This window comes from Malania oleifera, chromosome 9, assembly GCF_029873635.1.
Source record: "Malania oleifera isolate guangnan ecotype guangnan chromosome 9, ASM2987363v1, whole genome shotgun sequence".
Lineage (NCBI taxonomy): Eukaryota > Viridiplantae > Streptophyta > Magnoliopsida > Santalales > Ximeniaceae > Malania > Malania oleifera.
Window position 1 is genome coordinate 76,297,150 of NC_080425.1, and position 144,179 is coordinate 76,441,328.

The 144,179-nt window shown below is 35.2% G+C and overlaps 4 protein-coding genes across 4 annotated transcripts; 3 read left to right on the top strand and 1 right to left on the bottom strand.

The window, feature by feature from the left end:
* The first annotated feature begins 17,467 nt into the window (after nt 1-17,467).
* Nucleotides 17,468-55,090, top strand: LOC131163511 (probable copper-transporting ATPase HMA5). The gene is made up of 8 exons (XM_058120105.1): nt 17,468-17,659; nt 17,752-17,822; nt 38,226-38,601; nt 51,222-52,613; nt 52,707-52,961; nt 53,410-53,532; nt 53,974-54,453; nt 54,527-55,090. The coding sequence occupies exons 1-8, from the start codon at nt 17,468-17,470 to the stop codon at nt 54,950-54,952; spliced, it is 3,315 nt and encodes a 1,104-aa protein (XP_057976088.1). The 3' UTR covers nt 54,953-55,090.
* Nucleotides 55,091-89,244: 34,154 nt separating this feature from the next.
* Nucleotides 89,245-103,125, bottom strand: LOC131164851 (glutathione S-transferase T1). The gene is made up of 7 exons (XM_058122362.1): nt 102,834-103,125; nt 102,648-102,721; nt 102,418-102,478; nt 91,434-91,487; nt 90,941-91,020; nt 89,883-90,088; nt 89,245-89,746 (listed from the first exon to the last, which is right to left on the bottom strand). The coding sequence occupies exons 1-7, from the start codon at nt 102,896-102,898 to the stop codon at nt 89,534-89,536; spliced, it is 753 nt and encodes a 250-aa protein (XP_057978345.1). The 5' UTR covers nt 102,899-103,125; the 3' UTR covers nt 89,245-89,533.
* A 13,807-nt stretch (nt 103,126-116,932) lies between these two features.
* LOC131164852 (multiple C2 domain and transmembrane region protein 7-like) lies at nt 116,933-124,778 on the top strand. The gene is made up of 4 exons (XM_058122363.1): nt 116,933-117,255; nt 117,419-117,477; nt 118,530-118,588; nt 121,501-124,778. Exon 4 carries the CDS (start codon nt 121,560-121,562, stop codon nt 124,572-124,574), a length of 3,015 nt encoding a protein of 1,004 aa, XP_057978346.1. The 5' UTR covers nt 116,933-117,255; nt 117,419-117,477; nt 118,530-118,588; nt 121,501-121,559; the 3' UTR covers nt 124,575-124,778.
* A 6,773-nt stretch (nt 124,779-131,551) lies between these two features.
* On the top strand, nt 131,552-133,528 carry LOC131164853 (xyloglucan-specific galacturonosyltransferase 1). The gene has a single exon (XM_058122364.1). The coding sequence runs from the start codon at nt 131,635-131,637 to the stop codon at nt 133,261-133,263; it is 1,629 nt and encodes a 542-aa protein (XP_057978347.1). The 5' UTR covers nt 131,552-131,634; the 3' UTR covers nt 133,264-133,528.
* Nucleotides 133,529-144,179: the final 10,651 nt, after the last annotated feature.

Genomic DNA, 144,179 nt, shown 5'->3' on the forward strand with positions numbered 1-144,179 from the left:
TCACTATCGCTTTGGAGTGGGGCCTAAGAAACCCAAATTGGAAATTTACTCTAACCAAAATGACGACGATCGTGACAAGGACCCCCTGGTGGTGCCCGATCATCGATTTAACGATAGATTTAAGGAGAAATTAAGAATATAGGGAAATGTTATCTTACCCCAAGAATAGTGCCTATGCCGCTCCCACGACAAATCTGCTCTAATAAAAATGTCGGTGGCAGAGTTAGGAACCCAACAGTACCTTCCGTTTCCCGATCGACCAAATATCCGTCAAGAAATGAACGGAGAGAGAGACGGAGACGAAGAGAGGTGACAAGGAGATGTGAGAGTGAGAGACGTTTCAGGAGGGCTTTTGTTCTGTCTGCAGGCCTGAGAGGTGATTTCAATTTGAAATCCCTCAGGAAGCTTCTAGCTTCCATTTTTTTTTAAAACTTTATTATATATTATAATAATATTATATTATATACTTATATTATACATTTAGGCATATATATATTTAACCTTCACATAACTTAATTTAATTAATTCAATTAATTAATTTTTTTTATCACTACATAAAGAGGTTGGGCTTTTGGTCTTGAATTTGGGCCTGGGTGTTTTACATGAGAAGTAGGTCGGGTGTTTTTGAAAGTGAGCTGGGCCAGTTGTTTAAAATGGGCTTTGGGGTTTGGACTTTAAAATGGGATTGGTTAGATTTCAAAAGGGCTATGGGCCGAGTTATTTTAGAAACTGGTTATTGGGCCTAGGTATTTTGAAATGAAGGTAAGGCCCGGTGTATTTAAAACATGAGCATGGGTCTTTTTAAGTTTAAAACAATGCTAGGCTGGGTATGTTAAAAAGCGTCAGGCTTGGGGTTAATTTTTAAAATGAGGTCTAGGTTAGTTTCAAAATGAGCCGACCCAGTTACGTTTTTAAAATAAGGCCTAGGTTACATTTTTAAAACGGGCCAGGGGTGACCTGAAAACAGGCTCTGGATTTGAATTGTGGGTTCGGGTCTTGAACAGAATTTGGATCTCGGGTGCAAGTTCAAGCTTAGGTTCAGGCTAGGACATAGGGGGCTAGCTTCGGGTCTTGGAGGTTGGGGGATGGTATAATTTAAAACTCATTTCGGGTTCAAGTATGAACCTGCAATCCTAGGAGATATCCCTGCTTTCAAATTCACACACCAGCATTGCATGAATAAATTGAAACGGGAATGAGGGTTTCATATTTTACCTTCCTTTCTCCTCTCCTTCGATCTTCTTCTCCCCTCTATATATGTGTCTGAGAGTGCACAAACCGAAGCGTCAAGCTCTGCTTCTGATTTCAGGGCGCTGCTTGTCTCTTGTTCTGACTGAGTATCGCCCTGAGCTCCGAATTCCACGGAATTCTCCATTACTGTTATGAAGCTTCTCTATACTCTAGACCTCTCCTCAATTCTGCACGATTTCCTCTTCTGTAATTCTCTCTTTTTTTTAATCTCTGCAGAGTATTCTTGCCCTCTCTTTCTAATTTTCTTTCTCTCTCAATTCTTGCTGGGTGTCACTATGCCTCTCTTCAGGGATTTTTTTTTTTTTTTTTTCTATAGTGCCAAGCTCTCTATTTATAGGGATTTAGGAGGTCCTTTGGCACCAAAAATTGTTACCAGAATTCCCTCTAACAACCCCTGATAGGGAATAATTCTCTTTTTGCTCTGCACGTGTGATTTTTTTTTTAATGAATTTTAAGCCAACTAGCTGATTCCCCTCACTCTTGTGCGTAGGTGATTTTGTGGAACACATGGTCTAGCCAGGTGGCGGCCCAGGAATGGTGGGCAAGGGAATTATTTTTATTATTATTATTTTATTTATTTTCCTTGTACGCTGATGTACCCTCGTGTTATGCTTGTACTGTAACTTTAATTTGTAACATGTAAAGTTCCCATTCTCCTGTATTTTGCTTTTTATTTCTTGTATTTTTGTCTATATTCTGAATTCCTGCACGGGCTCCCCCTGATGATGTACCCCCGTGTCCATTCTCCTGCAACCTCCTTTTGTACACTCTTTTTCTTTCCCTGTATCTTTTTTGTTATGACGTGTACCCTTGAGTGATTCTAATAAAAATGTGACCTTGATGTGTTTTTCAATTAATTTTTTCAAAGAATACCCAGTAATTAAAGTATGACTTTAAGACTTAAATAAACGCACAATTTTGAAATTGAAAGACTCGATTTTGAAAGACTTTTTCTGGACTTAAACTAAAAATTCAATTAAAATTCTAGGACTCAAATTAAAATCAAAAATGGAAGAAACTAAATCTAAATGTTTGAGGAACTTAATTATGACGACTCACTTTTGAAGAACCTAATAAAGTTACTGGAGTTTTAAAAAGACTCAATTTTTTTTTTTGAAATTAAAATTAAAAACTTAGAAAATGGGACTTATCCTTGGACTTATTATGAAGAAAAAACGATTCTGAAATTAAAGGACCATAATGCCTAGCCTAAGGAAAATGTGCTTGGAAATTTCGGGGACTCAACTAATAACAGAAATTAATTATGCAACTAAAAGAACCTAATCGTGGAGACTGGTTAAAATCAAAAGGACTCGATCTAACAACTTATTTTAAGCTTGAGAAACTCTATTTTCACAAGACTCAACTTCAAACCAAATTTTGACATTTTTAAGGGACTTGACTTCTTGGAATCAAAAGGACTTAATTGGGGACTTAGGGTCTTAATTTTGAAAAAAATGTCTTTATTCGACTCCTAAGGTCAATTTCCATTATACTAGGTCTTCTTAAGAGTTGCTTGGCTAAAATTGGGGTGTCTACAATTAGTTTGACACTTGCCCATTAGGAACAATCTAACGGCCCATTATTGCCAATCAATCAAAGGAACAAGCAGAATTATGGATTTTTGCCAATACTTTTCTCTGTGACCTCTCCATTAATCTAACCTCCATTTTTGCTTTAATTTTGATTTAGAAAAATGGTTTTTCCCCCTTCTTCTTTTTCTTCTTCTTCTTCTTCGTTTTATTTTTATTTTTATTTTTTATTATTTTAAATTTTGATTTGGTAGGAGGTGAGGGTGTCGGGATTTCAAGTATAAGGCACACATAGCCTCAAAACATAAAGTTAATTCACGACTCAATCCATGTCTTATTTATAAAATTGATTACTCTCATTGTTAATCCCTATTTTGTTTATCGAACTAGTTATCTAGTTGTGACTTGTTTTACAATAGTTTATAGAGTGTTTCTAATATTTGAAAGCATTAACTTTATGAAAATGATTTGAACTTTGAAAAGCATTCAACAAACCATTTTAGTTGTTCTTCTTTTATTTTCCTCTCTACAAATATTGTTAGACATGATGAAAGTGATTGGATTCTCAATTGCACTCCATTCTATCTTTTTTTTTTTTTATATATATTGTGGTAAAGTATGCGTGAAGGCCACCATCTCCTGTTCCCACTTTTCTTTCTCCATCCATCACGCCATGCCCTAATTGCTTCTCTTCAATTGTTGATTCATGGGAACCCTACATCCACCATTTGCTCACTTCCCAAGTTTTCAATCTTGTATTTTACATATAGACATAAAAATTTAATACTGTTTGTAAGTGCAAGCAAAACTGAGCTTACTTAGTAATCCTAAATATTGTGCACTTACTATTTTTCACCTAATTTTTTTTTCCTTCTATTACTTTTCCAATCGTCTCCTGCCAGTCCAACCATCATTCGATTTTAGTCCCGCAAACAATGTACAATTGTCTTCTACCGAGCTAGGCTTTTTTAGTAAATAATTCTAAATTTGGACTTTCTATTGACCCATTATTCCGTTGAATTAGTTAAATATTTAAGGACCTTGTATAACCACAAGTATACGTAAGAGTTGAGTAAAATCCATAGCCAAAATCTCTTTTTCAAATTCCCTTTCATTTTCCATATTATATCACTATCATGCATGGGCATGCATGCATCCAACGGATGGATAGTGACAAGATAATAAGACTTTTTTTTATTATTTTTTAAATGGATGATGCAATTGGCACTCCATTTATTCCCTAATTTTTACAATAAAATAATAATTTAATTTTTACTTTGAATAATATGATTATTTTCAAAGGGTATAGTCATCATTTAATACATTAAAAAAGAAAATGTGAAGTGTTACCGTATTTTTTGGAGTGCCAATATTCCCTTCTGTAATAGGTTTAAAATTTTACTTCTCATATTTTTTTTAAATAAATATTAAAAAATTAGAAAAACTATTTCTATTTTTTCTTTTACTAATTCTTGAATGATGTTAGGATTTTAATGTATTATTTTTATTTTATTCCTTCATTTTAATTTATATCGACAAAGGATACGTTTTAATTTGTAGTCAATCAGTAAAAGATGCTCGTTCTTAATGTCAAAGAAATAATAAATAACTAAGAGCTTATTTGGTATCGTTGCAGTTTTCTATTTTTTGTTTCTGTTTCTCCACAGTGAAGGAACATATTATAAAAATACGTTTGTTTATATTGTCAGTTTTCTATTTTTGTTACTCGTTTTCAACTATTTGTCAAAAAAATTGAACCAGAATTTATGGTTTTCAGTTATTTTGGCAACTTGTTGTCACAAATTTTAATATCTAGAAATATTTTTTATTATTAATTTTATAAATTTTAATTTAAAATCAAAATTAAATGATTATATGAATTTAAAAATAATTAAAAGAGAAATATACATAAATTTTTAAAAATAATAATAAAGTCAATTGCAAAATGATTTTACTATTTTTTAATCGTCATGCTCAATAAAATTTTCATTGAAAAGTAAAATTTAAAAGTAAAACAATTAAGTAAAGTAAGTATAATAAATTTTATTTTTATTATAGTAATCTTTTAAGTTATATTATTTCTAATTTTATTATTTTAATCTTATTGTTGTAATATTATTTGATTTAAAGATGAAAATGAGTATTTTTAATTAGGTTTTTAATCTGTATTAATTTTATAAATGTTAACTAAATAGGTTGTCGGTTTCTAGTTTTTAGTTTCTATTTCTAGTTTTTGGCTTTCGTTTCTGATTTTTATTTCTTTAATTTTTAAAAGTGATACCAAACAACCCTTAAGCATGTTAGGGTGCTATTTTTATAAATTAAAATGTGATAAATTAAAATGACAATAAATAATAGAAAACCTTCGAGTATTATATTATTATTTATTTATTAAATTTTTTTTCACTTTTATTGTGAAAGTAAAGAGTTTGTCACCTTGAAAAGATTATCCATATCATGTACTTTCTTTCAAGGTTTTTAAACCCTCTCTTTTATTTGAGTTTTTAAAGTAATTGGTTGTTTTACATGGTGTTAGAGTAGGGGACTTTACTCAAGGTCTATTTAATTGTAAAAAAAATAATTTTTATTTTTCTTTCTACTCTCCTTATAAAATTCAAAAATTCAAAATGATTTTTTAGTTTTGTGACATTCATACAAAAAATGAAAAACAATAAAATTTTTTGGCTCTATTCTCTTCACTTGCAGAAAATATTTTATTTTTCATTTCTAATTTTTGTAAAAAATTACAAAAATGAGACATTATATTCGAATTTTTAAATTTGTATAAGAAATTCGGAAAATTTATATTTTTTATTTTCTTGACTTTTTGTTTCTCATAGGATTTTTGTAAATTCAAAAAAAAAAAAAGTATTGTTTTGTAATATTTGGAAAAAAAAAACTAGACATAAAAAACTATTTTTTGAAACTAACAAAATTTAATTCTCTATTTTTAAATAAAAAAAATCTTAGAAAACTAATGAAATAAACTGATGCTTTATAATTTTTTAGAAAATTAAAAGTGAAAAGTGAAAACTATTTTTATAAGTATTTTTTTTTAAATTATAATTAAAATTAAAACAAATGTCCATATAATATAAGCAAACAAATAAAGAGAGGTATGAGTTGTGTAACTCAAATGACAAACTTAAGATTCTCCTTATTGATAGACAAATTTTTTGAAAAAAAAAAAAACAAAACAAAACAAAATTTCTTGGGCTATAAAAACAAGTTTAAAATGAATGTGGAGGGCTTGATGTGGATTCTACACTACGCTAGCTTAAATCCTTTTGACACCATAATAGCAAAAGCATGAAGGCAAGGCAAAGTGGGATCCGACGCTCCTCTCCACTATCATATTTTTATCATTGCCCTGAATCAATTAATTGCACGTATGGCTATGGTGCTGGCTGTCTTTATTGTTGACCTAAATACAGTTTATAATTGCTGCAGTGTAGGCTTTGAACACACCCAACCAATGGGAATAATCAAATATGGAACCTATCTTTTGGCCACATCCTCTCCAACATATACCCTTAATCCCTTTTCTTTCCAAGGCTACTTTAAAACTCAACTGGATATTAAAAAGTAGAAACACTTTGATGTTGCAATGTAGTTTTGTATGGATGGTGTTATGCTAGCTGATAATTATGCTTTCTTTAGTACCATGCTTACATATTGTGTTTTGTAGATTTTATTTTCGGTAAGAAAAAATGTATAAAATTCATTATGTAAGCTATTCAAAGTCACCAATTAATCAGGAAAGGCATTATTAATATTTGATCATTCATAATCACATTTATAATCTTGCCATCAAATGATAGTCATAATAATGGTCATTAGTGTTAGATCTATACTGATCACTCTGAGAACTCGACGTTCTTAAGGGATGCAATGATTTGATTAGGCATGGAATATTCATTTTATAAGTTCCAAATTATAATTTCATGAGGAATTGAAGGGGTACGAAATATACCTATCATATATAGGCTAGGCCTAATAAGCCTCTCAATGGATCCACAAAAGTGATGTTGATCAAGTTGAGATTCATAACTACAAATATCATTATAATGTTATATTAGTTTGGCATTTTTGGGTTTCTCAATTACATAGAATATGTGGGCATGTATACATGCATTTATGCATACATGTGCATATGTACGTAGACTGTGTTGAGACTACAATTATTGTTGCATGCATTGTGTATGTACATATGCATGCAGACTATGTCAATATCATGTCGCCCTTGTGTGGGAGGGAACAAATTTGGAGATTGTGTTGTGTCGCGCACCCTGCTGGTGCCAAACACTAATACTACAACTATTGTTGTTGAATATATAACCAAACTAAAACAATACATAAACTAATAATAAAAAACAATAATAAAGAACAACACAAGAATTTACGAGATTCGATAAAGAATTACCTACATCCTCAGGTACGGATGATCAATCCATTATTTCCATAAAATTACAACTTGAACAAATTTTAAATTACCAGTAGTAATTAGAAATACCCTAAAGTACAAATGCTATTTGTAACTCTATAAAGTGGGAGAGCAATTTACAAATGGTGAGGGAAGCTCCTTATATACCCTCAAGCTAAAGGTTTTAAAAAAACCTTCTGACTGATGTGGGACTAAACAACTAACCAATCTCCACGTTGACGATAAATTTAACAAATTTTTCAGTCACAAACATTCTCTGGACTTCCACATCATCGGTGCCTTCCAAAAGTATTCAGACTTGCACGATATTGATTATGTCCAAACAATGTTTGAACTTGATTGTTGTCACAACCTTGGTCAACATATCTGCGGAATTCTTAGTTGTACCAATCTTCTGAAGAAGTATTTTGTCTTTATCAATTATGTCCCGTATAAAGTGAAATCGAACATCGATGTGCTTCGTTCGTGCATTGTAGACTTGGTCCTTTGCCAAATGAATAGCATGCTAACTATCACAGAACATAGTAATGTGCTTTTAAACAATTCCCAAATTTTCAAGTAAACCCTACAACCAAATAGCTTCCTTAACAGCTTTTGAAGCTGTCATATACTATGCTTCTGTCATAGACAAAGTAATAGTTGACTGTAAGGTAGACCTCCAACTCACTAGACCATTAACAAATGTAAATACATATCCAGTAGTTGATCGACATTTATTCAAATCACCTGCAAAATAAGAATCAACATATCCAACAACATGTTGATCAATAGTATTATTTTTCTCAAATACTATACCAACATCAATAGTATTCATAATTTATTATAAAATCCATTTCACAGCTTGCCAATGTCCTTTACCTAGATCAACATATACCTGCTCACCATGCTAACAGCTTGTGAAATATCAGGTCTTGTACAAGCCATTGCATATATCAGACTACCAGATGCACTTGCATAAGGAACTTGCGACATATACTTACATTCCTCATCTAAATTAGGAGATAAAGATTCATTAAGTTTGAAGTGAGAAGCACGCAGAGTGCTAACTAATGACTGCTCAGACATGCCAAAACTTTGTACTACCTTACTCAAATATTGTTTCTAAGTTAAACTAACTATCCTTCTCACCCTGTCTCTGCATGTCTCTATACCAAGTATTTTCTTTGCTTCACCAAGATCTTTCATCTCGAACTTTTGATTTAACTGACCTTTCAATTTGTTGATTTCTTCCTATTCTTTGAAGCTATCAACACATCATCAACATACAAGAGTAAATATATAAAAGATCCATTTTGTAGTCTGCGAAAACAAACACAATAATCATATTTATTTCTAATGTACTCGTAACCAATCATTAACTGATGAAATATGATGAAATCATTAGTACCACTGTCTTAGAGACTATTTTAAACCATACAACCCTCAATTTGCATACCTAATTTCTTTTCTAGCAACCTTAAATCCATCTAACTGAATCATATAGATTTCTTCTTTCAAATCACCATGAAAAAATGCAGTTTTTACATCGAGTTGAACTAGTTCAAGATCAACTTGTGCTACCAAAGCCAACAAAATTTGAATGGAAGAACATTTAACAACTGGAGAAAATATCTTAATATAATCAATATCTTCCTTCTGTGTGTTGCTCTTAACTACAAATCTAGTTTTGAAGCGAACATTATTTACATATGAAAATCCTCCTTTCTTTGCATAAACTCATTTGCAACCAATTGCTTTCTTACCTTTGGGCGGCTGGGCTAGCTCCCAAGTCTGATTCTTATGAAGAAACTTCATTATTTCATTCATCGCTCTTTTCTATTTATCTACTTTAGATTTGCTCACTGCTTCCTTGAAATTGTAAGGAACATCATCATCTACAACTAGAAGTGCATAGGCCACCATGTTAGCATACCGAGCAGGTTTTCAAATTTCTCTTCTTGACCTCTAAGAAGCAATTGATTCTTGTTGCTATGGAGATTCTTGGATTGAAATATCCTCTTCTTGTACACCATTCTCCACTGTAACTAGAGAGTTACATTGTGTAGCCTCATTTCTCACTATCCCAAAATTGTCTCAACCTCTACCTATTGTTGAGTACCACTGGTCTTTTCTTCAAGTGGTGACTCCTTATGTCTTTAGAGCATGCACCACTGCAACTAACTCTAAATCATATACCAGGTAGTTCTTTTCATACTCCTTAAGCTGTCGAGAAGCATAAGGAATAACCCTCCCGTGCTGCATCAACATGCATCCAAGTCCCTTTGGAGACGCGTCACTGTATATAACAAATCCATCATCTCTTGATGGAACAGCTAATACCGGCGTAATGACCAACCACTGCTTCAATTTCTGGAAGCTCTACTCGTACTCGTCAGTCCATTCAGATCTCACATTTTTCCTTGTGAGTAGTGTTAGTGGACTCGATAATCTAGAAAAGTTATCCACAAAACGCCAATAGTACCCTGCCAGACCTAGGAAACTCCTAACCTCCTGAACGTTCCCCGGTCTCACCCAATTCATCACTACTTCTATCTTGCTCGGGTCTACTGATATGCCATCCCCAGAGATCACATGCCTGAGGAAAGTGGCTTGCCTCAGCCAGAATTCACATTTCTTGAATTTAGTGTATAGCTTCTTTTCCCTTAATACCTGCAATACCAACCTCAGATGATCCTCGTGCTCCTCATAACTCTTCGAGTAGACCAATATATCATCAATAAATACTACAACAAACTGGTCTAAGTACTGATGGAACACCCAATTCATTAGGTCTATAAACATTGTCGGTGCATTAGTCAATTCAAATGGCATTACCAAGAACTCGTAGTGATCATACCTGGTTCTTAAAGCTATCTTCAAAATGTCCTCTACTTTAACTTTTACCTAGTGATATCCTGATAGCAGGTTAATCTTGGAGTAGACCTAAGTCCCCTGAAACTGATCAAATAAATCATCAATTCTGGGAAGAGGATATTTATTCTTAACTGTCACTTTATTTATCTCTCTATAATCAATGCACATCCCCATAGTCCCGTCTTTCTTTTTTACGAACAAAACTGGTGCTCCCTAAGGCGACACGCTATGCCTAATAAATTATTTATCCAACAACTCCTACAATTGGTCTTTCAATTCTTTCAATTCAGTTAGAGTCATTTAGATATCAGTTCTTAGAAATACTTGGTTGATATTGGAAGCGAAACAATTTGTTTTTCAAATAGAGATGACTTTTTAGAATTTTGGTTATAAATGTACTTTCCAATGGCTTCTATAATTTCTTTACAGTTGTCTCCCTCATAGCACAATATTTCTAATTTTTAACGAGAAACAAACGAATTGTACCACATGCATGATGGTTGATCTTTTCCCAATATTTGTCACCTATGTCCTTTGGTTTATCACCAGGAGCAGCATCTAATTCCTGCTGGTATAGGATATCCATCACCTCGCAATGTCGCATACCAAATTTATTAGTACCATTAAATTTTTCCACCTCAAGCCGAACATTAACTATCGTCTTTGAAGATGACAACGGAACTGTTAGGGTTGGAGTTTGTGTGGACAAAGTTTCTTCTACTGATCCAAGCGTAATTTCTGCCATCTTCCAAAACCATATATCCAATAGCAAACCAATAGAATTGAAGGCCTAGAATGAATAGTACCGCACTTATCCCAACCGTGTCTACTCTGTATATCCTATGAAATTCTACTTTGATCAAGTCGACCTCCAGGAAGTGACTGAGCTACAACGGTCTTTGAGCACTCGCTTAAACTAGCTCTTTCTAGGCATCAAAAAATGGACTCTAGGATCCCAATAGAGAAACACCTTCGTATCAACACTATGCAACTTGGCTCTGATATTAATTGTTGTGTCGTGCATCCCACTTGTGGCAAACACCAATACTACAACTATTGCTATTAAATATATAACCAAACTAGAGCAATGTATAAATTAATAATCAATGACAACAATAAAGAACAACACAAGAATTTACAAGGTTCAGTAAAATATTACCTACGTCCTTGGGCGCCAACGATCAATCCACTATTTCAAGAATATTACAACTTTGGCAAATTTCAAATTATTAATAGTTATTAGAAATACCCAAGAGTACAAATACTATTTATAACTCTACAAAGTGGGAGAGCAATTTACAAATGATAAGGAAAGCTCCTTTTATACCCTTAAACTAAAGGTTTTAAAAAAAACCTTCCCACCGATGTGGGACTAAAAAACCAACAAACTATTAGAATACCACTTTACCTAATAGCTTAAACCTTTAGGTTTAGGTAAAGTGGTAATCTAACATGATATCAAAGCTGGTAACTAGGAGGTCCTGGGTTCTAGTATTGTTGCCCACATTTTCTGTGTGGTATTTAAAAATTTATCATGTATTTATCTCTCTATGTGATGTCGAGCTACACGTGCAGGGGAGTATTAAAACTTGATATATATACATTGTTGGTCAACAACCTAATAGCTTAAACTTTTAAGTAAAGTTGCATTCTAATGGAGACTTTTCATTTGTGAGGAATCAAACTATCATGCAACTTGCATGCCGATTCTACATGTTGAACTGTAGAGTTCCAGTTTTCTACATAAAATTAGTCGTGGTGTCTATATAAAATCACTGGCAATTTCATTCTTTTAGCAGCTGTTTTCTCAACCTCAATTGAAAAACCACAACTAAAGTTTTTTTTTTTTGTGCTCACCATCTCCATCTAGTCGAGAATAAACTTTATGCACACATTTAACTCATTTCCCCCTTTAATCTTATATATCATAAATTTGTCTACATTGTCTTTGGTTCTCAAAAGATAAACACTAACAATATTTGGAATAATCTTTGATAAAGTTGATGAAATTATTTTTCTATGTCACGATAATCCATTTTGTAAAATTGCATCATGAATCAACTAAAGTATTGTGCACATGCTTAATGTTTCTTTGTGATTTTGCATTTTTTGACAAGCAAGTTTTGATTCTTATGTCCATGAAAACATTCCTTAAATAGCCCTTGACTTATCGTGCAATTGATAAAAACTCATATAAACAAAATGATCATACCATAAATCAAGAGACTATACATCATAAGCGGAAATTATCATTACATTATCAAGATTGAGCTTAAACATGCTGTTTTTTTTATTTATTAAAAACCATCTTTTTCAACCACCATTACATTTTTTTTTTTTTTTGAATGATGTGCAATTACAAAAGTGGAATGCCATTCATTTCTTAGGCCATTGTCAATTCAATGATAACATGATATTAGTAGGTAATAAGACTTTTTAATTATTTTTTAAATGGATGATGCAATTGGCACTCCACTTATTCCTTAACTTTTATAATAAAATAACAATTTAATTTTTACTTTGAATAAAATGATTATTTTCAAAGGGTATAGTCATCATTTAATATATCAAAAAAATTGTGAAGTGTTACCCTACTTTTTGGAGTGCCAATAATTACTTCTTGCAAAAGGTTTAAAATTTTAACTTTAATTTTCTTAAGAACTTTTATTACATTTCAATATCTATAAATATTTTTTTATTATTCATTTTATAGATTTTAAATTGAAATTAAATAATTATATGAATTTAAATATAATTAAAAAAAGAAATATACATAAATTTTTAAAAAAATAATAAAGACAATTGTAAAATGCTTTTACTATTTTTCAATTGTCATGTTTAATAAAATTTTTATTGTAAAATAAATTTTGAAAGTAGAGCAATTAAGGTAAATAAGTATAATAAATTTTATTTTTATTATAGTAATTTTTAAATTTATATTATTTTTTAATTTTATTATTTTAATTATATTGTTGTAATATTATTTGATTTAAAGATGAAAATGAGTGTCTTAAATTAAGTTTTAAATTTATATTGTTGTAATAGATAAATATTAACTTAGAATGTACAAGCATTTTGGATGCAAAAACAAGAAATCTCGTGCGTTTGACAATAGAAGTAAATAATGATTTTTCTAGAAGTTTAAAATTTTACAATTTGTATCAAGAATTTTACTTTAGGAAAGGAAAAGAAAATAAGGAACAAATTTATTTTTTGTTATTTTTTTTTCTATATGTTATATAATATTAAAGATGACAGTTTATTTTTATATAATTAAAAATTGAAAAAAAATTATAAATACGTAAAATTAAACATGAAGAATGTTAGTATTTTTTTCCTTTCCTTTGCCTAATATTTTCCGAATTCCAATCAAGACCTAATGATTCTGCTGCATATCTCTCTCTCTCTCTCTCTCTCTCTCTCTCTCTCTCTCTCTCTCTGGGTTTCTCAAACTGAGCCGAGAAAGATCAGTTCTCCGGCAAGCCCTAGAAATCGCGCATCTCCTTCAGCCTTTCCCTTTCCCTTTCCCTTTCCCTTTCCCTTTCAAAAGCATTCCTTTTTCTTTTTCTTTTTCTTTTTCTTTTTTTCACACAAAGGGGCACTCTCACTTCCAGACGTCTCCCTTCAACAGCCCCCTCTACCACGTGTCAACATTTGAATGGGGAGGCGCAGCTCCACGTAAAGAAGCCGGCTCCCCGTATAATTTCCCTAAATCATATCCAACTTTTATTTAGTATTCAAGTAATTATATTCAGAAACTGAAATTGAACTTTAAAGATTACTTATATATATCTTTGTCTCCGCGCGCGCGCGCGTGTATTTAACACTTCAAGGAAGTTAAGCCTGCTGGGTTCCTATAAATAATTTAACAACAGAAGCAAGTATAACCTTAAATATATTTAATAAAAAATAGATATAATCAAATTTGTGTAGTTTAATTTAATTCAGGTATATATTTAAATAAAATATATGTAATTAAATTTATGTACTTAATTTAAATCAGTTATATTTTAAAATAAAATCTGACATAATGTAGTCCACTTACTTGGATCTACTCTTCTAACGCGGTTTAAAACGATTTCCTAAAGTGAGTTAGGAAAGAGTGGAAGAATGAATTTTAAGAATGTAAAAATTCTCCATCCCCAACTAGATCTTTTTCCTCACTTATTCTTCAATTCATTTTTTAAATTTTTTTTATGAAAAATGAATTAAAAACTTTCCTATTTATAGATAATTAGACGAAGGGTATTTTGGTAATTTCATAATTCTTTTAAGGATTAAGAAATAAAATAATTAATTAATTAATTAAAGGATAAAGGAGAGAGATGGACGGATGGGGGGGGGGGAGAGAGAAATGCGTTGAATTGGGGGGAGAGTAACAATTTGAGAGTTTTTTCCCGTTTTATTATTAAAATAAAATAAAATATTAAATAATACCCTATTTGGAAAAAAAATTTTCAAACTAATGCTCACTTAATTTCGCAGTTTGATGCTGCGAGATTTAAAGCTGATGGGCGAGTGGGAAGGTGATGCGTGGCACGGGGCTGAACAAATCTCACGGCACCAAGCTGCGTGATTTAAAGCGACCAACAAGCGGGAAGGTGACGTGTGGTACAGGGCTCTGCAAATCTCGCAGGACCAACCTACCAGATTTGCTGCGCGGAAGTTTACTGAGCTGACGTGAGGCAAATCTTGCAAGTTGGTCTTGCGAGATTTGCTTTTCCCATTCTTCTGCCCTTTCTGCTTCAATTTTCTTCACATTGTAGAGCAGAGAGCAGAGGCCGGACAATTTTCCTCGCGTTGCAGATTACCATTGGCGAACGAATGTTGTTGGGTTACCGTTGCTGCTCATGAACGTTGCTGGCAGGAGTTGCTTGAGGAGGAAGATTATAAAAGGAGAGATGGGGTAAGGCCTTTGAAACCCTAACCTCATTATTTTTTAAGAGGAAAATACATATTCTTTGATTGATTTGTTAATTTGTTAGTGTGCATTATTTAGTCCGAATTACCTTCAAATCTTTGATTGAAGGTTTTTATTTCAAACTCCCAAATTTGAGGTATGTATTTTAATTTTGTTCGATTTCCATTTAATTTTTCTATTGCAATTTTTATTATAAGTGTATTGGAAATTTATATATATATATATATATATATATATATATATATATATCATGAGATGATATATTGATAATTTTTTATCCAATGTATATAGTTCAACAAGATGATATATTGATAATTTTTTATCCAATAATTAATAGATGATTTTTTTCTTAATTTTAAAATCGAATCATATTGCATTACTAATTAATATGTTAAAATATATGGTTAGTTTCTAATATGTTTTACACTAAAATTAAAAATATTTTTAATTAAAATTTTAATTGATAATTATGTTCTTATTATTTTAACTAACATTAAAATGTTTTTATTAAATGATAATAATAAATATATTATTATGTAATAAAAAATAATCTTATTCTTGATGTATATATATAACATGTGATTGTCATATTTTATATGTATGAATTACATATTGTGATTGTCATATCTTGTGTATATGTATATACATACTGTACGAATTCCATTTCCAATGGATTTTTGTTTCTTGAATAGCTTGTTTGATCTTATGTTTCATATTTTTAGTGTCTCCTTTGATCACAACCAAATTCATCACTTTTCATATATTATAGACAATAGCTACTTGTATAACTTTTGCCTTGTGATCTTTTGTACTCTTCAAATTAGTCAACTTGTCTGAAATTTTATTCCACTTCAAGTTTTGAAACTGAAGATTTAGTTGTTTCATTGATCCCTTAAATATCATTTAAATTTTGTTATAATTTATTTCCTAACTTAACACTTGAAATCAAATGCTGGATATTTTCATAATATATGTTTTTTATTTTCTAAAAAAACTTATTTATTTTATTTATTCATAATTCTAGGTCATATTGTGCATAATGGTAGTAATAAATTATATAAAAATATGGTACCTGTGGGGGGATAGGACAAATTAAGAAGCATGCATTGAGATAATAATTTTTCATAATTCTAGGTCATATTGTGCATAAAGTGATAAAGTGCTAATTGAATTATATTTTTCGAAATGAGTTTATATAAATGACTTAAAACTTCTCAAATTGTAGTTAATAAGAATTTCTGAAGAATTTAAAAATAAGCTTTTTAAAAACTTACAAAACTATCCAAACTTTAATGAAGAATACATAGAAGTATGTGACAATGTAAGTTTATTTTTTTTTTAAAATTATATTGTATTTATATGTAATAAATATATAAACATGTAAAAATAAATAGCAAATTCAATCACATTCTTCTTAATTATATTCTATACATGTGTTTGAAAGAATAGCTAGTTTCATGACAAATTATAAGTAGAATACGAATTATGCCTGATTGAACTGGGTATCCTCACGTTAATATCATGATTTTATTAGAAGAAATTCCATAAATTTGTCAAGATTTCATTTCTCATCTATTTATGTTACGTATCAAGATTGTTAGTACTTAGGTGATAAAGTGAAGGGGTGAAAATTATTTATTTAGTTTAGAGCTTTCATTTAAAAATTAAAAATCAAGCAACTTATTTTTAATATAACTTAATTAATTCTTAATTGAACAAAAAATTAATAATAAATTTGAGTGACATATTGATCTGAATGCCTCCTCTATGGCTGATGCAGTGATGTGAATTGCATGTTGGTAGATATTATAGGTTTTCGCATGCTTAAACTATGTTATTACATTGCTTACAAACGTTTCAGTGTCATTGTAAAAATGCGTAAATGTTCAAATTACAGACGGCATGCTGCCAAAATTTCGGTAGGACTTTTCTCAGAAAAGTCATAAATGCATGCAAAAATATTTTTGAAGTGGCGAGTGAAACATTTAGGGAAGATTGCAAGCGCATGAACGTAGTGAAATTAATTCTTGATTACTATTGACTTAGCATATCACTTATACATACAATTGTTATTTTGCATAGGTCTTTTATCTTTCCCGGGCATCGATCTAAATGGCGGGAAGTTCAAACAGTAATCTGGTGATGGTATTGTTGTACATAAGGGGTGATATTATAACTGGACCAACCGGTGTTGGATATAGTATTCCGCCAGTTTGACCTATTCGAATTGGCCATAGGTGTAAATTAACAAAATTGTATACGAAGATATACAAGTATTTGCATATTGATCCAAATCAATATGCATTGCAGGTAACCGCAAGATTCCCGATGCAAGGGCATCATGATACAGTCCTCTATGAGGCTGTTCCTGTAATTGATGATTATGGTCTACGCATTGTGTTGGATGCACACTGTATAGGGACGACATATTCAACTGTGCAATTATATGTCGAAAATATTCCTTGAATGGGTGTCGCCGTGGATAGGCAAACGGGAACTTTTGTTGAGCATGTGGTTGAAGAAGAGGAAGAAGATGCAGATTCATACATGAGTACAGATGTTGGTGGGATGCCTATTTTGGATATGAACGAATGTCCAGGATCATTGTTCAAGCCGCACACGTACGAAATACCTATTCTTGGCACGGATGATCATAGTGTTTGCGAAAAAGTTTCAACAGAACGACCTATTCTCTTTCTTTCTTTCAGTTATTTATAGTTCGCTTAACTTTTGTTTATATCTAAGTGCAGTTCCTATGGAGGCCCTACACGGTTGAGATTCTAGCCGATTTGCCTCCTGACTATGCAGTCGGGAGTGACCTGTGGGTAGCTCAAGTGTCACTCATATGCTTTCATATTATCGAGTGGTATCCCCGACCGAGTCATGCGACAATTCGAGTATCGACATGGCATTCCCGACCGATTTTTGACATCAGGGGTAGATATAGTTGAGGATGACCTCCGCGGCATGGATGGTCGCGGTCGAGGGGTCGTAGACTGGTTGACTATGCATGCGATATTTGTCATTGTGTGGGAGCATCGACGAGACTACATCGTACCAGGAGTGGCAGAGGATAGTCCAATGCATCCAGATGACCCATACTTCACTTGGTATAGGTCCATCACACGCCGTTTCGTCGATAGGACCGCTGCTGTATATTTGAGCCTTGTAAGAAGACTTTAACCCACAATTCATTTGTTAAGTATACATTACAATTTGCATGTGTTAGCAAAATATTTTCAAATCCTACAGGCTGATATAGTCATTAAGGTAGACTAGATCTTGCTCGATCCTGCGATCCACCGATTGATGAGTGCTGCAGTGGACCTCGTCCACAAGGACAATCAACGGATCCTAACACGAGGAGGACCTAATGTACCAGCATGAGGAGGTCGACCAGCTCCAATACGAGGGGGACGACATGCCTCCTCTATTCGTCTAGTGAGTCCCATCTCCTCGCCACCGGTTGTACAGGCGAAGTACATGTTTGGTCCGTCAGCATTATATGTGCCTTCCACTACAGCTGATATTGCCGGACCTTCGAGTAGACCAGCTAACGCTCCATCCGACTCTACTACTACCCCATCGAAGTCATTTTTATTGGACGACCTTTTCGATGGGGAGGAGGTCGATGCACCCGCTATGCCGCCTCGTTCTCATCGCGAGACATCATTTCAGTTCTCACTGCATGCACTTTGCATGGATGATGATTATGCAGTACCTCTTGGCAGAGATAATCCATATCTAGGATGATGGGATAGGACACCTGATGCAGATGACCAACACAGAGAAGGCAGACGCAGATGGTAGCCACCACGACCCCGGAGACGACCTCGCTGTGGCATGGAATAGTTTAGCATTATTTTCATTGCATTTCATTTGTATGTATATCATTGATTATTTTTATTTCTTTTGTATATATCATTGATTATTTTCATATCACTTGTATAACATTTGATTATTTTCATTTCATTTGTATAGTCATGTGTCTTGTGCACACTTCATACTTTTGAAGTTTATTTGTATATATTTTCAAATTAAATTGAGATAAATAAAATAACTTTTATTTAACTAAACAGTGAAAGATTCGACCTTTACTCCAAAGAATTAAATATTGTCAAATGTAAAAAATGACACATAATAATTATATATATGTTGCAACATGCAAAGTGCGGAAATCCTCACCCAAAATGACAATGGATAGCAATTTTTTGTTATTTTAAGTTTGAATGGTATCGCAACATCTGCAAGTGTCTGAAATTGCCGGAGGTTATAATAATCACTTTAATTTCATAGAATCAGTACCAACCTATTATTTTGCTAAGTGTATTTAGATCACTTAATTACTACTTGTTGATTGGCTTGTAGACTAATTATAAATTCAGTTTTAATTTATCTTGACAATATAAAACAAATAATAATGTGATCTTTTTATGAGTTTATGACAAATAATAGATAAAAAATTATTTTAAAAATAATAGGAGTATGAGCTATATATATATATATTAGATCGAGTGAAGTATGATTTTTAAGGATTTTACTCCCTCAGATAAGTCGAAATAAATTTTTTTTCATTTTTATTTAACTAGGGCCAATTTAGTAAGTAAAATTAGATTCGTAGTTATCTATCAATATCTTCTAATTTCTTTTTTTTAAATGTTTTGTAAATATCACGTTCTTTTGATTAATACTTCAATTTTATGATAATAGTTTGTCATTATGAATAAATAATTCTAAAAATTTAAATTTTCTAAATTAAATAGGACTATTTTAAATTTTTAACTCCTTGAGATTTAAATAATATATGCTCCAATGAAAAGAATTTTTTACAAAAAATACTTATCTAGAAAAATATTTATCTAAAAATAATTTTATCTACTATAAGTATTTTTAGTATATTTATTTAAAAAAATACTTATTGTTTTTATTTTTTTAAAAAAATTATTAATTCAATTGTCGAAAAAATTGAGTACATTCAAAAGCCTTCCTTGGAAAAAATATTTTATAATTTTTTTACAATTAAAACACATTTTTCTTTATTAACTTCGAATTAAAATATTCTGTTTTTTTAATTGGTTATAAGCATTTTAAATTTTAATTTGTATATATGTAACACCCCGACCCAAGGGGTTTGGGATATTAACTTTTTACTACTAATTTACAGCGGAAGCAAAATAAACTCAATTTTTATTAAACCAGAGCGCTAATTATCCATATTACAATCACTTATTTTAAAAGAAGAAAATTACAAAAATATAAATATCTGAAATCATACTAATATTTCTAATCAATCTTTATTTTTCTAATTCCCACCCGCATGTTTGCTAAGCCTGATTTCCAACATGCTCTTCAGAGTTGTCTGAAATAAAAATATGATTGGAATGAGACGACGCTTAGTAAGTAAATAAGATTATTATTAGTGTGTGACCAAAATGAGCTTTTTAAAAATTTCGTAAAACAATATTTAATATTATAACTTCAAAACTATCTCTAGAATAAATATAAATTTAAAAATTTTTACATAAAACTTTTACCATCAACTATAACAGTAAAATTTTATAATCATATATTATAACTATTAAATTAAATTTTTAACTTTAAAACTGTATAAATATTTAATGATAAATATACATATACTTTTCCTTATACGTTTTCTTTAGATCGTCATTTAAGCACTAGAATGATCATTTTCATGTAAACTTACACTTTTGCTTCAAATCATCAGTAACTTTGTACACGTAATTAAATATGTATAAACATATATTATAAAAATCACCCTTAGGCCTGTTTGCCATAAGTCATGTTTACCCCCATGATTGGGTTGTGCGGTCCGAAAACTGGATTTAGCTGGTTGGCCGACCAAACTAAATCAACGTACGTAAACTTTAAGTGAGATTTTCTTTATTAAGTCCTGGTCCGGAACCAGGTGTGCACTCAGGAGAAATCCACTAACATAAATAAGCACTCTGTAAACAGTGTGGGTGCACTCTGATCCGTATAAACTTTAAGTTGCGGTATCGAGCATCTGTAACTTTGAACTTTCGTTGCCATAAGGGGTTTTAAAATCATCTTATTATAATTTATGCAATTTAAAATAATATCATGAAAATCTCATCTTTATTCATATTTTCATAAAAATGCAACGTAAAAATAAACTTATACCACACAATTTTCGTGTTAAAAATATATATAATTTTATTTTTGAATAGAAAGAAATGCTGAAAATTTACCCGAGGGGATTAGAACATTTCTTAACCCAAAAATAGATGCAAGGATATTAAAGATAGAACTAGTATAATTAAATATGCGTAAAAATAAACTCATGAAAATTTTGTGGAACTAATTAACATAATTGAAATTTACTTATAAAATAAACTCGGGTATAAATTTTAAATAAAAAAAAAAAAAACTAACATAATCAAAATTTACTTACCTTCTTCTTTTACCGTGTGCTACGAACACAAAAACTATCTTTAAGCAATGAGATCGGAAAGAGTAGGTGAGTGAGAACTTACTCAAAATTCTCTCTTCACCACAAATTCTTTCACTCACTAATCATTCTCTTCCTTAGAAAATTGTTGTGAAAAATGAAGGTTGAGAGCTCCCTATTTATAGGAAAATTTTGGGGAAGAAATGAAATTTGTAAAAGTGTGGGGAGATGAGTGAAATTATAATTTTTTTAAAATTAAAGAATGGATAAAGGATGGGCAAGGTATGGGTTGAGTATGGGATGGGGATGGAGGCCATGTGAGAGTGCTTGCCACCATTCCCATTAAATAAATTTTTAATTAATTACTTACCTAATTAATCAATTAGTTAATTAATTATTTTATTATTTCATTATTTTTCTTAATCATTATTATCATCATTCTTATCATTGTTATTACTTTTAAACTATTTTTAGTATTTATTTATTTTATTTTTTTTGAATAAGAATTAAATTTAAATTTTGAAAACTCATGTGGGCCCCACACAACTTCGAGATCCAAATGGATCCTACGTAACTCGAATAACTCTCATACAATTTTATGCATCCTACATATTGAGACTCGTGTAAACCTCCATACGGTTTCAGAACTCATGTGGGCCCCGCATATGATACTTATATTATTATTATTTTATCATATATTTCTACAAATTATGTCAGTCAAAACATTATTTTATGTACTTATTTACGTATATAAACAGTGTCTACCCTGTTTCATCCTATGAAATTCCATTTTGACCAGGCCGACCTCCAGGGAGCGACTAAGCCGCAATGGTCTCTGAACACTCGCTTAGACAAGGTCTTTCTTAGGCATCAAACATGAAATCAAGGATCCTAACAGAGAAACACTTTCTTTTTTAATACTAACTATTATTCATTTTTTTTTCTTGGGTTATTACAATATATGCATATATATAGCCTGTAAATCTCGCAGGTTAGTCCAGCGAATTTACTCAGTGCCACGTGACACCACCCTGTTGGGCTGAGCCTTTAAATCTCGCAGCTTCATGCTACGAGATTTTCTCTGCAACCGTACCACGCGTCAGCTTCTCACTTGCTGGGCCTTCTCGCAGCTTGAGGCCACAAGATTACGTGAGCATCAGTTTGAGAAATATTTTCCCAATAAGAGTATTATTTAATATTTTATTTCTTTTTAATAATAAAACAGGAAAAAACTCAACAATCTGATCTTCAGATTGATTCTTCCTTATCAATCTATATATATAATATATGGATGAGATTGAATGAATTCAATCTTATTTCAAATCATTCATATCCTATTATATTATTATATATATTATTATATTATATTATATTATATATATTTATTTAAATAATAATAATAATAATAACAACAAATTTTTTTATTTTTTTTTACACTAATCATTTATATATATATTTTGGAATCGTTACATTAAGTACAATTCATTAAAATTTTGTAAGCTTATATTATCATTTACCTTTATATATTTAGACCACCTTTTTTTTTTTATTACATAGGGACTCCAGCTACCAACAAGCCCTTCGGACCCCCTGATGCAGCACCAAACCTACGGATCAGCATCCTTCCCCTAGGTCTCGCTGATCAGGTAAAGTCCGAAATGCGGACACGGCTTCCGTGCATTAGTTGGACATTCGGCCAACTTGACCCTCGGGACACATCTCCATTACCATCCATGGTCCCCACTAGTTTACAGAGCGAACTCTCACCATCCATGGTTCCCGCTAGCTCATAGAGTAAATTCTCACCATCCACAAGTACCGCTGGCTCCGCGAGTGTATCTATCTAAAATTGAACCCCCGATACTCCTTCTTAGATGCTGATGCTTTTCCACCGCACCATGCCCATGGGGGCTAGACCTCTTCTTTTTAATTGCATTTATATTTGACGTCAATTAAGTTATATATGGTACAACCAACCTTCAAAAATTGAGATATTTTATTGTAGCTCTCTTTTTTGAAAAAATAATATTCAAACTATAATGTTTTTTACTAACGATGTGGGTGTGATTTTTTTTATATCAAAACATAAGAATCAAAAAAAATCAAGTGAAGAGTATGCGCATGAGTTTACAATCAATGAGTAACATTTTATATTCTCAAAAGTATGTACACTTTTCGACAATGAGATCAAAAAATTTGAAAAAAAAAAAAAAAACTTTTTTAGGAATTGGGGATGATCCATTTCTGTCCAAACACCATCTTCGATATTAGCTGGTTTGTTTTCGATTAGCGGTTTGATCAAGTCATGTTCAATCAAGTTATCCTTGATTGGGCTTTGCTATGAACTAAAATTGTTTTGGCTGTCAAATTTCTCCACGCCAAACATGAATAAATTATTATCTATTCAAAAACAGCAACTTTGGGACCTACTGTTGATGTCTTCTTCAACCTTGATAAACTGCATAACAAACTGCACAATGCACTTGCACAATGCACAGTGGGATATTGCGGTGGTGCGTGTGGCTTCATTCAGGGTTGATTTGTTGACTTTTTGAATCTGATCCTTGTTTTGATGCTAACAAATCACATGTATCTTATGTGTACAATTAGTGTGCGAACATGTTTACATATCAGCATAGACATAAGATACATGAGAAATGGAAGCCAAAACAAAACTTAAAGCCTACATACAGCTTGATGTATTCCATGAAAAGGAGCAAAAAGAAGAAGACATTTATTTCTTGTTATAATGCATTTAATTTTTTATATCTGGTCTGTAATAATGCATGCATTTTCTTGATATGGATGAATGCTCAGAACGACTGTAGATTGACCCTAGGAACCAAATGACCTTAGGGCACTTAACATTTCTAAGAAAAACTTTTTCCCAAAAGACCAAAATCATTCAAAAGGTTTAGAAATAATTCTGAGTCAAATTTGGGGCAAAAAGCCCCTTAAAATCATACGTTGGTTTTTTGGGTTTAATTTAAAAGCTCAGTCAACCGAATCCATCCTTGGTAGTACAAATGCCTCGGTCGACCAAACCGGTTGACTTCGCTCGATCGACCGTTCTGTTTTGAACGTATCTTCCTTAGTCGACCAAACCAACACGTGTTTGACCCCCAACTGTTTAGTCGACCGTTTGTGTAGTTCAAATTGGCCATGGTCGACCGAACCACATGAACGATCAACTGAACCTCAACCATGGTCAACCGAACCTACGAAAGGTTCGAAATCACTCTGAGACGGTCGATTAAGTCCGTAGTTCAAAATTGACACTATCGATCGAACCTAATAATATGATCGACCGAACCTCTCAAGTTTTAAATTTTTTAAGGGCTTAAATGTAATTAACTTTTAATTAAACAATTTGAAAAATACCCAGCGTGTCCCCAACGGTCATAATTTTCAAAAAGTCTATAAATACCCCCTCATAACTCCAGTTTAACAACTTTGATTAGCCCAAATTTTCTCTCTAATCCATTGTTTATCAAAGTTCCCCCAAAACATTTTTTATTATTAAAATCATTGTTTTGGGACAAAATCTTTTATACGAATCTCTCCAACTCTCTTTCATGTTTTTACTTCAAAATCATTTTTTAGGAGAGTATTTTATTTAGGACATTTTATTTGCATATACTCTCACTTAGCACTTAATCTTTGAAAAACATTTTTGAGAGTATTGCTTAGGTTTTCTCTCAATTATTTTTTTGATAAATATTTTTGGGAAAAAATTATTTATAACACAAATATTTTCTTGAGCTTAAATTCCTAGATTCTCCAAATATTCTTTATTTGCAAAAATATTTATAAGAGAACATAATACTCATTTTTCATATATATTTTATTTGTGCAAATTTATTTGATAGCACCTTTACTCTACTGAGCATAACTCATATCATAAAAGAGTGCATATATTTGAGCTTCAATGTGTACATCTCTGCTTGTATTTTAGAAGCATGTTTCACATACAAAAATTGTTTTTAATGTATCTGTTGGCTTCATTCTGGAATTGAACTGGGGAGTCTCAGTCTCGTAAGTGAGACAAGTTGGGTTCAATCTTGTAATTGAGTTAGGGTTTACTTTGCCCTGTAAGGAGATGTTGTAACGGCTTCTACTCCGCTCATTTAAGTAAATAAGGATAGTGGAATCCTTGGGGGAGTATACCCAAGGCAGGGACGTAAGCTAGTTTGACCAAACCTCGATAACAAATATCGTGTGTTTCTCTCTCCATCTCATTTACTTTCTGCACTTTAATTACATATGTGTATGCTTGTTTATTTACTGTTATAATTATTTACATGCACACATTTGAGTTTAAGGAGATATGCTACACGTGTATGTTTAAACTTGTAGCTTAATCATTTTTTATAGACATTATTATATTGAATATGATATGATATATGGTGAATCAGCGTAAATGTTTAATTTAGGCAAAATATTTTTAAAACTCAATTCCCCCATCTCTTGGGATTACACCAATTCCAACACGGTTTTTTACACCATTTTCGCCGCTGTGACCATCTCGGCATGATCTATGCGATGGTGTGATCGAATTAAAGTTTCAAACAACTTTGTCGAAAACCCCCAACAATGCTCTAATACCAGTTGTTAAGGATTGAGGTGGTGTAAGCAAGTGAGTTATGTATTGTAAATTGTGATTGAAAGGTCGAGAAGTTGAGCTGAGAGTTGAGTTTGAGTGTGTTACTCCTCCTCCACTGTATTTCCTATTAAGATAGTGAAATTCCCTCTCTCCCGTGGATGTAGACTGAGTTTGACTGAACCACATAACTCCAACTGCTTGCTTGTGTTTGTGTTCTGAACCATCCCCCAATCCTTAACAAACTTTTCATCATCTACAAAAACAAGTTTGAAATGAATGTGGAGGGCTTGATGTGGATTCTACACTACGCTAGCTTAAATCCTTTTGACACCATAATAGCAAAAGCATGAAGGCAAGGCAGTGGGATCCGACGCTCCTCTCCACTATCATATTTTTATCATTGCCCTGAATCAATTAATTGCACGTATGGCTATGGTGCTGGCTGTCTTTATTGTTGACCTAAATACAGTTTATAATTGCTGCAGTGTAGGCTTTGAACACACCCAACCAATGGGAATAATCAAATATGGAACCTATCTTTTGGCCACATCCTCTCCAACATATACCCTTAATCCCTTATCTTTTTAATACTCTATTGCCTTTTTATTTTTCTAAAGCTACTTTAAAACTCAATTGGATATTAAAAAGTAGAAACACTTTGATGTTGCAATGTATTTTATATGGATGGTGTTATACTAGCTAATAATTATGGTTCTTTAGTACCATGTTTGCATATTGTGTTTTGTTCTGTAAGGAAAAAAATATATAAAATTCATTACGTAAGCTATTCAAATTCATCAATTAATTAGGAAAGACATTATTAATATTTGATCATTCATTATCACATTTATAATCTTGTAATCAAATGATAGTCATAATCATAGTCATTAGTGTTAGATCTATACTGATCACTCTTAGAACTCGACGTTTTTAAGGGATGCAATGATTTATGCTTGGAATATTCATTTTACAAGTTCCAAATTATAATTTCATGAGGGATTGAAGGGGTACGAAATATAGCTATCATATATAGGCTAGGCCTAATAAGCCTCTCAATGGATCCACAAAAGTGACATTGATCGAGTTGAGATTCATAACTACAAACGCCATTATAATGTTATATTAGTTTGGCATTTTTGGGTTTCTCAATTATATTGGTTTTTAGTCCCACTTCGGTGGAAAAGTTTTTTTAAACCTTTTGTTTGAAGATATATAAGGAGCTTCCATCACCATTTGCAAACACACCTCCCATTTTGTAGAGTTACAAATAGTATTTGTATTCTAGGGTATTTCTAATCACTATTGGTAATTTGAAATTTGTCAAAGTTGTAATTTTTTAGAAATAGTGGATTGATCGTCGGCACCCGAGGATGTAGATAATTCTTTACCAAATCTCGTAAATTCTTGTGTTTTTCTTTATTACTATTTTTGATTATTAGCTTTTGCATTGCTTTAGTTTAGTTATATATTCAATAGCAATAGTTGTAGTATTGATGTTTGACACAACTGGGGTACCTGGTACAATAATTGGTATCAAAGTTAGGTTGAATAGAGTCGATATGAAGGTGGTTCTCTATTAGGATTCTTGATTCCATTTTTTAATGCCTAGAAAGACCTTGTCTAAGCGAGTGCTCAGAGACCATTGTTGTCACGCCCTGAACCCGCAGATGGGTCTCAGTTGTGAATATAGTAACCTAACCTATCTCTGTACCAAATAAAACATACAAGATACTACTCTAAATGAGGGTCCAACCCCGTGGGGTACTCGTAAACCCTATACACATTCACATACATATACTCATCAAATACGCAGCGGAAAATGTTCTTTCTATACATATATCGTACCATACCAGAGCCTATACAAAACCATAATATACGTTCCCAAATTACAGTACATACTCTGGGTGTCTACAAAACCCAACAATGACCACCCGGTCCCAAAACTCATACTTACACAGGTACTAAACGCAGCTAACCGACACCACCGCTTTCGGACGCTAGGATGCTAGTTTTGGCTACCCGAAGGACTTGAAAAATATTTGTATATTCAGGCTGAGATACCTCTCAGTAAGGAAGAAAGCAGGTCATATTAGTGTGTAACATACGAGTGTTATTTCAGCATAAAACATAATACAATACAATACATTACTATACAGTTCAATACAGTTACAGTATTTTTCACAAATTCGTTCCAGTACATATGATACCCAAACATATGGTCAGTGTCGGCACACTAAGCACCCAATTACCTTGCGATAACAGAAGCCTCACAGCGATACCGTTGCCACTACGGTGTAGCTCACACTCATTGGTGACCAGCCAAAAAGAACAAGCGATATTTCACACTCTCGGATATAGAGTCGAACACTCTCGCCCACAGTATTTAGCTGAGACATGGCGTCAACGTACGGTAATTAGCCGCCCCTATTTGATTTACAAAATCGGGAACAATTTTGGAACTCATGTCCCTATACTCATCAACGTATGGTAATTAGCCGCCCCTATCTATTTTTACAAAACTTGGAACATTTTACATAAAACAGTTCATTCCACACTTATTTGGCATACAACTAATCATATCATTTTCAGTTCAAGAATACAGTTTAATACAAATATGGGTACGGTCATCTCAATACTACAATTTTAATACAACATACAATTTCTCCAAAAAAATAGAGATGATATCCGAAACCCCCAAATTTTTCCAAAAACTGTAACCCAAAAATCCAGCATTTTCACACAATAGATTTTTTCAAATAAGTACCCAAAACATACATACGATCGTAAACTATAGGTTTATCGATCCCAATTTCAAAAATAAACTGATATAAACAGAATCCCTTACCTTTTCCTGAATACCAAACTACGAACTCTACGGCTCCAAAACTACGAACTGAGTTTCCAAAACCAAAAAATCCAAGAACTATAATTTACTACAATTCTTACTACTACACATATACAGAAATGAAACTGAAATCGGACCCTTACCTCGATTTTGGGTCAAAACCCGAAAATCCTTGAAATGACTTTCCGATCCACTATTCTCGAAAGAGATTTTTCACCTGATCCACGCAGTAATGTCGGATCGTCGAATCAATCGATGAACAGCGAAGAATCGAAGAGAGAGAGAGAGAGAGAGAGAGAGAGAGAGAGAGAGAGAGAGAGAGAGAGAGTTTGAGGTTTCTTAACAACTAAGCAAGAGAAATGGATATTTATAGACCCTTTAACCCTGCCAACCTCGCCGACGAGATGGCGCCTTCGTCGATGAATCATCCATAAATTTCGTCAAGAGATCTCGCTGGTTCTAGAGAGAGAGAGAGAGTTTGAGGTTTCTTAGCAACTAAGCAAGAGAAATGGATATTTATAGACCCTTTGACCCGGCCAACCTCGTCAACAAGATGGCGCCTTCATCGATGAATCATCCATACATTTCGTTAACGAACTGGCCCCTTCAACGATGAACCCTATTTCGATATTTTACAACACGTTCGGTATCTCTTCATCGACGAGACTTTGAATTTCGGCAACAAAGAGTATGAGGGCCTTCATTGACGAGAACAATGGCTTCATCGACAAAGTCTACAAAATTTTCCTTTTTACCTTTTTCCATTTATTCAATCTACATACCTTGGGTCGGGTTCTTACAATTGCGGCTCAGTCACTCCTTGGAGGTCGGCCTAGTCAAAGTGAAATTTCTTAAGATATACGGAGTAGACAAAGTTGGGATAAATGCGGTACTATTCATCCTAAGCCTTCTGTTCTGTTGGTTTGCTATTGGATATATAGTTTTGGAAGATGGCAGAAATCACGCCTCACCAGTCGAAGAAACTCTGTCCACATGACCTCCAACCCCAACAGCTTCGTCGTCATCTTCAAAGGCAACAGCCAATGCTTGGCTTGAGGTGGAGAAATATGATGATACCAATAATTTTGGTTGTGGCAATGTAAGATGATGGATATCCTATACCAGCAGGAAATAGAATGTTACTCTTGGTGATAAAGTAGAGGACATGGATGACAAAGATTGGGAAAATATCAACCGTCAGGCATGTGGTACAATTTGTTTGTATATCGCTAAAAATAAAAAAATATTGTGTTATGAGGGAGACATCTGCAAAGAAATTGTTGAAGATATTGGAAGGTACATTTATGACCAAGAGTCTAGAAAATTAGCTCTCTTCGAATTGGTGTGATCCCAAGAAGGGAGGGGTGAATTAGGTTTTAAATATATATATATATATATATATATATATATATATATATATATATATATATATGTTAAATGTGTTTCCCAAAAATATTTGGAGAAACTGGGATTTATGCTTAACAAAAATATTTGTGCAATAAATAATTTCTCCCAAAAAATGTTTATCATGAAAATAATCGAGAAAAACCCAAACTATATTCTCAAAAATGATTTTCAAAAATAAATAGTATGTGAGAGTATAGCATGTGAATACAAAAATAATTGCCCATAATAAATATATTCTCTTTCAAAATATTTTTGAAACAAATGGATGGAAAGAGAGTTGGAGAGTTTAGTTTGAAAATTTTATCCCAAAGAAGAGATTTTTGCAATTAAAATGATTTGGGGTGTAGTGATTCAAAAAATTAATTAATTATTAATTAAGAATATAATATAATATTAATATAATATTATATTATATTATAATATATATATATATATATAATTTAAACATTCTTGAAGCCAGAATTCTCGCCATCTCTCTCTCTCTCTCTCCCTCAATTTCTTCCTCGATTCTTGTCCGATTGAAAAATGGAAAAAAACCACTGGTTTCCATTCTTGGCCGCCAACATTTTAACCGGAGTGGATTCGTGATTTGGGCGTCGTAGGCACCACTCCTGTGAAAAGGTAAACTCTCTCTCTCTCTCTCTCTCTCTCCTTAATTTTTCCTTAAATTTTTAGCCAAATCGACGATCGGACACCACCGCGGGGTCCTAGTTTCAATTCTCATCATTTTAATCAGAGCAAATTTTTAATTTGAGTTTCCTAGGCACCACTCCAATGTTAGGGTAAAGATAATGAAATTATATCCGTTAATTATTTTAAAAGTTTAATTAGCTATTGGGAATATGTGGGCTTAGGAAATATTAAAATAATTGTAATTCTGGGGTTGAGTTGATTGAATTGGGAAAATGTGATTTCAGGGTTTTGGGCTCCAAAACGCCGCAGGCTTGGGTTTTAGGATCTTCACAGGAATTCTCTCAGTAAGTAGGTAAGGGAAATAAACTATAACAGATATTTTTGCAAAATTAATTGATTGATTAAAGTATGTGAAAATGAGAATATGGTATATAGTATTGGAAAATTATGATATGAATATTTTCCTTATCATTATTATATTGTGAATTACCATTTAAAATTGTGTGGAATGAGGAATATAAAATAACAACTTTATATTGGAAATGTGAATAATACTGAAATATATGATTTGTACTGTGAAATATTGATATACTGTTATATTTTATGCAGATATAAAAATACGAGAAACCCAAAAATATTTTTATATAGAAATGATGATATGAGAAACCCAGTTATATTTTATATAAAAATGATAAAATGCGATATATAAATATGTTTTTACTAAGAATTGATGATATATGAAATATACAGATATGTTTTACATAGAAATGATGAAATGAGATTAGAAATATACAGAAATAATGAGAATTACAAAAATAATGAAATGAGAAATACACATATGTGTTTTACACTGGATGATGGTATGTGAAATACTTAAAGATGTTTTGTACAAAAATGTTGAACAGACAATTATACAGAAATGATGATGATGATGATATATATATATATATATATATATATATATATATATATATATATATATATATATCTGTGTGTGTGTGTGTGTGTGTGTGATGAGAATTATACAAACATAATGGAATATGAATACTAAAATTTGGAAATGAGAACCCTGATGGATCAGTGTTATTCTGACAACACAGTACTGTTGCTAGCATTGTTTTAGTGCAACCACACGTCAGGTACAGAGTGTGGCGAGATAGTCGATTTAGCCTGTGAAGGGTTGTGTTACCCTCTGGGGTCCAGACCAGGATTGGGTAGGCCAGCCATACTACAGACGTGTTCCCTATTTTGATCTAACCGGGTAGGCCAACCGCGGTTAGGTCCAGCCTTCGGGGCACACAACCCAGTCACGTGGGGTGAATACATGACGAAGTGATTATCCTCAGGATGGTTTCTTGTAATAACCCCAAAAAGGGATATAGAAGATTAGTGGAGTGATTCCAAAATTTTTTTTTAATTAATTAATTAATCAAATTTTTAAAAAAAGAAAAGAAAAAAATTAATTAAAATTTATTTTTTTAATAAAATATATTATTAATATTAATTAAATATTATTATTATTATTTAATATTATTATATTAGTAAATGATTCCTTCAGGAAGTATCTTGAAGGAAATCAAAATTTCATCTCTTTCTTTAACCTGCAATCAGAGAGCATGCTCTCTAGCACTCTCTCTCTCTCTCTCCTCAATTTCTTAGTGAATTTTTGTCCGATCGAAAATTAAAAGATACCGCTAGACTCTATTTTCCGCTGTCGTCATTTCTACTGGAGTGGATCGGTGGTAGGAGCGACGTAGATGTATCTCCTTGGGTAAGCTAATTTACCCTTTTTCTTTAATTTTTTACAAATTATAAGCTTAATCGACGAACAGACACCACCACGAGAATTTAGGGATGATTCTCTATAAGTCTAGTAGGACAAAATTCTCGTGGGGTCGTCGTGGGCAAAACCCCAAATTTGGGGTATGAGGAGATATTAAATGACTTATTTTTAATTAATTAGTATTAATTTAGAAATGTTAAAATATTGAGCATTTGGGGTTGAAGTAGGAATTTTGAAATTTAGGACCGGATAAGCGTCGTGGGTGTAATTTTGGGACCCGTAGGCAAAATTTAGAAAATTAAGTGAGACTGTTAAATGTTAGTTTAAATATTAATTTGAAATATATGGAGCTTAGGGAAGGTTAGATGAGTATTATTTTGGAGAAATAGATTAATTAATTTGGAAAAAATGTAAATTTCAAGAGTTGAATTTTGGGCGCCAATGGCGTAAGATTTGGGGTTTTAGTGAGACTCTCAGTAAATCAAGTAAGGGGAATAAATTATAGTAGTGTTTTTAGAATTATTATTTGATTTAATATGTGAAAATGAGCATATGATATTTTTTCTAAAAATTATTATGATATAAATATCAAGTAAATTGTGTGGCATTTGAGTAATTTTAAATTGTGATATTTTGGAGTGTGAAATATAACGATGAGTAATTTTTGAGAAAATATTGAAATGAGAATTATTGATGTGATAGTGAAAAATAATGAAATATTGTATTTATATGTGAGTAGAAATGTTTTGCCCGAAAGATGAGATTTTGTGAATTTCTGATATTGGAAAATAATGAAATATGATATTTATTTGTTAGTGGAAATTATTTGCATGAGAAATGAGTTTGTACAAATTATTGATATGAGTATTTTGGAAAAAAGTGAAAAATACGTGAAATATGATACATGTTATTACGCGATGATGAAATGTGCACAGAAAACGATGAGAATATTTATATTGAACTGAATTGTGATATACTGGAATATGATTGATGGAATGCCAATACCGCATAATGATTGCGGGTATGTGATAGTAAACCCTGTTGGATAGTTATGATATTGAGTACGGTACCGTTACTAGTGGTATTAGTGCAGCCACACAAACTCTTGAAGCGTGTGGCGTGATAGTCGACTAAACTATTGTGTAGGGTTGTTGGGCCCCCTGAGTCCAGATTAAGGTTATAGGCTGGACAGTCGTTCTACAGACGCGATATGTGATATGATATTTGATTTAACCGAATCGGCCAACCACGGTTAGATCCAGCTTTCGGGCCGCACAATTTTGACCATGGGGGGAAGCATAGCGTGGATAGAAAGATCCTCAGGGTGGTCATGAGTTACAGAAGTGATGTTAGTATTTGATACCAAGGATACTTCTGAGCCGGAAAGTAAAATGAAAATGGAACGTGAAAGAATGATAAAATTGGCTAAAATAAGAAATGAAAGAAAGATTGGAAATTGAGAAATAAAGAATATTAAGTATGAGAAATGAACTGTGTGAGTTAATGACATAAATAATTGAGGCAAGTGAAACTCTCTGCTTGAGGGCTTACTGAGTAAGGTAAGTGCCCTAATAGGTATCAAATGTGGTCATACCCGGCTGCATACGTGTTAGGGCAGAGGGAAGCTACCTGTAAGGGCGGGTAATCTTCCCTATTCTCAGGAATTTTGCGGATAATTATGTGTTGGAAATTACTAAATTTGAGAAATGATTTTAAAGCTTATAAAAATTTGTGTTGTATATCTATATGATTATGAGAATGTGTATATCAGTGTGTTTTCTTAGATGAAATATTGATTTGAAAAGTAAGTGTATTATAATTGAACTCATATGGCCACACACTGTAAATAATTAATTCCTTCTTACTGAGATGTGTCTCACCGAAATTATCTAAATTTTTCAGGGAACAGGGATAGATCAGGCGATAGAGCTCCATGGCCATTGGGAGCTAAGACCCTGATACACAGGGTGAGTTTCTGGACTAGGAGAGGTGTAATTCCCCTAATGTTAAGTAGTTTTTAAGTTTGTGATAATGATGTATATGTGTGTATGTAGATACTCTGGGTATTGTATTCTGAATGATATAAATACAATGTCTTCTGCTGTTAGGTTTTATAAATAAAATGACTTTTTACCTGGTACCCAATGCGGGTTAGGTCGTACGAATGGTAGTAGGATTGTTGATGTGGCCGATTTGTGAATGTTATGAATGGCGAGTGAATATTTAATTAATTTATTTATTATTGAAAAAAAATTGGTACAAAAATCGGGGAGTCACATTTCTCATTACAGACGCGATAATGAGCAGCCATGAACTACAAACGAGTAGTGTATTTTATACTGGTGGATGCTCATGAGTTAGAAAATGTTTATGAAAAGTGAAAAGTGAATTGAACAGCTATGAGTTATAGATGCGTAGTGTATTTTATACTAGTGGATACTCATGAGCTAGACTATGAAAATGAAAAAAAAAAAACGATTTGAGAAATGAACAACCATTAGTTACAGACATGTTGTGCTATATGCTAATGGATACCCATGTGCTAGAGGATGATTATGAATATAAGAAATGACAGAGTACGTATATGATATAAGAAATGAATAAGTATGTATATGATTATGAAAATGATATGAAAATTTATGACACTATGTTTTATATATAATTATGAGTGCATATCGGTATATTTTCTCAGTTGTTATAGTTATTTAAATGGATGTGTTAATATATTTAAACTCATGTGCCACACACTGTCAATAATCTATTCCGTTTTACTGAAAGGTGTCTCACCCAGAATCTAAACATTTCAGGAAATAAGGATAGATGAGTAGAGAGAGCTCCGAGATAGAGGAGACCGTAGTACCTTATAGTCTACTATTGCTTTGTTTATGACGGAAGCGGAGTACATGGTAGCTTGAGAGGCTGTTAAGGAAGCTATTTGGTTGCAAGGTTCACTTGAAAATTTGGGAGTTGTTCAAAAACACATTACTATATTCTGTGATAGCCAAAGTGTTATTCATTTGACAAAGAATCAAGTCTACCATGCACGAACAAAACACATCAACGTTTGATTTCACTTTTTATGGGACATAATTGATGAAGGCAAAATACTTCTTCAGAAGATTGCTACAGCTGAGAATCCTGCAAATATGTTGACCAAAGTTGTTACAACAATCAAGTTCAAACATTGTTTGGACTTAATCAATATCCTACAAGTCTAAATACTTTTGGAAGACACTGATGATATGGAACTCCAGAAAATGTTTGTGACTTAAAAATTTGTTGAATTTATCGTCAAGGTGGAGATTTGTGGGTTTTTAGTCCCACATTGGTGGAATCGTTTTTTAAAGCCTTTTGTTTGAGAGTATATATGGAGCTTCACTCACCATTTGTAAACACACCTCCCATTTTGTAGAGTTACAAATAGTATTTGTACTCTAGGATATTTATAATTACTATTGGTAGTTTAAAATTTTCTCAAGTTGTAATTTTATGAAAATAATGGATTAATCGTCGGTACCCAAGGATGTAGGTAATTCTTTACCGGACCTCGTAAATTCTTGTGTTATTTTTTGTTGCTGTCTTTGAGTATTAGTTTCTGCATTGATTTAGTTTGGTTATATATTCAATAGCAATAGTTGTAAGTATTGGTATTTGGTACAAGTGGGGTGCTAGACATAACAAATTACATAGAATATGTGTGTATGTATGCATGCCTTTATGCACATATGTGCATATGTACTTAGGCTCTTTTGAGACTAAAATTATTATTGCATGCATATATATATATATATATATATATATATATATATGTGTGTGTGTGTGTGTGTGTGTGTGTGTGTATGTACGTGTGCGTGCAGACTATGTTGATACCATGTCGCCCTTGTGTGGGAGGGATCAAGCTTGGAGACTGTTAGAATACCACTTTACCAAATAGCTTAAGCTTTTAGGTAAAGTGATAATCTAACACGGTATCAGAGTTGGTTACAAGGAGTTCATGAGTTCTAATATTGTTGCCTGCATTTTCTGTGTAATATTTAAAAATTTATCGTGTGTTTATATTCCCATGTGCTGTTGGAATGCAAGTGTAGGGGAGTTAAAGCTTGATATATAGATTGTTGACTCAAAACCTAACAGTTTAAGCTTTTAGGTAAAGTTGTATTGTAACAGAGACTTTTCATTTGTGAGGAATCAAACTATCATGCAACTTGCATTCTGGTTCTGCATGTTGAATTGTGGAGTTCCAGTTTTCTATATAAAATTGGTCATAGTATTTATATAAAATCACTGACATTTTCATTCTTTTAGCAGTTATTTTCTCAACCTCAACGAAAACCACAACTATTTTATTCTTATTTTTGTTTTTTGTTTTTTTTGTTTTTTTTTTTTGTGCGCAGCATCTCCACCTAGTCGAAAATAAAATTTGTTGTCACATTCAACTTATTTCCTCTCATTAATCTTATGTGGCATAAATTTGTCTACATTGCCTTTGGTTCTTAAAAGATGAACACTAACAATATTTGAAATAATATTTGAAAAAGTTGATGAAATAGTGTTTTCTACGACACGATAAGTACTAATCCATTTTGTAAAATTGCAGCATGAATCAACTAAAGTATTGTGCACATTCTTAATGTTTTTTTTGTGATTTTACATTTTGTCACAAGCAAGTTTTGATTCTTATGTCCATGAAAACATTCCTTAAATAGCCCTTGGCTTATCAGGCAATTGAAAAACACTCATATAAGCAAAATGATCATACCATAAATCAAGAGACTATACATCATAAGCGGAAATTATCATTACATTATCAAGATCGAGTCTAAACATGCCATTAAAAGCATAACCTTCCCCGCAAACATAATGTTTTTTGAGAAAAAAAAAAACTAACTTATCATGTTCGAAGGATATCTAAAAGGCCATGCTTTAAGAGAAGAGCAACCAAGTTTATTTAAATTTTTGGAACATGCAATACTTCCTTTATGGTAACAATCTTTTTAGGATTAAACTTCAATTCGAACAATCTACCAAATGACCCATATACATTTGCTTTTCATCCTTTACTATTTTGTACCTCTTTAATGAATTATGATATCCAACAACATTGTGGGTTACACCAATATCAATCCACCGTTCCACCTTATTTCTAGCAATACATGACCCAATAATCATTGTAAGAGCTCATTAGAGATTTTTTTTTATTTTTTATTAGCCTTTTCACTGCCTATGATGTTTGGCACAACGCTAATTTTATGGTATTAGCAATACTTGCTTTAGATTTATATCTAAAAGAGCTTAAAATTAGTTGTTTGTTGAATGAACCTTTACTCAAACGCTGTTGATTGAATGAACATAAGAAGGGTATCTAACTTTAATAATAATAATTTTTTAAAAAACAGTTTAGAGCGCAAAATAATTTAAATGTTTGGCCTTTCCACGTGGCATGATCTCGGAGTAACGCGTGAATTCCCCATAAAGTCATAAACCCTTATATAATATCAACTTCACCGGAAAGAAAAAATACAGAGATCATACCACAGCGGAACAGAGCCTTCGTCTTAATATATTTTTTTGTTTTTCTTCAGTTTTTGGCGATGGCGAGTATGAACTGAGCATGCGGTTCATGGCAATAGCGTGTATTCGAAATGAGAGCCGAGGCGACCTTTCGCGGACACCTCACTATCCGTCCATGCCCAAGTACCCCAAAGGCGTCCCGGTGCCGGAGAAGAAGATACTGCAGCGGTCGGAGGCTAGGGCTCTGTTCTCCATCACTGGAATGACGTGCTCTGCCTGCGCCGGCTCCGTCGAGAAAGCCATCAAAAGGCTTCCCGGAATCCGAGAGGCCGTCGTCGACTTCTTCAACGGCCGAGCCCAGGTCATCTTTTATCCCGCCTTCGTTAAGGTAAGTTTTTTTCTGATCCTTCCTTCTAGCTAGGTTGCATGCGGCGATTAATTATTGTGTTGAATGTTCTGTTTGTTTGGATGGAAGGTGCTTCCTTGAAAATGTTTGTGAAGAGAAAATGATTCGGGTACGAAAGGTATCATCTTGATGGTTGTACCATCATTTTGAAGACATGATCAGATTTGCCAAGCTCTACTATATTACTTCCAGTCTTGAGTCTTGCAAATGGGTTCTGGAATATATATATATATATTTTTTTTGCCAGAAAACCTTCCTTTCTTGAAAGATTTCAGCCTTAATCTGTGATTCTAGATCGAATGTTCTCTGATTATTTTCCCATTTCATATTTTATACAAGTTACTCTCCGTTGGCAGGGGGTGATGAGTGTATTTTGGTTTGATGTTTTGTTCGGTTGAAGGGGAAGTAATTTTGAAGTTTTACTCACGGAAGCAAAATTAGTAACGTCGAGGTTCTGCCGTGAGCCATCTATATCATATGGAAAGTCCATGTTTTAATTCCGTAATTGAATTAAACAAGGTGTTGAATTCATGTGATTAGGTGCTCAAACTTTGTTTACAATATTTAATCTTTTTAAAAGTTCCATATTATTAGGTGGATATATTGCTGCAACCTGGCTATTGCTGTTTGGGATGATTATGTACATCAATTTCTAGTCAAAGGACAATCCATTATGAATTATGATAATGCATTATTGGTGGTGTTTGGAATGATTTGAAAAAAAAAATGCTGCATGCATGCATACATATATACATACATACATACATACATACATACATATATGAATTTTAAGTTAAACAAATAACTTTTTCTTATCTGAGTTATTGATGCTTGAGTAAAGAAAGAGTTAAGTATTTGTGAATAAAATTTTACAACATGCTTTTAACTTGACATTCGCTGTCAATCACTTGAGTGACTTTTGCATAACTAATTTGTATAAATCTTATTGAAGCAATTTATGAAAAAAATGACTTACATGAGTCATTAGCCACCTAAGTCATTCTTATTAGTTAATCCAAATGGCATCTAAGTAGGCAGCCATTAAATATGCGCTGTATATATTTTTTGAAATGAAATAATATGTGATGAATATTGATAACAAAAGCAATCCCAAAATGGGAAAAAGATAAAAATTGTGTTTGAAAGTATGAATTTTGAACTTTGAATTTGATTTTGAACAAATTTTAATAGAATTTTTATTACATCTTATATGAATTCAATACAAATCAAATCTAAAATCTCTCGGGAAAGAGGATTATTGACATATGAAGAAAATGGGTTATTGACATACGAACATAAATCTTGAAAAGGCAAATCGTATGTTTGGATGCTCGTCAGACTTATTTACCTTGGACATTGTTTTTTTTTTTTTTTCCTTCACAATGGTGTCCAATGGCATTGCTAGCTTTTTTTACTGCTGCTACAACTTGTGCATTGTCTGCCATACATGAGTCATGGCTGATGCTTGTTTTGTTTTTCATTTTCATTTTTTAGGAAGTGCATTCCAATGCTTAACCAATCTAATAGTTACAATTTCGTGGGCCGGTGGATTGCTGATAGTTAACTAACAGGATTGTTATTAATGAGTGGTATAGTATGTGTGATTTATTTTTTTCAGCCTTATAAGTGTTGTGTTAAAGCCGAGTGTTAGGACTTGACAGTGTGATCTCAGTTAAATGGGGAGGAGAGATGTTTTCACTTGTCCTCATTAGAAATTTTATACTGGATGTTGAATTATTCGGATGATAACTTTTGTGGTTGTCTTATTGATTGAATATAACAACTAGTTCCACATGTCATTGAGTATAAAGGTTGCTTGTCCTCATGAATTCATTATTGTTGGAGCTGATATTTTGTGACTATGAATGACTTTTGAAAACCTCTTGACTATTCATGATAGCCGGATTTAACATGTAGTTATTGGCTAACTTTGTCAAGGGAGAGCCTTGACGAGTACTGCGCGGCCTGTTAATTGAGTTTAAATTGGCGGTGGCAGTCCGTGACACTTGGCTTTTTTTTTTTTTCTTCTTTTTTAGCCAATTTATGTGTTCTTTCAAATATTATAGCGTACTTATTATACACTGTATAATGAACACTTAGGACAAATGTCTCTCCAATACTAGGAAAAAAAAAAAGGACAAAATATTGGGATTGACAAGTATTACGATTAAGAAAATAAGTGAATAATAAAATAGAAATGCAAGGAAATGGATGCAATATTTTGGTGGTTCGGGCTCACACTCTACATCCATTGGAGAAGATGAAAAGAGAATTTTACTATTGGGAAGAAATAAAAAATAAGAGTATCTACGATATTATTCTCTTTGACACACTCTCCAAAGACCCACAAATGCACCTACATATACACCACGTCAAAAAAAAAAAAAAGAAGAAAAACTTCCTCTTAAAATCAAATTAATTCTCCCTCAAATGAAGGATGCAAATTAATTTTCCTTGAGGCCAACTCTTTAATTTTCTTTCTTTTAATACTAAAAAAAAAAAAAAATCCTCTTTTTAATGAGAGAGTAAACTCTCAATTTATTACAAATAACTCTTGTTAGGACCGGATGAGCTCATGAGTGGGCTTGATACACATGAGTGAATATCAACTTGACCCAAAAGCTTAAGCCTATTGGGTCTTGAGCCCAATCATGTATATAAGCACCCATCATCCACTCTAATTTTTCAATGTGGGACAAACTCACAAGGGGAATTCTCAATAATCTCCCCCTCACTTGTGAGTTCCAACTGCTCCCCCTTGAACAGAAATCATCTCCCTTTTGGGAGTAAGCCCAATTCTCCAATAGTTGCTCAAGTGGGCCTTACCACTGGCGTCTTACGTGCGTCGGATTGCATTCCACGTGCCTACGAACCAATCCTACCTCTCACATCTTGACTCTATTCGGATCCATCTGCAGCTTAAATGATCCTTATTGGCCTTATCCACACACTTGGTCCTCCAAGTGTTAGCATGTCAGGAGAATTAGTTTTACGTATCGACCTTTTATGATGTTGCTCACCCGGAGTTATGAACCGTCGGCTCTGATACCATTTGTTAGGACCGGTTGAGCCCATGGATGGGTCTGATACACATGGGTGAACACCAACTTGAACCAAAAGCTTAAGCCTATTGGGTCTTGGGTCCAACCATGTATATAAGCACCCATCATCTACTCTAATTTTCCAATGCGGGACAAGCTCACAAGTGGAATTCTCAAAAACTCCTATCTTGAATGAGAGATTTATTATGAAGTATGAATGTACTGACCAAGACATGAGAAGACAAGTGACTCTTCTTTTGAATGAGAAATTTAATGAGAGATTTACTGTGAAGTAGTGATATGGGGCTGGTCCATCATTAATAAATCTCCCCCTCTAATCACAAATTGATAATAATTTTATTATTTCATATTTTCCATCTATGCACCCACAGACATATTTCACGAATTGAAGATTCCAATTAAGGTCCAAACAATACTTGAAACATAGCTAATGCTAGAGACTTTGTCAACATATTTATAGAATTATTAGTAGTACCAATTTTCTTTGCAATAATTTTCCCTTTTAAAATAACATCATGAACAAAATGATACTTGACATTAATTTGTTTTGTTCTTTCATGAAACATTTGATCCTTACTCAACTGAATAACACTTTGGTTGTCACAATGAACTATAATCTTGTCCCAACAAGATATAAGCTCACCATTCAAATCCCTCAACCAAATAGGTTTTTTGACTACCTTTGTTATGGCTATATATTCTGCCTCAATAGTGGATAGGCTTGCTTTTCAACTTAGTGCACATCCTCCGAGAGTGAACATACTTAGTAATGAATCTTCTCGTCAAGATCCCCAGCAACATCTGGATTGGCATGATCAATAGCATTGGACCTATGTCTTCCAAATTTTAAACAAACATTAGAAGAACCTTTTACATATCAAAGTATCCATTTTTCTGCTTGCCAAATATTTTTACTCAAATTAGCCATGTACCTGCTCACAACACTAACGACATGTGAAATGTCTGGGTGGGTACAAATCATAGCATATATTAGACTTTCAACTGCACTAGAATAAGGAACATGTGACATTTAATCACTTTTCTGATGTTTGATTGTGGAGACAAAACAACTGATAGTTGGAAAAAAGCAACAAGCGGAGTGCTAATTGGTTTGACATTTGTAATGCCAAAACATTTAGAACTTTTTCAACATATTCTTTTTTGTTGAATACAACAATCCTTTTTTTCGATTTTGGTGAATTTCCATGCCAAGGATTTTCTTTGCTCCTAAATTTTTTATTTCAAATTTCCTAGCAAGCTGGTCCTTTAACATGTTGATCTCGGATTTATCTTTGGAAGCAATAAGCATGTATAACAAAAAGTAAATAAAATAATCATTTTTATGTTTCTTGAAGTTCACACAATTATCATGCTTGCTCCTTGAATAACCATTGTTCAACATAAACAAGCCGAACCTTTTGTACCACTGACAAGGAGATTGTTTCAATCCATATAACTATCTTTTTAATAGACAAACATGATCTTCTTTTCATCAATAATAAAACCTTTAGGTTGATGCATGAAAATCTTTTCCTCAAGTCTACCATGCAGAATAACTATTTTAACATCTAGTTATTCCACTTTCAAATCATGCATAGCAATGAGATAATAATACACTAATAGAGGCATGATTAACAACATGATATGATAGAAAACATCATTAAAATCTAGTCCTACAATTTGACTATAACCTTCAACAACTAACCGTATCTTATACCTTGCATCCTTAACTCTTAGAATACCTTCATTTTTCTTGAAGATCCATTTGCAACCTACAATCTTCTTCTCTTTGGGAGACTTTACTAATTTCCAAGTGTGATTCTTGTGTAAAGACTCAATCTCCTTTTGCATAGCTACTAACCACTTAGCAAAATCAACACACAAAATTGCTTTTGAATATGCATGTTACAGGATCTCTAGTTTCATTTGTTGCTTGTGCAACTACCAAAGCATAGCCAAAAGGATTATAATAAAAAAATTGTACAACATTATCATACCTTGAAGGTAATTTGATCTCTTTTTTAGGCCTATGTTTGACAATGCTATAAGATTCTTCATATGACATTTCTTCTACTTTACTAGAGTTCTCAACTAAGTCAATCTAACTAGGAATATTCTCCTACAAAGAGGTTGTTCATATTCTATCTCCACTTTCTTGATGTTTTTCTTGACTTAGTTAACTTCTGCAATGGTTTCTTTCTTATTCTTTGGGTTAAACTTTCCAGTCTCACTAAAAATAACATCTCTACTAATAATAAACTTGGGTGACTTGGAATTGGGATATCAAAGTCTATAACCCTTCACCTAAGTTGCATAACCAAGAAAAATACATTCTTGGCTCTTGGCTCTAATTTCCCTTCACTAACATGCACATAGGCAGGAGACCCAAAAATTTTTAGATTAGAATAATCAACAGATCTACTAGACAATACCTCTTCTGGGGTCTTGAACTCTAAAGTTGAGGCTGGAAAGTGATTTATTAAATGGCAAGCAGTAGAAATAGCCCTTATAAAAAAATCCCTCAATAAATTAGCATTTGAGAGCATACAACAAGCTCTCTCCAAGAGGGTTCTATTCATGTGCTTAGCTACCCCATTCTGTTGTGATGTATGTTTGACCGTATTATGTCTGAAAACGCTTTCATTTTTGTGAAAGTCTTCAAATTCTTGTGAGCAAAGTCCCATTCCATTATCATTTATGAGTCACTTGCAAGGTCTTAAATTTTGATTTCGACTCAAATTTTGAAGCTCCAAAAATATCAAATTTCAATGGAAATTTCAATTTAAAAAAATCATGGAAATTAGTAGTAAAACATGAAATTCTTATGAAACTTTAGAAATGATTAATAGACGTAATGATATAAGTTTTAGGACTAATATATTACAAGTTAAATAAATCTATGTTGTGTATAAGGTCGAAAATTTGTAATATAATTTGGGTATCAAACATATTTGTAAGATAATGTACATTAAGCATATTTTGTTAATGCAAATGAAAATTTTAATCATTTAAATATTATTTATTATACAAATAATGATAATTTAGACATGAATGTTTGGATAAAAAAATGTGTTCTAAGTTTATTGTTTCACAGAAATTTCACTTCTCTCCTAATCTCTCATTTGAATTCTAAGAAAATTTTGTTGCATAGTTAATTTTCGATAAGTTTTGCTAAAATTTCAAGATCTCAGTAATTTTCAGATGATTCGTTGAAATTTTGATGGTGATTATGTAAAATGGAAATCAACTGCCTTTTCGATTTCGAGAGTAACAAAAATTAGAAATTTTGACAAAAATTTCTACAATTTCGTGAAAATTTAAGACCATGGTTGCTTGACCTTCTTTTCAATTTGTTTCTCAATCATTGCTTTCTATTGCTTGAAATATCTAAACACTTCATTCTTATGCTTCAAACTAAAAAAGAAAAACACTTACATGAACTCCACCTTTAGAAGGAACATGGGAAGGTCTCTAGAGGTCAAAATGTATATAGTCCAAAGTACCTTTCGTTCTATGAATGCTAGTGTTGAAAATGACTCTCTTCTGCTTTCCAAACACACATTGTTTGTAGAATTCCATCTTACTTGTACTTTGGCCGCAAAGAAGACCTATTTTGCTCAGTGACATTAGCCCATTCTTGCCCTTATGTCCCAACCTTATATGCCATACATTGGTAATATCATAATCTAGCATAAAGGATTGAGTAACAGCAACATCACCTAAAACTATAGCACCTTGCAATGCCATAAATGAGTATATAATTTCTTTGTTTTTAAAATAACAAGGGCACTTTTCCTGATCTTCATAACTCCATCATCAGCGGAGTACTTGTACACTTTGTAATCAAGGGATCCAAGAGAAACATGAGTCTTAAAATTCAGAATGTTTCGAATTTTGATGAGAGTTCTCACAAAACTATCAAACATTTTGTTTCGTACAGTTCCAGTCCCAGCAATTTTACTAGTTGCATTGTTGCCCATTAATACAATCCTACTAGAGATTGACTCATATGAGGAAAATCAATCTTTATTGGGACACATATGAAGCAAGGATGCTGAATCCATCACCTAATGATCTTTAAAGCATGCATCACAGGTGGTGGAAGAACAAATTTAGTACCTTTGGATTCATTATTGACAACATTTGTCTCTGCTTTTTTATCATTCTTTCTTTGATCTTGGCTTTGTTTGTTTGCTCTATTCTTGTTCTTCAACTTGTAGTAGTCTGCCTTAATGTGCCTTTTCTTCTCATTGTAATTGCAAATTTTATTTGCATGTCTTCATCTTGATCTGAATCTATTATTTGAATTTTTTTCCATGGTCTTCCCCCTGGCGACCAAAGCATCTCCTTATCTTTCACTATTATTTCATGTAATATGTTACTCAAGCAATTATCTAGAGAACAAAGAAGCTTTAACATCCTCTAAAGAAATGGTATATCTACCAAATAAGAAATAAAATGCTTGCAGGAGGGTTAAGGAACATCATAATAATAATAATAATAAAAATAAATAAATAAATAAAAAGGCTTGATCTTCTTCTTCAATTTTGACATGAATTGAATTCAAATATATAACAATTGAATTAAATTCATTTACATGGGTTTTCACGGACATACCTTTTTCCATCCGCAATGATACAAGCGGTGCTTGAAATATATCTTGTTAGTGAGGGATTTAGTCATGTATGACTCCAATTTAAGACATAAATTGGCAATGGTCTTTTCTAAGAGAAATTCCCTTAGGACAGTGTCTGAAAGACATAACTGTATTGCTATCATAGTTTTTTCATCCATCTCATCCTTTTGATCATTTATCAAAGTATTCAACATTTTATCTTTTCTCAGCATTGCTTTCACCAAATCCTTTTGGGTCAAGAATGCATGCATTTTAACTTGCCGAAGATTAAAAATGTTGGAACCATCAAATTTCTCAATGTCGTACGATGTCAAAGCCATTAGGAATGCAAAACAAAAGCAAGAGAATTGACACAAGATTTACTTGGTTTGGCTTACAGCCTATGTCCATGGGAGAAGATGACAAGAGAATCTCCCTATTGGGAAGAGATAAAATGTGAAAGCATTTAAGATGTTACGCTCTTTGACACATTCCCCAAAGACTCATAAAGGCACCTATATATATATATATATACACCTTGTCAAGAATAGCTCCTTTTTAAATTAAATTAATTCTCACCTCAAATTAGGGATGCAAATTAATTCTCCTGAGGTCAATTCCTTAGTTTTATTTCTTCCAGTACATGCAAAAAAAAAAAAAAAATCTCTCTTTAATGAGAGAATAAATTTTAATTTATTACAAATACCTCCTATCTTGAATGAGTTTATTGTGAAACATGAATGCGTTGACTGTCGAGAATTCCACTTGTGAGCTTGTCCCACATTAGAAAATTAAATTGAATAATGGGTGCTTATATACATGGATGGACCCAAGACCCAATTAGCTTGAGCTTTTGGGTCAAATTGATGTTCAACCATGTGTATCAAGCCCACCCATGGGCTCCTCCAGTCCTAACAAGTGGTATCAGAGCCCGGTTGGAGCAAAAAAGTTAGATTGGAAGTGATCCCGAAATTCAAAGCTCAGTTTAGTAGATCAAAACTGCGTCTTGAGGCCACCATCACATTTAGCTCGCCGAGACAAAGAGAAGGGTGCCAGCTGCAGCTCCAAAGGAGTTCAGAAGAATCTGCACGCGCCCCGTTGGTGCAGAACGCTTCGCCACACGCCAGACACGCGCCGGCGACCTATCCCTCACGCGCTGCACACATTGCACGCATCTTCCTCGCCCGATCCATCTCAACCCGACCCGGCAAGTCACTCAGACCCGGGGTAACCCGAGATCCAATTCTTGACCCGAGTCTGACCTCCACCTCAGTGCCACATCAGCGCGCCACGTCAGACACCACGCCAGCAGGTCCCTACCACATCATCAATGGGCCCACCCTTGCCACGTCATTAGTGGTCCCCACCCTGCCGCGTTAGCTGCCACATCATCAGTGGTCCCCACCCTGCCACATTAGCGCCACATCAACAGGTGCCACGTCAGCAAGTTTGACTAGATTTGACCAAATTTTAACTAAGCTTTTTGAAGTCGTTTTGGGTCTGTTTTTTGAGCGACTTGAACCATTTCTAGGGTTTTCGATCATTCTAGATCCAATCATGCTATCCATTTGAGCTAATTCCATCTCTAGATTAGTGAATCGAGATGTCGAATGAAAAGAGCTCAAAAATCAAAATGTTCAATGGAAACAATTTTGGTTTTTGGAAGATGCAGATAGAAGATTATTTGTTTGGGAAGGAATTGCACTTATCGTTGAAGGGTAAGCCAGCATCCATGAACGAGGATGAGTGGGTGTTACTTGATCGAAAAGCCCTCGGAGTCATCAGAATGACGTTGTCGAAATTTGTGGCGTTCAACAGCAAGCATATAACATCCACCAAGTCTTTGATGGATGTGCTCTCTAATATGTACGAGCAACCTTCAGCCGCAAATAAGGTACATCTCATGAAAAGACTATTTACGATGAACATGTCTACAGGTGAGAGTTTCAGCAGGCATTTGAATAATTTCAATAAGTTGTCTGATCAACTCACCTCAGTCGGAATAACGTTTGATAATGAGATTCGGGCCCTACTGATTCTCAGTCAGTTGCCTGAAAGTTGGAATGGTGTCGTTACTACCATCAGTAACTCCGCAGGAAAATCGAAACTTGTATACGATGAGATCCTCAACATGATTTTGACGGAGGAAATAAGAATGCAGTCAAACCATGGCTCCACTTTGAATTCAGCCTTGAACATAGAGAGTCGAGGCAGAGGAAACAGGCATAGACGATCAAACAACCGCGGCAGATCTAGGCCCAGGCGGTCTAAATCCAGAAATCCCAGAGGTACGTAGGACATAGGTTCCCAGAGCACAAAAATTATTGAGTACTGGAACTGTGGAAAGAATGGTCATTACAAGAACCAGTGTAGAAGTCAAAAGAAAGAGTACGAGACGAGGGCAAAGACAGAAGCAAATATTGCTTCCGAAAATGATGAGATGTTGATTTGCTCTTGGAGAGCAAGCATGAGTTTTGGGTCTTAGACTCTGGAGCCTCATTTCATGTCATATGTTGCAGAGATTGCCTAGAGGAGTACACACCAGGTAATTTTGGTAAGGTGTACCTTGGCAACGATCAATCTTGCGACGTAACCGGTAAGGGAGTTGTGAAGATCAATATAAACGGGTCAGTATGGAAGCTGAAGGATGTTAGGTATATTCCAAACCTGAGAAAGAATTTGATCTCAGTTGGTTAGCTGGAAGATGAGGGATACACGACGAAATTCATTTGCGATGAATGGAAAGTTTCAAAGGGTGTACTAACAATTGCGCGAGGTAAGAAAAGCGGAGCACTTTTTCTAACTTCCAATGCCTCCATGTCTATTTCAGTTGCTGCAAGAAATGACGATAGCAACATCTGACACCAACGACTTGGTCATATGAGCGAGAAAGGACTCAAGGTGATGCACTCAAAGCAAAAATTGAGTGGTCTATAGTCAGTGCAGGTTGACATGTGTGAGGATTGTATAGTCAGGAAACAAAAGAGGCTTAGTTTTCAGATAAACACCCATGCCCCAAAGAAGAAGGGACTAGAACTGGTCTACTCAGAATGTGTTGGGCAGAATACAGAGAATCCTCAGGTGGAAGAACCAATGGAATAGATCGTCGCACCACCATCTCTTACTCCAGCTCTGGAGCTTAGGAGATATACTCGGTCCCATATACCAGACGAAATGTATATTGATTACTTACTTCCTACAGATGGAGGAAAACCCGATGCTATAATGAAACATGTCAGGTGGCAGATACGAGCAAGTGGGAGCTTGCGATAAAGGATGAGATGAAGTCCCTCACCTCCAACAGAACGTGGAAGTTGTCCAAAGGCTTTCACAACAAGTAGGTGTACAGAATTGAAGAGGAGCATGACGGATCCAGAAGGTACAAGCCTCAGTTGGTAGTCAAAGGCTTTGAGCAGAAGGAAGGGATTGACTACACCGGCATTTTTATACCAATTGTGAAAATGACAATCATCAGATTAGTCCGCAGGAATTGAGCAGACAGGAAGATGGTGAATACTGAGAAACTGAAGTTGTGTTCAACTTCAGTTGGTCTTCATGCTTGAAGACACATATTATGAGTACATCATTTATTCATGATACTCTGGTTGAGGAGGTATCTCTATCTTCAAGTGGGAGATTGTTAGAGCTGGAGCCAGAAGACAGCCAAGAGATAGCTGGAGACGCGTTACAAGCTAGGAGCTGAGTTAGAAACGCAGTGTAATTTATCTTTCCATTAATCTCTCCATTATAACTTCCATGGATAATGGGTGCTTATATACATGGATGGACCCAAGACCCAATTAGCTTGAGCTTTTGGGTCAAATTGGTGTTCACCCATGTGTATCAAGCCTACCCATGGGCTCCTCTGGTCCTAACAAGTGGTATCAGAGCCGACGGTTCGTAACTCTAGGTGAGCGACATTGTAAAAGTCGAGACGGGAAACTAATTCTTCTGATGTGCTAACAGTTGGAGGACCAAGTGTGTGGCTGAGGCCAATAAGGATCATCTAGGCTGCGGATGGATCCGAATAGGGTCAAGACGTGGGAGGTATGATTGGTTTGGAGGCACATGAAATGCAATTTGAGGCACGTAAGACGCCAGTGGTAAGGCCCACTTAAGCAATTATTAGAGAATTGTCCCAGAAGAGAGACGGTTTCTATTCAAGGGGGAGCAGGAACTCACAAGTGAGGGAGAGATTGTTGAGAATTCCACTTGTGAGCTTGTACCACATTGGAAAATTAAAGTGGATAATGGGTGCTTATATACCTGGATGGACCCAAGACCCAATTAGCTTGAGCTTTTGGGTCAAATTGGTCTTCACCCATGTGTATCAAGCCCACCCATGGACTCCTCCGGTCCTAACATTGACCAGGTATGGGAAGATAAGTAACTCCTTTCTTGAGAGGTTTATTGCGAAGCATTCATATGGGCTGACCCAGGTATTCATATGGGGCTGGTCCATCATTAACACAAAAGATGTTGAATTTATTAGTATGAATCTTGAAATACATAGCAAATGCTTGGGTGGTAACCAGACTTTTAATATAGGCCATTCTAGGCTTTTTGCTGCGAGTAAAACATGTGTGTTGTCATTGACATGCATGTGGCAACTGATGATAGTTTTTTTTTTTTTCAAGGTGATGATATACATTGTCTCTCCTAGAACCATTGTCTATTAAATACTTAAGAGCATGCTAAATTGCTAATGCTTAGCCACCTGAATAGTTAGAAATTTTGCAGGGAAGTTGGACTGCTGATAGTTGGATGACATGGTTATTTCTAATATGAGATTCTTTTCAGCCTTATCAATGTTATGTTAAAGCTCTTCCTTTTTTTTTTTTTTTTCACTTTTTTTTCTTGAAACATTTTTAGCTCGGGTACTAAGAAGTTGTGATTTTTATTCCACATTCACATTCTTTATATAGGAGGAGACAATTCGTGAAACCATTGACGATGTTGGATTTCAGGCCACATTGGTTAGAGAGGAAACAAATGATGGATCCTCTCAAGTTTGTCGAATAAGCATAAAAGGAATGACATGCACTTCTTGCTCCACTACCATTGAATCTGCTTTGCAAGCAACTAATGGTGTACAAAAAGTTCAAGTTGCTTTAGCTACTGAAGAGGCAGAAATTCGTTATGATCCAAAGACTGTGAGCTACAATCAGCTGTTGGAAGCCATAGAATATACCGGATTTGAAGCCATGCTTATTAGTGCAGGGGAAAACAGGAGCAGGATACATCTCAAGATTGATGGGGTACGGACTGGTCATTCCAAGAGAATGATTGAAACCTCTCTTCAAGCACTCCCAGGAGTTCAAGAAGTAGACATCAATCATGCACTCAATAAATTTTCCCTTTCTTACAAACCAGATGTGACAGGACCTAGAATTTTTATCCAAGTGATTGAGTCAACTGGATCTGGGCGTTTCAAGGCTGGACTATTCGCTGAGGAAGGAGCAAGAGAAACTCATAGACAGGAGGAAATTAAGCAATACTATAGATCCTTCCTGTGGAGTTTGATTTTTACAATTCCAGTGTTCTTATCCTCCATGGTCTTCATGTATATTCCTGGTCTAAAACATGCATTGGATACTAAAGTAATCAATATGCTGAATGTTGGAGAGATTTTGAGATGGGTATTATCCACTCCAGTACAGTTCATTAGTGGACGACAATTCTACTCTGGGTCCTACAAAGCACTGTGCCATGGTTCTGCAAATATGGATGTCCTGATTGCCTTGGGAACAAATACAGCTTACTTTTATTCGGTGTACTCAGTGTTGAGAGCAGCTGCTTCTCAAAATTTTGAGTCCACTGATTTTTTTGAGACTAGCTCAATGCTCATCTCATTTATACTCCTTGGGAATTATTTGAAGGTTTTGGCAAAGGGGAAGACATCTGAGGCCATTGCAAAACTGATGGACTTGGCTCCTGAGACAGCAACACTTTTAACTCTTGACAAGGAAGGAAATGTGGTAAATGAAGAAGAAATAGATAGTCGGTTGATCCAAAAGAATGATGTGATTAAAATTATCCCTGGTGCTAAAGTAGCTTCAGATGGCTTAGTTATTTGGGGGCAGAGCCATGTAAATGAGAGCATGATAACAGGAGAGGCCCATCCAGTGGCAAAGAGGAAGGGGGATACGGTGATCGGAGGGACTGTGAATGAGAATGGGGTGTTATATATTAAGGCAACGAGGGTTGGCTCTGAAAGTGCTCTTTCACAGATTGTCCGACTTGTTGAATCAGCACAGATGGCTAAAGCTCCAGTGCAGAAATTTGCAGATTGCATATCAAAATATTTTGTGCCTCTAGTTTGTATACTCATGTTTTCTCCTCTATCTAATTGCCTTCCATGTATTTTTTGGGTGGAGTGATAAGTGTTAATTGATGGCAATTTGCTGCAGGTTATTGTTCTTTCCTTTTCCACGTGGCTTGCCTGGTTTTTGGCAGGAAAGTTCAATGGCTACCCAAAATCTTTGATACCATCTTCCATGGATAGCTTTGAGCTTGCATTACAGTTCGGCATTTCTGTTATGGTCATAGCCTGTCCTTGTGCTCTAGGCCTTGCAACTCCCACGGCTGTCATGGTTGGTACTGGAGTTGGTGCTTCTCAAGGTGTACTTATCAAGGGTGGCCAAGCTTTAGAGAGTGCACACATGGTAAGCATGCATTTTTTTCTTAATTATATATAATATAACATAATACTAGAAAAATTAGGAATAGGAGATAAAACTCAAATCCATTCCGTATCAACTAGGGAAAATAAATAACTAGGTTCAATTTATTTCCCGAGTGTAGGATGAATACTTCAAAATTTCTTAGTTCATGTCATGAAAGTGCTGCCGGTGGCACTATTTTAGAAAGAAAGTGGATTAACGAGGAAGATGTATAATTTGAACATGGACTGAGCATATTAAATGGGCTAGATTTCGTAATGTGGTAGCCAGATATGTTAACTTGTAAATTGTTAATCAGTTTCTTCTGGTAATTTTTCCATTGTCCCTTGACAGCGATGCCTGTTAGCATCTCAGTGTTTCTAGATTATAAATTACTATTTTAATTCAGATTTAATTCACAACAAAATCTTGATGCTTGTCCATATTGTAGGTGAATTGCATTGTGTTTGACAAAACAGGAACTCTCACAGTGGGGAAGCCAGTGGTTGTTAACACCAGGCTCTTGAAAAATATGGTGCTTCGAGAATTCTATGAACTGGTTGCAGCAGCAGAGGTAAGCTTTTTTATGTTGTGGACTTTATGCATTAGACAAACGATTGTATTTGGAGCAGCCATGTACGTTGATGGGTTTAGAAATCTTACGGCTGAGCTTGGGATTTGCCTGTTGGGCCTGTTTCAGAAACCAGAAGTTTGTTTCATCATATTCATACTGTGTACCAACGGGAACCATATTAGCAGTGATTCTGTGGAAACTAGTAACCTGACATTGAACCCCCACCCCCCCCCCCCCCCCCGGGGTCTCTCTCCCCCTCCCTTCCTGTCCCCTAGTCATACCAAGAACCAATTTTCACTGAACATTACACATATTATAGTCCAAACAAAGGTTATCCAGTGTGCCCAATTTTCCAGTATTCCTGACGACCTGTTAATTCATAACTAAAGTAGCTAGCCTAACAAAAGGGATTGAGGTGTGCGTATGATGTATCTGTACCAGGTGAACAGTGAGCATCCTTTAGCCAAAGCCATCATTGAGTACGGAAAGAAATTCAAGGACGGCGAAGAGAACCTTGCCTGGCCAGAAGTGCAAGATTTTGTTTCTGTTACGGGTCATGGTGTGAAAGCGACTGTCCGGAACAAGGAAATAATCGTGGGGAACAAGGGCATGATGTTGGACCACAGCATCCCAATTCCATCAGAAGCAGAAGATATCCTAGCTGAAACTGAAGACATGGCTCAGACTGGGATTCTAGTATCTATAGACAGGGAGATGACTGCCATTATAGCCATATCTGACCCATTGAAGCTTGGTGCTCAGGAGACCATTTCAATTCTGAAGTCCATGAATCTGAGGAGCATCATGGTGACTGGAGACAACTGGGGAACTGCAAATTCCATTGCCAAGGAGGTTGGCGTTGAAACTGTCGTTGCAGAAGCCAAGCCTGCTCAGAAAGCAGAAATGGTGAAGGATTTACAGGTATGCTGCTGAACAATGAGCATTGGCTCTGAACTGTTTCGTTTTCTGGTAAATTTGTGTCTTTAATCTGCAGGCTTCAGGCTACATTGTGGCAATGGTGGGAGATGGCATCAATGATTCACCAGCCCTTGTGGCTGCAGATGTTGGAATGGCAATTGGGGCTGGCACAGACATTGCCATTGAGGCAGCTGATATTGTCCTCATGAAGAGCCACTTGGAGGATGTGATAACTGCCATTGACCTTTCCAGGAAAACCTTTTTGCGGATTCGTTTGAACTACTTCTGGGCTTTAGGTTATAATGTCCTTGGGATTCCAATTGCGGCTGGAGTCTTTTTCCCATCCACCGGATTCCGTTTGCCGCCGTGGGTTGCTGGAGCTGCAATGGCGGCTTCCTCTGTCAGTGTTGTTTGTTGCTCTCTCTTGCTCAAAAATTACAGGAGACCAAAAATTTTAGACACCCTTGAGATACAAGGAATAATGGTGCAGTCAAATGATTGATAATACGGACCTTGATTGTGTTGCCACTACATACCTCTCCATGTGTTGGTAGATTCTTGTCCAAGATCAAGTTGGTGCAGTGCAGTTGACAAACCAATGAATATAATTTATAAATAGATTCCAGTGTTTGTGTTAGAATTTCTTGATCAAATTTTAAAAAGCTAAAGCTTCACCTTTTTTATACACCAAGGCAATATTTGATCGATAACGAAATCCAGCAGGGTAAACCCATCAGTAATTTTTTTGAAAAAAAAAATTAAATTAAACTTGTTAGGTTTGTGCATACAACACAATATTTTATTGTTATGTCTAGCAAGCCTCTCCCATCTTCAAGCGTTCTAAGGTTTGGTTCATGTGTCAACTTTTGGTTCAAAAAATATATTTTTAAAAAAGTTGGAAGATATTTGTAAAGATTTTATACATTCAATATTGTGAAATCATGCCTTGAGGTTGTGCGTAAATATGAAAAATAGAGAAAATAAAAAAAATAAAGAAGAATAATGAATCTACGTGGTTTAGTAATATGTTTATGTCCAGAGAAATCTTGTGCAATTTTCATTATATTATTAAACGAAAGATGTTTTAAGATTTCAACCTTGGCAAAAATATGTATAAATAACTCTATATAAAAAAATCCAAAGGTTCTCATATGATGGTATAATTACATTTCGCGCTAATTCAAATTTATTGCACCGTATCCACTTGTAATAGACTTCAAGTGGATACTCTAAATATGAGTCACAACTCAATAATTTGCTCCTTGGTGAATACTCACTACCTTGGAGTTTTTAGACTTACACTTCCGCTTGAAGTTACACATCACTAATTTAGTAATTAACAATATGGAGTAAGTTCAAGCAATGCGATAACTTCTCCTTAATAACAACTTTGTTAACATGTCAACTACATTTTCTTATGTGGCCACCTTAATCGACTAATTCCATTAGTACCAATTAACTCTTGATATAGTGATATTTGACTGCATTGTGCTTTGTTTTGACATGATACACTTGTTTCATTGCTAAGTAAATATCCTTACGATTGAAAATAAATGAATAGTCTACTCCTTTATGTCAAGTTCAGTTACCAATCTCTTCAATCACATCGCCTCCTTTGCAGCCTTTATCATTGCCATGCATTTTGTCTTAGTGATACAAATGCAACAATGGTCTGCAACATAGATTTCCAACAAATATGTCCATATGCTATAATAGTGTATACATAACTATGGTGGACCTCCTATCATCTAAATCTCTTGCATAATTTGCATCAACGAGTTCTTGTAATAAAGTTGAATCCTATTTTGTACCAACTCTATGCCAAAATCTGTAGCGCTTTTCATGTATCTAAAGACCCACCTCAAAGCACTCTAATGCTCGTTGCCTAGATTTATTATAAACTTATTCACCATACTAACTGTATGTTCAAGATTTGAATGAGTACAAACCATGACATACATCAAACAACCCCTTGCATTTGCATAATACCCTTGACATCTCTTCCATATCCTCCTTTGATATTGGACATTGTGTTGAAGATTGCTTAAAATGATTTGCCGTTGGGGTAGACACTAGCTTAGCATTGCTTATGCTAAATATTTCTAATACCTTCTCTATGCAAGCCTTTTGAAAGACCTAAAGCTTCCGATCTTTCTTGTCTCTTCATCTTTTTGTCCCAATGACCTTCTTTGTAGCACCAAGATCCTTTATCTCAAATTCCTTACTAAATAAGGATTTTAAACCATTGGATAACAAATATTCTTTACAACAATCAACATATAATAGTAAAAGGATAAAAAAACCATCAAATAGACTTCTAAAATAAGAACAACAATCTTACTCATAGGGGGTATATTCGATACTCATAATTTATGAATCAAAACGCTTGCACCATTGCCTTAGTGGTTGCTTCAGGCCATACAATGATTTTCACAATCAGCAAAGATAATTTTCCTTCCTAGGTGTTGGTCCAAGTGGCAACCCAATGGGGGGGTGAATTGGGTTTAAAAAATTAAAGTGCTTGATACTTAAATTTAAAGCAATTCAATCAAACCAAGAAAATACACAAATCTAAAAACAATTCAATCAAAGAGAGAGTGGAAGAGAAATACAAAAGATTTAATAGTGATTTGACTATTCTCGCTGTAGACACCCCATTTTGCCTGACCATTATATAGAAAAATTTAGATTTTTTTTAAGAAAAAAAAATATTTTTTTTGTTTTAAAATTGCTAAGCATAATTAGATTGATTTTCTTGTTCGACTGGGTGATTTAAGTTTTTTGGAAAAAAAAAATGTTATAAAAAACAAGGGAGGTGTCGTCTAAGATCTTGGCCTAGCAGTTGCTCTCTTGGTGGATATTCCAATTTACTCATTCTCATTGCCCTGAGGTAAGTATCCATTCACTAAGGGGTATTATAGAATCCTTTTTTTTTTTTTTTTATTTTTTAACTATCTTTCTTTTGCATTCATAAAATATTGCCAAAAAAATACAATAAAAAAAAAACAAAAAACAAAAAACAAAACAAAAACAAAAAAACAAAAAGAGCAGCCCTCAGTCGTCCTTGAAGCTCCAATCAAGCCCTCCTTTCATGAGATCTTGCATTTGCACACACAAAAGACCAAAGCTCAAGTTGGCTGCAGCCCAAGTTTCAAATTTGAGGCCCACGGTGGGCTTGTGTTCAATTTAAGGCCCAATTTGGGCTTACTTTACATTTTGTGGCCAATTGTGGGCCTATGCTGAACTTAAAGCCCAATTGGGGCTATTTTCTTTAAAATTTCAAAGCCCCCAAATTTGCCTAGCCTAACCTTTAGAGATCTCTTCCAGCAAGCAGCCCCTTTTCCTCTTTGTTCCACCAACTAGCCCCTAGCAAATCAAGAGCTAATGAGGGTCTAGCCCCCTCCTTTAGCCTATAAATAGGGAAATTGAAGAGAGAGCAAGGGAGGACACCATTGAGAGTGACTCGAGCAACAAAAAACAGAGTGAAGAAGAGTGTTCAGAGAAAGAGAACATCCTGGAGAGGGATAAAAGCCACTTGGGTAGCAAAGAGAAGAAACTAAGTAAGGAGGAAAGCAGGCAAAAGGGTATTCAAAGAGTGAAGGAAAAATAGAAAGGGCACTAGAGAAAGAAGCTAAAGAGAAGAATCTGAAGAGAGGAGAGATCTTTTTGATAGATAATAGAGGCCAGGTCTTTGAGGTAAATGCCCTAAATTTCTCTTGTAAAAATGATGTTCTAGCCCTTTTGAATCAATGTATGGGTGAATGACTGTATTGCAATAGAATGGATGGAAGCTTTGGTTCATTGTGCGATTGAAGAGGTTGTGTCTTTAAAAAAAAAAAAATCAGATTGCAAAGTTTAGAATAAACAAGTTTGCAAAAATTGGAATTGATCTATGAAGAAAAGTGAATTTACCAATAGCATGATTAGTTATTTTAGTACCCAAAGCACCCCAACCAAGCCCCTTAATTCCCTCAACCAAAATTCAAAACCTAAATAAAAATACCTCAACCAAGCCCCAAAACTTTACCAAAACCAAGTAGGCCCTATCAAATGTCTTGAAAATTTGGGTAAACTTGACTTGAATATCCCTAAAATACTTAATTACCCAAGTTAACCTAACTCAAGTACTCAGGTCAAACTACGCACGACTTGGGTTAGTAGACCCGAAACTGAGTTAGACCTAATGCAAATACTCGGGTCAACCGAACCCAAGTACCTAAGCCAACCCTACCTTGACCCAAGGACCTGGGTTAACCCTAACCCGAGGCAACCATACCTATGTAAACCAAAACCCAAACCTACCCTAACTCAAAACCCAGGCCCAAACTGAAACCTAAGTCCAATACCCTAAGTCAAACCTTGCCTTGCCAACCCAAACCCAAATTTAAATACTTCCAACATACTATAATTTAAAACCAACTCAACTTGAACTACCCAAACCCAATCTGAAATCCTTGCCCCACTAAATTAATTTGAAAGCTCTAAAAGGGTGAATATTTGTCAAGGTGGAGATCGTTGAGTTGTGGCTCATATTCAGAGAGTATAGTCTAAAAGCTCCAAAGTGATGAATATTCAACAAGGTAGAGATTGTTGAGTTGTGACTCATATTATAAGGTATACACTTGAAGGCTATTACAAACTAGAGTCATGCATGGTGCAATACAATTGTATATCATATGAGGGTAAGGTACATTATATTAAAGCCATAGTGCAATACAACTATCTATCGTATGAGGGGGTACAATATATTAGAATTATGGTGCAAATACAACTATATCATATCATAGGATACAGTATGTTAGAGTCATGGTACAATACAACTATATATCATATGAGGGGGTATAGAATGTTAGAGTCATGGTGCAATATAACTATATATCTTATTAGGATTTGTAACGCCCCGACCCTCTAGGTGGGCCTAGAGTGCTACTATACATACATAACATGCATATCTCTTATACCATACATATACTATCAGCCCAAATAAGGGAAATCGGGTGTCTCATATTGAACATCACATTCACATACAGCGGAAGACATAAACATACATCATCTAATAAATCTAACCAGAGTTTCTAACTTTTTTCTCATATACATCCATACATACTAAAAACACAACCTACTATTACAAACCCCAAAGGATATCCTTGCCAAAGCCCGGTACATATACAAAAACTTACATAAACTAATAAAAACACTATGCTCCAGAATACCTTAAGAAGTCTAGGACCAGTTTCCTGTAGGACCTGAAATAAGATTTGTGTATTAGGGTGAGACACTTCTCAGTAAGGTAGATCATATTACATCAATGTGTGACTACATGAGTTTATTCCAATAGAAATCAATTACACATTTAAATCAGTCACAACCCTGTGATATAGAAGATATATATATATATATATATATATATATATATATATATATATATATAAATCCTGCATAAGATAATTCGACTCATTACAAGCGAAAGACTCTGAGGTTGGGATAGGGTACAGGCCCATACACTGTACGATCCCTCGACTCGGTACTCAAAGCTGTAACTTTGCCCATTTTATTTTTAAATCATGTATATGCCTAATGAACTCATCTTAGCTTTGAAACATCATATCAACACTATTTACTTCCTCCATGGTACGAGTTGTGCGTTTATAATGCTCTAATCTAGACCTGGGGGCACCAAGCTAGTCACGCTACTCTCTCCAGTATGAATTGGCCTACACCACCCTAGTCCATGATCAACCAGTGGCCCTTCTTAAAAAGTTGACTAGTTCAATACCCACACTCAAGAATAGCGTGTGGTCACTGTATCTCTCATGCTAGCAACGGTACTGTGATTTCTTGGTAACAAGCTTTCTCAAGCGGTTCATATATCATATATATAATTTATATTAAAAGGACAGTAACCTATTTTCATTCATAAAGCATTTAAGCAGTTCCAGTATTTTTCACAATTCATTCTTTATTCTTTCATTCATTGGTATAAATCAGCACACACAACTCTCGATTTAACCTTGGTACGTTCATCTCTCGGTATTTAACCGACATCTCTTTTCTACATTTTTTTATAACAATTTGGAACTCCAGTTCCCATATCTCATAATCATATGTCTCAATTTAGTATATTTCCATTTAACATCTCATGTCACAACCATTTGGTTTAAAAAGCATTAGCATAGTGTATGGTTTGAAAAACACAATTTAAATAAAAAAACAAGGGTTTCAAGCACCTCCTACTTTAGGTTTAATACAAAGAAATGAGTTTTAGGAAAAATGGAGGCCATACCCTAAAACCCTAATTTTACCAAAACCGTAAAATCGAAAAACCGGCAATTCCATCCGGTGAAATTTTCCAATTAAGTAGTCATATAGTACATAGTATCATAACCTACAGTTCTACCGGTTTAGATTTCAAAAATAACTGATGTAAATAAATTCCCTTACCTATTTCCTGAAAAACACTCGAGACGCTCGAAAACTAAGATCAATAATCTACTCCGCTAAACTTGTAGATATTCGCTCCCTAATCGTCATAGTAACTTCCGATCATTGAAATGGGCAACGAACGACGAAATATCAAAGAGAAAGAGACGTTGGGCGTGGGTTCTAAAGAGAGAAAGAGAGGAATTAAGTTTCTTAATGAAGAAGCAAACAAAATATCTTATTTATAGACCCCTTGACCCGGTCAAATTCGTCGACGAGCCACATAAGGTCGTTCATTGACGAAGGAAGGACCTCGTCGATGAACCCTAAGCCTGATATTTTTCGGACGTTCTGGATCTCTTCATCGACGAAGCTTTGAATTTCGTTGACGAAATTAAGAAGGCCCTTCGTCGACAAGAACATGCAGTTCGTCGACAAAGTCTACTGAAATATCCCGTTTTCCTTTTCTTATTTATAATCCTTGTTTTATGGGTTCGGGTCTCTACAATCTCCCCTCCTTATAAAAATTTCGTGCTCGAAATTTGCTAACAATTTTCTATCACATCATCTGAACTACCACTGCTCTAACTCTAGAAAGAGTCGTCAGCCACCTATATAGCAGCCCCGCCCCAAATTTATTACCTGCCCTCTCTTATGATAGAGGAATACCGTGGTCACACATAATGTCTCGGGAGATTACAATATTCATAAAAAACTCTCCCGGAGACCATATATACATTAAACCTGAACAAACCTGCTCTTTTAAACATAAACACAAACTACTTACTTGCCATTTTGCTTACCTATCTAGCTCTGAACATCTCTGAATAACTGAGGATACTTTTGACGTATCTCTGACTCTAACTCCTATAAGGCCTCTTCTACTGTGTGGTTACGCCACAACACTTTCACTAATTGTATCTCCTTAGTACGCAACTTCTGTACCTTCTGATCCAGAATCTGAACTGGTACCTCCTCATATGCTAACGCATCACCGATCTCCAGAGGTTCATAACTTAGTACGTGCGAAGGGTCTGACACGTACTTCCTTAGCACTGATACGTGAAACATGTCATAAACTCTGGATAGTGTTGTGGGTAACATCACTCGATAAGCAACTGCACCTATCCTTTCTAGGATCTCAAATGGACCAATATACCGAGGGCTTAACTTCCCTTTATTCCCAAACCTCATCATCCCTTTCATCGGGGCGATCCTTAGGAATATCATATCCCCTACCTCAAACTCTAACTCCTGTTGGTGAGTATCAGCATAACCCTTTTGCCGACTCTGTGCTACTCAAATTCTTTCCCTAATTAGCTCGACATTTGCAAAGGTCTATTGAATCAGTTCCGATCCCAAAATCTGTCACTCGCCTACCTTATCCCAGTATAATAAAGATCGACACCGGTGACCATACAAAGCCTCATAGGGTGCCATCTCTATACTGGCTTGGTAACTGTTATTATATGCGAATTCCATGAGTGGTAGATACTGAATCCAACTATCCCCAAAATCCAATACACACGCCCGCAACATATCCTCTAAAGTCTGAATAGTTCTCTCGAATTGTCCATCCTTCTGCAGTTGAAATGATGTATTGAATGTGAGCTGCGATCCCAAGGCATCCTGTAAACTCTTCCAGAAATGAGAGGTAAATCTTGGGTCTCGATCTGAAACAATAGAAACAGAGATGTCGTGGAGTCGTACAATCTCTTGCACATATAGCTATGCTAGCCTATTTATGGAATAGCTGACTCTGATGGAAATGAAGTGCGCAGTCTTCATCAACCAATCCACTACAACCCATATGACATTCTATCCATGCACCGCTGCAGGTAACCCCGATACAAAATCCATCGAGATATGCTCCCACTTCCACTTGGGAATGTTAAGTGGTTAAAGTGTTCTTGTGGGCCTCTAGTGCTCTACTTTGACCTGCTGGCATGTCAGGCACTGCTCTACAAAATGGGCGATTTATCTTTTCATGTTAGACCACCAGAAAGATTCCCTCAGATCCCCATACATCTTTGTGCTCCCTGGATGTACTATGTAGAGCGAACGATGCGCCTCCTCTAGAATAACCTGCTTAATATCAGCATCATTCGGTACACAAATCCTGGTATGGAATCTTAATACCCCATCGCCTAAGATGTTGAAATCTGGCTTTAAACCATTCTGAACCCCTTCCATAACTTCTATCAACTATGTGTCTTACTTTTGAGCAGCTTTGATTCTCTCACGTAAAGCTAGCTGAATAATTAAACTAGTAATGAATGCCTGTGGATCCTCATCAACCAATTCCATTCCCAACCTCTCCATATCCATCATGATTTGAGGTTGCGTAACAACTACTGAGATCAACGCGTCCACTGACTTTCAACTTAATGCATCAGCTACCATATTAGTTTTTCCTAGGTGGTAACTAATGGTGCAGTCATAGTTTTTAATCAGCTCAAGCCATCTACGTTGCCTCATGTTCAGCTCCTTATGGGTGAAGAAGTATTTGAGGCTCTTATGATCTGTAAAGATCTCATACCTTTCACCATATAGGTAGTGTCGATAGATCTTTAATGCAAAAACAACAGTTGCAAGCTCCAAATCATTCGTAGGGTAGTTCTTCTCGTACTTCTTGAGTTGGCGAGAAGCATAAGCGATAACCTTACCCCGTTGCATCAAAACACACCCAAGTCCTTTCTAGGATGCATCATTGTATATCATATAACCATCATCCCCTGACGGAATGGTCAATACTGAAGCAGTAACTAAATGTTGCTTCAACTCCTGAAAACTCTGTTCACACTCCCCAGTCCACCCAAATATACTATTCTTCCTCGTAAGCTGTGTCAGAGGACCCGATAGTTTAGAAAAGCCCTTGATGAACCAACGATAATACCCGGCCAAACCAAAGAAACTCCGAACCTCATTGACATTCCTTGGTCTTGTCCATTCAACCACCGCCTCTACCTTGCTCAAATCCACTGATATTCCTTCCTTGGACACTACGTGCCCTAGAAATGCAACCTGTTCTAGCCAAAACTTGCATTTCTTCAATTTAGTGAAAAACTTCTTCTTCCTAAGTACCTGAAGAACCAATCTCATATGAGTCTCATGCTCTGTTGGGCTCTTAGAATAGACCAGAATATCATCGATGAACACCACCACGAACCTATTTAAGTACTCGTGGAACACCCTATTCATCAGGTCCATGAATACGGCAAGAGCATTTGTCAAGCTAAACGGCATAACCAAAAATTCGTAATGGCCATACCAGGTTCGAAAAGCTGTCTTCGGTATATCCTCCAATTTTACCTTCAGTTGATGATACCTGGATCGTAAATCGAACTTAGAGAAGATTTGTGTGCTTTGTAGCTAGTCAAACAGATCATCGATTCTGGGTAACGGATATTTATTCTTCATTGTTACCTTGTTAATCTCTCTGTAGTCGATGCACATCCTCATCAACCCATCCTTCTTCTTCACAAACAGTATCGGTGCTCCCCAGGGTAAAACACTTAGTCAGATGTAACTCTTATCTAGTAGCTCATGTAGCTGCTCCTTCAATTCCCTCAATTATGTAGTCATACGATATGAAGCCTTTGAAATCAGTGTCGTGCCTGGAGTCAACTTTATAGCAAAGTCCACCTCACGATCAAGAGGCAATCCCGACAAGTCCTCTGGAAACACATCTGGGAACTCACTTACTATGGGAATCTCCTCTAGCTTAAGTTCTTCTCTTGGCATCTCTTTTGAAAATGCCAGGTACCCCTGGCATCCTTTCAGAAGTAATTTCATAACCTGAATAGCTGAAAGGATCCGTGGTGCAAAATGCACACATGACCCTATGAACTTGAATTCCTGCTCCCTGGGAGGCTTGAATACTACCTCTCTCATGTGGCAATCGATGCTGGCATAACTGGCTGATAGTCAGTCCATGCCAAGAATGATATCGAAGTTGTGCATATCAAACATAATTAAACTGACTAGTAATACTCTCCCTGAATCTCTACTGGGAAATCCCGAATCACCTTACTACATACGACTACAGACCCTGACGGTGTAGTCACTACTAATTCACCATCTTACAGTTGTACCTCTAACCCACATAGTTTGACGAATCCCTGAGAAATAAAGGAATGTGTCGCTCCTGAATCAAATAATATTATAGCTTTATTCAAAAGCATATAAATATTACCTGTCACCACATCTCTGGCATTCTCCGCGTTGCTTGGAGTTAGGGAATACACCCTTTCCTGGGCTATACCCCTCTGAAATCCACCACATGGTGCTTGAGTACCTCCTTTATATAGCTATTGTGGGGGTGTGTTGCTCCTCGGCATGCCAAAATCACGCATCAGATGTCCTGGCTTACCACACCGATAGCAAACACCTGAACCCATCAGGCACTTCCCTGCATGCTGCTTGCCGCAAGTAGGACAAGCTGAGGAAGATATGGTACCCTGCGATGTACCACCGCCAGTCCCTCGCCGCTTGCCTTCATCACCACTATATTTCTTCCAAGTGCCCTGCCTCGCACCTGAATAAGAACTGGGAGGCGCTGGCCTCTTCTTCGAGATCTGAACCTCGGTATCGTCCTGTAGGCTCTCCTCTTCCACAGTGGCTTTATCCACTAGAGTAGCAAAGTCCTAAATCTGCAATATCGTCGTATGCTTCCGAATCTCATTCTTCACACCCCTCTCAAACTTCCAAGCTTTCCTCACCTCATTTGGTACCATAAACGGAGCAAAGCATGATAACTCCATGAATTGGGCAGCATATTGCTGAACTGACAATTGCCCCTGAGTTAGAATCATAAACTCCTCCATCTTTGCGTTCCTAATAGTGGTTGGAAATTACCGCTCAAAGAACACTTCTCTAAAATGACCCCATGTCATCACCACTAGTACCGGTTGATGCTCCTCCAGCATCCTTACCAATTCCCACCACCTCTCAGTTTCTCCAGTAAATTTGAACATCGCATAAGCCACCTTATGCTCTTCCGTACAACACTGAACAGCCAAGATCTTCTCGATCTCCCAAACCAATTCTTTGCTCGGATCGGGTTTGCACTCCCTACGAAGGTAGGAGGCTTCAGTCGAGTGAACTAGTCAATAGAACATCCCATCTCAACTGTGGGACGGTCCTACCCCCTAGAAGTTCGCACGACTTTAGCCATAATGTAACAACCTCCTTATAAAGATAAATTCTCTACTATTTTAAATTAACACAATTTCCTACATAGCGGAAAGCAAATAGCATGAAACACAACCTTATATATATATATATATATATATATATATATATATATATATATATATATATATATACACAATACCAAAGTGTCTAAATATTCCATAAATATTACATATTATACTGTACTCTCAAGAACTGCTCTTACTAATACTAGGGCTAACAAAATTGTACCCCAAAAACACTCACCCTAAAAAGGACAGACTAACAACTCCTCTATCTGCGAGCCTACTCCGCTTGCCCAACTGGCTCACCTAAAAAATAATTTAACACTGGAATGAGCCAAAGTTTAGTAAGACGAAACATGTTATCACTAGTGTGTGACTACTGAGATGTAGATCTGTAAAAATTAATCCAAGTTATGAGTAGTACAAAGAACTAAAACTGAAAATGCTGATACTACATAACATAATATAAAACCTTTAACTACATAATTTCACATGTCAAACTATATGAAATAACTTTTCATAATAATACTACTAATTCGAAAAATCTGATAATACCATAATATCTGAGAATATTTCCCTGGATGGCTGTATGTTATGATTTAACCCCTCATGACAGGGTTGTGCGGCCCAACGGCTGGATCTATCCTGGTTGGCCTACCAGGGTAAACCACTCTACTCCTCGGTCAAATCAGCCCTCTTCAACCCATATCTGATGGGGAGCTTGTCCATAACTAGGCACGATCGACCTCATACTACTTACTATCTGAGTTAAGTGGTTGCACTCTGAACTGAATATCTGTATATCTGTAGCTACGGTACCATGCTCTACTGTATGGTTCAACAGGGTCTGATACTATATAATATATTTCTGTATACAACTATCTGATTTACCATGATTCTGAAATAATTGTATTAACCATGACACTGAAATAAACTGTGACTGTGTCAACTATATTTCTAAATTGAACTGTAATCTGTAAGTCATGATACTGAAAATTTTATAATTATGGTACTGAAAACTGTATAATCATGGTATTCTATAATTACTATAAAACATATCCACTGGCTGTATATTTTGTAAAACATACCCTGAAAATACTATAAAACATGCTTCTGTACTATATTTACATTCTCAAGCCACACAGTAGTTTAATACATAATATTCATAATTAATAAACTATATAAAGTCCTGCTGTGAATAATAACTTGGTAAAAATATACATTTTATACTGGAAATCATTTTAGAGCTACCTAGCATAACATATTTCTCTTACCAAATTATCGAAATGCCCCCATTGTATACTGATCCTACACCCGCAGGGCTTCCTATTCCACACCTTGAAAACCACATTTTCCAGAAAAGAATATCAATGTTTCTTGGCCTACATCATTTCCTACAACTTCCAGAAGGTCAAAAACTAAATAAAAGACCCTACCTTGATTCTGGGGAGAAATTCGACTCAATCCCACCAATGATCCGCCCCAGAAAACTTGAAGAGAGCTCTGCTTGGAGCGTTGTGGTGGCCTTAGATCGTCGATCCGGTGACTGACGGAACCGAAATCGAAGAAAAAGGGAGGAAGAACCATCCAAGAGAGAGAGAGAGAGAGAGAGGAGAGATTTATGCCAAAAATTATGCGTATAAACCAAGTTTAGGCTATTTATACTGCAGGGCTTCGTCAACGAGCCACGTCACCTCGTCGACGAGGTCAAGAGACAATTCTTCGACGAACCCTACCCTTTGTCGATGAAATTTAGAGTCGCCCAAACATCCTCTCGGTATTTTCTTGTCGACAAAGCTCGCCCTTGTCGACGAGGTCCTGCTATACCCTCATCGACGAATCCCCTATATTCGTCGACGAGGACCATGGAAAAATTTTTGGTTATTACCCCCAAAGTGCAATGTCGTCGACGAACGAGAAGTTTGCCGCCTCCTTCTATTTCTTTTTCCATTTCCATCCTTCTTTATTATTTAAATACCATTATTCTTCGAGTCACTACACATAAGCTATTGAGCGAAGTCCCGCAACACTACTGTGGAGTCACTGCTTGCCTCATGACCAGCCGCTTCACTGCTACTGCCTTTGGCATTAGCAGTATTATCCTCGAACTCCATCCTAAGGAAACAATTGAGAAAATTGTTTAGAATCTCCATACCCTACATATCTGCTATAACTACAATACTATAAGACTCATTTCAATAAATTAACATTCCTAATAATGACATACTCTACTAACTTGATACTCTCATTCTAGCTCAAGTGCCGCCCCTCCACTTGGAAAAAAAACTGTCAATGGATTACCGTGATTTTCTGAACCCGTCGACTGATCCAGAAAAAACATAGAAGTCCGTCAATGGAAATTCTATCTCCAGGTCTATGAAGCAAAACTCGAAAGTCCTATCCCCATCCTATACTCTGGTAAAGTTATCCAACTTAGTCTGCAGAACCTAACAACCTAAGGTCTGAACATTTCCATAACCAGTCAATGTGAACTTCATCACACTTCTGGCTGGTAAATGCTCTGATACCAATGTAACGTCCCCCCCCCCTTTTTGGGCGTTGTCACTTTCCTTATGGGCCTTGCGCGCATGGCAACAACAAGTACCTATGAGAGCACTCACCAAGCACCCTACCTTGTACGATAGGCCTACTCAGCAAGCCCCTGGGCAGAGATTCCTACTTTGCCACAATCATTCATAAGCAAGAGTTCCTGGGAATCAGAGGTAACTACCCCTTTGCTCTGATACCAACTGTAACGCCCTGACCCTCTAGGTGGGCTCGGAGTGCTACTATACATACATAACATGCATATCTCTGATACCATACATATACTACCCACCCAAATAAGGGAAATCGGGTGTCTCATACTGAACTTCACATTCACATACAACGGAAGACATAAACGTACATCATCTAAAAAATCTTACTAAATTTTATAATTGTTTCCTCACATACATCCATACATACTAAAAACATAACCTGCTATTACAAACCCCAAAGGATATCCTGGACAAAGCCCATTACATATACAAAAACTTATATAAACTAACAAAAACACTACGCTCCAGAATCCCTCTAGAAGTCTAGGACCGGTTTCTTCTAGAACCTGAAATAAGATTTGTATATTGGGGTGAGACACTTCTCAATAAGGTAGATCATATTATATCAGTGTGTGACTACATGAGTTTATTCCAGTAAAAATCAATTACACATTTAAATCATTCACAAACCTATGATATAGAAGATATATATATATATATATCCTGCATAAGATAATTCAACTCAACCTCGGGTATATATATATATAATACATAAGATAATTCGACTCATTACAAGCGAAAGTTCCTGAGGTTGGGGTAGGGTACATGCCTATACATTGTACAATCCTCGGCTCGATACTCAAAGCTGTAACTTTGCCCATTTTATTTTTAAATCATGTATATGCCTAATGAACTCATCTCAACTTTGAAACATCATATCAACACCATTTACTTCCCCCATGGTATGGGTTGTGCATTTATAATGCTCTGATCTAGACTTGGGGGCACTAGACTAGTCACGCTACTCTCTCCAATCTGACTTGGCCTACACCACCCTGTTCCGTGATCAACCAGTGGCTCTTCTTACCAAGTCGACTAGTTTGATGCCCATACTCAAAATAACGTGTGGTTGCACTATATATCTCATGCTAGCAATGATACCATGCTTTCTTGGTAACAAGCTTTCTCAAGTGGCTCATATATCATATATACAATTTATATCGAAAGGACAGTAACCTGTTTTCATTCATAAAGCATTTAATCAGTTCCAGTATTTTTCACAATTCATTCATTCATTCATTCGTTTATTCTTTCATTCATTGGTATAAACCGGCACACACAGCTCTCGGTTTAACCTTGGTACATACATCTCTTGGTATTTAACCAGCATCTCTTTTCTACATTTTCTGATAACAATTTGGAACTCCAGTTCCCATATGTCATAATCACATTTCTCAATTCAGTATATTTCCATTTAACATCTCATGTCACAACCATTTGGTTTAAAAAGCATTAGCATAACGTATGGTTCGAAAAACACAATTTAAATAAAAAAACAAGGGTTTCAAGTTGTAGTAACTTGGAAAAAAATTAATATTAATTATTAATTAATTAAATATTATTTAATTGAATTAATTAAATTATGTTATATGAAGGTTATATATATATATATATATATAATATTATTATAATATATAATAAAGTAAAAAAAAAAAAGAATGAATAACATCAGGAAGCTTCTCAACTTCCTGATTTCAATTAAATGGAATTATAGAGGAAGAACGCCCCCCCTGAGAATATGATATCTCTCTCTCTCTGTCCTCTGTCACCTCCTTCTCTCTCCCCTCATTTTCTCGGCCAATATTTGGCCAATTAGAAAATCGAAGATATCATTGGATTCCTATCTCTACCACCGACATTTCTACTCAAACGGATTTGTCATAGGAGCGCCATAGGCACAACTCCTAGGGAAAGGTATACTCCCTCGCTTTCCTTAATTTCTTCTTAAATCTTCAGCTATATCGATGATTGGACACCACCACGGGGCCCTAATCTCAATCGTCCTCATTTTGGCTGAAGCAAATTTTCAATTTGGGGGTTCTAGGCACCACTCCAAAGTGAGAGTGAGATTTAGGGAATTAAGAAAATTGGTTATTTTCGGGAGTTTAATTGTTATTTGAAATTTATGGGTCTAGGAGATGTTAAAATAGTATTTTATTTAGGACTGATTTGATTGAACTAGGGTTTTTAAATCAGGGTTCAGGTGAGCGCCACAGGCATTATTTTGGGGTTCTTGTTGGCGTAAGTCAAGAAATCAGGTAAGGGGAATATATTAAATTAGGAATTTTGAGGAAATAACAAGTGAAAAATAGAATTATTATGTATATATATATATATATATGATTTTTATGTGGGTTCTAAAATGCCAACCGTTTGAATTATAAATTTTTGAGCTTAGGGCTGTGTTACTAGATATTATTTGCAAAAATAGAAAGTTAAAATGACAAATTTTTTGGATAAGTGTGTAAGAAAGTAAATGTATAATTTCAATATATTAATGATGATTATGGGTTTTCTTATTTTCAGTGAACATATGAAATATGTAGTTAAATTGTATGGCCTGAGTAAAATGAAGTTTCCGTGTTAAACTATGATATATGTTTGAGACACAGGAAATACTAGAACTGTATTGATAATTAAATGTAATATGATTTATTTTGCAAGTATTTGGTAAAGTTAAATTATAATGTATGGTTTGAGAACTCCAGTGGACCAAGAAAAAGGGCACAGTACTGTTACGAAAATGTATGGTAGCGCTAATGCACCCACACGTCTTAGATAGAGTGTGGAGACGGGATGGTCGATTGTGCTGGGGAAGGGTAGTGTCCCCCTGGAGTCTAGACCAGTGTGGGAGTAGCCAATCGTTCCTACAAACTGTAGAATATGGTTGATTTAAATCTGGAGGGCCAACGAGGGTTAAGTCCAACCTTTGGGTTGCACAACCCGTCATGAGGCTGAAGCATGATTAGGATTTATCACCGGTATAAAGGGTTCTAAACGCATAATTATAAGTTTAACTATGGATAATATGGAAACAATGGATATGTAAATGGCAGTTATGGAAGTAATGGATATAAGAACAGCAGAGAAATGACATGAAAACGGAATATGCGAAAACAGACATGAATATAGAAAGAAATGATGAATATGCGACACATGAATATATAATATGAACGTGAATGTAATGAATGGCACAATGATAACAGCATAAAGAGTAATGTAGTAAGGTATTATCAGTATTAAATATAGTAGTATTACTTATATTTGGGGCGGGGTATACTCTTCTCCCGAGGGCTTGCTGAGAAAGGCGAGTATCCTGATTGATATCAGTTGTAGCTGTAGGCTACATAACGTATCAGAGCAGAGGGAAACTACTTGTATAGGCGGGTGATCTTCCCTATTCTTGGAAACTTCTACTAGTAAACCTTTGTGTGAATGTGTGAGTATGAGATAAACTAACCACCTGAGGGCTTATTGAGTAAGGTAAGTGTCTTGATATGCTACGGTTGTGACCATAGGTTCTTAGGGTATCAGAGCAAAGGGGTGCTACTTGTATAGGCAAGTAATCGCCCCTATATTTGGGAACTCGTTGGTAAAATACCTTGCATGTGTATGAGTAGGAACAGAGAATGATTTCATAATTGTGGTTTATTTGAAAATAATGAATATATATGTTGTACTTAAATCTCATGATTGTCACACGCTGATTTAATGTATTCTATCCTTACTGAGATGTGTCTCACCCAATAGTTAAATTTCATCTTTTCAGGATCTTCGCGGGATCGAGCTTAGAGAGCTCAAGCTGTTGTTGTACTTTTGAGAGAGAGAGAGTGGGTATGGAATGATGGATATGTATATTTTTCTTTTGGGTTTGTTTATGTTTTCAGAGATGTTTATGGAAGTTTGTTAATATTGGAAGTTGGGTTATGTTTTTGAGATGTACATAGATATAGAAAATCTAGTATATTATGGAAGAATTGTTATTATTTTTGCTGCGTAATTGAATTAGAGTCAGGTTTAGGTAAATGGAACACATGGCACCCAGGCCCCACTAGGCAGGTTCGGGGCATCAAGAGAAGGTAGCAAAGATATATTTCAAATAACATTTGGGACCCTAGTTTCGGGTTCGGGACGTTACATTTTTGGTATCAGAGCAATAGGTTTTGGGATTCTGCAGACTTAAGGATGATTAATACCAGAGTATAGGAATAGGTGATAATGAGGATAGGAAATGTGATTACGCGCTTAAATTGCGTAATTAGATGTTTTAATTACGAATTATATTTGGAATTAAATTTCTAATTACTCTCAATATTTTAACATTGTGTCATATTTATAACATTTGGGTTTTATTGAGTAATTTATGAATTTTTTTATATTTTTTATTGTAGGACAACTATTAGAAGCTAAAAAACCAATGGTACTTTGTAATCTGTGCGCAACTCTCTCATCCGACCTCTGATTCTGATGATTCAAGATACTATAAAAAGACAAGAAAATGCTCTACAATTTTCATGTTTTTAATTTTAAGAAATACTAGCTGGATCAAGGTCGAAATTTGACGTGAAATTACCATATGCTGTTTTTATGGACTACTTCGGCATTACTTTGTAATCTGGGCGTAACTTTCTCGTCCGAACTTCAATCGAGACGATTAAAAAATTTTGGGAAAGCTGAGAAAGAGTTTTACAACTTTTGTATTTCAAGCTTTGAGAGATACGGAAGTTTACTAGGTCAAAATCGGCCTTAAAAGTGCAAAATTGATTATGTGTTAACAAAAGGAAGAAAAAACAAAAAAAACAAAAAAGTGGTGTCTACGACCCCCAAATCAAAAATCTATTCTGGCTAACATGATGAGAATCGAACCTAGGACCCTGTGGTGGTGTCCGATTGTCAATTTGGCTAGAGATTTAATGAAAAATTAAGGAGAGAGTGAGAGTTTACCTTATCCCATGAGTGGTGCCTACAACGCCCTAATCACGAATCCGCTCTGGTTAAAATGTTGGTGGCCGAGATAGAAACCTAGTGTTATTTTTTATTTTCCAATCGGTGCTCGTTGGATCAAGGAAATCGAGAAGAGAGAGGAGGGACGAAGGAGAGAGACTTGGGGAGAGAGAGAGCTATGAAACTCTCTAGAATTGCCTGAAGGAATTTTTTATTCCTTCAGGTTACCTTTTCACATATATAAGTATATAATATTATAATATTGTAATAATATAATATAATATATTAATATATTATATTATTTTAATTAATTAATTTTTTAATTTAATTTTTTTGTTTTTTGTTTTTTTTTTTACATTCTCAAGCATATCATTTTTTGGGGCGTTACACCTTGGGTCCTCCAAGCCTTACTTCTTTTTCTGTCTTTTTCACGGGATCAAGATCAGAAGGTTCACCAGAGGGTCTTCAACTTTTTATCCCGCAATACTTGACAAGAGGTAGAATAGGTGCAAAGCATGTTTTATGCATTCATCCAGCCAATCAGGAAAGTTCAAAGGAGTATCAAATGCTGCTGAAGATCTGAAGAATGAATTTCCAACTCATAGAATCAAATGCCCTTTTGAAATCAACTTTTAAAGCAAAGTTTGGATTTGGTTTTAATGTAGTATCATGTTTGGTTTGTGGAATGAAATGAAGAAAAAATATGTAATGAAAATTTAAATAAAGAATATGAAGAAATCAAGTGATTAATATGATTTCATTTCTTTAGATTCCATTCTATATTTTCACTCTTACATCCTAGTAAAAGAGTTCTTTAAGTTAGCAGAATATTGTCTTGGATGCTTCTGCCTTTTATGAAAGTTGCATATGTTTGGTGTTGTGGGCGTTGAGGCATGAAAGGATTTCTAAAATGGAGAATCTAGGGAAAACCTATAAGACACACTTATTTGGAATGCTAGAATATTCCTCTAAGTCAAAATCATATTCCATGGTCATTCTCTTGTGACAATTTTCATAATGCTGATATGCATTAATTCTTCTTTTTTTCTCTAATTAATAACTTTTAATATTTTAAACCATTCAATCACTGCCTCTCCAATTCTCAACTTGTCAATTATTCTCATCATATCCTCTTCTTTGATTTCAAAAGTTGTAGCTTTGAAATTATTCATCAGCCAAATTCTCTTTTCAAAAATTTAGAAATTTGGATTGCACAAGATGATAAGGGTAAAGATGAGGAAGTCGAGATTTACGAAAAGATCTTTCTTGTCATAAACACTGCTTTAAATAGTTACCCTATTTTTTTCCAACTCTAATTTATCATTTGAATTTGTTATCAAATTACTAAAAAAAAAAAAAAGGAGAATAATATGCCAATTTTATGTGATCTAAATTAAATCACACTTATCTTGACTTGTTTTAATAATAATATTTTAAAATTTGAAATTATTTAATTTTCCTATGTGATCCTAAAGGTTACGTTTAACATTTCTTTTCATTGCGATGAATTAATTTTTTGGTTCTTTCAATATTCATGACAATGTGTTCAAGTAATTACTCAATTATTTCAGGTTTCTAACACTTCAATTGCACTTTAGTATGTGTAATATATTTTTCTTTTTTGAAAAAAGAGAGCGGTACCTCTTATCTTTATTAGAAAACCCCTCACTTATGGCGGAGGAATACCGTGATTCCAATATTGAGACTTGGGGACAACAAAATCAAATCTCAAGATTCTAAAACTAACTTAACCAACTTATTCAAAACCAATAAACCAATGACCAGCAACCAAACAAATAGATAAGAACTAAACAACTATAAGTGAAAAACAAACAAAACTCTGGGAGATAGCACAAAGCATCACGAGCGCAATGAAGGAAATCTCAACAAATCCAATCGAATCATTCCCCTGACTTGTTGTAAAAGATTATCCTGGCAACTAAATGATCGGAATATACCAGATTCACCCTGCTTGGTAAAGAAATCTGTGTTGGGCTTTTGTGGAGCCTAGTTGTGTTTTAATTTGGATGCTGACCCGACCCCTATTTAATTAGAGATTTCTATTCTAAGGCTTAGTCCACGGAGCGAAGGATTGCTTTCGGGTGATTAGGGTTTGCGTGGTTGTACCTACGAGCGAGCGAGAGGGAGAGCATTGTATCGCCGCACTCTCTGTGTTTTCTTCCTGATAATATTGAAATCCCTGTAACTCCGTGAACGTAGGCAAAATTGCTGAACCACGTAAATATTGTCTTGTGCGTGTGATTGATTTTTCTTTGGCGTTATTTTCTCTATTTTGTTTCTCACAGGTTTCGGGAATTTGTTGTTTATTCCCAACAACTGGTATCAGAGCCTAGGGTTAGGTTCAAGTGGGAGCAATGGCAGAGGAAGCAGGAAAGGCGTATGGAATAGAAAAGTTTGATGGAACAGACTTTGGATTCTGGAGGATGCAGATCGAGGATTATCTCTATGGGAAGAAGTTACATCTACCTCTTCTAGGAGAAAAACCTACTACTATGAAGGATGAGGAATGGACTCTCATTGACAGACAAGTACTGGGAGTTATAAGATTAACTCTATCCAGGTCTGTTGCACACAACGTTGTGAAGGAGAAAATGACAGCAGATCTGATGAAGGCTTTGTCTAGTATGTATGAAAAACCATCAGCAAATAACAAAATACATTTGATGAAGAAATTATTTAATTTAAGGATGGCAGAAAACGCATCTGTAGCACAACATCTGAATAAGTTCAATACTATCACAAATCAATTATCGTCGGTAGAAATTGATTTTGATGATGAGATTCGTGCACTGATTGTTTTGGCTTCGTTGCCAAACAGTTGGGAGGCAATGAGGATGGCAGTAAGCAACTCTACTGGAAAGGAAAAACTGAAGTATAATGATATACGGGATTTAATTCTAGCTGAGGAGATTCGCAGAAGAGATGCAGGCGAAACCTTAGGATCCGGTTCTGCCCTAAACCTTGAGACCAGAGGCAGAGGTAATGACCGAAATTCAGATCGGGGTAGATCAAAATCCAGAAATTATAATCGAAACAGAAGTAAATCCAGACCTGGCCAAAAGGGACAATACTGGAACTGCGGGAAAACAAGTCACTTTAGGAGACAATGCAAAAGTCTTAAAAAGAAGAGTGAGGATGATTCTGCTAATGCTGTAACGGAAGAGGTATAGATTGCACTACTTCTTGCAGTAGACAGTCCACTTGATGATTGGGTTTTGGACTCAGGAGCTTCCTTTCATACTACTTCACACCATGAAATTATATAGAACTATGTAGCAGGAGATTTTGGTAAGGTGTATTTGGCTGATGGTACAGCCTTGGATGTTGTGGGTATGGGAAACGTCCGGATGTCATTGCCAAATGGGTCTGTTTGGTTACTAGAGAAGGTACGACATATTCCTGACTTGAGAAGGAATTTGATTTCTGTTGGACAGCTTGATGATGAAGGGCATGCGATGCTGTTTGCTGGTGGCACTTGGAAGGTTACAAAGGGAGCCAGAGTATTGGCTCGTGGAAAGAAATCTGGTACTCTATACATGACCTCAGGTCCAAGAGATACAATTGCAGTTGCTAAAGCAAGTACTGATATAAGCTTATGGCACCGCAGACTTGGTCACATGAGTGAGAAGGGGATGAAAATCCTGCTGTCAAAAGGGAAACTACCAGAATTGAAGTCCGTTGATTTTGACTTGTGTGAAAGCTGCATCTTAGGAAAGTAGAAAAGGGCGAGTTTCTTGAAAAGTGGCAGAACTCCGAAGGCTGAAAAATTGGAGTTAGTGCACACAGATTTATGGGGTCCTTCTCCTGTTGCATCCCTTGGGGGTTCAAGATACTACGTTACTTTCATTGATGACTCAACCAGAAAGGTATGGGTTTATTTTCTGAGAAATAAATATGATGTATTTGAAACTTTTAAGAAGTGGAAAGCTATGGTTGAGACAGAGACAGGTTTGAAAGTAAAGTGTTTGAGGTCGGACAACGGAGAAGAGTACATAGATGGAGGATTCAGAGAGTATTGTGCTACACATGGAATCAAAATGGAAAAGACCATTCCTGGGACACCACAGCAGAATGGTGTAGCTGAGCGCATGAACAGAACTCTTAACGAGCGTGCTAGGAGTATGAGGCTACATGCTGGACTACCAAAAACTTTCTGGGCTAATGCTGTCAGTACTGCAGCTTATCTGATAAATCGAGGACCTTCAGTTCCCATGTAGTTTAGACTTCCTGAAGAGGTTTGGAGCGATAAAGAGGTAAATTTTTCTTACTTAAAAGTTTTTGGTTGTATTTCTTATGTTTATGTTGATTCTGATGCTCGTAGTAAACTTGATGCAAAGTCCAAAATATACTATTTCATAGGCTATGGTGATGAGAAATTTGGCTATAGGTTTTGAAATGAAGAAACTAAGAAAATCATCAGAAGTAGAAATGTGATATTTAACGAACAGGTTATGTATAAGGATAGGTCAATCGTAGTGTCAGATGTCACAGCGATAGACCAGAAAAGTTCTGAGTTTATTAACTTAGATGAGTTAACTGAAAATACTGTCTAGGAAAGGGGTGAAGATGATAGGGAGAGTGTAGAATTGCAGGAAATTCAAATTACACCTGTAGCTGCGGTCCGTAGATCTTCCAGGGCCACTAGACCTCCACAGCGTTATTCACCTGCTTTAAATTATCTTTTGCTAACTGATGGTGGTGAGCCAGAGTGTTATGATAAAGCCTTGCAGGACAAAAGTTCAAGCAAGAAGGATGAGATGGATTCCTTGTTGGGGAATCAGACATGGGAACTAACTGAATTGCTAGTAAGGAAGAAGGCTCTGCACAACAAGTGGGTATACAGAATAAAGAACGAACATGATGGTAGCAAGCGCTACAAAGCCAGATTAGTTATCAAAGGGTTTCAGCAAAGGGAAGGCATTGACTTTACAGAAATATTTTCTCCAGTTGTGAAGATGTCAACAATTAGACTAGTACTGAGAATGGTGGCTGCAGAAAATCTACATCTTGAGCAATTAGATATGAAAATGGCATTCCTTCACGGTGACTTGGAGGAAGACATCTACATGATTCAGCCAGAAGAGTTCATTGTCCAGGGACAAGAGAATTTAGTCTGCAAACTGAGAAAAAGCTTGTATGGTCTAAAACAAGCTCCAAGACAGTGGTATAAGAAGTTTGATAGTTTTATGCATAAAATTGAGTTCAAAAGATGTGAAGCTGATCACTGTTGTTATGTTAAGTTCTTTGACAATTCTTATATCATTTTACTGCTATATGTAATTGATATGCTTATTGCAGGGTCTAGCATTGAGGAGATTAATAATCTGAAGAAGCAATTGTCAGAACAATTTGCAACGAAGGATTTGGGAGCTGCAAAACAAATCCTTGGAATGAGAATTATTAGAGACAAGGCTAATGGTACATTGAAGCTTTCACAGTCAGAGTATGTGAAGAAAATTCTCAGCAGATTCAACACGAATGAATCTAAACCAGTGAGCACACCCTTAGGTAGTCATTTCAAACTAAGCAAGGAACAGTCACCGAAGACAGAAGAAGAAAGGGACCATATGAGCAAGGTGCCCTATGCTTCATCTATTGGCAGCTTGATGTATGCTATGGTGTGTACAAGGGACCATAAACATTGCACATGCAGTAGGAGTTGTGAGCAGATTCATGAGTAGGCCAGGAAAGCAGCATTGGGAGGCAGTAAAGTGGATTCTGAGATATCTGAGGGGTTCATCAGATACATGTCTTTGCTTCACTGGTGCAAGTTTGAAACTGCAGGGTTATGTAGACGCTGATTTTGCCGGTGATAATGATAGTAGAAAGAGTACTACTGGATTTGTATTTACTCTAGGTGGTACATCTATATCTTGGGCTTCAAATTTGCAAAAGATTGTTACTTTGTCTACTACAAAAGCTGAGTATGTTGCGGCAACTGAAGCTGGAAATGAGATGATTTGGCTACATGGTTTCTTAGAAGAATTGGGTAAGAAGCAGAAGATGGGCATTCTACACAGTGACAGTCAGAGTGCAATCTTTCTTGCCAAAAATTCGGCTTTCCATTCAAAGTCGAAACACATACAAACAAAATACCACTTTATCTGTTACCTTGTTGAAGATAAGCTGGTAATACTTGAAAAGATATGTGGATCTAAGAACCCAACAGACATGTTGACTAAGGGTGTTACTATTGAGAAACTGAAGCTGTGTTTAGCTTCAGTTGGTCTTCTAGCTTGAGGAGAGGAGGTTGAGGCTTCAGTTGGTCTTCTAGCTTGAGGAGAGGAGGTTGAGGGATTGTTTGTTTAGAAGGATTGCGGTTGATACTGGTGATTAAACTAGTCTCCAAGTGGGAGATTTGTTGGGCTTTTTGTGGAGCCTAGTTGTGTTTTAATTTGGATGCCGACCCGACCCCTATTTAATTAGAGATTTCTATCCTAAGGCTTAGTCTATGGAGCGAAGGCTTGGGCTGTAAAGCTGTACTTGTGGGGGTCCGGAGGCAATAGCCCCGGAAAAATTTTGGAGCCCATTCAGAACGGAACCCTAGGCGCAACATATAAAAGGATTGCTTTCGAGTGATTACGGTTTGCGTGGTTGTACCTGCGAGCGAGCGAGAGGGAGAGCATTGTATCGCCGCACTCTCTGTATTTTCTTCCTGATAATATTGAAACCCCTGCAACTTCGTGGACGTAGGCAAAATTGCCGAACCACGTAAATATTGTCTTGTGCGTGTGATTGATTTTTCTTTAGCGTTATTTTCTCTATTTTGTTTCTCACGGGTTTCGGGAATTTGTTGTTTATTCCCAACAATCTGCACTTTTATTCGCCTTCCTGTAACATGTTCCACTTTGTATTGTATGCCTCTCAATGCTAGCACAAGCTCTTCCCACAATTCCCATAAGTTTCAAGTCGAACACTTCCTAGAATTAATCCATTGAACCAACAAAGTAGAGTCACGGGCAATCTCCACTTGATCAAATCTGAGATCTTTGCATAGATTAATCCCTATAATAATCGCTTTCAATTCGGTCATATTACTGGTTCCATAACCCAGCAATGAGGAAAAAGCTACTTTAAATAAATCTCTTTCATCTCTTATCACGTCTCCACCACCACAATTACTTGGGTTACCTCTACAGCTTCCATCTACATTCAACTTAACCCAACCTATCCCATGTTTACACCATCTGACTACACGAGAAAGACGAACCCTCACATTTTTTACTTGAATATCCAAAGCACGAAGGACTACAATATTCGTGCAAGAAGTAGGTGCACATTTAGTTAACTTGTCCGAAATGGATCTCAACCAATATTTAATATCAAGCCACACAGTTCTCACCGAATCATGAATTGATTTCATCCTGGCTCTACATCGACGAGTCCAAAGTCTCCAAATGATGAGACTAGGTATGATACTTACCAAAATACCTAACTATGAGGCCCATCTTGCACAACTAAACCAGACATTAACTCTAGCTTTCCATGTATTCGTTGCCATACAACTAACACCCAATGCCACTGCTGCTTGTTTTCAGGCCTTTCGGAGATCCCCTTTGTTAGTTTCATGGATGATTTTTATGTACTGGTTCAAATGAAGAATGAACGAGATTTTCTTCATGGATGGTCTCGTGAAGGAAGGATTTTGGCTGGGTTTCTGTTTCGTATTTTTTGATGGACAAAGGATTTCAATTTGAAGCAAGAACCATCCTTGGCCCCTCAATAGTTATTTCTCCTTGGTCTTCCGATGCTCATATACAAGCCTGATTGTTTACAAATTCTAGCCACGAGATTTGGTCGATACCTGGGAACTGACAATGCTACGCTTAACCAAACTAGGACTACGGGTGTGAGAATGTGGGTGGAGGTGGATTTATTGGCAGATTAGGTGGATGCTTTCCCGATTATTGTTTCTACAAATTAAAAAATTTCTCATGAAGTGAGGTACGAAAAGTAAGGATTTTATTGTGAGAAATGTCATAGACAAGGGCATTCAAAGGTGGTATACCGAGTGGGTGAAAGGAAACAAAAAATTGGGGATAGAAGTAAGGATACAAAAAATGCTATACAAGAAAATTGACAAGAAGTTTGGCGCGTGAAGCAATTGGATAAAGGGAAGGAAGTTCAGAGAGAATTGATAGATCCATGCATTGTTGAAGAACCATTAGAGGTGGCTCATGTTCAAGAGGGTGCAACGACATCACAAATTTTGCCAGTGGTTGAGACAGTTCCGCAAAGTGAGATGGAAATGGAGGAGTTTGTTCTTGAAGGTCTGAGGCCTAAAGTGGAGATTTTGCAGATGAACACAAAACGGTATGAGATTGAGCAGAGGGAGGAGATTGTTGAACTAGTCTTGGGTGCTCCCGACACTGATATTCTGATAGTGGAAGATGTTATAGTAGTGTGTGATCAGTTGATGACATCTAGTAATATGGTTTCAAAAATCTTAGAACAAGAGTGTACAATCATGCCCAGGTATGTCCCACATAATTGTGAATCGGATGGGCAGGTAGAGACAAATACTTTAGAGAAACTCCCATTAGAAAAAAGGTTATTGTTCAGATGATGATTTACATGTTCCGTTTGTTAAGTTGAAGGATATTAATGGGCAAAGTGAGAAGAAGTCTCAACGGGTTTTTACCCGTCCAAAGAAACTTGATTTATGATTAAACAATTCTAGTGTGGAACGTGTGGGGATTAGGCACGTCTAAAAGCCTTTTACAAAAGTTAATGATGAAATTTTTGTCTTCTATTTTGGTTCTTTTAGAGCCATTTTCTGATGAAAATCTGATGTCGCAATGGGCTGACTTTCTAAATTTTCTAAATTTTTGTGCATATGCATCAATGGGGGGTAAACTTTGGATGTTTTGGGAAGAGGAAGTGCACTTTGAGTTACAACATATGTCTGATCGAGTTATTTCGTGTATTTTTAGTTTCATGGACCAGAATTTCTTGGCTTCATTTGTTTATGCTAAATTTCGTCAAACAAATCGTCGGGAACTTTGGAATGATTTGGAGTTTGTAAAGAGGGATGATTTCCCTTGGTTAGTGGCGGGAGATTTTAATATCATCCATTCAGATTCGGAACGTATTGGTGGTCATACGAGGTCGTTACTTGCTTTGGAGAAATTTAATACTTGCTTGGACAACTGTGGTCTTATGGATTTGGTTGGTACTGGCAGCAACATGTTTTAGTGTAATGGTCGCAGTGGAAATTCTCGGAGTTGGGAAAATTTGGATAGGGTCCTCTATAATTCGAATCTTCTCCAATCTTTGTCAAATATTTATTTTGAGTATGGAAAGAGGAGGACTTCTGATCATAACCCATTGATTATTCGATTTCATAGAAATTTGCATCGGTATGGTCCTTCTCCCTTCAGGTATCAGAATATGTGGAGCACTCATCAGTCTTTTAAGTCTTGCGTGAAGAAAGCCTGGAGGGAGGAATCACATGGCACGGGTTTAGTTAGACTTGCTACTAAATTGAAACATACGAAAGTTGCAATCCAAAACTAGAACAAACAGGTTTTTGGACATATGTATCAAAATATTAAAAAATTGGAGGAAAGTATAGAAGTTCTAGAGGCTCAGCTTCAGGTTGGGTATTCGCCAAAAATGGAGGAAGATTTATTCCTTACTAAACTCAAGTTGGAAGCATGGGAAAAGAGGGAGGAGATTCATATTTCTCAGCTAGCCAAAAAATGTGGTTGGAGGCCGGAGATAACAATACAAAGTTCTTTCATGCATTTGTGAACCAAAAGAGGAAGAAGACTATGATTAATTCATTGAAACTTACAAATGGAGAAGTGTTGGATTCTATGGAGGCTGTTCATGAGGGTGCAGTAAGGTATTTTCGAACTTTTTTAACAGGTGTAGGCCTCGGTCGAATAGCTTACCTTATTCATATAATATCCTATGGTTTTTGAAGAGGAGAATATCGATGCAACTAGAGATTTTTTTATTGGGTCTCCTCTTCCTAGATTTTATTCTGCATCTTACATTGTTTTAATCCCAAAAGTTCAGAATCTCTAAAGTTTTGACAAGTTTAGGCCTATTACTCTTTGTAGTGTTATCTACAAAATTTTTTCAAAAATTATTATTGCAAAGATGACAAGTTTATTGTCTACATTGATTTCTCCAGAGCAGAGAGCTTTCATTCCTGGTAGAAGTATATTTGAAAATATTTCACTGGCACAAGAAATGGTTCATCCTCTGCATAAGAAATCTAATGGTGGATATGTAATGATCAAAGTAGACATGGCTAAGGCATATGATAGGGTCGATTGGGATTTTTTAAACTTGGTTATGAAAAGCTTTGGATTCTCGCGAAGATTCTGTGGTTTAGTGGCGAAATGTGTTTCCTCTCCTTGGTTCTCCATTATGATGAATGACACTTATAAATGTTTCTTTAAAACTTCTCGAGGATTTCGCCAAGGAGACCCTCTATCTCCTTATCTATTTATTATTTTACAGTAAGTTCTTTCTCGGCTTCTAAAGAAAAATTTTATGGAGAATAAGATAGGGGCTTACTATCATCCTCGTGGGGCGCCTTTGGTATTTCACCTTCTCTATTCGGATGACATTCTTATTTTTGCCAATGGTAAGAGAAGTTCCATTCGAATGCTTATCAAGACTCTTAAGAAATATGAGGATTGGTTAGGTCAAATCATAAATAAAGAGAAGTCAAGTATTTTTTTGTCAAAGAGAATTGCTTATGCTCAGACGAAATCCTTGTTAAGGATGACTGGCTTTGCGGAAGGAGGGTTCCCTGCTACATACTTGAGTGTTCCTTTGGTATCGGGTCATCTTACGGCCCATATTTTAGAGCCCCTAGTTGCTAAATTAAGGAAAAAGATAGCGGGTTGGAAATTTAAACTTTTATCTCAAGGGGGACGCTTAATTTTAATTAAGCATGTATTATCATCAATGGCGGTTCATCAATTAGTGGTAATGGACATTCCTAATATTGTCTTCACAAAGATAAATTATATGTTATCGAGTTTTTTTGGAGTGGAGTTAATGATAAAAGGAAAAGGAAAGGGTGTTCCTGGCCTAATATATGTATGTATGTTTGTGAGGGTGGTTTGGGTATTAGGGATTTTGAGGAAGTAAAAAATTCATTGCATAATGAAGTTTTTGTGGAGATTGTTAACTATGGATAATCTATGGACTCAATTCTTTAAAGCCAAGTATTTGAATAATAGACACCACTTGAGAGAAATGAAAAAGGAACCAGATTTTGGTGATCGATTGTTCGTGTAATTCCTGAAGTATTAGAGCATGTTTGTGTCCAAATTAAAGAAGGGTCGGCTTCTTTCTGGTTTGATCGATGGTTAGCCTCTGGTCCCCTTTGTGCTAAGGTTCAGGAAATTAGAAACCATAAGCTACGAACACGAGATTGTTGAGATAGAGATAGGTGGAATGTTGATTTATTAGCGGATCTAATGGGTGAAGATCAGGCTAAGGAAGTAATGAACTCTGTTATTTCTTGCAAGGAGGGTCTAGATATAGTAATTTGGGAACCTTCAATAGATGGGAAATTTACCACAGCAAGTGCTTGGGAAATTATAAGGGAGCGTAAATGTGATGCCCCGATTTTCGTACAATTTTTTTTTCTTTTAATAAATAAATAATCACGTCATAAATCCACAACATCCACAAATCGGCCACGTCAACAATCCTAGTACCATTCATACGACCCGACCCGCATTGGATACCGGGTAAAAAGTATTTTATTAAACAACCTAACAGCGGAAGCCAGTATATATACATAAGTCAGAATACAATACCCAGAGTATCAACATATATAAATACACAACACTATCTCATACCCAAAAATAATACAATCCTAGGAAACCACACCTCCCTAGTCAAAACTCACCCTATATCTCAGGGTCCCAGCTCCCTATGATCACGGAACTCTACCACCTGGCCTATCTCTGTTTCCTGAAAAATTTAGATAATTTGGGTGAGACACATCTCAGTAAGAAGGAATAGATTATTTACAGTGTGTGGCCAAATGAGTAGAATTATAATACACTTTACTTTTCAAATCACCATTTCATTTGAGAAATACACTGATATTCACAAACACATAATCATATAAATATACAACACAAGCTTTTATAAGCTTAAAAATCATTTATCAAATTTAATTATTTTCAACACATATTTACACGCGAAGTTCCTGAGAATAGGGAAGATTACCCGCCCATACAGGTAGCTTCCCTCTGCCCTAACACGTTATGCAGCCAGGTATAGCCACATCTGATACCCATCAGGGCACTCACCTTACTCAGTAAGCCCTCAGGCGGAGAGTTTCACTTCGCTTTAATTATTTATATTATTAACTCATAGTATTCCATTTCTCAATTTTATCATTCTTTATTTCTCAATTTCCATTCTTTCTTTCATTTCTCATTTTAGCCAATTTTATCATTCTTTCACTTTTCATTTCCACTTTACTTTCCGGCTCATGAGTATTCTTGGTATCAAATACCAACATCGCGTCTGTAACTCATGGCCACCTTGAGGATCTTTCTATACACACTATGCTTCCCCCCATGGTCAAGGTTGTGCGGCCCGAAGGCTGGATCTAACCGCGGTTGGCCGACCCAGTTAAATCAAATATTATATCACATATCGCGTCTGTAGTACGACTGGCCAGCCTAATACCCTGATCCGGACTCAGGGGGCCCAACAACCCTACACAATGGCACAGTCGACTGTCACGCCACACGCTCCAAGAGTCCGTGTGGTTGCACTAACACCACTCGCAACGGTACCGTGCTAAATATCATAACCATCCAACAGGGTTTACCACCACATACCCGCAATCATTATGCGGTATTGGCATTTCATCAATTATATTCCAGTTTATCACAATTCAGTTCAATATAAATATTCTCATCATTTTCTGTGCACATTTCATCATCTCGTAATATCATATATCATATTTCATGTATTTTTCACATTTTCCCAAAATACTTATTTCTCATGCAAATAATTTTCACTCACAAATAAATACCACATTTCATTATTTTCCAATATCAATAATTCACAAAATCCCATTTTCCAGGCAAAACATTTCTACTCATATAATAATACCATATTACATTATTTTTCACTAATCAGATCAGTAATTCTCATTTCAATATTTTCTCAGAAATTACACATTATTATATTTTACACTCCAAAATATCACAATTTACAATTACTCAAATGCCACACAATTTATCTGATATTTATATCATAATAATTTTCAGACAAAATCTCATATGCTCAATTTCACATATTCATTCTAATAATAATTCTAAAAACACTGCTATAATTTATTCCCCTTACCTGACTTACTGAGAGTCTCCCTAGAATCTCAAATTCTACGTCCTTGGCGTCTGAAATTCAACTCCTACAATTTACATTTTCCCCAAATTAATTAATCTATTTCTTCAAAATAATACCCATCTAGCCTTCCCTAGACTCCATATACCTCAAATTAATATTTAAACTATTATTTAACACCCCCACTTAATTTTCTAAATTTAGCCTACGGGTCCCAAAATTACACTCGCGGTGCTCACTCGGGCCCTAAATTCCAGAAATCCTACTTCAACCCAAAATACTTAATATTTTAGCATTTTTAAATTAATGCTAATTAATTAAAAATAAGCCCCCTAATAATCGTCGCACCCCAAATTTGGACTTTTGACCCGACACCCCCACGAGAATTCCGTCCCACTAGACTTATAGAGAATCATCCCTAGATTCTCGTGGTGGTGTCCGTTCGTCAATTGGGCTTATATTTTGCAAGAAATTAAAGAAAAAGGGGAAAATGGCTTACCCCAGGGAATACGCTTACGCCGCTCCTACCACCGATTCGCTCCGGTAGAAATGACGGCAGTGGCGAATGGAGTCCAGTGGTATTTTCGGATTTTCGATCGGGCGAAAATTCGTCACGAAATCGAGGAGAGAGGGAGAGAGAACGTGAGGAGAGAGAGAGAGATTGCAGAGAGTTACAGAGAAAAGAAAAGAAAAGAAGAAGAAGAAGAAGAAGAATAATACTAATAATAATAATAATAATAATAACAAATATACTTGAATCTCCTGAAGCTTGTTGAAGCTTCAGGAGGATAATAATAATAATAATAATAATATTTAATTAATATTAATAATATTTTTTTAATAAAAAAATTAATTTTAATTAATTAATTTTTTTTTCTTTTTCTTTTTAAATTCGTTTAATTAATTAATTAATTAATATTTTTTAAAATTTTATTTTTTTTATTTTTTTTATTTTTTTGGAATCATTCTATTAATCTTTTATATCTCTTTTTGGGGTTTTTACAGTAAAGATGAATTCTTAGTTGCAAAATGGATCTGGCATCCTATGTTGCCAAAACGAGTGTCAATTAGTATGTGGAAGTATTGGTTCGCTTGTCTTCCAATTGATACTTGTATTAAAGAAGTAGGTGTTCAGATGGCATCTCGGTGTGATTGTTATTCAAATGTCAAGATTGAATCTCTAGACCATATGTTTTGCACGAGATCGTTCGCTCAAGAGGTACGAAAACAAGCAGCAGTGGCGTTGGGTGTTAGTTGTATAACAACGAATACATGGAAAGCCAGAGTTAATGTCTGGTTTAGTTGTGCAAGATGGGCCTCACAGTTAAGCATTTTGGAATCAATTCATAATTCGATGAGAACTGTGTGGCTTGATATTAAATATTGGCTGAGATCCATTTCGGACAAGTTAACTAAATGTGCACCTGCTTCTTACACAAATATTGTAGTATGTGTAATACTTTTCACAATCTATTTATGTACATTTCTCTTATACATTTTTAATGTTTTTCTTGGTTCTATCTTTCACATTCTTAGTTAGTATATTCATTTTAAAACAAAAGAAAAAAATTTGGTATTATTTTGCCATCAAAGCATTATTTCAACCTCCGTGATTATCAGAATATTCATTTGCGAAGAGATTCTATGCTCGATATTAATGTTGACATCCTTGTTTACACCTTTTATTAGTATCATACTATGCATGATTGATAAACTTTGCTTTTCTTAGTGATGGTTGTTTGTTAGTGTCGATTGTAAGTCTTTGAAAATAATTTTATTTGTGTGATATTTGTCTAATTTTATAATACTTTATGCAAGATTTTACGAATTTTGTGACCACAACTGTTTTTTTTTTTTTTTCTCTTGGAATATTACTATTGTATATTTATATTAATACTTATAAAATGAAAAAATAAATAAATTTCATGAAGTACATGAAATATGAAAAGGCTATTACTTTCTAGATAACTTTTTAAATCTAGACAATTGTCTCAAAATAGGTTAATATCTTCTGTTCTAAATTTTAATAGTCTACAAAGGAAAAAACTTATGTACCATGCCGTACCTGCCCTCCTTAGTTGATTCGTGTATAATTATAGAAATTCACTTGAAGTGCAAACTTGTGAAATGAATTCTACTTTTACACTTGCTCATAATTTCAGCCAATTGATTAGAACATACCCAATTGATCCACACAATGTACTTGAAGAATTTATTTATATTTCAACAAGAATTAGTTATTGAATTTTGGGATAATTATATTTGTAAAATTTCTTTTTTGGTAAAATATCTTCTTCCATTATTTGTCCTATTTAAGAATGTTTTATCATTATTACAGAGAAGGGGGGGGGGGGGGGTGGGGCGGGGGGAGAATAAACATGGGAATCACATATTCCCAAAAATCAAAGTAGAATTTTGTTCTCAGCAAAGATAGTACAACATGGTACACACCAGGTACACATGGAATTCTTTGTTTGCTCCTTCTACAATGGTGAAATCTATAATGCCAACAGTCGGTGGCTTTAAATCAAAAGCAAGAAGTCCCATTTAAGAAGATTTTCACATCTTCGAAGGCAATGCTTTTTTCTGGCTAGACCCAGTCCCAATATTTTCTCCAGCCAAACGCTGCTTTTGTAGTTTTTCTTTGACCTTGAAGAGGACTGCATGCACTTCATCAAAATGAGGTCTTGTAGCATTTTTTGTGTTCACAATCCATTGCTGAACTTTCTTGTATGGACCTAATATTCTATTCCGATCCTTCTCATCCAAAATCTAAACGCAACAACAGTTTTCATGAGTAGAGGTATCCCTCCTAGGGTTTTTTTTTCCTGGCATCTCTCTCTTTCAAGAAAGGAGTAAGAAAACAACAACAGTAACAGGGAAAAGAAACTGAGTTGGATCCTATTACCTCTAGCTGCATAATTTCACACACTAGGCTGAGATCTGCAATGGACGGTTGAGAGCCACCCAGCAAGAAGCGCCCATCCCCCTTTAGCCAAAAGGATTCAATTTTTGAAAGAGACTTGAACAAAACCTTCTCTGCTTCAGCAGCTGCTTCTAGATTCAAAGGCCGGCCGAGCACAGGCGCTAGTGCAGTATTTTGAACCAATGTTACTGAAAAGATAAGCCTAAATTAAGAAACCATGACCTATAGCTATAGGAAGGGATAGGAAAAGATAAACCTGCACTAATTAAGTACATTTTTCACTTGATAACATTATTATAGATACACCAAGCATTACTAGGCATACATACAACATTGCAACATTTAGTGGCGCCTGTGTACTTTATCATAGGATAGGGAATAGGCATACTCATCACAAATGTGTTTTGTGTGTAATTTTCAATTTGCAACGGTCAACCCAATGCATCTATAGCCCATCAGACCATGACATCCACCATGGTGCCTCCTAAGTCCCAACCTTTTGTGGATAAACTATTTTTTTAACTGAGAAGTGAAAGAGTTAGAGAATGTCATATATGAAACTCAAAGGAGAGGGATTCATGGACCATGGTGATAGGGACACTTCAAGACTGAAGCTACAGAAGCCTCCCTGACGCTATTAAGCCTACATAGGTCAATTGCAAGGGCCAGGGTGCCTCATGAATGCAGAACATTTCTCATCTGTGGAATAGGCCAACTTCACTACCAAGGCAGCTGACAAAAGCTCCAGCCCCTCCCAACTCCACCAAGGCTGCTTACGGAATCTTAGCTTGATGCCTAGAGATGAGGACCTCTAAACCACAACTGACTGGTTTTTCCATTTCATGAAGAATTAAAAGACTAGGATATTGTCTAGCAAGTAAATTGGTCCTGGCTCACCTTCCAAATGATTGAAGAGACTTGTTATCAACCTAAATTTACTTACAAAATAAAGTAGACCAGAGAAAAGAATAGACATATTGGAAGTTACATAGTCATCATTTAATAACTTCAAGCTTCTTTAAAATCCAAATATGAAGCACCTGCACCAAAGCGTAAATTGGAGTGATGCCAATCCAACACAGAGTGGATCTTAGCTCTTCTAAAAAGATCAGCTGGATACCTGAAAGTATGAGGGAAAAATTTTAAGAATAATTAAAATTCTTAGCTCTGTGCACTGGATCTTGCATATATAGATACACACATGTGCAAGTGCAAATTAATCATGATGCAAAATATGGATTTTAGAACCAAATATGTCAATTAAATATCAATGCATAAATGAAAACGCACCATATGCTGAAAAAAAGAATATATATCATTGCAAGCTATTTCACATGGATATCAGAACACTGCATGTTTATACTATATAGTTGTTTGATATATCTAATTCAAAATTCTTATGACAGTTGGACACAGTCCTCTACTTAATTGAAAAATGTTGATGTGACACAGCCTATGTTTCATGGAAATTTTTTTGTAAAATTGGAATGAAGTCAGAAAAACAATAAAGGCATACGAGGAAGCTTAACTTACCAATGATCTGCAACTCCAGGAAATGAGCAAGCAATATAGATGAGGATTGCATGACTGCAAAGGAAAAGAACGAAAGTCTCATGAAAGCCATGAAAGTATTAGAAGCAGGATATATCCAATGCATAGCTAGATAATAAATTAAAAGCAGCAACCAACTCCTAGATTTTTGGAAACTAGGAAAGTGAAAAATCACAAAAGCATAATTTATGATATTTATAGATGAATCCCTGACAAAAGATCCATTTATATTTTATGAGAACGCTAGGGCAATGCTCTAGTTCAAAAGTTGCATGATATGTATGCATGCCAAATACAGTGATGGATGCAACCAAATAGCATAGAATTTCAAATTTTTCTTACATTTTAACCACTGGCATGAACTAAATGATCAATTATGATACGCTTATGAAAACCAAATAGCATGCCAGGAACATAAGATGACAAGCAGCTGAAGTACACCTCCATATTTATGTTTAATTTAAACAAAGATGATGATCTACTGAAGTGAGTTGCTTTTAGAAATGAACAACCCTCATTTGCTCAGAAGTCATTTGTAATCAAATAGCAACCCACATGGAGGATTAAATCAAATGGTTAGTAGATTTACAAATGAATCCATCAATTACATTTGATTAAATCAAAGAGATTGGAGGCTGAGAGCAATGATGAAAACAACATTACGATCCCACAAAAAGGATAGAAAGCAAAGACAAACAGACAAAACAATGTAAATACTATATTATGATGATTTGCTTTGGGTTAAAAAAAAAAAAAAAGGATAAATAGTAGTTTTATTTTGGGAAATGAGGGTCATGCAAATAGTATTTGAAACAGTAGGGTCCTTTGGTTTGGCAAAAGGAAATGATTTTTGGTTGAGATGATTTTTTTTTCTTTGAATTAGTTAGTAGTATGTTTTGGAGCATTTGTAGATGGAACATCTAAAACAATGCGTGCATAAGTGGATTATGACATGCTTTGGGTTTTGTGGATTGAGGAAAAGATTAGAAAGAAGAATAAAAGGGAAAATGAGTTGTGTACAGAAAATCTGCTTAAATTTGTGCAAGTACATTATGTATTATGTATATGGTAGCGTTCTAAATGCATGGCAGCAAGTTCAATGCCTACTGAGCAGCACAAAATTATAATAAAGCAGTGAATGGTACATGGCAACAGAGCAAGGTGCTGGCATTAATCACCTAACTCAAAGACCCTCTCTCCCATAGTCCATAGAGCAAGGCAGCACGTCCAATGCCAGCAGGACTTACGTACTGTCTAACAGTACACCATGTTCTATGACAAACCACTTGAACCCTGGATGTTTGTTCGAACACTGCTGGCCATTTGTCTTTTTAAGCTTCTTTGGGTAAGCTCTGAATTTTGATCTGCTTAGATCCCTAGAGTTCAGCTAAGAAGAGTATTTGGGGCACTAGTTATAGTTGGGCGAATTCCCAACTTGATCTTTTAAGGTCCTTGAGTGCAGGTTAGATGAAATTTTGAGCTTATATGTCACCCTCACTCACTTTCCCTCCCTCTCTTTCTCTCTCTCTCTCAAACACTAAGTGTGATATGGTGCTGGGTACTGAAACCGTAACTGGTTAATTTAATGGCAAATATCGAAGCAACCAACATTTTGGCTTTACATGATATGAGATAAAAACTAGAAAGAAGACAAACCTGCAGGGCTTTTAGCACAGAGATTTAGAAAAAAAAAATACAGAGTATTGTATTTGTGAAAACCATGAGTACCCACAGATGACCTGTCTTGCAGCCTCAGATTATCTTTTTCTACAAGTACTAATGCCAATATGATATGTTCTAGCCTTCTTGGCAAGTCAAGATACAAAACCTAAAGGTCTTCCCATCCCCACTGAGGAAAAGGAGGATTGGGTGCTGACCTTCTTGAGGATAACAATTAAAAAGTAATTAATTATTGTTGATATTAACACAATTTTCTGAATTATGGTTCGTTACTATTATTTTGAATACTAGTTATAAAAGTGTGTCCCCAGGTCACAAGGTTCACCACTTTGCTAGGGTAGGCTGAGGGTAGTCCTAGTGTATGCAGCATTACCCCTGTTTTTATGCAGAGAGGCTGTTTCCTTGAATAATAGTTACGCTATCCAAAAGAAATTGAATATTAGTTAAGGGGTTTTATGAATTAGCATGTCATTTGCCATTTAACATGTAATTTTCTTAGATTTTCTAAGACTTCGTGGCGGGATATTATTTACCATTTGCAATGTGCACCTGTGGCTCACGCTAAGATGATAAATGTCTGGAGATAATAATGTTTGACATCTTTAGTGACATTGATGTTTTTTCTGATGGTATTGTTATGTATTTCAAGCCATTGATGATTTTATGATAGTAAAGCCATGTCTTTCAAATGTAGCACGGCAAGCCAACCAATCATGTACAAACATTGCCAGGTCTCCAATAGTGTAAATCCAAGGCAGTCCAAGAAATGAAGACATAAAAATATGCAAATATATTCACGTGTCAACTAAAGTGATGGCCGCCAACTCCACCTATGCCTAGAGATCCAAACCTTATGACTGTCTCATGTCTTTCTCTTTATGATATTTTAAAAAACATTTATTTTTGTATTCAATCTTTATATGTAGAGAAAAGTTTTATGTATGTGATTCCTACTTTAGACAATGTAATATGTTTATGTTTTTTGTTCAATAAATTTAATTTTTGGTTTACTTCTATTTGTACAAGATAGTTATTACATCTCTTGATTGGCTTTATAGATGCACTTTGGCTTAAACTTTAAAGACACAAATGATAAATAAAGTCATGTGTTTTGCCTTCAGATTCTTTTACTAGTGGCTTTGAATTTCTTTTGCAGTGATTTCTTTCACCACTTATTATCTTAGCAAGAAGTATTCTACTTTTAGTCCTATAGCAGCAGTTTGCTCCAATTTTTCCAGTGATTTTTGTGGCCACTGGTAAAATTCAACCTTGCAACGATAATCAAAACCATTGGTAAATGGGGCAACCTGCAAAGCTTTAGGAGCATTTCTGTTCTTAACAAGCAACTGTATTAGTTACTGCTACATGTTTTAGCAGTGGTTTCTTTGACCTATACTAGTGATTTTGGCCGCTAGTAGATACATAATTTTTTGTCCTTAAATGTGTGTGTGTGTGTATCATGTCATTCAGTTGTAAACAAACTCAGATTTTGCAGTGGAAATTAAACGTAGCAACAATGAAGAACAAATATTGAACACACACACGCAGTATATATGAAAGCAAGAACAACAACGCAAAGAATTACGTGGTTCGGCAATGGCTACATCCATGGGAGCAATCGGCAAAGGCACTATATAAGTGTCAAAGAACACAATACAATACTTTTACAATGATCTTCTTCTTTCTCTCTCTTTGAAAATATACCCAGAATGGTATATTTATAAACACTTCGGAGGTTTCCCTCCAAACCCCCAACTACACTAACGTTCACATTCAAAATTTGAAATCAACCTCACTATCTCGAGCCAAACCGTTGACGGTTTTAGGCAAACTGTCAACGGTTTTGAGATACCGAGAGCAAACCATCTCAGTAACATTCAGACAGCCGTCGACGGTTACTTCGACGGAAAGATACTAAGAGCAGACATTCTGAAATTTCAGCCAAACCGTCGACGGTTTCCCCCAATACTAATTCAACTATGCTTTTCTTCCTTGTGTATGTCCACCACTCAAGAATATAAGCCACCAAACACAACAATCTCCACCTTGGCGAATTTCTGCCCCTTAGGAGAACCCAAAAAAACATAGTCAGCCTGATGCACTACCTTGACCTTAGAACGTTAGGTTGTATCCCTCTCCCCTCTAGCACTTGGAGACATGAAGCAAGTCCAAGGAATGCTTGAACTTATCAGTAGTAACCGGTTTTGTCAAGATGACTGCTGCGTTTTCAGATGAGTGAACCTTATTTAATACAAGTTCACCTGAAGTAATCAATTCCCAGACCCTATGGAACCTTACATCAATATGTTTCATTCTAACATGGTATACTTGATTCTTCGCCAAGTAAATAGCACTCTAACTATCACTATGCAGCACAACTCCACCTTGTTGTATACCCAACTCCTTGACCAAACCGGTAAGCCATAAGGCTTCCTTTGCAGCTTCGGCAATTTCCATACATTCAGATTCAGTTGTAGACAATGCTACCAAGGATTGTACCATAGACCTCCAACATATAAGTCCTCCTACAAGGGTAAAGACATAACTCATTGTAGACCTTCTGTCATCCATATCCCCTACATAATTAGCATCAACAAACCCCAACACTGATGGACTATCATGTTGCTTGCCGAACATGATGCCATAACTAGAAGTACCCCATAAGTATCTGAAAATCCATTTAACGGCTTCCCAATGTTGTCTTCCTGAATTAGAGAGAAACTTACTCACCACACTTACTGCATGTGCTAAGTCTGGTCTTGTACACACCATGGCATACATTAAACTCCCCACGGCGCTAGCATAGGGGACCTTTGACATGTGCCGAATATCATCATCCGTACTTGGACATTCAGCAATAGACAATTTAAAGTGACTCGCTAGAGGTGTACATACCGGTTTAGCATTAATCATGCTAAACCTTTCCAATACCTTCTCCACATAACCGCCCTGAAATAGCCACAACCTCCCTGAAGTTCTATCTCAGCAAATCTCCATCCCAAGTATCTTCTTGGCTGGACCAAGATCCTTCATGTAAAACTTTTTATGCAAAAGATCAATTAACTAATTTACCTCAGTTAAATCCTTCAGATCTATTAACATGTCATCGACATACAACAATAAGAAAATGAGAGAATCATCATCAAACTTCTTCACATACACGCAGCAGTCATACTCACATATTTTGTGGCCTATCCTAATCATATATGAATCAAATTGTTTGTACCATTGCCTCGGAAACTGTTTCAGCCCATAAAGAGACTTCTTCAACTTGCAAACTAAGTGTTCTTGCTCGAGTTCACTGAATCCCTCCGGCTGTACCATATAAATCTATTCCTCAAAGTCACAATGGAAAAATGTTGTCTTCACATCCATTTGTTCCAAATGCATATCAAAATGAGCTACTAATGTCAACACTACCTTGATGGAAGTGTATAGGACCACAGGTGAAAAGATTTCACCATAATCTATTCCCTTTTTCTGTGAGTACCCTTTTACCACGAACCGTGCCTTGAATTTCTCTCTTTCCATTTCTGAAATTGTTTCCTTCTTCCTATATACCCATTTGTAGTCTATCGCCCTCTTCCCATCTAAAAGCTCCACCAACTCCCAACTTTGATTTTTATGCAGTGACTCTATTTCCTCAATCATAGCACCCATCCACCTACTTTTCTCTTGGTTGTGCACTGCCTCTTGAAAAGTAATTGGATCATTGCAACTGGTAATAAAAACATAAGATACTAACTCTTCAAACCCATACCTTGGCGGTGGTCTAATAGTGCGTTTGGATTTTTGTATAGGAATATTGTCAACTTATTGGTTTCCCGAGCTAGAACTCCTCGCAACTAAAGGATCAAGATCATTGTCATTGCCCTGAGTTTCTAACTCCACCTGCACAACATGCTCATCTCTGCTCCAGTTTTCTGGCTCCTGTTTCTCTTCATCATCAACTTGAGTACGCTTCACCATAACTTTCTCATAAAAAACTACATCCCTATTGATCACCACCTTATTTGCCATTGGATCCCATAGCTTGAACCCCTTCACACCCTTTTGATACCCCAAAAAGATGCAACGTCTCGACTTTGTGTCAAGCTTTGATCTCTCCGCACTATACACATGAACATAGGTTGGACAACCAAATACCTTCAATCCGGAATAGTCTACCGCATTTACTGTCCATACCTCTTCTGTCACTTTCCCCTGTAGTGATACCCTTGGCGACGGTTTACCAAGAAACAAGTCATACTAACTGTCTCGGCCCAGAAGTTCTTCGATAGTCCGGTATTAAGTCCGAGACACCGAACTCTTTCAGCTAGAGTTCGTTTCATCCTTTCAGTCACACCATTTTGTTAAGGTGTCCGTGTCCAGTGAACAGTGAACTGTCTCTTAATGCTCTGCTACTCACAAAACTCCATGAACCTAGAATCAGCGTACTTAGTCCCATTGTCTGACCTGAGGCATTTGATTCTCCTTCCAGTCTGGTTTTCCACTTCAATTTTCCACAACTTAAACCTGCCAAACGTATCAGACTTGTGCCACATGAAGTATACCCAAACTTTCCATGAGTAATCGTCAACAAAGCTCACAAAATAAACATGTCCTCCCCGTGATGCCACTCTAACAGGCTCCCAAACATTAGAATGTATGTAATCAAGAATACCTTCCGTTTTGTGAATAGCTGATTTGAATTGCGCTTTATTTTATTTCCCAAGAACACAAAACTTGCAAAAATTCAGCTTACATGTTTTCATACTTTTCAAGAGTTTCCTCTTATAAAGTTCTTTCATACCATGTTCACCCATATGCCCAAGTCGAATATGCCACAAAATGGTTTCATCAAATTCAGAATCTACAACTGCAACTCCACCTACAACAATAGTTCCCTGCAGTGTATAAATATTTCCATCTAACTTTTGTCCTTTCATCACCATCAGATTACCTTTGCCACCATTATAATCTCACTTTAGGACTTGTAAGTGAATCCATTACAATCCAAAGTGTCAAGTAAAATGAGACTCTTCCATAGGTCCGGTATGTGTCTTACATTACTCAAGGTTCTCACAGCACCATCAAACATTTTGATTCTAACACTTCCTATGCCAATGATTTTACAAGAGAAATCATTTTCCATAAGAACTGAACCTAAATTTACCAACCTATAAGTGTTGAACCACTCCTTATTTGGAGTCATATGGTAAGAACATGCCAAGTCTAGGATCCACGAGTCCGTGAGGCAGTCCGACCCCGACGAAACTGAAAGTACATCACCATCACTGCAACCTGTATTTTCTTCTTAAACTACGTTTACTGATTTTGAAGTCCTTTTATGCTTTTTCGCATTTCCTTTCTTCTAATCCGGACACTCCAATTTAATGTGCCCTTTTTTATCGCACTTATAACACCAACTATCCTTTTTCTTCTTGAATTGAGTTTGGGATTTTTGACTCAATCCTTTTCCTTCTCCGTGTGAATTTTCATCGCAGATTTTCATCCTTTGATGAAACCCCAACAACGCACTTGTCACCTCTTTCAAGTTAAGGGTCTTTTTCCCCTATGTAAGAGTGGTAACTAGATTCTCATATGTGTGAGTCGCTAACAAGGAATTTAGTAGCATCAACACCTTATCATCCTCTTCAAATTTCACTTCAACTCGCATTAAATCACTTATGATTTGATTAAATGCGCTGATGTGCTGGTTCAAGTTTGAACCCTCCACCATCTTAAGCCAATAAAGACGCTGCTTAAGAAAAAGTTTGTTTGTAAGGGATTTGCACATGTACCGACTTTCAAGCTTTTTCCAAACAGCCGCAAGAGAATCTTCCCCCATGACGTGATAAAGCATTTCATCGGCCAAACACAATCATATTGTAGCAACAACCTTTGCCTCTAATTCTTTCCAATTAGCCTCATCCATACCTTCCGGTTTAACACCGTACAAGGCCTTCACCATCCCTTACTGCACAAGCAAATCTTTCACTCTTCTCTGCCATAAACCAAAGTTACCGATGCAATCAAATTCAACAACGTCAAATTTTGCAAACGAAGTACCCGATGCCATAACAACAAGTGCTCTAATACCAATTGTTGTGAATAAACTTGGATTTTGCACAACAAAAATTAAACGCAGCAACAATGAAGAACAAATACGGAACACACACGTGCAATATATATGAAAGCAAGAACAACGCAAAGAATTACGTGGTTCGGCAATGCCTACATCCACGGGAGCAATCGACAAAGGTTTCGCTATATAAGTGTCAAAGAACACAATACAATACTTTTACAATGATCTTATTTTTCTCTCTTTGAAAATATACCAAGAATGGTATGTTTATAAACACTTCAGAGGTTTCCCTCCAAACCCCCAACCACACTAACGTTCACATTCAAAATTTGAAATCAACCTCGTTGTCCCGAGCTAAACCGTCCACGGTTTCAGGCAAACCGTTGACAGTTTGAGATACCAAGAGCAAACCATCTCAGCAACATTCAGACAGCCGTCGACGGTTACTTCGACGAAAAGATACCGAGAGCAGACATTCTGAGATTTCAACCGTTGATGGTAAGAGCCAAACCACCAACGGTTTCCCCCAGTGCTGATTCAACTATGCTTTTCTTCCTTGTGTATGAACCACTTAAGAATATGAGCCACCAAACACAACACATTCAATAACTTGATATTGGAGAGCTATCTTTTACTATCTTTTTAGATGTGAATGTGCACGGGAGCCCACCCAGAAATTATGCATTCAATTAATATATTTCCTATAGATGTATTGTGCATGGAAGCCACACCAAATCAAGCCATGGTTAATCTTCCAATTTGTAATTCAATTCATATAATTTGTATCAATTCCACACCAAATCAATTCAAATCTTACTAGTGAATCGAAAAACAACTTAATCATTGCCGAATCTATTAATTCACTGTGTGCATCTAAGGACTCCATCTAAATCCATATATTCAAACAAATTTAGACCTATCACATCCTAATAGGCCCGATAGATTTGAAATCCCAAAAACAGCATTTCTTCTTCTTTTTTTTATTGGTTTTATTTTAACATGATCACTTTTCATTCCTCGTCAACGGCTTTATGCCAATTTTGTGCTAAAAAATGGAGAAATTGAACTTTAGGTTTCATGCAGACTTCACAAAACCATTGTTTACTCTTGGAGGAGGGTAATGTTCTACCACTTAGAAGAAAGAGCAGCAGAACGCTCTTCGGCTAAGGTGGTACTCATATTTCATCATGTTGTCAAGATTCAAAAGTAGGTATTTTTAGTAGTTTGTCCCATCATTACCATTTTTTTAGGTTAATTTTTTTTTTTTCTTTTTAATTAGAGAAACTGCATAAAATATGATTTTTTTTTTTTAATTGTTGATAAACATCAAAGGTTCAGTGTTTTTTTTCCTTGATTCCTTCCCCTAAACAACATAAAGTTCTTTTTTTTTTTTTAACTATTTTGTTTGTTGTTCATATGTCAATATATGCATGTCATTTGGACTTGATTTTTAACATTTGTTCTGAATCTTACAATTGGATTTGATTTGAGATTCAAGATTCCCTGAAATTGGAATTTTGATTCATGATTTAACCTCAATTTGACAAGCATGAATTAAGCAAGGAATTAAAGTAATCATGCAACAAATTTAGAAATATATAAATAAATAAAAATAGTAGAGACCCAATGATTCATATTGGCATTCAAGTCCGTGTGTATACACACACACACACATGTAATTGTAGGTCCAATATAGGTGATAAGTTTAGACCATGAAAGATCACCTTAGCCTTTTCAAATTGGCAAGAAGAAAACTTATGGGGACTGCGATCATTATGTAAAGGCTGCTATAGTCGTTATACGACCACTATATGACTATTACAGCGACAATAATTTTATTTTATACTTTTCACTTCTCACTTTTGTTTTTGACGCTCTTTCATAAATCATTCTCAATATACTACATGGAGATTGGGAGGGGGGGGGGGTTATAATGAGGATGATAATGATACAAATTTACTGTTTTTTTAAAAACTCACAAGAGATGCATTACTAAACAATTTGATAATACTAACTTGTTAAGAAAGTATTTTATTTTGATAATATTAGCAATTTGATATTTATCTATATTTTTCAACTTCAACCTTATTTTCTTTTCTAGTTATCGTATATTTAAATTATTCATATGTCTCATGTGTCCAATAGATTAATCAAGAGTATAATGTATTTTGTTTCATTAATTAATTTATCACACATAAGAATTTATAAAACATAAGAATAATGAAAAAGTATAAATACGCACGCATGTAAATTTTCAGTCAATGGTAGTTTAAAACAAATGTAAATTTCTTCCCTTGCCAAAGAACTTAATTAGTTGAACTAAAGGATCCAAAATACATTAACCCTATGTTTTGAGAGGTCTTGGATTTGGATTTTAAAAATAAAATATATACAAAAAAAAAAAAGGCAGCCCGGTGCAAAAAGCTCCCGCGTATGCAGGGTCTGGGGAAGGGGCCAAAATTGTATTGAAAATTTTTCCAAATCCATCATAATCCAAATCCAAGGTCCAAAATCCGTGCTCCTAAACATAGTATAAAACTCTTTCTAAAAAAGGCTAAAATCTTAAAACATTAAAATACACTAACATGCATAAGGTTGTGCGTGCTTGAAAAAAATTCACGGCCATTGCACCCGCTTCCCTTTATGTAACATCCGCTATTCATACTTCCCACTACATCCATTACTGTCACATGTTATAGTACCCGCTACTGCAGTTTAAAACCATGATCCTAGGAACTTTTTAGATTTAAATTTATGTGCATTGAGTAATATGGTAATTTAATAACTATGATTCCATTATCCCAATTTTATTTCTCACAACAAAATAGGAATGGAATTGACATTCCATTCTAATCTCGATTCCATGCTTCAATCAAGCAATAGAATGGAATGACACATTCCATTCCATTTGACTCTCAACATTTTGATTCAGTGAAAGAAAGCACTGCCACTAAAGATCAGAACATCCTGATGAATTTATGAACATCTAAATGGATCTAAAAATAAGCACGATGAGGACCAAGCTGCCATCATATCTTGGTTCATATCAGATATTAAAGGTGGAACCCGTGACAAAAAATAACACAAAACACATTTGAAGCTTAAGCTAACAATGAGTATTTCAACGCACAGAATACCACCATACTCCAAATTATATTCACAAAAGTAATAGTTCATAGGTGATGATTGAAGAAGTGAATGAAGAAAATTTTAAAGTACCTCTCGAACAGCTTAAATCTCCCATCGAATATCACCGGAAGTTTCCGCATTGGGTTTATGCCTGAAATTACACCACCGCAAACTAATAAATAAATAAATCGGGCAGCTAGAACTTTCGTCCAACATGGACAGTGCATTCTCTGAGATGCATTCGGATTGTTCTTGTTCAATAATTGAAACAACACCTACATGATAATATCTCAAAACCCATTAATCTTACAAAGACGCACTTTCAAACTCAGGAGACAGCTGCTGACCCTTGGCAATATGTACCCTAACCTCCTCAAAATCGATCCCGTTCACCCTTCAAACGAACGAAACAAAATCAAAATCAAAATACAGAACAGCAACCGCGAACAGCAGAACAAAAACGAGAAATGGGTTGAAACCCAGAAACGCTGAAGAAGAAAAATTACTTGCAGAAGAGAAGAACGGCACGACTTGGCTGGGACATCCGATCGGCGTATATTTTCAAAGTCATTTTTCACTTCTCTTTGGTTCTGGGATTCTCCTCTTCTTCGGTTGATAATGATTGAATGAACTCTGCTTCTGTATCTATTCAACTCTGCTTAAGGTCAAGCCAACGCTCAGCCACCGCCGATCCGTCATCGCTTTACGCCCTGGCGGAAATGGCTTTGTTTAATCATGCGAAGACTCGCGCGCGCACCTACGCGCAGCGTTTCCTTTATTAAAGTAGCATTAATTATCTATTAGTTCAACATTTCTTTTATTAAAATAGTGTTGATTATCTAGGTAAGTGGCAAATTTAGCACTTTTTTTTTATTCAAAGATGATGACCTTCATTTATTTATTAATAAATCTTCACTTTTAATAAACAAAAAGGTCAATGAAATTGATTAAAGTAACACTTGATTCTTGACACGTTGAGAATTTTTTATGTTACCCTCTCTTTCTCATCCCATATTCTCTCACAATAGAGGAAATGGTCCAATGAAAGATTCCAATAATTTTTTTAATTATTTTAGTTTTTTAAAAAAAACTTTTCCCCTTTTTTTAAAATAATTCTAAATCATTTTTTACCACCTTCTTTTTTAATATTTTTATATTATAAAATTAATCTAAATTATTTGAGAGAATTGAATCTGCTTAGAAAGACCCTAGGTTGCAAAATAGTGTCTAAGATCTTAAATTGACTTAAGAGTTTTTAAATTTTCAATTCACCTCTTTTTGAGTTCACACCAATTATATTAATTATTGATGATAAGAGAAATTATTAATCTAATTAATGTTTTCAAAAATATTAATTCATTTATCATTGGTGGTTAAATGAATTTTAAATTCTATTCTTAAACAATAAGATTACTTTTTTTTATTTATAAAAAATTTTACATCTTGAAATTGAAATCACATTAGGTTCAAGCTCCTGAAAATATAACTGTTGTATTTTAAACATTTTGAATTAACTTGTAGAAAAATAAATACAATAGTATATAATTTGAAGACAATCATCATGCACATACTACAATGCTCAATTCAAATTTAACGTATACAATATTATCACCAAACAATTTAATTTCTAAATTTACAAAGTATACTAACATAGATATGTCTAATTTTGTTTTCACTTATAATATAAGAATCTGTATCATTCTCACAATAAGCTAGGCGAGTGCTCCAATGTTGTGAGTTGCACATATGCTTCAAAGCAAAATACTAGCTTTCAAGCACATCCAAAATAATAGGAGGAAAAATTAAATTCTTTCTAGCATCATTTTAGAGCAATGGATTAAAGTCTCGTGTCCTCTCAATGAACAGATTATTACAACATGGTTATTTATCATTTTTATGCAAAGTAGAAAACCATTTTGAAGTTAATTAACTAGATGTGGTCTCACGCTTCCATCTAAGAGTATTTTTCAAGTTAATATCCCTATGGAAAATTTGCTGTAATTATAAAAGAGACACTTTCAATTGAGTTAGGGATTAAACTCATAAGCAAGGTCAATTAACAATAGATAATACAATAAAATGTAGTAATTGAGTCTTGGTATCAACTATTGAATGAAAAATCCAGTCTGAAACAAATTAATGTGTAAAAACATACAAAGAGGTAAGTAATCAAATTCATAAATCAATTACAAACAAATATATTTATAAATATTTTTGGTGAAGAGCCAATAGTGAATTTTAAATGAACATAATAAAAGAGAATTTTTTATAAAAACAAATGAATGATAGTGGGAAAGAATAAATTTGACTACTCTTTTGGGAATTTCATCAAACTGTTGGTTGATGAAAAAAAGAAAAGATAGACAAGAACATTCATTCAAAGTCGAAGGCAGATCTGTCGAGGATGGCAATCTAGCAGTCGAGGATGACATTGAGCATCTCGTTAGCAACTCACCCTCCTTTGCGCTTTGTAATCCTATATCACTCAGTTCAACAACTCTTACTTATTTTTCTTCGGTGTCAATAATGTTCCAGTGGGGAAAATGTGGCTTAGAGAATGCGCAAAGAGACTCGAAGAGAGGAAAGAGTCAAATTTGGGCAAGATTTAGGTGAGCCAAAGGGAGAATGCATAGAGAGAAAAGAAAGAATAAGAAATGTGTGTGTGTGTGTGTGTGAGAGAGAGAGAGAGAGAGAGAGAGAGAGAGAGGCAAATTAGGTGTGATGACAAAAAAATCAGGAAATTCATGTTATTGGTTAACTGTAACATATTGTAAGATGGTATGTGTAACCAATAGGATGTAAGTTCATTTTAAAGTAACCAATCAAAAAATTGGAAGCGAATTAAATAGTTCAAAAGATTTTAAAAATTAGGATCAGCATTTGGACGCTTCTTAGATTAGGCCGATGTCTTTTAATATATATATATAATATATTTGAATTGAACTAAATCATATAATTACATGAATATTCAAACTAGCTTATGTATAATTATGTAATTACATGTAATAAATATCTAAATCGTATTACCAATTATGTAATCATAAAATACTTTTAAATGTATTGCATTAAGTTGATTGCCCTCCTAATTAATTAAATTGAAAATTTAAACAACTGGATGAATTAAACAGTTCCATCTATTTTTTTATTAATTTGATTTTTAAATGAATCCTTTATTTAGAATTCATATGAATTTATTGGGATGGACATCCCAACCGAACCCAACCCTCCTGCCCATTAATGAAGTCATGAGCTCACACTCGCGTGCATTGTACCCCATTTCCCCATTTCAGATTCAGAGACACCTTAATTGCACCGCTGTAGCCTGTATTCATATATATATATATAAATGAACTCTGCAGATGGCAGTTGTCACTTCCCCCACTCTTACCATTTTTTATAGCCTCATCCTCATCGCAGTGACAAGGGGTGAGCATTGATTGAAATTTTATATTTAATTGAATTTAAAATCGATCGGATTTCGATTAAATTGGTTATAATGAAAATCGATCGAATTTTCATAGTTAATCGGACTCAAAATCGATCGAATTAAATTTTAACTAAATCGATTAATTGATTTTAACCGATTTAATATTTTAATATATATAAAATATAAATAATATATAATATATATATAATTTTAATATATATAATATGTAAAAAAATAAATAAATTTTTAGTACATATATAATATATAAAATATTTTAATATATAATATATAATTATTTATTATTAATTTATACTATTCAGTTAATTTAGTTAATCGAATTAATCGAACCTAAAAACCGAACCAAAAATTGAAAATCAAAATTCAGTGAAAAATAAAAACTGGACCGAATCGAATAAATTTTTAACCGAATCGACCGAATTTACTCGGTTAATTCGGTTTTAACCAAATTATGCTCACTACTAATCTCAATCTGTAACTTATTAAAACACACACACTATTTTATATATCAAATTTATACAATTTTTTTTAAAAAAAAATTAACAAGTCTTGTAGTTTTAGGATGCGTCAAACTTTTTATATTCGATTCATTATAGATCAAAATATATAGTCAAGTAAATGCTCTTTTCGTAAAAGGATTAGAAGTGGCATAGGAAGTATAGTAGTTCTTTTGCCTTCCTATATCCTTTACAAATTAAAGTGTTGGTAGTATCATTCTTGTCATCCATATTATGTAATTTCAAATTATTTTAATGAAACTATGGATTTAATTAAGAAATTTAGATATTTAATAAAAATAAAATATAAAAAAAATGATGCTTGAATACTTGAGAATATGCGAGAAATTAACATTTTTTTTAATTGTCGGTTGTTTTTCCCTAAACAACAAAACATTATGAGTCCATTTGGATTTAGGATTTTGTTTTAATATGACTATTGTTGAAAATTTCACTTGTGTGTTTGTCTCACATTGAAAAAAGTGAGTAAATGATGGATGTTTATATACATGATTGAACCCAAGATCCAATGGATTTAAACTTTTGAGTCAAGTTAGTGTTCACCTATGTGTATCAAACACATCTATGGATTCCTCCGGTGCTAACAAGTGGTATCAGAGCCAGCGGTTCATAACTCTAGGTGTGGGAGTGTGTGACCGAGGTTAAAGAATGATCATTTAAGCTGCCAAGATGGATCCAAATAGGGTCAAGACGTGAGAGGTAGGATTGATTTGGAGGCCCATTTGGAATACAATCCAAGACACGTAAGACGCAATGGTAAGGCCCACTTAAGCAAACTATTGGAGAATTAGTCCCATGAGGGAGAAGATGACTTCCTTTCAAAAGGAAGCAATTGAAACTCACAAGGGATGGGAAGATTGTTGATAATTCTACTTGTGAGTTTGTCCCACATTGGAAAAAGTGAGTAAATAATAGGTGTTTATATACATGCTTAGATCTAAGATCCAATAAATTTAAACTTTTGGGTCAAGTTGGTACTCATCCATGTGTATCAAGCATACCTATGGACTCTTTCGATGCTAACAAGTAAAAATTAGAGAAAATTAAATGTTAACTTTTTTTTTTTTTTACAAATTTGGTATATTTTTTATTTTCTTTCTCACTTTTTTGGATAAACAAACATAAAAATGTGAATTACCTTAAACTTTTCTTCTTCTTTTTTTCCAATTTTTTTTTAATTCTAAATGGGGCCAACGATTCTTGAATTTCTTTCAAGAAGATCGAGCCATGTTAAGTTGATTTATTATTAGTTGATCTTAGCTGGATGGCCTGGAGATATTTTTGGTATTGCTAAGTTACATAGTAAATGTAACGACCTGCTTAATTCCACATGTATATTTTTTTATAATACAATATAGCACATCCAGCAGATCATGATCAACTTGAGCCCGTGGGTAATAGGGATATAACAGATACACAAAACGGAAGCTTAAGCAGCAGGAAACATAAAATCATAATACCATAAACACAAAACCATCCATCTCAACATCAGAGTTACTACATCCATTGTATTTAGGTATATACATCCCAAAAAGAAAGTCTTAAGGACATTTCCCACAAAAATCCATCTATCCCCACCAAAACTTACCCTTCAAAGAGGGCAGACCCACATTACTATCTCAGTAGATCTTTATCCGCTCTCCTATTAGGGGCTCCTGAAATGTTTATGAAATTTTGGGGTGAGACACCTCTTAGTAAGGGAAATAAACTAATACTAGTGTGTGGCAATATGAGTTTGTTTGTGATATACATAAAAGCATATATAAGCATATCAAGTAAATATGTCTGTATCATTTTTAAGAAAAACATGTATAAATATACCATGACAGATAATACTGAATTTTCATAGCATAAATCATCTCATATAGTAATAATACGAAAACAATCCTGGTAGGTTAGTTAATTGTTGTCACATATTACCCCTACATGACTGGGTTGTGTGGCCCGAAGGCGGGACTTGACAATGGTTGGCCGACCACTGCTAAGTCAAAAGTACAGTCTGTAAGTCCGATAGTTTTTCCAGACCTGGCCCGTACACTAGGGGCGCTCACACTTCTTAAAACACATCTACTATCCGTCCTCACGCTACTTCGTACAGCAGTGTTAACACAATATCGTCATGATCCTGAACACATAGCAGCGGTACCCTGCAAATGCTAACCTATACCAAGCCAATTAGGTTTTGATAACATATAACATATAATCAAACTGTGATACATGGATATTTCATACTATTAATTGCCAAATCAATATCACACATCATTTTGCATATATATACATCATGAAAATCATCGGCCTGTACGCCAGCATTTCATATTTTTACCATAACTTGGCCCGTACGCCGACAAATCATATCCATAATTTGGCTCGTACGCTGGCAAAACACATCTATAGTTCAACCCATACGCCAACAAAACATATCCATAGTTCGGCCCGTACGCCAGCAAAACATATCCATAACTCGGCCCGTACGTCGGCTTTTCATTATAAAAATTCATATCTTTATCATATTCCTAGAAAACATTATTTCATTATAAATTCTACTCATGCCACACGAAAATAGGTTTCATACATATTTAAACATATAAGTACCTTAATTTATCCTCTTACCTGATTCCTAAAGAGCCCTTAAGAAAACAATCCTGCATCTGTAGGATTCTTCATTCAACACCCTAAAAATGAGATTTCTCATAACTAAACTTCAATATTTCTACCTGTACTACACTTTCTACAACTGTCAGGAAGTCAAATATTGAGTAGAAAGTCTTACCCTGAATCTAGAATGAATTCTGAACTAGTCCCACCAACGATCCACTCTAGCAGATATGCAGAGAATTTCCCCAGGAGTGTCGTGGTGGCTTCGGATCGTCAATCCGGCGAAGAACGAACCCATAAAACTAGAGAGAAGGTGTAGGAACCGAAAAGGGAGAGAGAGAGAGAGAAGTTGTGTGTGAAATTTCAGCAAAAAAAAAAAAAAGAATATTTGGCCTATTTATACAATGACCTTCGTCGACAAGGTCATGAAGACAATTCGTCGACGAAGTTCAGAATCGTCCAAACCCACTTTTGGTATCTTCTCGTCGACGAATTACACCCTCGTCGACGAGCCCAATATGCCGTGTCATTGACGAACACTTCTTAAACTAATTCCATTTCCCTCTCTCTTTAATATTTAAATACCATAATTTCTCTGGGTCACTACAGTAAACTTGTCCAAAAATGGTTTATGCCTAAGCCATCTCTGAGTATTATGTATATTTTTAAATCATCAAATAGTATTTGTATGCTTTATTTAGTTATCTTGTATTTGAGTTTGAGAGATTGAATTTTAAGCTTTGAATTTGAATTTGTATGACTTTGAACAAAACGCAATTTAAAATTGCATTAAGTTTCATATAAATCTACACAAATTCAAATGATAAAATTTATGCTCCTAAAACTACCTTATTGTATTTTGTGAAGTTGATAATTTTATCCTTATTTGCAGTAGAACCCTTTTTTGTTGATAGTTTTATGAACAACATATTTAGAAGAATTTCGAACATGTTATATAGAATGTCTTGTGCCATGATTATTCATAATTTAAGCAATTATTCATAATTTAAACATATACTTTTTATCGATTAATTTTTACATTGTATATTTTTAAATGAAGATTCTATGTTTAGTCAAAATTGATTTGATTCCTTCTCATTCCCAAACATACAAAATTTGTTTAATAAAATTGACTTGTTATGTTAAATTCTTTCTAAGAAAATCTTAAATTTTATCTTTATTATATTTTCTATAAAAGATAGTACGTTGTTTAATTGTCATAATAAGAATGAAATAGAACAGGAAAAATTAATCTCATTATTTTTACACATTCGTCATAAGTATTTTATTGTATAAACACATCTATTTTGAGTGAGCCACAAATTACGTAACTAATTTCTATCAATTCTTCTATCGCATCCTTAATTATTTATATACTTAGAAAGCTGAATTGGTGACACCTGCAGAAGATGAACCGGTAGAGGAGGTGCTGGTAGAAAGGGTTCGTGATAGACAAATGATTGTACCGTCAAGATAGCCGTGAAGATCATAGCCAATGAACAATGACGTCAGTTGGACGCGCCAAGAAGGGAAGTTGAAAGGAGTAAGCTTCGAGGGAAGCTGAGAGCCGACATTGATGGCAATAAGAGGAAAGTTGCCACTGCCAGGAGTGTCGAGAGTGGTGACAACAACGGACTCAGAGGAAACGACCATTAGGAAAGGAAAAAAAAAAACTCGTTAGAGAAAGAGCTCTGATACCATATAGAAAAATGCAGGACTTCCTTTCATTTGATGTAAAGATGTCCTATATATAGGACTTGTACAAGGTATGTTTGTTACACATTCAAAAGTATTTAAATACTAAATCAAAGAGATCCTAGACTATCAAATACAAACAACAATTCGAGTGATACAACCAGATTGCCACATATGTTGACTTTTTGAGTCCTATCCCATTTTAATAATGACAAATCACAACATCTTATTTGTGTGTTAAGTGAATGAACAAGTTTAAGTTTCAAAAAGAAAAAATTATCGATGCAAAATGGAAGCCATGAAGCACTTAAACGAGCACATATCTTGGTAGATTCCATGGATATCTGAAGAGCAAAGCTTGAAGACTTGTATTTTTCAGTTGTAATGTACTTATGTTTCAATTGTGCATGTATAACTCATTGATTTGATATGAAGCTCAACCATGACCGTAGTTGGACCCTAAGCACTCTATATTCTATTGAAAATCATTTTTAAGATGTGCAAAAATTATTTCAAAGTGTTAAAATCACGTTTGGAATGAAAACCCCAAAATAAGTTTTTTAAAATTCCCTTCATGTTTCTACTACCGCATTAATGAGCACTTTTCTTGATCAATTAGTTCTCATCTTTAACAATGTTCAACATAAAAGTTATGAGATTTTATCTTAACTTTCTTGAGATACCAAGAACATCCCATTTGGAGTTTTCTAAAAAATGTAATGCCCAAAATACTGAAAGGTGTCCACAACAGAAAATTCCCTTCATGTTTTTGTCGTTGCATTGATGAGGGATTTTTTCGATCAATCAGTTTTCATCTTAAAATAAGTTAAACATAAAAGTTTTGGGAATTTCTCTTAAATTTATTTTGATACCAAGAACATCCCATTTTGAGTTTTCTAGAAAAATTTATGCTCCAAATACTGAAAGATATCCGCAGTAGAAAACCCAAATTTAGTCGACCGGATGTTAAGTCCAGTCGACCGAAGTTCATCATTTTATGATTCAATCAATCGAATCATTGGTCAGTCGACCTAATGTCGTGGATGTGGGAAATCACCTTGAGTTCAGTCGAACGAACCTCAATTCAGTCGATTGGATCTCTTGAGTTTCGCCAATAATAGTAAGAAAATGGCTATATTTTCAAAGATAAAATATATTTTATTCCCCAATGGTCACATAAAGGTCATATCTCGCCTTTGCCTACAAAAATCAAGCTTAAACACTTGGACAAAGGTTGTTGATCATCCTTAGAGCATATTTGAATGTTCTTTGATTCTTGAGCATTTTTTAAACTCACTTTGCACATCATTTTCAAACTTCTCTTACTTTTGTTTTGAAAATACTTTTGGAGAAAATATTTTAAGGCTCTCTTGGAAGCCTTTAGCATATTTTACACTCACATTTATTACATCAAAACTATCTTACTTTTGATATTTCAAAAGTCTACTTTGAGAAAATCATTTCCATACTCTATTGAGCTTGTTAGCTTTGGTGCAATCCCAATAAGAGGGGTGAATTGGAGATTTAAAAAATTTCTTCCTAGGTTAAACTAATCTAACAACAGTATGACGCAACCTAGGAGCAGTCTAAGTATATATGAAACAATAGATACAATATATTAAACGATTTTTAGTACACGCACCATAATTTCAGTATTTCTTAACCAGATACAATGTCGTGTCAATCAAATATGCAGTATATTCAGTAGGGAAATTATATCAAGCACAAAGCAGAATATAATGCATGAAATGTAAAAGTGACCCCGAATATGATATCGGAGTTCGTCTAATCCTGCCTACGTCCCCGCCTTGGCACACCCGCACAAGGATTATACTATAAGCTCACTTAACGGGTGGAGCAGCACCGTTTACAACTAGGTCAATTAGGGGGGTTGACCTCAACCCATACCTTACCAAGATGGTGCACCTAACTTTCCTAACCGAGTCTAAACCAATCCAGGACTATTCCACAGGGTTAGTCTCCCTTTTCAAACCCGCACCTGGAATACAGTAAATATAAAATTTATGTACACAGAAATGTGCTTCTCAACTAAGCAGACTATGTACTACAATACTACACAGTATAATCAATCAATCAATGCACATCAATAATGTAGGAATAGTAAGCTCAGTGATGTGATTTTTGTGCAAGCAACACTCAACAGGATATAATCACAAGTATGCTTAATAGTGTATAAACAAGTTATTTCTTTGAAACAAGATATTCAAATCTCAATAATAAATCATGGTTTCAAAGATGTTGCAACAATATTCAAATCAACTTAAAAAATATTTTCTTCAATGAAATATGCTTAAAAATTGTTTGAAAAATAATATAGCTTGTAAAAATATTTGCACAATAAAATCAAAACTATAGGAATTGAAAAACAAAGTGTAGTCCCAAGAGGGAGGTGAATTGGATTTAAAAATTTTCTTTTAATTCTTTTTAATAATCCTTAACCTCTTTTAATTCTTTTAATGAATTCTTTAACTTGTTGTTGATTCTTCAAACTTTCAGCAAAAACTTATTTCTTTATTTAATCCACAACCACACAAACATTCAATTATTCAAGTAATCAATCAACCAAACAATTTGAAAGCAAACAACCAAACCCAAGATTAAAGTATACAACACTTTAGTAATGTAAGAACTCAAGATGGTTGTTTTTTTATATAAGCCCTGCGGATATGAATTTGATTCAAGCCCTGTGGTTAATGCAATCCCTTTGATAATGAATTGACTTTCTCAAAATGATTTTCAACAAAACATTCACACTCTTCCCAAAATTCAGAATTCAAATAAACTCTTAGTTAATTTATCTTTAGGTGTTAATGAGTTAACGTACATTCTTATGGTTTTCGCAAAGTATGGTTTAACTAACATACTCCCTTTCGGTTTCCGCAACCCAAATCAAAATTAGACTTTAAGTTTACTTAATTTCCAAATTTACGTAGTATATATGATTAAGAAATTAAATCAACCACGCATTTTATATGTGATGAAAATAAAGAACAAGGGAAAGAGAGAGTGAAACCATGACTTTTACGAGGTTCGGCTTATACCAAACCTACGTCCTCGCCTTTGGCAAACCACTAAAGGATTCATTAAAATTAGTTCCTTTGTCAGGAAGAACAACACTGTTTGCACACTTCTTCAGTAGGCTAGAGCCCGCCTCTTCAAGTGATATCCCCTCACTCGGTCACTCCTTCAAATAGGCTAGAGCAGCACCTCTCTAAACGATATCCCCTCGCTTAGCCAACGATCTGAACACCTTGAATCGTCCAAGAACTAGAAAAGATATTAAGTAAACACTGCGTACAATAGCACTCTCAAAACAAAGTAGATTAGTACAAATTCAGTTCTAGGTACTTCAACAATTTTAATACCAATAAGAAATATAATTGAAGCTCAAGTATAGAATTCACCAAGGGTTCTTTAGTGATTGAGAAAACTCAGTATAGAAACCGTAGGTTGGTGTTTCAGCAGCAATTCAGATGATTTCCCCAATAAGAGTATGAGCAATAGAGAACTTTGAGAGATATTAAGAGATTTAATGCAATTTTGTTGTGTGATTGCTTGTGTATATATTTCTTGGGATTATGGTAGTATTTATAGGCTTTTTAGAATTAGTTTCCTTGTTCCCCAAGTTACTTGGAGTGTCTTCCAAGTTTTTATAACATTCACATTTGAAAAACTAATTTTTAGAATTTTCCCATAAAGTTCAAAAATTTGAAATCCCATGGAGTCAGTTGACTAGACAGGCAGACCCTTCTGTTTGCCAGAAATTAAATTTAGTAAATTGTCAGTCGACTGACCCGACCACGTTCAAATATTGTCAGTCAGTTAGCTCAGTTTAGTTCATTTGGTTAGTCGGCTGGGCAGCTTACTTTACAGTTGCATTCTTCGTTAGTCAGCTGACTGATCTTGATTCATAATGGTCAGTCGGCTGGGAAGGTTTTCAACATATTACTTGTTTCAGTCGGTTGAGCCATTTTAGGGTGTTTTGGTCAGTCGGATGACTAGTCCACTTTCTGGTTTTTCATTTTTAGTTTTTCAAAATTAGTTTTACTCTCTTGATTTGATCTTTCATAAAACATTTTTTGGGGTTTTAAAATAGGTCTCTAAGTCCATAAATATCCCCTAAAGAGTTTTAACAATATTTCAAAAAGATATTTAAAATTTGAAACACTTACATAAAGACTTCTAGGATATTTTGACATTTTGAAATACTCAAGTCTTCATGCTTGTTTTGCTTTGAGCACTTTGTTTTTCTTTGACTCTCTTGCTTTGCTTCTTTGGTTCTATCTTGACTTCAAGTTTTAACATATTATTTTTAAAACCATGTTTTTGATTCTTTAAGTTTCATTTGATCCTTGTGAGCACATTGACCTTGCTTTCATATATGTGAATTCTGAAATCATCACTTAACCAAATATATTATGTTCCACTTGTTTGTTAGTATCAAAACAAGATTTTAAGCCTTGTAAGGTCAACAAGAATCTTGCAATGACAATGTAAAGATCCTTAAGCTTGTTAGTTTATCCCAACATAAGATTTACAATATTCAAATATGTGGGATAAACTTAACTGACTAAACTCTCCAAAATTTATATCAATAATCAACCAAAGTAAAGGGAGTATTAGTAATATCTAATAAGTACTAACACAATCAATAAGCTCTCACAATGCTAAGATGTATTAAGGGAATGAAGATATAAGAGTATTTGGGTAAAACAGAATTTTGAAATAGAGAGGATTTTTGCTAATGATTTTTTTAATCTTCTTACTAATCTACCAAAATGAGGTCCTATATATAGACAATGGCTAAAATATAACCGTTTAGGACATGTAGGGTATTATTAGGAATGCTTTAAAATATATTAGAAAAATTAACCCTGTTTAAAACATGTTAACCTCAGTAAATAATTTGCAACTCGAGAGGTTTCGGGTGGCTGAACTTTAGTTCGGTCACCCGAATAGACTCAGCTCAAAAAGCCATTTTTAATGGTTCGGGTGCCTAAGTTCAAGCTCAGTTGGCTGAACAAAAGTCAAAATGATTTTGTTCGCGGTTCGGGTGCCAGAAGCTAAGTTCGTTTAATCGAACTCAAATGTTCGGTTGCCCGGGGCCTATTTTGAACTAAAACATTCAGTGGCCTGAATTGGTGAAAAGTTACCTTTTAAGGGTTTGGTCGCCCGACTTCTCACAATTTGCCTATTAAGTTTAATTTATTTCAATTAAATCTCTTGATAGTTATGAGGACTATGTTGTGCATTTGTATAGGGACCTAAAGATCTTCAAAGGTCTTTGAGGACACCAAAAAAATTCGGCATCGATCGACCATGCCCTAATGACATTCGGTTTCCTATGGTCAATCTACGGTCATTTTGAATTTAAAATTACCTACATACATGACATGCAGAAATTATTACAGACCGATATAAATTATTACAGACTCAAATATAATAAATGCACTTACAAATGAAGCATAAACAGGTCTTCTTCTTTTGCCCTTCATTTTCTCATTGAATATGCCACGAGTATGATCTTTAAGACTTTTAGGTTTCCATAAATGTGTGCACTGAATTAATGACCCATTTAAGTACTAGGCACACACACATTAGTAATTAAAATTTTTTATTAAATTATAAAATAAATAAATATGAAATATAAAGAAAATAATTAAATATTAGAAATTATGTATATATATATGTATATTATATAAATTTTAATTTATTTATTCTATCATATTCCAATTATTCATTGAGCTTTTTTGCCAAATTTTGTTGATTTTTCTTTTGCCAAAAATCATTATTATTATTTAATAAGCGCCAAAATTTATTAATTTGCAAGTAAAAACATGGGTTCATCTACTTGTGTAATTAAGAAAAGCCAAATGCGTTACTAAACAAAGATTAGTAAATTGCATTTATTACGCGTCAGATGATCACTGCTGCCTTCTTAAACTCCGTTAAAAAATTTACTTCTGTGCCACGTGTCCTCTCAGATATTAATTTAGTTATTTTTTGTGCTTACTATTACATTTTAGAAATAAAATAGTTTGCGCGAAAAAAATAAAAATGAAGGGATGGTCCGGAACTCCGGATGGACCCGAGGTTCTGAATCTTCGGCGGGGCCCACAGTAATCCAGATCATACGGTCACGTCCTTGAGGGCCCGGCCCACAAGAACGCCCCGTCACGTGCTTCTCGGGATTACACGCGCATCCGTATAAAGATTAGCTCTAGGAAGCGGTCGCCCTCTCGTTCTTACTGTGAGATCCGTTCTGTATCGCCGCGACGTTTCCCTGTCTTTCACTTTTCTATAAATTGGGTGAAATCAGGTGGGTGTCCTCACGGTAACCCAGTGAGGACGCCTACACTGTAAAAGACTTCTCCTTCCCGGTGTTACGAGACCAGAAGAAAACGAAGCGGAAAACAGAACGCTCTGTTTTTGATTTCTGATTTGCAGACAGAAATTAAGTTCCGAATCTGAAGTGATTTCTGAAAACAAAATCAAAAACAAAAATAAAAATAACAGTTTCAGTCGTTTTTCCTGCTTTCTACATTCACTGAAACGTCTCACTCTCTCTCTCGCTGTCCGTTAAAGCGGATCATCGATAGTTCAGTCTTATTGCAAGGAGGATGAGTCAAAGGGAGAAGATTAAGCTGAGAACAGGTGATTTTCTCTTTAATTTTCTGCGAATGTTTCTATGAGAGTTGTTGGAGCAGCTCGGTGAGCTCGCTCCTGCTGTTTTTTTTTTTTTTCCTATTAATGCTTCGTTTTTCCAACGTAAATTTTGGATTTGGCGTTCAAAAATTTCAATGTAATCCATTTTCAGGTGAGTTTTGGAGCAAAAGATCTGTTATGCCAGCATGACATCGAAAACTTCAGAGCAAGGTGATGAAGTTGAGTCTATTCCTTCGATTCTTGCTTTATTTATGATTTTTCGGAGAGCTAATACTTATATCTGCTTTTTGAAAGATTTTAATTCGTAGTAAATTGCATTTCGCTTTAGATTATATATTTTTTTAGACGGCGTAAAGCAGAGCTTGATTGATAGTTCATTGTATCGTTTTGGAAGTAAGCGGCATTGGCGCCGATTCTTGGTCTGAAAAGCTTACATGAGTAATTTCAAAATGCTTATCCTCCAGTTCGCCAACTATCTAAAATTTAGGCCTTTATGAAAGGCTGGTGGGCCGGTGACTTCTCTTTTTAGGGTTTTTTTTTGGCTCCATAATCTTTCCCGGTGACTCTGAGATCATGACACTGTTTGGTCTCAGTAATAGACTTTAAGCAGTTTATACTCAAGAGGGATATGCTGAATAAAGCTAGTGTGTCTTCAGCGGGCTTTAAGGATCTGTAGCTTGAAGCACGCTGTAGATGCTTATTTTTTAAAGGCTTTGGATCTTCCTAAGGGCGAAGATTGGCACATGCTTATGAAAAAGGTGCTTACACGTTGCTGTCTGAATCTGAATCTATTAGGAATTGTTTATTTCTTTAAGCATTTACTTTCTGCAGTTGAAGTTAAGAGATTTCTTTTTAATATTTTTCCTTGCCAAATTTTTATTCATAATTATTATTATTATTTTTTTAAGAAGAAACAAAAGAACTGTTCAAGGGATCATGAGAAGAAGACAATTTCTGAATTTTGTGGGTCTTTTCCCCTGAGCTCTTGGAAAGGGGTGTTTTTATTTTTTATTTTTTTTAATGTTTTCTTATTTGATAACTTTGCTTGTGTCTGCTGCATATGTGCATGAGAGTTGATTGCTGACAATATTGATTTTTTTGTTCATTTATGCTGCTGGCGGTCCATGTGAGATATTATTGCGCCAAATTTAATACACAAACTGAGCTTGTCAGCAAAAAAAGCTTGCATCTGTTTCGGATCTATCTGCTTGAGTTTTATTTATGGGTTAGCTAATAGTGCTGATAAAAAATTCAAATACCAGGCTTTGAAAAGCGCATGACTGCTTCGAGACACATCCTTGGAGATTAAAATCCTCCTCAGGTACATGCCCAAAATTTATAAGGTCTGCAAGTTAAATTCCCTATTTTGCAATCCAGTATTTGCTCTCTCTCTCTCTCTCTCTCTCTCTCTCTCTCTCTCATTACACACACATTAATTTGAAGTAATCATCAATTTTTTGGGTGCTTTTGTTTCTACAGACCACTACTGAAAATCAGTGTCACAAATTTTGCATTTTATAACAATTCCATGAAGTTTGCTCATATTATGTGCTTTCGTGTGAGAATAAATAATTTTCAGTTTTTATTTCCTTCGGGTTTTCGTTTGAATTTGGAAAACAAGAAGGAAAAGAAAAGAAAATGGAATAAATCTACTTTGTAAATTAATGACGTGTGATTAATGTTTAATTTTTATTAATTTACAATGATATTTGAATAGGTTTTTGTTCATACTAGTATTTAAGATGGAGAGCAAACAATTAAAAATTGATCTTTTTATGTTATTCTCTTTATTTCCACGACAAATCCCAGAACCAATGAAAGAAACTTTTTAATTACTTTTCCTAGCACAAACGGTCTATTCACATATCAGAGAAGCATATAAACATTTGGTATACCTGTTGCTTTATGTTATCATTGGTTTGAATGGTTGTCCATTTTTTCATCAGCATTGTTTCTTTGAAGTACCTTCTCTGTTTTTAAGAGTAAAAGTTGCATTGATTTTTGCTGTTAAAAGGAAAAAATTGCTTCAAAATGAGTGACAACTTTGCTCTTCTAAATCTTTTTTCAGCCATCTATTTCTATGAAATCCTTCCTATATGAAGATGAATATTGGGGCCATGAAGTATTCAAAGTTATGAATTTAATTAGAATTATATGGGTCAATTAAACTCCTTTGTAACTTTGTCTCTTAATAGTGATAATACAAAAATTCTGTATAGCAGACTGAGATTACATTTGACATGAAACAGTGCTCTTAACTGTACGTGGTGGGCCCATTTCTTAGGGAAAAGATGATCTCGCTCTTCCCCATATGTGAAATGGCTTTATAGCTTTTGAAATGTATAATTAGTTATCTTTCTTTTCTGCAAGCATGGTGTTTCATAAAGTTTTACTAATAACATAATATTAAGGTTGTTGATGCCATTTTCAATTCATAAATGCAAGATCTTTTAAACACTAACGAATTGCTTCACCATGATTTAACTGTTTTACTTAAAAAAAGTTTCTAGTATGTCACAAATGCTATTTTTCAAAAGTTTTTGGAATTTTATGATAAAAAAGGCATTAGACCACTGTCAGTCTGTCAGATTTAGTCCAACAATCCGAGTATAATTTGTCCTTGCCCAAGATCTATAAACTCAGTGCTTAGTAATCATTTAAGAAGTGGCTGACTGGCTGTGTAGACCAGACCCAATGGGCCCTCATTTGCATTTGAAGACTATGCTCTCTCTCTTGTTCTAACATAGTACTACAAATGTGTTGCAAGCTACTGGTAAGGGTTGCTCTCTAATGGAATGAAATGTTTGTTAGTGTTTTCCCTTTTCATTGCATGCTACTGCTGTATGCATTTCAAGGCGGCATACATATATCCTATTTTGTAGTAGATTCAGATAATCACTATCTGAAATCTAAAATACTGCTTCATGTCTTATTTTGTAAATATATCTCCGCCTCCCAAAGTTTCTGCCTGTTCTTTCAGTTAGTGTCTAATAGCCCCAAACTTCATAAAGCGTAAGCATCTCAGATAATCCAAGTTCTGACATTATATTACAGAGCTACAATTAACAAAATTTGATTTCTAGGTATGAAAAAAAAAAGGAAAAAAAAAAAAAAAAAAACAATGGTTTTGGCCATTTTCTTGATGCATCAGTGTTGTTTTGAAGATAGCATGTACTTCACCAGAATAGTCAAGTATCTGCCGAGAGTTTTTTAAATAATCCATCTTGAATTTATTACCCATTTTCTTGGTAAGAACAACTTACAATAGATTGCCCCTTCCAGCAGATCAATCAGCATGCTCATCTTTTGTCCTCTTTAATCAGCAGGAAACTGAGCAACTTGAAGTTGCTCTATTGATAAAAATTGTCACAGATGAAGCTAGTCTAGTGAGTGCTCATCGTTTTAGATGTTCAATGAATTCATTTGGTTTCCGGCTCATCTGATCTGTCCATTTCTGCCTGCAGTTATTTCCAAGACTCATCCTTTGACAATGACGTAGCTATATTTCCCATAGTAGAGGCCATACATGTATACCAAAAAATGTTCTCTACTACAATGATTTTTTCCATTTTTTACATTGTAGGGAAGTATACAAATATGGCAATACACTTCAATTGGTTTTATTCATTAAATTATTTCATTTGAATGCTGTCCCCTGGATCTGGTAATTTTTTGAGGGTTTTTTATTTTATTTTATTTTATATGGTATTAGTTGTTCCATTTGAGTAATGTGTTTGCTAGTAAGACCAAGTACATTAATGTCAATCATTAAATCATTTCATTTGAATGCTCCCCCACCTCGTCTCCCCTCACACCCCAACACCCAGGTCTGGTCTTCTTTTGAGGTTTGTTTTTTATGATATTAGTTGTTCCACCTTAGTAATGTGTTTGCTAGTAAGATCAAGTATATCAATTTCACTCATTAAATCATTTCAATTGAGTTCTGTCCCCTTGGTCTGGTCTTTATTTGAGGTTTGCTTTTTTGGTATTAGTTGTTCCATGTTAGTAATGTGTTTGCTAGGAAGATCAACTACATGATTGTTTTGACCTTTGACCTTTCTCTGGTTGATGTTTGCCTCTGTTGTTCTATTCAAGTTCACCTTCAAGCCTTATTCAGTTGATGTTACTGCTTTAATAGACAACGTCCTATTTGTTTTTCCCGTGGTCATTTTATTTGTTACTGGCTGTTTAAAGTGGTTGATGATTAGTGAGTTAATTTTTCCATGCTTTTAGGTGTCTGTAATAATTTTCCTCTTCAAGGTGGTTGAACATCCTTCAAGTACACTATCATTATGAGCAATCTTAAGCTGGGTGTAGATGTGATTAGTGCCCACAACCTTATGCCAAAAGATGGGCTGGGTTCTTCTAGTGCTTTTGTGGAGCTTTACTTCGATGGCCAGAAGTTCCGTACCACTATCAAAGAAAAAGATCTCAACCCTGTTTGGAATGAGCACTTTTACTTCAACATATCTGATCCATCGAACCTCCACAATCTTACTTTGGATGCGTGTATCTACAACAATATTAAAGCCACCCACTCCAGATCTTTCCTTGGGAAGGTTTCCATCAGTGGGACTTCATTTGTTCCGTACTCAGATGCTGTTGTTTTGCACTACCCTTTGGAAAAGCGTGGCATATTCTCCCGTATCCGAGGCGAGCTTGGTCTTAAAGTTTGCATAACTGATGATCCATCCATAAAGTCCTCCACCCCACATCCTGTAGCTGAATCCTTGGATCCGAGCTCTATTAGACAGGACCAAACAGTATCAAATCTGGTCTCCGGTGTTTTATCTAATGCCAAAGCTGAGTCAAGACAGACCTTCCATCATCTCCCTAACCCAAGACACATTCAACACCAGCATCATTCTTCAGCTACAGCAGTGCCCAACCAAGTAGCAAAATATGTAGTGGGTGAGATGAAGCCTGAACCACCACCTTCAAGGCTTGTTCGCATGTTCTCTGCATCATCATCACAACCTGTTGATTATGCACTCAAAGAAACAAGCCCATTTCTAGGAGGCGGACAAGTTGTCGGGGGTCGTGTTATTCGTACGGACAAAACTGCAAGCACTTATGACCTCGTTGAGCAGATGCAATTTCTCTTTGTAAGAGTTGTAAAGGCGCGAGATCTTCCTGCCATGGATGTTACAGGGAGCCTTGATCCATATGTAGAGGTGAAAATTGGAAACTACAGAGGAGTTACGAAGCACATGGAGAAAAAGCAAAATCCAGAGTGGAATGTGGTGTTTGCCTTCTCCAGGGATCGGATGCAAGCATCTGTTCTAGAAGTTGTGGTTAAGGACAAGGATCTGATCAAAGATGATCTTGTAGGCATTGTAAGGTTTGACTTGAATGAGATTCCCATGAGGGTCCCACCTGATAGTCCTCTGGCCCCCGAGTGGTACTGGCTTGAGGACAAGAAGGGGCAGAAGAAAAAAGGTGAGTTGATGCTTGCAGTCTGGATTGGCACTCAAGCAGATGAGGCTTTCCCTGATGCATGGCATTCTGATGCAGCTACACCTATTGACAGTTCAGCAGCTGCCTCTACACTGATACGTTCCAAGGTTTACCATGCACCACGGTTATGGTATGTGCGTGTTAATGTTATTGAGGCTCAGGACTTGGTCCCAACAGAGAAGAACCGTTTCCCAGATGTATATGTGAGGGTACAGATAGCGAATCAAGTGTTGAAGACGAAGACAGTCCAAGCTCAGACACTGAACCCGCTCTGGAATGAGGATCTTTTATTTGTTGCTGCTGAACCCTTTGAGGATCCTCTTGTACTTTCTGTTGAGGATCGTTTGGGTCCTGGAAAAGATGAGATCATTGGGAGGGTCTTCATACCACTAAGCTCTGTGGAGAAGCGAGCCGATGATCGAATTGTTCACTCTCGTTGGTTCAACCTGGAAAAGCCAGTGGTTGTGGATGTAGATCAGCTGAAGAAAGGGAAGTTCTCTAGCAGGATCCAGCTTCGAGTATGTCTAGATGGAGGTTACCATGTTCTTGATGAGTCAACTCACTATAGCAGCGATCTCCGCCCCACAGCAAAACAGCTTTGGAAGCCATCAATTGGAGTTTTAGAACTTGGCATCTTAAATTCTGTAGGACTCCACCCCATGAAAACACGCGATGGAAAAGGCACATCAGATACATATTGTGTAGCTAAGTATGGGCACAAATGGGTCAGAACACGCACTGTGGTTGACAATCTGAGTCCAAAATACAATGAGCAATATACATGGGAGGTTTTTGATCCGGCTACAGTTCTCACTGTAGGTGTTTTTGACAACAGTCAGCTGGGGGAAAAAGGCTCTAATGGCAACAAGGACATGAAGATTGGGAAGGTCCGGATTCGTATATCTACGCTCGAAACAGGTCGTGTTTATACACACTCTTACCCTTTGCTGGTTCTTCACCCCACTGGCGTTAAGAAGATGGGTGAGTTGCATTTGGCAGTACGATTCTCATGCTCATCTTTTGTGAACATGCTTCACATATACTCACGACCACTGCTGCCAAAGATGCACTATGTGAGGCCCTTTACTGTGATGCAGCTAGACATGCTACGCCACCAAGCTGTCAACATAGTGGCAGAACGGCTGGGTCGAGCAGAGCCTCCACTCCGGAAGGAGGTGGTAGAATACATGTCAGATGTGGACTCACACCTCTGGAGTATGCGCAGGAGCAAGGCAAATTTTTTTCGACTGATGACAGTTTTCTCAGGACTATTTGCCGCTGGGAAGTGGTTTGGGGAAATCTGCTCGTGGAAGAACCCAATCACAACAGTGCTTGTTCACGTGCTTTTTATTATGCTTGTGTGCTTCCCAGAACTGATACTGCCCACAATTTTCCTCTACATGTTTCTAATAGGGATATGGAACTTCAGGTTTAGGCCAAGGTACCCTCCCCACATGAACACAAGAATCTCGCAGGCTGAGGCAGTGCACCCCGATGAGCTTGATGAGGAGTTCGACACATTTCCCACAACTCGAAGCCCGGAGCTTGTGAGAATGAGGTATGATCGGCTGAGGAGTGTGGCTGGTAGGGTTCAGACTGTGGTGGGTGATATAGCAACTCAGGTTGAGCGTGTTTTGTCACTGTTAAGCTGGAGAGACCCCCGTGCCACAGCCATCTTCGTGACATTCTGCTCTGTGGCAGCCATGGTTCTCTATGTGACGCCATTCCAGGTGGTGGCAGCTTTGGCTGGGATCTACACAATGAGGCACCCCAGATTTCGCCATCGGTTGCCATCGGTACCCATCAACTTCTTCCGCAGGCTGCCTGCGAGGACAGATAGTCTATTGTAACTAAAACGGAGAGTGGGTGAGGGTGTATCTACTTGTACCCGAGCTCCTGAGGTTTCAGAATGTCTATTTTGTTCATCAATGTCCGCGTTCCCCTCCTTCCCTATGTTTGTTATGTGCCACAGAGTTCAGTACTGACACATGAAAGAATAATTTGTATCCTAGCCATTTTAACTACTAAATTTGGTCACGTAGTGTACTTATTTTCCTACCCTGTAGCCTAATTCCTATCACTTTAAGCCTCCCAAGTTAAAAAAAACTAAGTTAAAAACCATAGGAATTATTTCATAGTTTATAATAGAACTGGAAAAGTGTGGTCGCCCATTGTTGGCAAATGGGTTGATTTTAGTAAGCAGTGGGAACATCATACCAATATAAAGTTCAGTTAAACCCTAAATACTCTACAAGCAGTATAGAGGGGAGAGGGGTCTGTAATTATCTGTATTTTTTTTTTCTTATGCAGTGTGGGGGAACAGAGCCTTAAACTTGGAATTGTGTGTGATCTTCACAAAATTCAATCATTCAAAGACAAATTATCTAATTGATTTGAATTTTGTGCATAAATTTCAAATTGAAGAAAAAACTAAATGGTCACAAATGCAGGTTTACGAGTGCCTGGCAGGGTAAGGCAATGGAATTATAATTACTGCAAACATCAGAGCACAGCAGAAGCCATAACACAACAAATGAAAAGGCAAACCAGTGATGCATTGCAGGAAAAGGGACAAAGCCATGATTTTCAGATGGAGCTGATCTTAGATTACGTACCCTTGGTTTCTTGAGAGGTAAGAGTACATCATCTGAGACTGGCTTTCCCACTGCCACTGGTGAGATGAGAACATAACTGAATGACCTAAGCAGGAGCAGGTTGTTAATTCTTAATTTTTTGGTCGCCCTCTCTGTATGTATTCTCATTCAAGACATTGAGCTCGCTGCAATCTGTCAATCTCGGAGAAGGGGAAAGGGAAAATGAAAATAACCTAAAGAAGGTTGTAATTACGAATTAGTTGAGCAATCAATGGATATACTCATATTCTTTTGGTTCGGCCCATCCATTCTACACGATTTTATTTTAATTTTGTTAATCTTATGCTTGAAAGTAGGACTACAAATGAATTAAGCCGCTACTCGATAGCTTGACTTGACAAGGGTTTAATTATTTGAACTTATTTATTATTTAAATGAGCGAGTTTCAATCCAAATTTTAGACTCGATTTGTGAAAAGCTAGGTGTTAGCCTGCTTGTTTCGGCTTGTGACTAGTTTGATAACTGACTTGAATGATCTTATTTATTAAACTCGTTAAGGAGTTCAGTAATGAACTTCGTTAATAGACTCGTTAAGTTGACACAATCCCAAGAGTCCAATACTAGCCTAATCATAAGTGGATGAAACTGTTATTATTAGGTCAATTATAAAATTTTAGCCCAAGTCCAAGCCTAAACTCGAGCTTACAAATGAGCCGAGCTTGAGCTTGAGCTTGAGCCTGAACCAATATTTTTTTTAATTTTAAGCTTGCTTGAGCCCAACTTTCTGAGCTTGAATCCAGATAGCCCGAGCACGAGTTGAGCCCAAGCATGCTGAAGCTCAGCTCGACTCGTTTGTAGTCCTACTTGAAAGTATGAAATTGAAATTTTGAATTTAAATCTATTTGCATTTGAAGAAAATATAATACAAAATTATAATGAATTTCTTCTAAATAAATGTGAATCCAAATCCAAATTTAAAAAAAATCATAATCTCAAACATTATCTGAGGATTTTTCTTCTAATTTTGATTTGTATTCTGAAAACACCAAATTTAAATTTTCCCTATCTTATGAGTTTATATATTTTTAATATTTTTTTTTTCTTTTGCTAGGCTTTTAATATATGTTATGAATTTTAACATTATTTTTAATAACAACATACCTTGACAAATCCTAATTCTTTCCTAATTTTTTCTTAAAGATAAAAGGCTAAAGCCTTGATGTGTTGCGTAGGTTGTCGGCAGAGACAAAAAGGAAAAAAAGGGTTTGAAAGAAAGATTTTATTTGACAATAATTCATTTTATTCTATAATTTAAAAATAGACAGAAGGGTTTTATTTTGACGTAATGTTCTCGCTTTTTAAGAGCATTTCTCGGAAAAAATGTCTTCTTAATTTAAACGAAAGATCGATTCAAGTTACACTTGAAGAATAGATTAAATTTGAGTTGAGAGTAGAAAACATGGACAGGATAAAATTATAAGTTATAACCAGGGGAGTTACATACTATAGATTGAATTATTAATAGCATAATTTTGGCGAAGACATTCACAATAGTGCCCCCTCCTCACTTTCAACTCAACTTTCTAAAAGATAAAAATAAAATTTAAAATAACTAAAAATATGAGGATCGTACCATAATTATATCTATATATATATATATATATATATATATATGTATGTATGTATGTATGTATTTGTTAATGATGTTTATAAAACATGTTGCCGTGAGTGATTTACATTGGCCAACCACGGAACTCATATTTTAGTTTGATACTCTAACTAAGTGTAATGTATTGAAAACAATGCCCACACAACTAGTTAATAGATTTATTGCACCAAAAAAAACCTCCACCTATTATATTAATGGTTGATCTCATCAAATGAAATTCCAAGATTCTACTATGTACTATAGACATTGAAGTGGAGGCATAGGAGCCATGGATATTTTGAGTAGAAATATAATATTTTAAAAAAATTATCTAGATCAAATATTTAGCATGTTGTAGATACCCCATTTTGTCCCGGGCTTATATAATAAAATTGGATAAATTTTTTTATTTGATTAAAGTGAGAAAATATAAAAGACAAGGAAATTGAATTTTTTTACATTGAAAAAAGAACAAAAAAATATAAAAATGAAATAAAAAAATTGAAGATCGGATACTCTATTTCCATGCTTGCATCTACATACACATAAATGAAATTTTCAATTAGAAAATCAAAATTGAAAGCTAATTTGTTATTTAAGATTTATTTGTTATTTTAATTGGTTAATCAACTTAATTAACAAATTAGTTTTAAATTTGATTGATTAAGTTAAATTTGATTAGTCAATCAAATTTAAGTTTTTTTTTTTTTTAATCAAATTTAAGTTAGGAATCAAGAATATACCTATAAATTGAGGACTTTTGAGGGTGGTAGAGACACAAATACCGAGAAGTCATATAGACCATTGAGAGCGGGAGTCAAAAAAATTGAAAGTTTGAAAGAATTGTGAGTTTGAAGGAGAGTTTGTGAAGAAAGTGGATAAAGACTGCAATTCAAGAGTCGGAAAGGTTGCAGATCTTGTGTGATGACCCGAAAAATAATGGTATTTAAATAATAAAAGAAAGGAAAATGGAAACCGGAATCAGAAGGAGGCAGTCGACTTCGTCGACGAACGCGAAACTTTCATTGACGACGTTGTATTTTAGAAGGAATAATCGAAGGGAATTATCAGGGCCTCGTCGACGAACACAGGGGATTCGTCGATGAGAAAATACCGAGAGAGGTTTTGAGTAGTCTGAATTTCGTTGACTAGGTGTGGGTTTCGTTGACGAAATTATTGAAGGACTCGTCGACGGGATGACGTGGCTCGTCGACGAATCTAGTCCTATAAATATCAAAAACCCGGATTAAACATCAAAATTAAGGAAAAATTTCACTCTCTTTCTCTCTCCCTATGGTTTCTCTCTTCGATTCCGGCTCCGTCGCTCACCGGATCGACGATCTAAAGTCACCACGACGCTCCTGGAAGAGTTCTCAGCATATCTGCCGGAGCGGATCGTTGGTTGAACTCCGTTGAAAATTATCCCTAAATTGAGGTAAGACTTTTTAAGCAAAATTTGGTCTTACAGTAGTTATAGGAAATGATATACACATGAAAATACTGAAGTTTAGTACTGAAAGTTTTCATTTTCAGAGTATTGAATAAGAAATCCTACGGCTGTGACACCAGAGTTTATAGAGGCTTTTCTCTATAGTTAGGTAAGGGAATAAACTAAAACAGTTATTTTTCCACGCAAATTACCATTATTTCTTAGCAAATTCATTTTCAGAAAAACATGTATTATATATGAATATTATTGAGTAAATGTATATTTGGGAAAAATACTGCTATATATAGGAATTATGATTTTAAATGGAATGTATGATTTAATTCAGTATTGTGTGACATGAGTATTATTTTTCATGAAACGTATTATGTTAGGACAATTTTACGAATAAGCATGTTTTCAGGAATTACGTAATAATGTAGTATATGATTTTGAAATATATGATAATTGATTTATTTTCAGAATGATATGTATGAAATGTTCGGAACGAGGCCGTAATTATGAAATGTTCGGCATGAGACTATATTTATGAAATGTTCGGCACGAGACCATGTTTATGAAATGTTTGGCACGAGGCCGTATTTATGAAATGATCGGCACAAGGCCGCTATAATATCATGTATTATATGCTATCAGAACCCGAATGTTAGTTTAGTTTAGTTTCAGGAGCTCGGTATCGTAGTTATATAGATCAGATATCTATGTTCAGACTTGTGTTAACCACCCCACGAGGGGGTGGGAGATGAATAGTCGATATGGCTTCAGTGTAGAGTTGTAGACGTCCACTTGGCAGTCCGGACCAGGGTGCGGCGGACCCATCGTACTTACAAACATTTTTTATTCGATAGTGGTCGGCTAGCCATTGTCGGGTCCCGCCTTCGGACTGCACAACCTGTCATGGGGAGTAATAAATGATATCAGCTAACTATTCATCCTAGGTATGTTTTCAGTATTATCATATATAACAAACGATTTGTGAATGATATGAGTTACTAGAAAAATATGAAAGTGTATGATGATTCAGTATATTATGACGAATATTTAGAGATGTATGAAATGTATTATATATGTATAACTGCATTATATATTCATATTACCACACAACTGTATTTAGTTTATTTTCCCTTACTGAGAAGTGTCTCACTCCTAAACTTAAATTAATTTTTTAGGAGACCCTGAGAGACCGGTGGGTCGTGGCCGTCGTTGAATGAGTTGAGTTACCCCACTAGGAGGGTAAGATTTTGATATGGGATTAGGAGATTTTTGTTGTATGATCCTAGGGTTATTTTGATGTTTTTGAGGTTGTATATAAATACAGTATTTTGATGATGTAGTAAACTCTGGTATTATGTAATTCATGTTTTGATTGATGAAATTTATTTTTATTGCTACTTAGGTTTCCGCTATTTATGTTAGGTTATCCTCGCTACCCACAGGTTCGGGCTGATGTTGTTATTATTTATGTTTATTATGTGATAAGTGAAATAGGTTGTTACAGTTTGGTATCAGTACTTAGGATACTAGGTTCTGTAGACTCTAGAGTGCATCAGTAATAATATCAGAGTATAGGATAAGGGAATTTGAGGTAGGATAAGGGAATTTGAGGTCTGATTTTATAGTCTAGATGCAGGACTTCCGTGGTGGTTTGTATGATTTTCCTGAAGTGACGATTTCAGGAAAGTCATGGTAAACTATCGTCGGGTTGGGTATTTAAGTTGTAGGATTAAACCTTGAATTAAAATTAGGAGAGATGAATTAATTTGGGAATAAATCCTATATTGGTTTGGGGATATATGTAGTGAAGGGATTCTGTAACGACCTGCTTAATAAACTGGTTCTTATTTTTTTATTTTTTATATACTATGATAATCTACATGCTCTGATACCATACTGGCTGATTTAAGAAATAAATCTCATCTTTAATTGTGGACCAAACCGAATATTCTGGCATATTCCCTTTTGTATTTTTCTTGTATTCCCCTATGTTTTGTGTATTACTAATGTATTCCGAGGAAAAAAATATGTACAATTTTGTTAAATTAGACCTCGGATAAAATGGGGTGTCTACAATATTGTACTCTGTTGAAATCCATTTAAGGGCATTCTTGTCTATACAAATATTTTTTTTCTCATCTAATATATTAATTTTCATAAAAAAAAAAAAAAAAAACTAATGATGTAGCTTTTCATAGTTCTGGAAGCCACAAGTTGGGTATAGCGACTAGGTGTTTTTTGCTTAAACCACAAGGAGGCTTTAAGTATATTTTTTTATTTTTTATTTTTTTAAAAAAAAATGCATTAAATGAGACACATATATATTTTAATAATTAAGTAAAAATATTGGTCTGATATAATGCTGATGATGATGATTGCATTATAATATATTATATATTCTTTATTTTAGATGTTATGACGATAAATAACTGCATTAGATGGTGATCAACAAAATATTATATATATATATATATATATATATATATATATATTATTTTAGATAGTATGACGATGACATTAGATGGTGAACAACAATGCATTCCATGTATTTTTTGGTTCATTGAAAGCTGACATTAGACAAGTCCAACACCAACCAATAAAGCTTTGTACTTCTCATAAGATTGAGATCTAAGACCTATACCATAGAAGTCCCAAGTGCTAACAGCCTAACATTGAAATGTCCCTCCAGAGAAGACAATATATATCATTTCTAAATTAATTAATACTCTTCAAACAAAAATTGTTAAAAACTAACATCTAAGTGAAACAAAAAAGAAAAAGAAAAAAAAAAAGAATGGACTAAATATCATACATGTTAAAATGTCATGAGTAAGTTCTAAACATAAATTCCAAGATTTGATGATCAAACTTTATCCATAAAGCTAATTTATATATAATAATCAAGCATTCACTAATCATGTTGATGCATATTCACTCAAATACTTTCCCTTTTTTCCTAGAAAAAGGTGTATCAACCTTTGAAATCAATTTGGGGGAAATCAATTACAGTACACTTCTCCCGCAATCCTCCAACCAAGCGTGACCCTGAAGAAGGCATAATAGGGGGAGGAGTCACCCACAGAGCACCCACCCATTTATCCATTTTCCTTTAGTTGGGGGTCACTCCTCACACTACGTGCATGCCATGATCAAAGCTCGAACCCTTAAATTGTGGGAAACAGAAAGTATCTAGGGCTCCCCTGATCACTAGAAAACCACAACAGCTGATGCAGCCATCCCCAACAATGGCCATTGCTGTTCCCACTATCGAATCAAAAGAATTTGGTTTTCATGATTCAACTCTACTGCCCAAATTTATGTACCGAATTCCCATTGTAATTCTTCTTGTGACTCCTTTGTTGCTCTGGTCATCCTCCACCACCATCATCTCCAACTCCATTGTTCATATTTGCATCTCTTCCCGCAAGCTCAACCACCTCTACTGCCTCTCCGCCGGAGCCGAACCCGCTTCCCGGTCCCCCAACGCCTCCTCTATTAGCCCTGGCAACAGCACGGGTCACGCCCTGATTGATCACCATTTCTTTGGTGAGGATAACCCTGCTCTTCCCATCAATAAGAGCAGTTTTTTCAGTAATTACAAGGATGAGGGGGTCGTGACTGCCGTTAAACACGTTGAAGAACAAGTCCAAGCGCATCGTTCGTGGGCGTCTGGGGCTAATGATCACGTGGGTTGCGAGGGGAGAGGCATTTTTGTGTATGATTTACCTTCAAAGTTCAATAAAGATTTGGTTGCTCAGTGCAATGACATGGTTCCGTGGACGAACCTCTGCGAGTATTTCGCGAACGAGGCGCTTGGAGAGCAGTTGCCGGAGCTGGGGAACGGATGGTACAAAACCCACCAGTACTCACTAGAGATCATATTTCATTCTAGGGTTTTGAAGCACCCATGCAGGGTTTATGACCCTAATGAAGCAAAGCTCTTCTATGTGCCCTTCTATGGAGGATTGGACATATTGAGATGGCACTTCAAGAATGTGACTAACCAGGTTAAGGATTCTCTTGGGCAAGAGCTGGTGAGGTGGCTCGATGGTCGGCCGCCGTGGGTTCGGAACTCTGGGAAGGACCATGTTTTTGTTTTGGGCAAAGTTTCATGGGATTTCAGGAGAAGAGGTGATTCTCCATGGGGTACCAGACTGTTGGAACTCAACCAAATGCAAAACCCTATCAAGGTTCTGATAGAGCGGCAGCCATGGCACCTTAATGACGTCGGTGTCCCCCACCCGACCCACTTCCACCCTCGGTCTGATGCTGATATCATCGCATGGCAGCTGAGGATCATGCGAGCCGATCGGAGAAGCCTCACGGGTTTCGCAGCCGGGGAGAGGCCTGGTTTGCCCGAGAACATACGGTCCTTGTTGATCAAACATTGCATTTCGGCCGGGGAGGGGAAATGCCGGTTTTTGGACTGCAATTCGGGGGACTGTGCTCAGCCCGAATCGGTTATAAGGCTGTTCATGGAGTCAGAGTTCTGCTTGCAGCCTCCCGGGGACAGCCCGACCCGTAAATCGCTGTTCGATTCGCTTGTTTCAGGTTGTATACCGGTGCTGTTTGATCCATTCACGGCCTACTACCAGTATCCATGGCATTTACCGGAGGAACACGGGAAGTACTCGGTGTTTATATATCAAGAAGAGGTGAGGGAGATGAAGGTGGATGTGGTGGAGAAGCTGATGAGGATTTCCGTGAAGGAGAAGGAGGAGATGAGGAGGTACATAGTGTATGAGCTATTGCCTGGTTTGGTGTATGGAGCTTCAGATTCGAGGCTTGAAAAGTTTCAGGATGCTTTTACCATAACAATGAATAATCTGCTTCAAAGGGTGAGCAGATTGGAATGAATTAATTATATTGAACATTGTCAAATTTCAGATGAAACAAAAAACTGAAGCAGAAAAAATGAAGCAGGAAACTGAGAATTACTTAATGAATTAATTTGGTACAAAGAGGTATTTATAGAGTTAAAATACAATAATAGAAAGAATAACTAATTTTCTTCATGTTTGCCTACTTTGACACATGTGTCTTTAGAGTTTAACTCCATTTTCTCAATCTGTAAAGCTATACTCCAACACCCCCCCTCAAAATGAACATGTATATTAAGAATGTTTATCTTGCGAAGAGTGTGATGAAACTGAAGAGAGCCTAAAGGCTTTGTGAATATATCAGCTAGCTGCAATCTTGAAGGAATATAAAAAAGTTTAATAATGTTTTGCTGCAGCTTTTCTCTAACAAGACGGTAGTCAATTTGAATGTGCTTTGTTCTCTTATGCTGGATAATGCTAATTTACTATTTGTATAAAGTAGTGTTGGCTGTAGGTGGCTGATATGTAAATCTTGCAAGGCAAAAAGGAGCCACTGAATTTCACATGTTGTTGTAGCAAGGGCTCGATATTCGGCTTCTGCAGAAGATCTGCTAATGGTAGCTTGTTTTTTACTTTTCCATGAGATTAAAGAGTTGCCCAGGAAAATGGCAAAACCTGTTACACTCCTTCTAGTATTAATACACCCGGCCCAATCACTATCAGAGAAGGCTTTTAGCTGCAATTCTGATGAAGAGGAGAAGAAAAGACCTTGTCCAGGTGTAGCCTTTAGATATCTGAGAACTCTAATAGCTGCCTGGTAATGACTAACAGCTGGTTTGGCAAGAAATTGACTTAGAACTTGAACTGAATATGCAAGATCAGGTCTAGTGATTGTTAGGTACAATAATCTTCCAATCATCCTTCTATAAGCTGAAGGATCTTTATAAAGATTAGAATTTGTTGCTGTAAGTTTAAGATTTGAATCCATTGGAAATGCAGCAGGTTTAGCACCAAGAATTCCAGTGTCTTGAAGTATATCTAAGGCATACTTTCGTTGACAGATTGATATGCCCTTTTTAGACCTTGCCACTTCCAAGCCAAGAAAATATTTGAGTTCCCCCAAATTTTTAATTGTGAACTTGTCATGTAGGAAATTTTTGAGCAAGTCAATCTCTAGTAAACTGTCACTAGCCAGTAAAACATCATCAACATATACTAGGAGTACTATAAAAGAGGATTTCGATTTCTTAATGAACAAAGAACAATATGAATTTCCTTGAGTAAAACCATATTCAAGTAGAGCAGTAGATAGTTTTGCAAACCATTGTCTAGAGGCCTATTTTAAACCATAAAGGCTTTTGAGAAGTTTGCAAACTTTGTGTTCTCCTTTAACAGCCAATCCAGGGGGCAATTCCATATAAACTTCTTCATGTAAGTCACCATGTAGAAAAGCATTATTTACATCTAGTTGGTGAATATGCCAATTTTTAATTGTTGCAATAGCAAGAAACAACCTTATAGATGTGATCTTGGCTATTGGAGAAAATGTATCAAAAAAATCTAAGCCTTCTTGTTGAGTGTAGCTTTTAGCCACTAATCTGGTTTTGTACCTTTCGATAGTGCCATCTGCTTTGTATTTAATTCGAAATACCCAATTGCAGCCAATGGTTTGTTTGTTTTTAGGAAGAGTAACAAGTTCCCAAGTTTTGTTTAACTTTAAGGCATTTAACTCATATTGCATAGCAACTTGCCATTCAAGTATTTTGTTAGCTTGGTTGTAGGTTTTGGGTTCTTGGAAGGCTGAAATGGATGCAAGAAAAGTTTTATGATATGTAGATAATCGATGGACAGAAAGAAAATCAGAAATAGGATAGAGATTACCTGAATTAACAGAACAACCAGCAGAAGCAAATGATGGAATTGTGTTTGAAACAGTAGAAACATTACCACAATAATAATCCTGCAAAAAAACTGGTCGTTGTTTTATCCTTGAAGACTTTCTTAGTTGCTATGTGTTAGGAACCAGATTGGTAGGATTGAGGAATATTAGAACAATCCTGACTACTGGGGAAAGAAGATGACTGAGAATGTAAAATTGAGTCATTAGAAGATAGGTTCTGATTTTCTTGAATTAGAGAAGGAGAAGTTTGATTATTTTGTACCTGATAAAAAAAAAATTAGAATTAGTTGGAGGAAATAGAAAGGAGTGTGTCTGAGAATATGAAATAGGTGGAAGAGCTTTGAAAGGAAAGTTGTTTTCATAGAAAACTACATTTCTGGAGATGAATATCTTGTTTGTATTGAGGTCCATTAGCTTATAGCCTTTTATATCAGATGGATAGCCTAAGAAAAGACATTTTGTGGCTCTTGGATCAAATTTATGTCTGTGATTTGTAAGTGTTGAGGCAAAACAAAGACAGCCAAAAACTTTGAGATGGGAGAGATTAAGTGCTTTGTTAAAAAGCATTTCAAATGGTGTTTTATTATTTAGGAGGGGGGTGGGAATTTTGTTTATAATGTGTGTAGCAGTTAACACACAATCACTTCAGAAAGTTAAAGGTATATTTGATTGAAACATTAAGGCTCTAGCAGTGTTTAACAAATGTTGATGCTTCTTCTCCACAATTCCATTTTGTTGTGGAGTTTCCACACAGCTTCTTTGATGTATGATGCCATGATCATTATAGAATTGGGTTAAAGAAAATTCTGGGCCATTATCTGATCTTAATGTTTTGATAGAAACATTAAATTGTGTTTCTACCATTTTATAAAAATATTTGAGTATAGAAGGAACTTTAGATTTTGTTTTGAGCATATAAACCCAAGTGCATCTTGTGAAGTCATCAACAATAGTAAGAAAAAATTTATAATCAGAATATGAAATAATACCAAAAGGACCCCATATGTCATAGTGAATCAAATCAAACATTTTATTAGAAAAAGATTGAGATGCAGGAAAAGAAAACTTTCTTTGCTTTGCTAAATGACATATATCACAAACATTTGAAGAACTAAGAGAAATAGATGATTCTAATTGTTGAAGAAAAGGTAATCTTGAGGTAGAAATATGTCCTAATCTGTAATGCCAGAGATCTAATTGAGGTTGATTAATAGCTGAAACAAAAAATGAAGAATTAAACTGTTGTGGATTGCAGGTAGCTTCTTTTGAGGTAGTTGAAGATAAATGGTAAAGTCCATGCTTTTTAAATGCAATCCCAATCATCTTCTTTGTTGATTGTTCTTGTAAAAGGCAATAATAATAATAAAAAAATACTGAAAGATTAGATTCTGTTGTTAATTTGGAAACAAATAGCAAATTAAATGAAAAACTTGGAACACACAACACATTTTGCAAAAATAATGTTTTCGAAAGGCAGACAATGCCAATATGAGTAGCTGGGACAGAAATGCCATTAGGCAAATTAATGGAAGTATTAATTTGCTTGGGTGTAGAAGAATATAAGTGGGGTGAACAGATCATGTGATCTGTTGCACCAATATCCAAGATCCAAAAGAAATTATGTTGTGAAGTTGAAGAAACTGAATAACAAGAATATAGTAATTTACCACAGGATTGAGAAGTAGCAAGATTCACAGCTGGTGTAATTGATGGATTTGAATTTGCAAGTGCTAGTAGTTTAGTAAATTCCTCAAAACTTAAAGAAAAACTTTGATTCTCTTTACTGTTTTGAATGTAAACTTCTCCAGATGAAATGGTAGCATGGGTAGTGGGAAGATTTCTCTTTCCTTTGGGTCCAGTCCAACCAGGAGGATAACCATGAAGTTGGAAGCATTTGTCCACTGTATGTCCATTATATCCACAATGAGTGCAGCGTAAAGAAGACTTCTTCTGCTTGTCTTTGGAGACCTTTGTTTTGAAAAAATTGATGAGTATTTTGTTTGACTAATAGGGCATGGGTTTCATGACATACTGAATTTGTTAGTTGTCTTTGACTTTCCTCTTGAAGCAATAAAGAAAAAACTTTAGTCATGCTTGGTAATGGGAAAACAAGAAGTAATTGACTCCTTACTAAAGCATAGGAATCATTTAATCCAATCAAGAACTTTAACACATAATCAGATTGCTGGTGAAGTAGCAAGAAATCAAAAAGATTGCAAGTGCGTGATGCCATTTTTCCACAGCTACAAGTTGGTAATAGCCTGTAGTTAACATACTCATCCCATAAGGTTTTGAATGCACTAAAATATTCAGTGATTGATGAAGAACCCTGAGTTATGGAGCTTAAAAATTTTTCAAGATGAAAAACCCTTGGGCCATCACTTCTCAAATATCTTGTTTTCAATTCATTCCAGAGATCTACAGCAGATGCTACATAAAGCAAACTATTTCTAATATCCTTAGAAATAGAATTCATGAGCCAAGAAAGAACCAAATTATTTGCACGAAGCCAAGCAGTATGATGAACATGCTGATTTGCAGGAGGAGCAGTAATCAAACCATCAATGAAAGCTATTTTGTTCTTGACAGTTAGAGCCATAGTGATCGATCGACTCCAAGCAATGTAGTTGTCTCCCACAAAAACGTCTGAGACCAATATAGAACCTGGATTATCACTGGGATGAAGATAATATGAGCTTGAAGAATCATCTGAAGGATTTACAGGGGAATCAGCAGATAAACGAGAAAAATCTGAAACATTTGGAGGATTTGATTCAGCCATTTTTCAAGAAAAATTCTTGAATTACAGGAGTTTGAATTGTAGAATCAGAAAATACAAGAATCATGAAATTCTTGAATTGCAGAATTCAAGAATAGAATTCCAGAGCAGAAATTTTGAATGAGAAAAAAAAAATTCAGATCAGAATGTATGCAAGAAATGTAGGAGCAGAAAATTCCAGAATAGAAAATTCTGTAGGAGAAAAAAAATTCCGGAGCAAGATAGAAAAAAAAAATTATATATGCGAAAGCAAGAATCAGAAATCTTGCTCTAATACCATGTCAAATTTATGATGAAACAGAAAATTGAAGCAGAAAAAATGAAGCAGGAAACTGAGAATAAAATATGAATCTTTTACTTAATGAATTAATTTGGTACAAAGAGCTATTTATAGAGTTAAAATACAATAACAGAAAGAATAACTAATTTTCTTCACGTTTGCCTACTTTGACACATGTTTCTCTAGAATTTAACTCCATTTTCTCAATCTGCGAAGCTATACTCCAACAAACATCAACTGTATAATCTTTTGATTGATTGATTTGTTAATTAATTTCAATTCCATGTACAAATTAACGAGTATGGGGAATGAGTAATTGGAGTATTAAGGAGATGATGACTTCAAATTAATTGTTCATGGATTGACAATCAAGAATTTTTTTTTTTCTTTGCATGTTTTGGTGAATCAGATCAGTGTTTTATATATGTTGACTAGGATGGTTTCCTCTAGGATTACAATTTCAATTCACTTTTATAAAATTTTGAATCGGTCACTTCATTTTTATTTTATTTTTGGTTCAGTGGGATAGCCAGGGTTGGCCCTCAGACTCAAACGCTAAGTTGCATCCGAGTAAAAAAGTCTTAAATTTATTCAGATCCTGGAACTCAAAAAATATTAAAAAAAGAGAAGGAAATATCAAGGAATTCAGGATTTGTTAAATCCTGTTTTCATGATTTCTTACTAAGAAAGTGAAATATATATACCGAATTAATAAATAAAATTTCAATTTTACACATCATTAATATTTGATTTTCTTAATTTTCAATTATATTAAATCAAACTTTCATATTTGATAGTATTTAATATAGAAAGAAAATACAAGCGAAAATAAATTTCTTTCTTATTATCCTTTTATTTTCCCAAATAAAATTTTTGATCCAAACAAGACCTAACTGACCACCTTTGGCATTAGATTAGTTCAAGTTCTTCTTTCGATATCTTACCAAAATAGAAATTTAAAGATAAAAGTTAAACTGTGTCGCAATTAAAATTTCAAGGACTACTGGGGTATTAGTCAATGAAAATTCAAAAACTTGATTGGTTTTTTATTTTGTTGGTTGGTTGCCATAATATATGAATCACTATAAAATTAAAAGAGAAAGAAAACTTAATTTGTTATGGAAAAATGTAAAAATAAATAAATAAATTAGGATTTTGGGAAATTTCGCCTTAATTATTGGGTAGTTACAATTTAATTAATCCTGCAATTCTTTTATTTCGTGAAAGGTAAACTAATTTCATAAAAAATTCTTAGTTTGAATAATCTCGGATCTTGTTTCGATCTCATATCTTTAAGCTAAAGAAATAGTTCAAATTACTCACGTGCATACCTCATGTTAGACAAATCCCAACATTCATACTACAAATTAATAAAAAAATTTTAAAAGAAGCTTTTGACATTTTCTATAAAAGATAATAAATTAAAAGAAAGAGTTAAGCCACCTACAATTTGCCAAACTGTCCTTTTGTTAGCTTAAAGGGATGTTGAATTAATTAATTCCACCTTTTCACTAACAAGCAATTGTTTTACCATATTAAATAACAACAATAACAACAAAATCAAACTTTAAGTCCCATTAGGTGGGGTTGGTTATACGTATCATTTTCCACTAATTTATGTGGTCATAGGTCATTTCTTTTGACAGATTCAGAACTATTAAATCTTTACTTACTATCTCATTTCAAGTTATTTTAGATATACCCTTACTTCTTATACTACCCCTCCACAGTAATTAACTTACTCTTTCTCACTTGCGCACTATGTAACTTACGTTGCAAGTTTCCATATCATCTGAATCGTCCCTCTCTTACCTAATTTTCTATAGGAGATTAGATTTGAATAATATGTAAGTACCATAAAATTATATCAAAATTTGTCCAAATCTATTGAAATTCAAACCCAAAATCCGAAATTTATACTCTCAAGCGCTACTTAGTCCCCTTGAAAGGGAAGAAGATGTAATTGGGGACTTAGGGATTAATTTAAAATGTAATGCATGTTTGGAGATCCAATAAATAATAATAAATTATTTTATGCACCTTATAATAATACTCACTTTAATTTGGGGTATGTATGATACTTTCTTCTTTTAATCTCTTTCCTATTATAAACTATATTCTTAAAAACAGACTTTTTGCAAGTAAGTCGTAACCTTAAAGTTACTTTGCATAGAGTTCATTGAATTTGAGACTTCAACTATTTTTAATAATGTCTCATTTTTTTGTTTATATTTATATATAAAATAGAAAAATAACAGGAGAGAGATAGACATAATCTTTCAACTCAATATACGGAACTCCACAAAAGAATAATTGTAGATGATTTTGATCCCAAATGCAAGCAATTGTCATCTATAAGTCAAAGTTTTTGACTAGATAAATCGTTTCCTTTTTTTATGCAAGTGAATAAGTTATAATTAAGTATTCACCAATATTTTACTGAAACGTTGACCAACCACTCTTTTATTAGGGAACAATGCTTCTAGATACTTTTAGTTTTGCATAAATTAGTATGTTTGACATAGAATCTAACGGTCTCCACCTTATTTGACAATAATCACCTCGTAGATTTGTTGTCTCCAACACAAAGTTGGTCAAAATAATTATCTACTTTCATCTTTCATATATGTGTCTTTACTTTATTCACCACTCTACCTTAAATTAAAAAAAAAACAATATTCATATTTCGTTATATCCAAGCAACAACCACTATAATAAGAAGTGTCAACAATAATGCCACTAAAAATGATGATTTTAAAACATTGTACAAATTATCTTGTTCAACTGTACATACATGCATGCATACATATATACATACAACAATTCTTTTTTGATATATTTTTTAAATGTTGTCCCAAACTATTGTTTTTTATATATGTTTATATATCACCAAATGTATTTTTTGTGATGTAGGACGGGTTGGGTTAGCCTAGTCAATCCTACAGTTCAACCCTTACACAAACACATACACTCAAATATTTTGGATTAAGAATTCAATTAACTAAACATAATTAAACACCATAAATTATGTGACATTTCACATGTTATCGGATTCTTGAGAAAGTGTATGATTTTGTCCAGAAAATAAGTCCCAAATGTTCCTTCACAAAGGAATCAAGTTATATATATGCGGAAAAGATGCTATTTCAAGGAAGTCAAGAATGTAAGTTCTATGCTAGCACATCAATATTCCCACAATTGATATTAGTAAGTATAAAAAATATTGAAAACTAAAGGTTCAGGGTGACTTCAGTTGCCTAAACTGCAGGGTTCAATCACCTAAAGAATTTAGAAGCAGAGTTCTTGATTGGCAATAGCGATTCAGTTGACTGAACCAATGACTTCAGTTGCTTGAATACCTATGGGTTTTTAACAAAGTGTAGGATTTCAAGAGCTATTTTAACAAGGATTATTGTTGGGCTTCAAGTAAGAATTCACAACCAGATAAGGGCTTAATAAAAATAACAATATTATCAAAGAAATTTGTTGGATGACTTGATATTATCCACCACAAGCTTAAATCACGTCGGAAAAATCCTTGGAACAAGCTTTGATTATAAAGATATAAGTGGAACTATTGTGTGTATATAAATGTGGTTGTGTGGGGTGTCTGAGGGATAGATGGGAATGGTGATAGCACTGGATAGGGTGGTCTCTCATCACGTGGTCTTCAGAGAGAACACTTGTAGCCTCATACTATGCAATCAAAATGATTGGACAAACTTTAAGCTTTAGTAAAGAAATTCTTCTCAATATTCAATATCAATTCTCTATAGAATTCTTACAATGATTCAGAATATAAAGGCTCAGCATGGGGGACAATACATTAACACACTCACAAGCATGGGGGAACAACAAAGTATTAAATACTTGCACTTAATTCTAACACAATAAATATTCCGACTTTCTAGACACACATGTATGCTTATGCTTAGTTGACTTAGACTTATTACAATTCCAAGTGAAGATTCAAAAACATGTCAAACAAGGTCCAAAATTGTGTAGGGCCCACAAGTCATGGGGGGCCCACATGGGTCTTGGACTTGAACTCGCTTCAGCATATCATATGAGGTCTTCACGTACCGAAAGTCTTCAAGTAGTTTTCTAATAATTCCATGTGTACCTACAAACAATTATGAACCGAAGTGGACATCGGGAGGTCGTCCACGTGTCACCATGTCGGCAAAGGAGACAGTCAAGGCCTGATGATCCCCATCATTTTGTAATATTTACAGATATTTTGAAAAGAAATTTTTGTAACATTTATAAAAAATTGCTAAAAGTCAAGATTATTTATTGTGATGCTTATATACATCCTACTTGTAATGTCAATGCAAAAAATATTGATTTGATATTTTTAAAAAAAATGTATTTTAATTTATTAATTATATATATATATATATATATATATGTATGTATATATGTACATATGATGTATTCACAGACAAAGCATGCTCTGCAAATGCTTTCGAATTTTTTCTTGTTGCTTTTTTCTATCAATAATGTTCTAAAACTGTAAACATTTCCTTACAAAAGATATCTTTGATGTTCTTGTACAATAGCTATTATTGACATTGTATTTTGTCTGGAGTGTGATGTAGTAAAACTTAAATTTAATTTTCAAAGGTCTTAGAGAAATTAGGCCTTTTAATTTGTTAATTTTCCATGACATTTTCAAATAAAATTCTAAATGGGTTTTAAGAGAGTTTTCTTATCAAAAGTTTAAAATAATTTTTCAAAAAAATTGAATTTTTGTGCTGGAATTTGCAAGTCTTGTGGGCTTCTAGGGCCCATGAATACTTAAATGGGCACTTCATCGCCAACCTCATGCAGGCCCATGATGACACGGGCCCGCATCACATACCACTGCTCCTTACCCGTGGCATGGAATCAATTGACACGAGTCGTCACATAGCACTGCTCCTCACCTGACAACCAAAAATAACTAAAATTATATACACACTACTACTACTACTACTACTACTACTACTACTACTAAAAGTACAAAACACTTTGAAAATGATTTCGTTCTTGTTGATAAAGAATTCTTTGTGAAGGGCAAGCTCCTGAAACAGATTTATCACACAACATTGGCTGTTATTGCTAAATCTAAGCATGCCTTTTCAGTTCAAGACTTCAGATCAATAGACTGCTGCAATTTTGCATATTAAGTGATAGCTAAAATTTTAGCTAACAAAATCAAACCATGCCTTGGCACCCTTGTCAACCCAGCCCAGTCACCTATTGTTCAGCAGAAAGTATGGTAGAAAACGTTTATCTTGCTTAGGAGCTGGTGAGGAATTATGCAAGGAAAAGAATCCCCCCCAGGTGTATGCTCAAAATATGACTCTGTATCATGGGCTTTTCTTAGACAAATGCTCACCTATCTGAAGTTTCCAAGTCTCATGGTGGAAATAATAATGTAGTGTGTTGAGTCCACTTCCTTCTCAATTGCTCTGAATGGAGGGTACCATGGTTTTTTTCCTGGGAAGAAGGGTCTTAGACAAGGAGATCCCCTGTCTCCTTCACTGTTTGTCCTCTGTATGGAATATCTATCAAGACTTCTCAAGGGGCTTGAAAACAGCCCAGATTTCAAATACCATTTGAAATGTGGAGACCTTAAGATTTCCCATCTTGCCTTTGAAGATTTTATTCTCCAGAGAAGATGTTCCTTCAGTCAAGCTGATCATTGATTGTCTAACTAAATTTTCTGCTAGCTCAGGTTTGAAAGCCAATAATGAGAAATCAAATTTGTTCACTGTTCGAATTATAGTTCGGGACTTAGAGGAGATCAGAAGGCTCACTGATTTTGTCGAGGGTGTGTTCCCATTCAAATATCTTGGCATTCCATTAGCTTCAACAAGACCGAATTCCATTCATTATGCTCCTTTAATCAACAAAATTGGTAGCATATTCAGTTCGTGGCCAAAGATCACTCTTTCATATTCATGCAAACTGAAACGTGTCACTTCTGTTACCCAAGGAGTTGAATG

What these genes read in the sequence shown, in the direction of transcription:
- LOC131163511 (XM_058120105.1), top strand. Translation starts at nt 17,468, where the DNA reads ATGGGTGTCGCCGTGGATAGGCAAACGGGAACTTTTGTTGAGCATGTG. An exon ending in TTGGCACGGATGATCATAGT is followed by an intron (nt 17,660 to 17,751) that starts GTTTGCGAAAAA and finishes ATCTAAGTGCAG; the next exon opens with TTCCTATGGAGGCCCTACAC. An exon ending in CTTTAGAGAGTGCACACATG is followed by an intron (nt 52,962 to 53,409) that starts GTAAGCATGCAT and finishes TCCATATTGTAG; the next exon opens with GTGAATTGCATTGTGTTTGA.
- LOC131164853 (XM_058122364.1), top strand. Translation starts at nt 131,635, where the DNA reads ATGCAGCCATCCCCAACAATGGCCATTGCTGTTCCCACTATCGAATCA.
- LOC131164851 (XM_058122362.1), bottom strand. Translation starts at nt 102,898, where the DNA reads ATGACTTTGAAAATATACGCCGATCGGATGTCCCAGCCAAGTCGTGCC. An exon ending in GCCGTTCTTCTCTTCTGCAA is followed by an intron (nt 102,722 to 102,833) that starts GTAATTTTTCTT and finishes GTTCGTTTGAAG; the next exon opens with GGTGAACGGGATCGATTTTG. An exon ending in GCTGTCTCCTGAGTTTGAAA is followed by an intron (nt 102,479 to 102,647) that starts GTGCGTCTTTGT and finishes GTGTAATTTCAG; the next exon opens with GCATAAACCCAATGCGGAAA.
- LOC131164852 (XM_058122363.1), top strand. Translation starts at nt 121,560, where the DNA reads ATGAGCAATCTTAAGCTGGGTGTAGATGTGATTAGTGCCCACAACCTT.